Consider the following 121,896-nt stretch of genomic DNA (forward strand, 5'->3'; position numbering starts at 1 on the left):
ACAAAGGGGCATGAAATTGCAAGGCGAGTAAAGCATTGCTTCATACTATAAGCAGCTGGCCACTAATCTATGCAGAAATACCAAGACTGCTGGAGATTAACCATCTGGAGGACCCTCACAGCTGTTCTTTGAGAACCACTGTGTGAATGGGCAAAAGGAAAGCATGAGAAATAGCAAACCTGGCCAAAACAATCAAAGAAGCTAGAAAGTAGGACACTGTTGTCCCACATTCATATGAATGTTAGCTGGATTAATAATAAGTTGTTGGTCAACATGGTTCCTTACAAATGTACATTGTAATTAGTCTACTTTGATTCCTCACCAATGCAAATTGATCAATATTCTTACCATCTTGTTCTCCTACACATCAGAAGTTAGTGTTTTTCCTAATGGTCACATTTGTGCATTCCCCCAATAAGCTTGAATACAAGTCCTCATCGCTCCATGTCCTCTGAGACTTGTGATAAACCAAAACAGCAACGGGAGTTCTACCAGGCAGGTGGCCTACTGCTCTGGAACTATTAAGCATTTGCTCCTATTTATTGACAGTTGGGTTAATCCAAACCCATCTTTCCAGGCTGACATGCTTACTTAGTAATTAAAGTGAGGTTTTTATATGGTTTAAAATATTTTAATATGACAGTGCCCTGAGGGTCCTCAGCAAAGAGTTTGGTTCAATAAATTTAACAGCTAATTAAGACACCCTCAATTTCAACCTCCATTAAGTTAATTTTTTAATGAGTTTCAGAATGTCTCTCACGACATTTCTTTCCTAGATGTGGTGAGAAACACACACATGCACACGTGTACCAAGTGTGGATATTAGTTTTTGATTTGCCAGGCGCTAGCTGTGTAACCTTGGGAAAAATGGCAGAAGCTTTCTGGGCTGCTTTTTCCTTGTCTATATAGGAAAAAGTCTGGACAAGATTTTCAAAGTCCCTTCCGGTTCTTACCTTTTATTAAGGCAACAGCCGAACAGAGGTTCTTAGTAGTAAACTGTACGAGTCCTAAACAGAGGACCCGAAACTGTACAAAATACAGCGTGTGTGTGCGTTTAAATGTATCTCAAACTATCTAACGGCTTTGTGCAAGTAGTAGAATTAGGATTGGGTGTGTTATCAGTGTGCAGAAAGATTCCTTGAAAGATTTTATTAACTGGTCAATGTACAGATAAATTTATAGACAATCCGGAGTTGCCAAGATGTGTTTATTTCCCCAAACTACTTAACTCCTCTGCTCATGAGGGCTGAGATTGTTTTCCCCCCAGGAGCTACATGTTGGAGGACCCATCAGCAACTGATGGAGGAGCATAGCTTTAATGGACTCGCCTCTCTCCAGCAGGGATCCCAGGAGAAGGCAAGTCACCAGCCTGTCCTGTCCCCTTCCTTTCTGCTGTCACCATGTCAGGCAGATCACACCGTGGGAAATTTACCTTGATGGGGGAAGGAGGAGAAGATTTCAGAGAAAAGGAAAGAGGAAAATTAAACTGTTAACTATTTCACTGCTACAATTGAACTTCTTCTCCTTGCCATGTAGACTTATTTTTCCTCTTCCACACTAAGACGACACACATACACACACACGAGATAAAATGAAATGCTGAATCTGATCCACTAAGCACTTACAAAAATAATTGGAACTTTAAAAGAATAACTATTTTATAATTTGCTTAAAATCTTGGTCAAATGAGCATTTGCTTTCACCTTAAAAAGTAATTTAGGGGAACACGATCTGAGGAAAAACAAGGTCTGAACTGTCTCATTCAGGACCGCCAAATGTTGATTCTCCAAATCCATGACAAATCTGCCTTTCAGTTTCTTTGTGACATTACTCCCTCCCCCTGCATATTTAACTCATCTTTAAGAATGAGAACTTGGCCTGCTGTCCAGTTTCTTCAGAGCTAGATCTTCCCAGAACGGCAACATTATTTTATTTAAAGTCCATTGAATTCCCAGAATCCTAGAAATATCCCTATTCAAATGTTAGAATAAAAACACATTCCAAAGGAAGATGAAAAAGTGCACTCCACTCCAAAGCATGGAAAATTAAGAGTTGACTGTTTGGGAAAGTTTCTGCTGCGTCAATACCAGTTGAAAGCATGCCTGTTTTCATTTTCAGTCTTCATAAAGGCCTCAGTAACAATTTTGGGGTCACAGCTATGGTGGTTAAACCCTTTGGCTGGTCAATGCTAAGACTCTTAAATTATAATTATTTGCTAAAGTTAGCTGGCCTTTTACAATGCTCAGGATCAGGGTGACAAACATTACAGAAAAGAAACTGAGAAACATCCTGGATGAGTATTTTTTCCAATACGCCCATAACAGAACTACAGTGACAATGGAGAATTGAGACTCAGGACCTTCTAACACCTCTGTTGTATCTTTAAAAAGATCTCTAAAAATCACCTGTATGTATAAATAATTATGGCTTAATCTGGTCATTTAATACCTTTACAGGATTGTCCCTGTAAGACAGTATTCAAATTACAGCAATCTAACAAGACGCCCCCCCTACTCTATACTCTCTGAAGAGACAAATGCAATAATTTAATATCCAGGATGGCTTCCAGAACTTCTGGTAGGTTGAAAACCCTCCTGCAGGGAGTGTGGCTCTGCTTCTGCTTCCAAATGCCCTAATTTGGAATGCCCAAATTCCTAATTTGGAATAGAAGCTGAAAATCCCAGGTCTTTGGAGTACCAGAGTACCCCAAATCCAATAAATGGACTAATTTTTAAGTCAGAATCAGGAAATAGGAGACCTTCTGCCACTCTAATATATCTTTTCTTTCTCATTGCCTTCTAACGCTTCCACTTGTATATGTTCCGTCTCCTTTATTATTTTCCTTCCCCTGCTTATAACTTTTGCCAACTGGCACTCAATGATCCTACTGGACATTAGTTTAAACCAATGTGGGGACGAAGAAGACTCCCAGCCCCTGCCTGTCCAGAACCTGGGGGCAGGAAGAATCTTACTCGTGCTTTGCAAGGCTTGATTTTACACAGGTGCTACTCTTTTGCTATGTAAAGCACGGTTGAAATAAGCATGCAGGCAGGATCCATCCAAGATTCACATTTTTGTTCTGTTACCTAACAAGGAGGAGCTCCTGACCATTCTTCAGCATATTAGGGCAACAGAGTTGACTTCCGCACAACAAGTCTATCAAACAAATCATTGTCCCTATATGGTCGTGATGGGAAGGTAGAAATGGTGGTAAACATCCCTAAAACCAGTTAGATTTTTCCTTCCTTCTTGGTAGGATGTTTGCAAATGTAGTCATGGCAATAAACACAGAATAGCTGGCTGGAAATGTTAAAAGCAACTTTAGAAATCCTCCTGCCCAGCAGTTTCCAAACATAGTTCGTGCACATCAGAATTGCTTGCGGAGCTTGTTAAAAAGTTGGATTCTCAGACACTTAACCAAGACCTTCTAAATCACAGTCTCTAGGGTTAGGGCCCTAGAACGCTATTTCAAGTAAATATCTCATAGACAGCCGGGTTTCCGAAACACTGGCAGGCCTACCCACAGTTACTTGCTCTACGTGCTGTTTTCTGGGGCAGCAGCCGACAACTGAGAGTGAGCACGAAATCTCCTTAGAGAGGGTCAGGGGTCAAGGCAAAGTTAGGGGAACTACGATTCTTAAACATAAACTGATGATTTCTTTGAATAGACAATGTCAAGCTCTAGTGCGTGAGACAGTTACACCGTAAAGAGCCTGAGCCTATGGAGCAAGCTGGAGCCATGCTCCAACTGTTGTTATTCAAATACCCTCTGCTCCTGGAGAGTGGGGCTGAGTGGTGGGAGCATGGAATTGGCAGTGGATCATTGGCCCATCCTGCCAGAAGCCCCCTGATTCTCCAGGAAAGTTTAGTTCCCTTCTTCTATGTTCCTTTGGTACCCATTCACTGTCCCTACCATAGGGCACTTGTACAGTGTATTAAAACAATAATTGTCTATCCACTTGCCTTTTTGTCTACTGTAAACACCATCTAAGTATCTGTTATCACTGTATTGCCAACATCCCCGCAGCAAGCACTCACCTAATAATTGCTGAATGAAAGAGTTTGTATTTTTAGATAGTTCCAACTTGCTTAGAATTTTCTTGGCAGGATTCCAAATACGTTTATTTTGAAAAGCAACCTATGCACTTCACAATTTAAAGCACTGTCCCCTCTCCCGAGAACAGGAAACAACATTCACAAAGGTTAGGCCCACCCGCCAAATCCAGCTGGCCTGTTTTGGTAAATCAAGTCTTATTGGAATGCAGTCACACGCATTCATTTATGTTATCATTTGTTTTCATGATGCCACAGCAGAACTGAGTAGCTGCAATGGAGAGACAGACACCTTATGGCTTGCAGAGCCAAAAATATCTAGATTCTGGCCGTTTGCAGAAGGGTTTGCCCCCCCTGCCCTAGAGACACGTGGAACTGACTGTGTGACTTTAGACACATTGCTTAGCCTCTCTAAATCTCCGGTTTTCTCATCTGGAAAGTGAGGGTGATAAAGGCACTCTTTCTTCTAGGGTTCTTGTTTGGAATAAATGGGATAAACCTTGTAAACCTGCATGTAGTAGGTATTCAGTAAATACTAGCTGCCATTTTTAGAACTTTTGAAAACTTGCCTATGTTCCTTCTTGTCCGTTTTCTGCTATTCCTCATCTGTTTAAAAAATTTTTTTAATAAAAATAAAAAATAAAAATCTTTTTCAATAATAAATAAAGGCATTCTCTAGCTTTAATGGAGGCCTTGCCATTTGAAAGAACTTTGGATTCAACCACTTCTTGTTGATAAACTACTCAACTCCTCAGAATAAAGACTCTAAAAAATTCCTTAATTCTATAAAAAATCCAAAGCAAGATCTTTGGGTGTTTAATAACCATGTTCAGAAATGAGATATTTGTTTTGCACAAGTTTCAATTATAACAGACATAAGGGGGCTTGACTTCAGATACATTTGTCCCCTCATTTGGGATCTATCTTACATGTTACACTATTGCCTCTAAAATCAAACTTCCATTTTCTTGAAAAAATGCAGAGGCGGGGGTGGAGCATTAAATACATCAAGTGGGTTTTTACAGCAAGAAAGGTCTGAATGATAAATAAGAGACCAAGCCAAGAATCTGAAAGCCATCTTTTACTTCGCATGTAACCCTCATAACCCTCATTGCTGGAAAGCCTGCTGACCACTCTTGTTAAAATAAATTACTTAAGTCCTTTAATCAGACAGATGTCCTCCAGAGTGGATTATAGGTCATGCAAAGGAGGACAGCTCTCTGACTCATCTAACATCTTATTTATTCATTTCTCTTTCTGATCATGGAGCTTAAATGGAATTTCAGTTTTTCCTTTAGCATTCAAGATTTCCAAAGTCTTGGCATTGACCAAGATCCTGCCCTACAGGAATTTATAGCAGCAGGCAACTCCTACCTTGACTCCTTTCGGTACTCATCTATGCATCTGCGGAGTTATCTGCTTGGGCACTGTATCTAATTGCCCCTAGCAACAGGAACTTACAGTTTTTGTTAATGTGCAAGTCTATGAGGATTTGTATTTGAGATATTCACATGTTGGATTAGAATCTATCTAGATTTAAGAAATTTCTTTGGGGATTTTACCCTGAACTCCAGGGGATAAGCTCACTCTGCTCTGGTGTCAGTTTGAGTGAGGACCGAGAAGAAGCAGTCACTGAGAAGAATTAGACATGTCTGAGATTTACTGGGGGCAGAGCCCATGAAGGATATAGGGGGCAAGAGAGCGGGAGTAGGCAGGAAGAGACTTCAGACTGTGGCGCAAGTCTAACCTATGTGAGAGGAAAGAGGCGGGAGGGAAATTGGGTAGAAGGAACCTCAGACTGCAGCACAACTCCAAGGAAGGTTTGGCCAGGCCAATCCAGAGCTGAGATTGTCCATCAGAGATGTCTCACGTTGGGCAGAAATGGCCCAGCTCTAGGACCCCACCATCTCGGTCATTGACTGAGACCAGAATGGGAAGACTGGCTTCAGAGTGAACACTGGAGTGAATCCAAAGGTGCAATAGAAGGAGGTTATGCTACACGTCTTGCGTCTGGTTCTCTTGAAGGGAGACCTGAGCAACACACTCCCATGGTCACCACAGTCCACCCCTTGCACCTCACAGATCCACTTCCACACAAGTTCAAAGAGCAGCTCCTCCATGGTTCCCATAGTCCTTTCTTGCTGAGGAGAAACTTAGAAAAAGAGGCTAGGGACAAACTACAGTCCCATCTCCCCAGTTAGTCTTAGAGTCAAAACTAGTATTCACCCTCTACCTCCTCTACCATCCATTCTAAATCTTTCTCATCCTCAACCTTCACTTCAAGACGTATTGGTGGCTCTCCTGGTGTTTGAACCAAACCCTCATCTCTGAAGTGTATTCATATCCTTCCTGCACCAGGGTCACTACATGCACGCATTCACAGTTACAACTGGATAACAGGTTATCAAGAGGTGCCCAAGTGGGTAATCTGAGTTCTACATGTGTGCATCCCTGCCCCATTGTATAAAAGAAGCCCCATCTCTCTTGCTCAGCAGGGTCAATTATTCTCGCCAAGATGGTATTTCACATTTTGTCTGCTGGTCTCTGGGCACAAGGATTCCAAAGTATCCAGGTGGGAGCTGTGCCTTGTAATTTAATGAGACTCGTTGCTCTCTCCCCTAGCAAGAGGGCATTTCTTTTGAGGACCAGGACTTGCACCCCTGCAGAACCCAGTATTACCAGGATGAGTCATTGGGAGTGATGGTGAGTGAGACTGCTCCTTCTTCCACATTTTGCATTCTTCTTACAGGGGATATAGTTTCATAAAGAGGTCTCTAAAAGGTATTGCATCTTGAAGGATAGCACTCCATTCTGTAGGGCATTGCCACTAAATTGACACTTCCACTGTACGTTCAGGAAGCCATTCCAGTACTCTACTGGGCTGCTGTCACTGGCCATTGTCCAGGAATCTATTGTAGAAGGCAGCTTGTAAGATGGCTCCTAATCATCTCTACCAACTGGTGTTCATGCTCTTTTGTAATTCCCTCCTCTTGAGTGTGAGCTGGACCTAGTGCCTCCCTTCTAACAAATAGAATGCAGCAAAAGTACTGGGATATCACTTCTGAGATTAGTTACAAAAGACTGGCTTCCATCTTGCTCACCTTCTCTTATTCTCTTACTTGCTCACTCTCATGGAAGCCACGCTGTGAGTCATCCTATAGAGAGACCCATGTGGCAAGGAATTGAGGGAGGCCTCTGGCCAACAGTCAGCAAGGACCTGAGGCCCTCAGTGTAACATCCTATGAGAAACTGAGTCTTGTGAACAACCCCATGAGTGAGCTTGGTAGCCGATTCTACCTCAGTCGAGCCTGGAGATGACTCCAACTCAGGTGAAATCTTGGTTGCAGCCTTGTGAGAGACCCTGAGCCACAGGATCCAGGCAAGTCACACCTGGATTCTAACCCACAGAAACTGTGAGATATGTGTTGCTCTAAGCTGCTAAATTTTAAGTTAATTTGTAACAGCAATAAATAATAAATATATATCCTTATCTTAGGCCATTCCTCCTTCTTTGCAAAGTAACTATTCAGGTACGCTGCTTGCAGCTCTGCCCATTGGGAAGATTTCCTTTCTTCACTCTCTTCAAGTCCATCCGTAAGGATGTAATACAGCTGCTCTCTATTTTTGGCTTGCTCCCATATGCAAAGCCAACCCATCCATAACTCAAGATCAAGCATGTTCCTTCTGTTTAAGCTGGTCAACCTGGGAGTCCCAAATGGCATAGGTAGGTGCAAGTTGAGGGAGAGATGCTGGTGTGACTGTGGTGAGTGACATAGGGGTCTGGACTACCCGCTCAAGAAGCTGACCCTCTTGTGCCCTCTGGTGTGGCTTGGGCTCAATCCCGGATGTACCAGTTCCATCTTCTAATGGACTTTACTGTTAGATCTGTCTTACTTTACGATTTGGTGAGTCCAAAATAACCCGACTCATAATGCGTAATTCTGGGTACTTGGTGTCCCATGGTCAAGCATGCCATATCTACCAGGGCTCAGTACCACATCAAGAGCTGTTTCTCAAAAGGGACACAGTGTTTAGCTGCAGATGGCATGACCATGCTCCAGAACTCCAGGGACCTGCACTGTGATTCTCCCACTGGGACTTACCACAACCCAAGCTTGTACTGGACCTGCTGCAAAGCCCTTTTCTGCACTGGGCCCTACTCAAAGCTGGCAGTCTTCCATGACGCTGGTATAAGGACAGGCACAATATTCCTAGGTGTAGGATTTGTTGCTTCCAGAACCCCAAAGGCTTATCAGGCACAAGTGCTTCCTTCTTTGTAGTAGAGGCTGTAAGATGCAATAATGTGTCTCTCCCTTTAGAGGCAGATCACAGTACACTCTTGGCCTCCAGACCCTGAAAACTTGATTGAAGTGGCAGATCGGTTTTTTGCCTGATCAGCATGATGATTACATTGATTCTGAGGGAAGCCCAGTCCTCTTTTTCAAACTTTATTGTGACAAGTGGGATAGTTAACATAGCCCTGGAGCAAATCTGTAATATTATTGTCATTTCCTTGACTTTCCCCACCTCCAACTTCCATGTTTGTCAATCTCAATTATATACTTGAGGATGAGAGAAATGACCCCTGTTTGGATCCATGGGCCCAGTGGACCCACTGTAAACCAGGCTTCAGCCAGGACTCTAATTATAAGCTCATGCAGCTCCCTATTATTTATTCATCTGTTTATTTTATGTCTCCCCAACTATGGTATAAGCTTGTTGAGAGCCACGTCTTTGTAGGTTTTAGTCTCTGCTGTATCTCCAGCACCTTCAACAGTGCCTGGCACACAGTAGGTGCTCAGTAATTGAATAAATTTCTTGCATTATTATTTTAATTTGCATTGCTTTAATTATGAGTAAGATTGTATTGCTTGTTCTGTAAACTGCCTTTTTCTCACTGTCACTGTTATCATTAAAAATATAATAATAATAGTAATAGCCATAATAATAATACATTTTGCTCCCTCTGTTCCTGGCCATCGATAATTACCATCTCAGAGCAGACAAAAGAGCTGATCCCTCTCAAAAATCTCATATCTAAGGTGGAACCTGGAGTGGTCTGGATTACTTAGAGACCATGATATATCCTAACCTCTTGTGTTCCTTTAGCATCCTGTTGTCAGCTGTAAAGAGACTCTTACACTGCATTATAATTGCCTTTTCACTAGTCCATTACTTCCCCTGGATTAGATTCCTTAAAGGAAGGAACTTTGTCCTTTCATCATGTACAACCAGGACCTCGCCCAAAGCCTGACAAAGGGTGAGAAATGGATAAGTTAACTAAATGAATGTTCATGAATAAATGAATGAAGTCAGCCTGCCAGGGCTAAGCAGCAAATAATAAGTTTAATTTAGATAAAAACAGATTCCTTCTGAGCGTCACTCTAAAATGATACTCCATATTCAAGCACCAACATGGCAAATGATTCAGTTGTCTAGCTGGACCTGGGCCAGTACTGGATGCAACTCTGAGAGTTTGGGAAAGAAATATTTTCTGGGCTTTCACCCTGGGGCATTCATTGCTCTTTGGGGTATGTGATGAAATATCTATGTCTTTAGAAATAAACATTGCTTCAAAATACAAACAAGAAAAAAGGATTATACTCTGTTAAGACTGAAAAGTTATTACACTATGAAAAAACCTAATCTTACATATGTGTATATATGTGCATTTATATGTACATTATATATGTATATGTGTGTACATATATACACATGCATATATATATAAATAGTCATTACTGAAATCTAGTTTGGCTTAGTAGGAAAATACCAGAAGACAAATAGAAGTTAATGGCTCAGGGATTTGTTTATATTTCTATGATGGAAGATAATCTTTTGTAATTTAAGTAGACTTACTTTAATCAAATATATCAGTATATTCATCTAACAAACATTTGAGTAATATTTATTGTATTTACTGAACACTTACTATGACCCAGGCACTATTCTAGGCACTTAGGATATATTAATGACAGAGAGAAAGAGAAAGAGAGGGAGAGAGGGAGGGAGAAAAAGAGGGAGAGAAAGAAACAGAGAGAAAAATACTACAAAAAAACAAACTGAGGAAGATAAGATGGTTCAGGAATGCCACTGGGGGTCGGGGAGTGGCAGGAGTCGGGGAGGTAGAAGCTTGCAGAATTAAATGGCATGACTAGAATCAGCCCCATTAAGAAGGTGAGATTTGAAAAAACCTTAAAGAAGGGGAGGGAATTATTACAATGGATGTCTTTGAAATCAATGTATCAAATATTGTCTATAGGTCTTGCCATATGATACAAATATCTTAATTAAACTATCTGAATTAAGGCAAACATATTTAATTTTAAAAATCAAAGTTTTAAACAGAACTGTAGTTAATGAAATTTACCAATCATTGTTTCTGTTTTGTCAGAAGAAGCCTATGTTAACTGAAGCTTATACAGTGTGAAAATAAAGAGAGCTAGAGAAAGGGGGAAAAGAGAACAGAACAAATGTTAGCACTGCCAATACGCCAAAGATATGCAGTTAGTTCATCTGGTAGCCTGAGTATTCAAGGTCTCCTATTATATAGTGAAGACTGGGGTGGTTCAAGGGAATGCAATAATAATAAATCATTATTGGGGAGCATTTACTACTTGCCATACCCAGGGTTAAGCCTTTTTCGTGGATTATTTCATATAATTATTTCAAATAATTCTCATTTTATGAATAAGAAAACTGAGTCTTGGAGAGGTTACACAATTTACCCAAGGCCACAGTTAGCAAGTGGTGGGGTCAGGATATGAACCCAGATGTATTCGGCATCAGAACCCACATCTCACTCTTTACGCTATACTATCTCTCTGCTACATTTGACTATGACATCCATGTCTAAGATGGAAGATAAAATGTAGGTGAGTTAAATCTTCCCAAGAACAGATGAGAAATGTAAAGAGGATTTGACAATCACATTGCACTTTGACCTGGTCCCAGAACACAAGAAAGTGTTACTCAAGGACATTATGGCCATAATCTACGTTCAAGGCTTGTGACACTATAGCCTCTGGAAACCAAGGCTGTAGAACTGCATCCTGAGAACACACCAACAAGCCCTTTCCAGGGTTTGGGATTACTAGCACACTTGTTGAGAATCTAAGATAGTCCCATGATGCCCCAGTTCTATACTTTAGCAGGTCATATTATTTTGAGGCTCCATTGTAGAAAGCCAGACAGAAAATGCTGAACAGGCAACTGGCTTATTTCTAAGCTATGGAAGTAATTTTGACTCAAGAGAGTGTTGCATAAGCCAAAGATGAAGAAACCTGAGGAAGCCATGATAGAGTAATGAAAAGATTCCTGCGCTCAGCATAGAAGATCTAAGTTCTTGTCCTGGCTCTACCATTAACTCATGTGACCTTGGGCAAGTCACTTCATCTTTATGAGCCTTGGTTTCCTCATACATACAATGCCCAACACTGTAAAGCTTAAAGAATGCCAATGGGTGTGCTTCCTCCAGGAGTTAATGATTGGTCGTCACAAATAATTTATTTGTATATGTGTTTCTGGAACCAGAAAGTTTGGTTCAGAAAGCGTAGAATGGAAAACTCCAGTGCTGGAGAGACTATTGAATACTAAGAGGCAGGTTATTATTTAGTAAGGATTGGCCAACAGGTTTCCATTGACCTCTTTAGAACCAGAGTTTAGGATTGAGGTGGTTCTCCCAGGCTTTCTCTGTGTTCCACACCCTAAACCCCACCATGACGCAGATGAAAGGAAGCAAATGCCACAGCACTAAGGGGCCTAGTTCATGAAATGGGGATGAAAGAAGAGTGGAAGGGAAAAGAGAAGAGAGGCAGGAGATAGCGTTAGCTCTTAGGTCGGCCCAGCAAACACAATATTCAGGAAAAGTTAGCTCCTCTCTATCAGGAAAGGATAGAGACAGAATCCTATTCAAAGCTCTGATAACTCCTCAACATAGCTGGGCAGTGAGAGAATATTGACTTTGCTGAGAGTGGCTTCTGGAGTAGCACAGGCTTCAGTAGTTCCTATCTTTGCGTGGGCAAGAGGGAGCCCAGGAATAAGCATGCTCCAGAAGGATGGGAAAGACAGTGACCAGTGTCCATGAAGTGTCTGGCATTTGAGGCTAGCTGACCCACTACTCTGGATATGTCAGCCTATTTGCCTCTCATTCCCTACTTCCCTGCTAGCTTTACCTTAGAAGGGCCAGCCCTTCCTCTCATTCCATTTGTCTGAACTCTGAGTAGGTTTCAGTTTCTTTTAATCAAAAGCAGCTTGACCAGAGAGATTACCACCATGTGCCTTGCCTGCTGGCTCATAAAACAGGCCAGAAACAAGAACAGTGCTTCTCTCCAGTCTCCCTACATCCACATTCTTGGTTCTGTGCCAAGTCTGTAACAACTGCTAGAGTGGAGAGGCACCAGACTCTTCTCCTGGATTTTTGGACTTTGGTTTCACAAACTAAGAAACATCTCCTCACCCTCTTGGTTTGGTGTCCCCCGTTGCTTCTGGTGAAATAACCCCTTGCCCTGTAGCGCTCACTAAGGCGACCAGTCATGCCAACCTTTGAAGCAGGGGAATTTAGACAGTCAGCAGTAGTTCTAAGGAAAAAGTCCCTAGGGCTTGGGGAGCAACAGCAAGGAGAACAGATCCCAACTGTGTGATAAAAGCACCATGGTTTATTAATTGATGATATGGAATTGGGTAAGAACATCCCATAGGGGGATGATCAGGGCATTCTAGGCAATAATTGATGGTTTGTTTCTTAGAATTTCTTCAGATCTGAGTGGTTGCCCGTATTCTCCACATTCTTTCCCAAGGCGTGTCCCTGGAAAGGGTTTGCTGGAAAGGGATGAGACCATATGAGCCTGAGCTGCCCATAATCAAGCATTAGGCCTTATCTTCTCAGGAGAAAACTGAAATTCAAGGGGTTAAAATATCCTATCCACATAGCTTCTGGAGCAAGGCCAGAGTCAGGGAGGAGGCAGGGACCTCAGGAATGCCAGGTCATCCTTGCCAGGAAAGCTGATGGATACAGCTTACAGGGAAGCCAGACTAGGCCAGAAATGCCAAGGGAGGAGGGGAGAGCCAAGCGGGGAATGGGGATAGCATACGGTGGGCCAGAGGCCAGAGAGAAGGTCAACCAAGATGCTAATGCCAGAGATGGAGCTTAAACAAATGGGAGGCAGGAAGGACCAAATGGAAATTGCACAGGGAGGGATAAGTCTGGGGAGTGGAATAGAGTTTATTAAGATGAAACTGGCAAACTGCCACAGCCCTTCAGTGCACATTTAGTACACTCCCTTAATATCCTGAAGCAAGGCCTTGAAGTGTCAGTTTCTCACTGGACTTGCAGCACACGGGCTGGGGCGTGCTGCAAACAGAGAGGAAGCCCTGAGCCAAAGAGAAAGGGACTTGTCAGAGTCAGGGAAAAAGCTGGGGCAGAGGTGGCAGCCCAGAGGAGAGGATGGCAATAAGAGACCAAGACCAAACAAGGTATAGAAAATTCTGCCCCATTTCATAGGTGTCAAGGTCAAAGGGACAACGAACACAGGGAAACAGCTTAAGGGAATGGCCTCAGCCGCCTCTAGCAGAGACCATGTGAGGGCGGGATGGAGAGATTGTGAGATGTAAAGCTAAATCTTCCAGAGAAGTCCATCCAATAGGAGGTGGAGAAGAGCAAGAAGTGGTCCAGCCCCAGGAATGGGGCCAGCAAGGGTGATGCAAGGAAAGCAGATACCAGCTTGATGGTGGAGTACAGGGCAGAACTCCCCTGAGCAAACTCAAAAGCCCAAAAGAAGAAAGTGGAGAGGGGCTATAGAGAGCCATCCAGGGGAATTCAGGGAGAACCATTGCCCAAAAACACCAAAGAACCTGGGTCTTATTTCCGTCTGAGAACAGAAGACCATTTCTAAACCTCTGTTGACCATTGACTCGTAGGAGAACGGCCACTGATGTTCTTCCCATTCGGAGCCTTCTCAGGCTTGAAATGGGAGGGGTAGGCTTTGGATGTCTGGGTACCAACTATGAACAGTGGAGGTGAGACAAGGATCTGTATAGAATCTAAGAAAGAAAGACTCAGAGAAGAGCCAACAAGAACTCCTGAAGCTCAATAGGACTTATGCTAACTCATGGAAGAAAGAAATCAAGGGCTGCTATGGCGAGACGGCCACTCCAATGTGCTACCGCCAAGATTATGAATAGGCATATTCTTTCTGGAGACCAGCATGGCAATATGTAGAGTGATCCATAAAAATATGTCCAGGCTTTGACCAAAAACTTCCACTTCTAGGGATCTACTCTAAGGAAACGAGGACTGATGTGAACTCAGCTTTATGTACTAGGAAGCTCCCCATTGTGTTATTCATACCACACCAAATTTGCAAACAATACAAACATTCAACAGGAGAGAACTGAACTAGCTAGAGCAAGAAACTTCCGGAAAATGAACAATTACTTGGCCACACTAAATCATGCTTTTGAAGAATCCAAAATGGCATGAGAAAATGCTTATGTTGTAAAATGCTAAGTAGTAAAAGCAAAAACAAAACAAACAAGCAAAAGTAGAACGTGGCATATACAGAATAATTTCAATTTTGTGAAAAAATTTAAATATATCCATATCAAATATAATCTAATGTAATAATTTAATATTTTAATAGATATATTAAATATATCTATTTAAAACAGATATAAAGTAAATCTATATAAAAATACATGGGGGAAAAAGAGTGAAAGGAGGAATACTCAGGCATTAATAATCACTATCTTGGGTAGTGATATTATAAATTATTTTAAAATTCTCACCAACTTTCTAAAGTGAGCCTCTATTATTATAAACAGAAAACATAAATATATTGTGTAACACCCAAAGGGAATTAGGAGATGGGGTTTCTGCCTCGTTATGTGATACTTCATAATTGTACCTCAAAATTACACATGATCTACAAGGCTTCTGACATCTTCAGAGCACTGCTGTTTCTGACTGCAGATAAACCAGGCTCACAAGACCCCAAATCTTTTACTTCTAAATTACTGAAATCTTTCATTCTGTTGAGATGTAGCTATTCTTGACCTGTATGTATAACACAGTAAAGTCAAATGAGACCCAACCTTGATGGAAAAAACACAAGTGTTTCTTACTTCATCGTTAAATGGGATCAGTGTCATCATGACCCATGTGCCTCGATTTATAAGGCATGCCAGAGCTTCTGCAGGAGGTGTATTGGGAAAGGGGAAGCAGCAGAGCTGGGGGTAAGAAGGTCTACCCAAGCTAGAGTAATGGGCAGTCTCACTGTCAGTGTTTAACAGGGGACTGCATACTCAGGATCTCTGGGATGGTATGTAAGAATTCTAACCTGACAGAATCCGGAAGTGGAAGATGAGGGTTTTTAATGTTTCAAGAATAAAGACAAATTTACCTTAGCTGTTGGTGGGAGTCGGGGGGATAAGAAGATGGTGTTGTGGGGATGTAGGATGTAAGGAAGTCAGGGAACACTCTTAACGGCCGCACACCGTGCATCACAGAGACTAGAACGTCATTTAAGAACTAGGAAGTGCTTTAGAAAACAATGCAGCTTGGGTTATCCTGCAGGCCCCTGGGCACTCAACAGTCTGACTCAAATGCTTTGCTATTTTTACAATGATGCAGCTCCTCTTGGTCTTTGTTTTTCCTGTTCCTGCCACTTACTGCCGACTTCCTGTATTCTTCTTGTCTCATGGCTTCTACTCACTAAGAGCATCTGCCACCTCATGGTTTCTGCTTTCTGTGTAAGTTTTTTCTCTGCATTTTCTTTTTTAAAGATTGGCATCTGAGCTAACATCTGTTGCCAATCTTCTTTTTTTTCTTCTTCTTCTTCTCCCCAAAGCCCCCCAGTACACAGATGTATATTCTAGCCGTAGGTCCTTCTATTTCTGCTGTGTGAGATACCGCCTCAGCATGGCCTGATGAGTGGTGCCATGTCTGTGCTAAGGATCGGAACCGGTGAAACCCTGGGCCGCAGAAGCAGAGCGTGCGAACTTAACCATTCGGCCACGGGGCCGGCCCCTCTCTATATGTCTTTACAACTTCTGTACCCACTACCAAAGAAGGAGGTCTCCAAAAACCCCCTATTTAAACTCTCCAACATATGAGGTCTCCTTGGTGCTGCTGTTTATCTTTTTGCTCATTGAGTAGAGCTCACTTGCCAGATTACTTCATAGAACACTGGTAGGCCTATGGATGGGCTACCCTTGGATGAGACATCCAAATTTGGTTGAATCAACTGAGGCCAGGTTGTAGGAGCTATTGCCAGCTTTCCTTAGAAGGGGCAATGGGCCTTCCAGGAATCGAGAGTATAAGAGATTCCTCCCCAATGCAGAGGAGCCCATCTAATCTGAGGCAGACCCTAGCCAGAAGTTAGGGTAAGGTTGGGATTGCCCTTAGAGAAATAAAAGTTGGTGAGGTTGTCAGAATCATGGTGCCAGGAGGGAAACTGAGTCAGGCATCAGGCAGATAGACAAGATACACATGGTAGAGAATGGGAAAAGACTACCACATAATGTACACTCGAATGCCTATGGCTCCCCCAGCCATTTCAGATTTCAGGTTTGGGACAGACAGTATGACAAATGGTGGTAGATTGGTGGATGGACTTCCTATCACAACAAGTTTTGGTCAGGATTATCTTAGAAGTGAGCCATATTGAACCAACACACTGGATGCCTTTGGCCCTTTGTAGAAATTTTTGGTCCTCTACAGATGCTTTGCTTTATATAAGGAGAGAATTTTCCTCCCGGAAGAGTTTACTCTTTAGCTAACAGGGGGTCAGGAAATACTTCCTGAACTTCTGACTTGAGAACTCTGAATTTAAACATTTAACACAGATTCTCCCATTCCCATCCTGAAAGGGCGTTACAGTTTTTAAATTATTTTCTTTAACGTGTGTATCAGTTTCCTGTGGACAAATTATCACAACATGGATGGTTTAAAACAACAGAAATTTATTCTTCCACAGTTCTGAAGCCTAGAAGTCCAAAATCAAGGCATTGGCAGGACCACACTCCCTCTGAAGGCCCCAGAGAAGAATCCTTCCTTACCTCTTCCCTGCTTCTGCTGGTCGCCAGCAGAGCTTGGCGTTCCTTGGCATACAGCTGCATTGCTCTAATTTCTACTTATCTTTATATGGCCATCTCCCATCTGTGTCTCCTTCTCTTCTTATAAGGACTCCAGTCATCAGATTAGGGCCCACCCTAAGCCAGTAAAACCTCATTTCAACTAATTACATCTACAAAGGCCTTATTTCCAAATAAGGTCGCATTCTGAAGTTCCAGGTAGATATGAATTTTGGGGGGACATTATTCAACTCAGTGCAACATGTTAAATGTTTCCCAATCCTTGGTCAAGTCAATAAGGGAAAGACAATCCTACGCTTTTCTTAGTCGCCATTGGATGAAGTCTATTTGTTGCTTGTATCTCTAAAATGGATACAGGATACAGAGATGACTGGGATTACGAAACCTTAAATCGTTTACCAGCTGCCTGGCACCACCATAGATTCTCAAGGGATGTGGGTAGAAAGGACTCTGGCAAATGAATACTGCTTGTGACAAACTGGCACTTTGGCTGTAAATTCCCATGGGGCCCCCCATTCCTAGAAATTTGGGCAGAACCCTGGGCTTCTGGTCTAAAGCCCTGAATAAAAAGAAGACAATGTTTTCTTATAGACCCAGAGTCAAGACTGCAATTTTCCATAGTGACAAAAGGTCAAAAAGGATTTACTCAAATGAAAAATAGCCCAAGGGAAAAAGAAAGTTGATCTGTACCTAGGGGAGCAGCAACACGGAGGATAAAGGTGTGAGCTTTGGAGTCAAGTCTGACATGAGTTCAGATCCTGGTTTGGCCACTTACTAACTGGGCGACCTTGTTCAAACTCATTAGTCTCTTTAAGTCTCAGTTTGGAACAATGGAGATAGTGACATCTTCCTCACGGAGCTATTGTGAAGAGTAAATGAGACAATCTATGTAACACGTGTTTAGTACATGGGAAGTACTAGCTACAATCATTACTAAGGCCTTGAACAACTGGCCTAAACTGCTCATATCAGGCCTTTTATCTCCTGGACCCCAGGCTGATTTCTACTGGAACTTCCTAGAGCAAGAAGGCCCTCTCATGTGGGGGGCACCCTCAGACCTTCTGTTGCCAGCTATGTGAGAGACAAGTTCTCCCAAAAGGCAATCGAAAGAGCACTCTCATATCAGCCAGAAGTTTTTTGTTTTGTTTTGTTTTGAGGAAGATTAGCCCTGAGCTAACACCTGCTGCCAATCCTCCTCTTTTTGCTGAGGAAGACTGGCCCTGAGCTAACATCTGTGCCCATCTTCCTCTACTTTATATGTGGGACGCCTGCCACAACATGGCTTGCCAAGCAGTGCCATGTCTGCACCCGGGATCCGAACCGGCAAACCCCGGGCCGCCAAAGCGGCACGTGCACACTTAACCGCTACGCCACTGGGGCAGCCCCTCAGCCAGAAGTTTTAACCTGGAGGTTGCAAACTGACAGTTCCTGGGCCAGATTCTGCCCCTTGTGAGTTTTTCTTGGCCTGGACAAAATTTTTAAAAGTTAGAATTTTTTTGCCACATTAAAAAATCCAAAGATGTTCTTCAAAAACCCAAATTTCTGGCTTGAAAAATAAGAAGACCAGGCAATACCATGCCTAAATTTTCTTACGACTAGAGTGCCCATATACTGTATTGCACAAATTGGCACACTTTTGAGAGTGAGAGGAGGCTCTATTAATAATTACACCTAAACAGCAGGCATTAACTGAGACTGCCTGGGGCAAACTGGGGTATGTGGTTGGTCACCCTATTAACATTCTCAGTGGTCTGGAGCTAAGTCGGAAAGAATGCCTCCTGTAGGGGGTCTGGCTCTCTCCGTCTGCCCTATCCCTAAGGTTTTGAGTTTTCAACCTCTATTTTAACACTATTTTAACCTAATAATTGGCCCCCTGTCACCAGAATCCAACACGTCTGACCTGGGCTTTTATCATCTTCCTTCTCTAAGAAGAAAGAGTGTGGGACGAGTCATCAATCAATGCATATGCTGGGCTTCATTCAGGTGCTATTAGGGATTCTGCTAGAATTTTCGGTAGTATAGCAACATCTATATAATATCATTAACACTTTGTCATCATCCAGTATCTTATTAATTAGTTCTTCTCTCTCATTGGGCTATGTCACATGTGTCATAGGCTATGCCACATGTGTCACAATAATCATTTAGAGACATTGCAAGTTTCTTGAAGTACCTTGTGAATCATAAAAGCATTGGTTTGATAGGAACCATAAATCAATTCTTTGAAAATTCTTAATTTTCAAGGAGTCCCCATCCGATAAATGGATTGTGTTCCAAAAGTTTGCTTGTAATTCTAGCATAAAAAAACAAAAGGCATATTCCTATAGAAACAACGCTGTTGCCTTCCCATCACACGCACACCTACACACTCAAAATAAAATGTATTGCATATATTTCAAAATAAATACACCATAGACTATCCAAAGATTAGTACTGTTAAATCTGTCCCTGGGTATTAGTAGTTGGAACTCTGTATTTATGTAAGAAAAAGTATCTTCTTGGCGCTGGCCCAGTGGCGCAGCGGTTAAGTTTGCACATTCTGCTTCGGCTGCCCAGGGTTTGCCTGTTTGGATCCTGGGTAGGGACATGGCACTGCTTGGCACGCCATGCTGTGGTAGGCGTCCCACATATAAAGTAGAGGAAGATGGGCACGGATGTTAGCTCAGGGCCAGCAAAAGAGAGGAGGACTGGCAGTAGTTAGCTCAGGGATAATCTTCCTCAAAAAAAAGAAAAAGAAAAACTATCTTCTAAATATTCTTTTTTTTTAGGTAGTCACTCTTTAGGAATTCTGAACAAAGGCCAGTGGTGTCCATTTTACGGGCAAAATGTTTATTCATGTGGTATTTGCAGGATAGGTACAATCCGTATAATAAATATCAAATCTCCTTATTACCTAGAGTATTTGATGAATGCATAAAATGCTATTTCTTGGTCAAAGTGGATTATTTGAAACTTACAGTGTGGAGTAGAATTATCTAGAGCTGGCGGGTGTATTGGAAAAAGTCCTGCTTGAGGAGGCAGGCGACCTTGGCTTTGAGTTTAATCTCTGCTAATAACTAGTTGTGCAACTCTGGGTAAATAACTTACCCTCATGAGATACAGCTTTCTTATCAGAAATCTGAATAAGGATGACAGCAATAATCTATACTTCACAGACTTGGTTTGAAGATAATCTATGTGATAGAGCTTCATACACTGTGAAATGCTGTAGAACCAAAAATAATAGAAAAGTAAATGAACGCTTATTAAGCTCTTAGTATGAACCAAGCAGTGTGATGGAATTAGTATTATTAACTAGCCACCAATATTAATTGCAGTTGCAGCAATAGTATCCTTAAAATTGCCACTCTAAATCTTCCTCTGTGGAATACAAGTGAAGAGACCAGGGCATCCCATCTACTCTGGGCAGGAACCAGTTGCCTCCTCCCCATGAAAGAACTCACAGAGCACCAGGCTTGTAAACATCCTGCCTTCTGATTTTAATGACAATATTACAATGGCTATCGTGCCGCGGCCTGGCCTACACCCCACAGTAGGAGTGATAGTGACTCACTGAGACTCGTGAAGGTTATGAAGAAGAAAAGTCCCACTTAAAGAGTTGGAGAAGGGCAATTTTCAGTCAGACTTGGACTTAATCTTTCTATGGGTAGGGGAAGGAAAGGCTCTTGGGTCTAACCAGAACCACTAACAGTATTATTATTTGATTCCTAGAACTTAAATGGTATTGCTTTGTGTGTTAGTTTGCTACAGCTGCCATAACAGAGTACTATAGACTGAGTGGCTTAACAGAAATTTATTTTCTTTACAATTTTGGAAGCTAAAAGTCTGAGATCAAGGTGTCGGCATGGTTGATCTCTTCTGAGGCTTCTCTTGGCTTGTAGATGGCTAGCTTCTCCCTGTCTTCACGTTGTCTGTATGTATCTGTGTCCTCATCTCCTCTTCTTATAAGGATCCCAGACATATTCCATTAGGGCCTACACTAATGGCCTCATTTCAACTTAAATACCTCTTCAAAGACCCTATCTCCAAACAAAGTCACATTCTGAGGTACCGGGAGTTAGGATTTCAACATAGGAATTTTGAGGGGACACAATTTGGCCCATAACACCTTGCCAGATAAATCAGTGATTTACTTTGTTTTCAAGGAATTTTCCCTGTGATCTATATCTTCTTTACCTTTTCCTCCTCCCCATAGTCCTGTCTTGACCCCACTTCCGAAACCACCCTCCAGTTTTCACAGCACTTCCAACGCTGATTCACGAATACAGCCTTGCTATTGGCATCTGCAGCTCCATTTCACTGACTTACTGGTGTTCAAGAAAAGCTTGGGTAAATTAAAATACCAGTTCTCTGTGAAAGATCTTCAAAGAAGCCATCTAGAATCCACTGTTCCTTGACCCACATCCTATGCTTCTCCTTTTTTCAGTCTCTAAGTAACTCCAAGGTCTATGTCAAGATCTCCTGTCCACCGTTCTACTCATCTCCTTAGATTCTGGTCTCTTGGTAAGCTCTGTTTATCTTTAGCCATTTTTTCCAGATGGAACTCTTCTTTTTCCTCTTGGATCTTAGTCATTATCCAGAAGGAAGTCATTAGAAGTTGGCCTGATCTTGTTCATTCCACCTAAGAGTATTGTGTCACAGGAGAGATCTAAAGCATGTTTCACCTTGCAGCCCAAGTCAGGCTAACTCCTAAGCAAGGCACTTACTGTCCTGACACCTTGTTTGCCATTCCATCTGTCCTCCACCCTGCATACACTAAGCCGATAGTTTCAGTGGTGTTACATAACAGGTATTTCATCAGTTTTTTTGGCTAGTAGGATATACGGTTACATTTGTGACCTCATATACTCTAGTGCCATGTAGCTCCAGACAAAATTTAGTTACACTGATGAACATTCTAAATTGAATATGTCATCAAGCATAATAAACATGTCAAATCCATCAGTGGCAAAGGATATCAATCCACCAATGATAATCAATCAATACTTTTCACGGTCTTGAAGAAAAGTTTATAGACATTTCAAGATAGCAATATTATAGGATTAGCAACTCATAGTGATTTTTCCTGTATTTTATTTATTTATTTTATTTCTTCTAATTTAAGTCCCAGATTATCAGCTATTGAGATAGTTTCTGAATAAAATCCTTTAAATCCAGGTATCTAAACGATTGGATAATAATAGTTCTTCTGATGCTGTGGTAATGTCCTCTTGAATGAACTTAAAAGGAGACTTTGCTGAAACAGGTTTGTAAAACCAAATATTTTTCAACTTTTACAAGCAGTCACTTCCCAATCCTCTGGCAAGCATGCCACAGGCAGCCACCCCTATATAAATACGCAGTTAGAAAGATAAACACTCATTAAAGGCCCTAGTGGTAGCATTGTTTCTCAAGGTTCAGCAATATTTGTTCAGTGGGTAGATAAAGAAGAGATTAGCAATGTTTCCATTGGGCTCTAGGCCTTCCTAAAGCCAGCCAGCCTTCTCCCTAAGAGAAAGGCAGTAATCTGTGCATGCGTTCCAGAATGCCTCAGGATGACTTTCTACTTCGAGAGCAAACCAAGCTCCTCATCGATTCCATGCTAAGCCACCCGTTTTTTTAGGACCATTATTTTTTGTTAACATAATAAGTTAGACCTCCAAAATAATAAGAGTAAATGCGTAGAACAAATTTCATATTTAAACATTTTAATATAGCTTAAATATGTATACATTAAGCTAAAAATGATTCGGGTAGGTGCTCCAAACTAATTTCACAGTCTTTCAGACATTTTAAAGCCTTAGTCTATCAGTCAGTGTAGAAAGAGCCCTGGCCTTGCTTCCAATCTAATTAGGCCAATGACTAACCATGTGATCTCTGGGAAAGCTGGGCTGGGTTTTCCTTATAAAATAAAGGAGAATGGAGCAGATGAGTTCTAACATTCCTCCGACTCTGCAAATAATGATATTCTTTTGGGAAAAACAGATCTCATCTTCCTACCTCAAGGTTTTCGTGAGGATCAAATGGCACGGTGGGCTCCAAAGCACAGCGTCATCCATTGAACAGAACACACAGGTGAGGAGGAGCTGTATTTGCTTTCTTATCTAGTCAGCCTTTGGTGGAATAGATGAAAGAAAAGCTGTAGCAGAAAATGTTTACCTCTCCACTTTAAAAAAGAAGGAAATAATTTAAGATTCTAGAGTTATTTATGGTTCTTTCAGAGAAAGATTGGGTGAAATAATTAAACTTGGCACATGTTAGTATGTTGGTTACAAGCAGCTAATGTAAAATCTCTGTCAAACAAAGCAATATGGTTCTCTTACCTGATTAAAACTTTCAAAATGTTAAACTAATCTTTTCAAAAGATAAATCTAGTATTTGGGCACATGCACGGTTATTTTCTTTAAACCTTCTCATTTAAAACAGGCGGAGTCTCTTCCATCACAGAGCTTACATTCCACACTAGTGAGGGGAAATAAAAAATACACAAACTACTAACATTACGAAGTCAGTAGAGGGATAAATGCTATGGCAAAATTTAAAGCAGGGCAAGGAAGACAGTGAACAGCAAAGTGGGGGAATGCTGTTTTCTACGGACTGGTCAGGGAATATGTCAATGATGTGGAACCTTTGAGGAGAGAGTGGAAGGGAGCAAAGAGCAAGTCACGTAGACATCTGGGGGAGTCCATTCCAGGGAGAGGGACTTTACAGTATCAGGGAACAGCAAGAAGGCCAGAGTGGCAGAGGACGAACAAGAAGAGTGACTACCCACTATCTTTTTCCAAGAAAAGTATGGTCAAACTTGTCTTCATCTTAACAGCGATTTTCATTAAGTCCAACAGAAACTGTTTATTGAACTTCTTTTGTTCTGTGCCTCAGTTTTTCACCGTAAAATGGGGATGATAATAGTACCTCACAGGGTTGCTGTGAGGACTAAATGGTGTACCAAATATAAAGAATAATTTAGACAATGTGCAGCACAGAATAAACCAGGGAGGAGCCAGTTTTTATTACTGTCATCATCACCTCATTATTTACAACAATATCAATAATTCAATTTTTTAGGCCAATAGTATTGTCTTGCACAAACCATTAATTACTGGGAGAGTTTGTTACACATCTTGTTAGGACATTAGATCAGGTCACGGTATGTGGTGATTCAAGCACAGAGGTTTATGTCATCATGTATCAGAGAGTTTAAAGTAACATAAACAAATTGGGGTTTGAAATGTAATACCTTAATCTAGACATAAAATGAGTATGATATCATATCCACACACTCGAGTTTCTCTGTGTTTTTTTCAGTCTCACTCAGTTTCCTCTCCTCATGACAACACAGAATTCTTGGATGTTTGCACAGTCTTTCACATTTGTTTCCAGCATGTTGTCTGAATTGATTCCTTGTTTCTCAATTACAACCATTATGGAATCAAGATTAATAACCTGCTTGGTGAGTTTTGTCCACTTTGGAATCTGGAGCCTTTGTACTCACTATGGCCTGTCGGGCTCTCCATGGTTCTTTCTAAATGCTCCAGCAGTGAGGGTCAAGGACAACAGCAGTGACCAGGCACCTGCCTGCATTTGGGCTACCCCTGCCTACTTCCATTATTTCTTCCCCTCTCCCAGGCATTTAACCATTGTCGAGGAGAGTCTGAAAGTGGATTTAAAGTTCACTAACATAACCGCTGTGCTTAGAACAATGCCTGGCATGTTGGAGGTAAACGATAAATATTTGCGGAGTGAATAAAAATAGGGTAGGTCTGCTGGATTATGTTGAGTTGTCTGAATCAGGCTGTAGTCGAAGCATGGCGGAGAGGAAGAGCCCCTGTCTGCTGCACTCTCCTGTGGGGCTGAGCTCCCACCTCCACCACCTTCGTTATCAGCCTCTTCACCATAGGAAACAGGGTAGCTGGGACAAGCTTTGCTTTAAGGCATGTGGTTTTTGTGGCCATTGCATTTGATTTCACTAGTTACAACAGCTTGAGCAGAGCTTACGGTTAAAACAAATGTATCCTGGAAGGATTTTTCATTCCTGGGCCCATTGATCATTCCTTCAATATTCCTCCAGAAAATACTTAGTAGGAGCCCTTTCAGGACCCAACACATAATGTAATACTGTAGACCTGCACAATCTAATTAGTATAAATAAACACTACCGAGTAAAATACTGCATGAGAACAAGTGTCGCAAAAATAGGATTCTGTGTACCATGTAATGTCAAATAGGATGATTGATTTTCAGTGAGGACAACAGGAAGACTTCAGAGCAGAGGTGGCATTCTATCACAGAAAGAATGACGAACATTTCAATAGTCAGAGTGGCTATGTGCTATTAATACATCTTGTAATTATAAAATAGCAATACTACACCATCTGTCATATATGTTTCATTATTAATCCAGTATCCAGTTATGCCTCTGATTTTTTGTTTGTTTGCCTGTGATTCCTCATCCTCCACAGCCATGACCTTGAGCCACATTAACCAAGAAGCATTTACAGATAAAAAACAAGTTGGCTTGTAACGGCACGTGCTGGAACACCATTACAGGATTCGGTGGAAGTATTGCTCTTTATTCTTTCTTTTCTTTACCAAACACAAGAGCCACCTGTCCCAGATAACAGATTTTTGACGTTCGTTCTTTCTTGGTTAATAATTGTATTTACTTTATTGCAAAATTGAATTACCACCTTTCTCTGAGAATGTTTTCAAATATCATATTCCTCCTGACCAGTGAAGGAGAGTGGAAAATATGGCAGATTTTGAATATATTTTGAAAAAGATTTAAGGGGAGGATGAACTTGAGGAACTTTTCCAAATTTCCTTCCCATAATTTTACCCATTTATTCAGCTAATATTCATAGAGTGCCTGCTATGTCTCAGCATAGACGACAGGAAGGGTATTCTTGTCAGAGTTAAGTGTTACTAACCCATACTCTAACTATTCAATAGAAACGCTGTACTCTTTTTCATATATGATGTGTGATCCAACATCTAGATAAATACTTTAACTTAGGTTTTTTCGTTTCCCCACGGTGTTGATGAGTCCCATTACTCAAGGAGCATTTAATGGTAAGATGCAAGTAGGGGGACATACATTTCACGGTATTTATTGAGCAACTTCTATGAAACAGGTACTGTACATAATAGTTGATGTTTTGAGTAATTTAGTTGTCTGAAAATGACAATCAGTCGAAGAGAGAAAGAGTGGAGCAGTTTTAAAGTTAAACACAAAATGTATTTTTGTTCCGAAAAGGAGAATGACGATGTAGGAAGAAGGTGGACAAAACAAGTTGAAGACCGGATTCCTGAGCGGAAGGAATGTAAAGCGTCCACCTGAGAAATGTCCGCTTAAACAACACAGAGGACCTGCTCCCTGCTGGAGGACGTAAAAGGTGACTTATTCCTAAGGTTCGCTCCGCCTGTCCTGCCGCAAGCCGCACGGGGTGGCTAACACTTCCTGCCGCGCAGGGGACAGTCGCGGGCTGCGGCGCAGCTGACAGCCAGCAGCCGCCCCCACCTGCTGCGGGCGCCTTGCCCCGCCCCCCGCGCGCGCGGGCCAATGGGCTGGGCCCCAGGGGGCGGGCCGCGGCCCGGTGGGAGGGGCGAGGCCGGGGGCGGGGCGGCCGCGGCCGGCGCGGCGGTGGCCCTGGCTTTCGGGGCGGCAGGGGCTCCGCTGGGCGTCGGCGGCCGTGGGGGATGGGGGCGGCGAGCTCCAGCCGTCGGCGGCGGCGGCCCTGAGTGTCGGGGCATGGAGCGGGATGGAGCGCCGCGGTGAGTGTGGGGCCGCGGCGGCTGCGGCTTGGGGCTGGGTCCCCCGCGGCGGCCGTCCGCGAGTGCCGTCCAGCGTGCGGGCTGCCCACGCGGCGGCCCCGAGCGGCGGCGGCTGCGGGCTGCGCTGGGGGCTGGGGGCCGGGGTCCTCGGGGAGGGGTCCGAGCGGGGCGGGGGGAGCGGCCGGAGCGGAGGAGCTGCGAGGGCGCGAGCGGGCGGTGCGCGGACCCCGCGGGGCGGGATGGGTGCACCGAGTTAGGCGACGCCGCCCGGGCCGTCGGGAGAGGCTCGCCGAGCGGACTTTTCTCCCTTTCCAGCCCCCCGAAAGTCCTGCAGCCCCTCTCCCTGTCCTAACCACACGCCCTCGTCTGGCTCCTTGGGTAATTCAGGGTCTCCTCCCCTCCCCCCTTCCTCCCCGTTGGTTTCCTTCACCAGGTCTTCAGGGGTCTTCACTTTCGCCTTCCTCACGTGGAATCTTTTTGGAAATTGGGTGGTGTTTTCTGAAATTTCAGCCTGACAAATGCAAGGGCTGAGATAAAATAACAGATATCTCGTGTTCCATGTCTACCTTTTCTTATCACAAGTCGCCTCACCTAGGCCCAGGCTGTTTATTATTTTGGGGAGGGGGAAACTGAAGATAGAAAAGCACTCTCCTTCCCTTTCTATCCGAGTGCCCCCCTCTGGTGCGTCTCTGTCACTCTCTCCACACCACCCCCTGCCCCTTTTCTCTCTTCCCCCTGTAGCTGTCCCTTCAGCATTCTCCTCCGCCCCTGCCCCGTCCACCTTTTCCCAGCCTTGGTCCTAGGCAAGTCGTGTGCTTTGCAAAATAGGAATTGACAGGACTGCGGCTACTACGAGGAAAACCTATCCCTGTGATTTTGTTTCCCTGGATGTCCCAGGACCCGATGATGGAAAGCTTGTGCTCGAGGACGGCCTGCCTTTGGCCGTCCTTCCTTTGGCCGTCCTTGTCTTGGAGCCCCTCTGACGTGTCCAGGGTCTGTCTTGCTTTTTCACCACCACCCTCTTTAGAGACTTGTGAGGTTTGTTTACACCCCCTCCCACCCACCCCCCCCGCCCCCCCACATAGGGATTTTTGGATCTTTGACATTCTTTATCTTCTAAGGGTGGATCTCTTGGGGTGTTAGGAGGTGTTTTGTGAAAGTTCCAAGACCGCAGTGGAGCCAGAAGAGCCAAGGAGCTTTCTCTTCCACATTTACTTTTTCCTTTCCTCTTCTTTTTTGGGCATCAACTTTGCCCCTTATTCAGTTTGGCAGAGGGGGTTTCCTCTTCAAGAAAAAGAATTCAAAGTTAGATGTGAAAGTATTTAGAATGAGTAAAGAAATCACAACAAATTACGAGAGTCTTCGAGCTGTAGATCCCTTTCCTCGGAGATTTCAGTAGGCAGTTTGCCAGGAATGGGTACTGACTGAGAAGTGCTTTCTGATGGTATGAGCTGTGCAAGTGCAGAACCCAAACGCTTGAGCTCCATTAGCTTTATGGTGCAAACAGCTCTGGTCTCGTGATTCTAAGAGTTTAAGAGTGAACTTGAAGGAAAGTAAGATAGGCCTGGGTAGAAAATGTTTCAGTCCCCAAATGGGCAGGAAGTAGAACTTTGGCTGAGATGAAGAAAGCACTGTTCGGCAAATCTGCGTGGCTGGTCACTCCCACTCTGCCTACCTCCCTAAAATAGAACATCTGCGTAGATTATCAGCGCCCTCACCTCCCAGCTGTAAAAGCCCTTGACCTAGGAATGTGGGCTTCCACAAAGGCTGCTGTTGGTCCTAGGCATTAGTACTATGTTACAAAACTCGTGCCCAGAAGGCACCCTGGAAGGATTTTCATTCCTGCACCATTGGTGATTCATTCAGCATTCTCTCAGAAAATTTCCTGTGATCCCATTCAATATTAGACAGGGTCCTGTGGAACTTTCAGTCTATTGGGTAGAAGTAGACCATTCCGAATAAATAGAGCCCAAGGCAAAATGTCTTGGGTTACCCAAGAAAAGTATGTTGAAATCCTGGAGGAAAGTAGAAGGATAATTTATTTTCAGTGGAGGGAATGAAAAGGCATCTTTGAAGAAGTGATGTTTTGTGTGAGATTGAAGTTAAGGGAATGATTTTAATAAGCACAGAAGGCATAAGGGCCCTTCTGGGCAGAATTGCTGGTATCTCTAATGCATCCCAGAATGTCATCGATCAGCTTCCATGATTCTGCTTTAAGGCTATTTTGTTTGTTTGTTTTTAATTTCCCACCTCACCTCCAGCATGGTGTTGAGTCAACACAAAAAGACAGGTTTGTACCTCGAGAAACAAGGAGATTTAAAAGAAAGGGTAGGAACACGTTTTGATATGATGAGGATTTTTGTGGAGGATTTGTACTTCCTTCTTTTTATTATTACTCTGATGTGCAAAAGAGCTATTTGATCACTCTGCTTCCCTAGATAAGAATTTTTCTTTTTCTTAAAAAATGTTCCAGGGGCCAGTCCCGTGGTGTAGTGGTTAAGTTCGGTGTGCTCCACGTTGGTGGCTGGGGTTCACAGGTTCGGATCCCTGGCGTGGACCTTCATCATTTGTCAGCCATGCTGTGGTGGTGATTCACATATAAAATAGAGGAAGATTGGCACAGGTGTTAGCTCAGGCCGAATCTTCCTCAGCAAAAGAAAAAGAAAGTTTCCAGTATTTGTTGTTGAGAAAGTTTTCAAATGCCATAGGTTTCCTTTCTAAGGAAGAGGATGGAAGGTATTTTGTCATACAGAACATCCTATAATTTTACTTTTGATTTATCTAATATTCATTGAGCACCAGTGTGATGTGAAGTTTGAGTGAGTTTCGACAAATGTATACACCCATGTAATCACCACCGTAATCAAGATAATAGAACATTTCCAACTCTCCAGAAAGCTTCCTCATGCTCATTGGGAACACCCCCTACCCCCACACCACAACCCTTGTTCCCAGGCAACTGCTGTTGCTTTTTGTTACTAAAGGTTAAGTTAATCTTTTCTAGAATTTCATGTAAATGCAATCATATAGTGTATATTCTTTCTGCCTGACTTCTTTCATTTAGCATAATACTTTTGAGATTCATCCATGGTTTTTGCCATATCATGGATATTTATGGTTAAGTAGTATTCCACTGTAAGGCTGCAGATCACAATTGGTTTATCCATTTATCTGTGGATGGATATGTGGGTTGTTTCTAGTTTTTTGACTATCGTGAAGAAGGTTGCTATGTACATTTGTGTACAAGTTTTTGGGTGAATGTATGTTTTCATTTCTTTTGGGTATACAGTCACATGTTGCTTAATGATGTTTCAGTCAACAACAGGCCGTGTAGACAACGTAGTCCCATAAGACTAGTACCGTATAGCCTGGGTGTAGTAGGTTATACCATCTAGGTTTGTGTAAGTATATTCTGTGATGTTTCCACAGTGACCAAATTGCTTAAGATTTCTCAGAATGTATTCCTGTCATTAAGCAACACATGGCTGTATAAAAGAGTAGAATTGCTGGGTTGTGTGGTAAATGTATGTTTAACTGTATAAGGAAATGTCAAGATATTTTCCAAAGTGATTGTGTACTTTGTGTGGCAGCAGTGTATGACAGTTTCTGTTGCTCTACATCCTACTCCAAATTTGGTATTTCAGTCTAGTTAAAATTAAGAATTCTGGTAGATATTTATTGGTATCTCGTGGTTTAAATGTGCATTTCCCTGATAATAATGAAGTTGAGCACTGTTTCATATGCTTCTTGGCCAATTGTGTATCTTCGTTTGTGAAATGTCTGTTCAGATATTTTACTCATTAATTTATTGGGTTGTTTGTTTTCTTATTATTGAGTTGTTAGAGTTCTTGATATAATTTGGATACAAGTCCTTTGTCAGATATTTTCTCCCAATTTGTGGCTTGTATTTCATTTCTTAACAGTTGTCTTTCAAAGAGCAGAAGTTTTAAATTTTGGTGAAGTCCAGTTTACTGATGTTTTCTTTTATGTTGTCTATCTGAGAAATTGTTCCCTAGATTTTCTCCCATGTTTTCTTTTAGAACAAGGATCCTCAAAATTTTTATTAAAGGACCAGATTGTAGCTGTTTTAGGCTTTCAGGCTATAGCACCTCAACTACTCAACTCTACTGTTGTAGCTCAAAAGCAGTTAATGACATACATAAATGATTGGGCATGGTTGTGTCGCCCAAAAACTTCTGTTTGTAAGAACGGGCAGCTGCACCCTCCAACTCTTGAATTTAAAAGACTGATAGTTTTAAGTTATGTGTGTAGGTCTATGATACATGTTGAGTTAGTTTTAGAGTATGCTGTGAAGTAAGGGTTGAGGATTATTTTTTTTCTCATATGGATATCCAGTTATTTCAGCATGATTTATTGAAAAGACTACCTTTTCCCTCATTGAATTACTTTGGCACATCTTGAAAATCAATTGGCTGTCTATATGTGGGTCTGTTTCTGGACTCTATTCTATTCTGTTGGTCTGTGTCTCTTTTCATGCCAATATTGCACTCTCTTGACTACTGTAGCCCTATAGTGGGTCTTGAAATTAGGCAGTGTAAGTCCTGCAACTTTGTTCTTTTTCAAAATTGCTTTGGCTGTTCCAGATCTTTTACATATTTGTATACATTTTATAGTCAGCATGTCAGTTTCTACAAAAAAGCCAGGAGGGATTTTGTTTGTGATTTCTTGAAGCTAGATCAATTTGAAGGAAATTAAAGTCTTAACAGTGTTGTCTTCCAATCCATGATCATGCTATGCTTGTCAATTTGTTCACTTCTTTGATTTCTTGCACTAATTTTTTGTAGTTTTAAATTTAGGATCTTGCACATGTTTTGTTAAATTTATTCCTAAAAATATCTTATTTTTTGATGTTTTTATACATGGTATTAGTTTCTAACATTTCAGTATCCAATTGTTTATTGCTAGTATGTAGAAATAAAATTTGTTATAGTATATTGATCTTGTATTCTGTGATCTTGCTATATTCATTTATCAGTTGTAGCTTATTTATAGTTTCCTTAGGATTTTCTGGGTACTGAAACATGTCAACTTGGAATAAAGTGTTTCACTTCTTCCTTTTCAATCTGAATGTGTTTTCTTTCTTTTTCTATTGTACTGGCTAAGACCTTCTTAAGTAACAATATTGATCCTTATCATAAGGAGGAACATTGTCTCTTTCATCATTAACTGTGATGTTAGCTGTAGATATTTTGTAGATGTCTTTTAGCAGGTTGATGAAATTCTTTTTTATTCCTCTTTTGCTGACTGCTTTAATCTTGATAGGTACAAAATTTTGTTAGATGCTTTTTCTGCATCTATTGAGATGATCACATGTTTTTCTCTATTGAATATTAAACTAAGCTGGTATTCCTGGGACAAACCCATCTTGGTCATAATGTATTATCCTTTTTATATATTGTTGGATTTGACTTAACTAAACTGTGTTAAGAAATTTGGCCTGTAATTTTTTTGTAGTGTTGTGTGGTTTTGGTATCAGGGTAATGTTGACCTCATAAAATGAGTTGGGAAGTGTTCTTGCCTCTTCTGTTTTCTGAAAGTTTTTGTAGGATTATTTTATCTGGCTCAATAGATTTCATCAGTGTGCCATCTTGGTCTGCAGTTTTCTTTGTGAGATGTTTTAAATTATGAATTTGATTTCTTTAATGCATTTAAGGCTATTCAGATTTTCTATTTCTTGTGTTAGGTTTGGTCATTTCTGTCTTTCAAGGAATTTTTCCATTTCATCTGAGTTGTTGAATTTATTGGCAAAGTTGTTTGTAACATTCCTTTGTTACTCTTTTAATATCTGTAGGGTGTGTCCTGATATCTCTTCTTTCGTTCATGGTATTAGTAATTTGTATTTTCTCTCTTTACTTTTTGATCAGTCTAGCTAGGTATTTATCTATTTAGTTGATCTTTTCAAAGAACTAGCTTTTAGTTACATTGATTTTTCTTTGTTGTCTGTTTTCTGTATTACTGATTTCTACTCTTGCCATTATTTTCTTCATTTTATTTACTTTGTGTTTAATTTGGTCTTTGTTTTCTAGCTTCTTGAAGCTTAGATCATTGAATTTAGACCCTTCTTTCTTTTTAATAAAGCATTTAAAGCTATGTATTTCTCTGACCACAGCTTTTGCTGTGTAACTTACACATTTTGAAATAATTGTGTTTTCATTTTCATTCAGTTCAAAGTATTTTCAAATTTCCTTTGTGGAAATTTGACCCATGGATTATTTAAAAGTAGATTTTATCATTTCCAAATATTTGGAGATTTCCTAATTATCTTATGGTTATTGATTGCAAATTTGATGTTGTTTGGGTCAGAGAATATACACTATATGATTTCAGCCCTCTTAAATTATTGGGATTTGTTGTATGGTCCCATATATGGTTTATCTTAGTGAATATTTTATGTGAATTTGAAAAAATGTGTATTCTGCTATTGTTGGGTGGAATTTTCTATAAATATCTATCAGATCAAGTTGGTTGATAGCATTGTTCAAATTTTCTGTATCCTTACAGATTTTCTGTTGTTTGTTTTATCAGTTAATGAGAGAAGATTGTTGAAATCTTAACTGTCAATGGGATTTGTCTATTTTTCTTTACAATTCTGTCAGTTTTTGCCTCATATATTCTGGATCTCTATTTTTAGGTGCATACACTTTTAGGATTATGTCTTTATGGTGAATTGACACATTTATCATTAGGAAATATTCTTTATTCTTGGTAAAACTTCTTGTCTGATATAATAGAGCTACTTCTGCTTTCTTATGGTTAGTATTTGCATTGTGTATCTTTTTCTGTTGTTTTACTTTTTTTTATTGAGGTAACTGATTTATAACATTATATGAATTTCAGGTGTACATCATTATATTTCGACTTCTGTATAGACTATGCTGTATTCACCACCAAAAGTCTAGTTGCCTCTTTTACTTTCAATCTATCTGTGTGTTTATATTTCAAGTCTGTTTTTTATAGCAGTATGTAGCTGAGTCTTACTTTTTTATCCAGTATGACAATCTCTGCCTTTGTAGTGGTGTTTAGAGTATTTATATTTAGTGTAATTATTTATATGATTGGGTTTAGGTCTATTATCTTGCTGTTTGTTTCTAATTTGTCTCATATGTTCTTTGTTTCTTTTTCTTCTCGTCATGCCTCTTTTAATTTTTTGAAATTCCATTTGTGTCCACTATTGGCTTACTAACTGTATCTCTGAATATTTTAATATGCATTTTTAACTTATTGTAGTATACCTTCAAATAATCTTATACTATTTCACATGTAATATAAGAGCTTTACCATATACTTTCACTTCCCTCCTTCTTTACTTTGTGCTGTTGTCATACGTTTTACTTCTGTATATCTTGTAAATGCCACACACATTGTTATTCTTTTGTTTTAAATATTTTTTTTAAAAGGAATTTACAAAATAAGGCTTGTTTTGAAGCTTTGTTGTGGTGAGTCTAGAATACTATTTTTAATAGGGCTGGATTAGATGTACTGCTAACACATGCCCTTCTGGGATCTCTCCCTGTGTGTTCAATAGGTCTCTCTACTCTGGCTGATGAAAACTCAGAGGTCTCCCAGCCCTGTGGGAGCCCTGAGAATTGTTCAGCTACTGCTCTCTGGACATTCTTTGCCCATCCTTGTGGAGTTCCGCCCTACACATGCACAGCTTTGTATTCAACAAGAAAATTAAGGAATTGCCAATGCAAATTTCTGGAGCTCTTCCTCTGCCTACTTCCTTCCTTTCTTGCACTCTATTCTACAGATTCTAGCTTCCCCAGTCTCCCTAAACTGTAATCCCTGTCTCCTCAGTTTAGCAAGATTACCATGCTCTGCCTGGCTTCCCTCTTCCTGTGCCATGGTCTAGAATGTGCCTCCAGGCAGAAAGTTGGGGCAGTGGTAGGTTTACCTCATTTGTTTGTGATCCCATCTCAGGGATCACAGTCCTGTGCTGTCTGTAGTCCAGTGTCTAAAAACAGTATAGTGGAAGGGCAAATCTGGTCTCATTTTTCCTGCACTTTAGATATATCTAAAATTTTAATTCTTTTTTAATATAGAGGTTTTTCTTTCTATCTTTTACCTTGCAATTTATTTGTTTAAGAAATTGTGTTGTTTGCTCTATAAAATGGCCCACAGTCTAGATTTTGCTGGGCACTTCCTGTCTTCTATATTGCTTATAAAGTAGTAATTGTGTCTAGATCAGGGTTTCTCAACCTTGACACCATTGACCGTTTTGGGCCGGATAATTCTCTGTTGCGGGTAGAGATGGGAGGTTTGAAGGTGCTCTCCTGTGCAAGTAGGATGTGTAGCAGCATCCTTGGCCTCTACCCACTAGATGTCAGTACAACCTCCTCCCTGGTTGTGACAACAAACAATGTTTCCAGACATTATAAAATGTTTTCAGACCCACTTTCTGTTATGAAAAGTAGACTACCTAAACTACAGAATCAATTTCAGGAATAGAAGACATCTGTCTAGCAAAAATAACAATGCTGACTATGTTAACACTGCAGAGAACACATGAAAAAGATTTTAGGGGCCGGCCCCATGGCCGAGTGGTTAAGTCTTCTGCGCTCTCCATTTTGGTGGCCCACGGTTTCGCCGGTTCGGATCCTGGGCGCAGACATGGCACTGCTCATTAGGCCACATTGACGTGGTGTCCCACATACTACAACTAGAAGGACCCACAACTAAAATATACAATTATGTACTTGGAGGATTTGAGGAGAAAAAGCAGGACAAAAAAAAAAAAGGAAGATTTTAACAAAATGCAAGTTGAGGCTTCACAGAATGGCTGACTCAAAAACAACATTATAGAGGATATGAATTTCTGTTTGAGAAGGAAAAAATACCAGAGACAATAATCATATAAAATGGTAAAAACACAAGTAGTTTGTTTTCAATTATATGTTGCTTCTGTAAATGTTTTTCTGCAACTTATTGAGCAACATTTTAAGATGTTGGACTTCTACAATAGATATATAGATGGTTTTACTTTTTCTTTTTTTTTGAACACTTTACAGTTCAATTATAAACCAAGAATTTTGAATTTGCAGAAAGATATTGCAATAATGTAGTTTTCATACTTGAAACTTATTTTTTGATATAAAATTACTTTAAACAAAATGCAAGTTGGGGGATTAATAAAATAACCTTTTTAATTTAAAAGTGAAACTACTATTTTTGTGAATGTTCCCAAATGTCATTAGCCTCCTTCCTAAGGAAGAAGGGTGGAGAAGATGCCAGACAATTAATGTATTTTTTAAAAGATCCAAGAGAAGAATTGGGGTTGAGAGACTTCTCAACATTTCCCTCAGATAACCTTACTTAGAATGTAACCACCTACTCTTCATTGAAGACCCACTCTGTGTCAGGTTCTGTGCACCATAGTTGGCTGTTTTGAGGTGGTTTGGAGGTAGATCTGGTAGGAAGGGTCTTAGGATTAACCCAGAGCAGATCCAAGGGGCAGACTTTCTTCCCTTGAGCTCCCTAAGGGTTGCCCTGCCCCTACCCTCCTTGGCCTTCAGAATCCTTTCCTCTCTCCCAGTTGGTGTCCTTCAGTTTAGTCATCAGTGGTTTCCATGGTGAGTGTCCATGGTGTATCATTCTCCTCCAGTGGGGTTTAAAGGAATGTTTCATTTTTAGGTGTCTTCAGTATTTCTAGTGCTTTTGATCTTGGTATAGTTATGTTTAACTACAGGTAAGTTTGTAAAAATTAAGTCTGCAAAATTGTTGTAGAGCCCAGGTCATCAAGGAGCCTGGGGTTTTCACGTTTATTTTTTCCAGGTAAGGAGGTAGGAGCCTGATTGGCTTCACTTCTCTGGAACTGCTCGTGTGTGAGAGGTGTCCCTTTCCCTTTCTGTCAGTGGGTAGTCTCTCGATCCCTTTCTCTCTCTTTATCATCTGTGCCTCTCTTATCTTCCTTAATCTGTCTCCATCTTATTTTGTCTTCCTCTGCCTCCACTTATCTCTGCATCTTCCTCAGTCCTCTTTTCCTCTCTCTCTCTCTGCAATTGTTTCTCACCCTCTCACATCTCTGTTTGTCTCTCTTTCACTGCTTTTTCTCTTCCTCCTGTGTGCTCCTTTCTGTCCCCGTCACACCACCTCCTCCACCCCACATACCCTTTCTCCCCATCAGGACCTTTTTCAAAACATTGTCAGTGATACCACCAGTTCCACTTTTAACAAGGAACACAATCGTCTTTATTAAGGGGAATCGTGGATAAGAGCACAGAATAACTAATGTATGTTAAAATAGATGTAAGGGGGTGTTTGAGGTTGAGTGACTCCCTCATATTTCTTCCCCAAACCTTACATGTGATTAATTAGGGTTGCACTGCTGCAGCCCCATTTTGGCCTGGGGACCTCCCACCTCTCCTCTTAATTAGTTTGTTTCAGTTTAGGGCATCAACAGTTTTCATGGTGAGAGTCCAAGGTGCATTTTTCTTTTTAAGTATGGTTAGCGGGACAGTTTGGTTTGGAGGTTTCCTGAATATCTGTGCCATGTCCTTGGTACTGTTGTGTTTGGGGCTTGAAGGGGTAAATTTGTTTAAGTTGAGTCTGAAACATCCAGTGTGGAGCTAAAGTCACCAAGGAGCTAAGCATTTTCGTATTTATCTTTTCCAAGTAGCAGCTGAGGGGCCAAATTTGCTTTATTTTCTCAACATTGTTTTTCTTGTAAGGGTTCAAAGATATGAGAGATGTTCCTCTTCTCTTTGTCAAGGAGTATTTTCTCCCTTTCTCACTACTTCACTTACTGGCGCCATCATGCTCACTTTTTCTGTCTCTGTAAGTAGATAGTCTCCTCCTCTCTCTTTTATTTCTTGTTCTTATTTTCTCTTCCTGCCTTCACCAGTTTCTGCCTTCCTTGGTTTTGCCTCTCTCTCGCCCCCTGTGTCTGCACCCCAATTTTCTTTCTACTTCTTCTCACACTCTCCTGTGTCTTTTCCTGCCTTCTCCCAGCTGTGATAATTTTTCTGTCTGCCTCCACCACTACCCAGTCACCCTCCCCACGTGCCTTCTGTTTCTCCATCAGTTCTTTCCGAATGTACCAGCACTGAGGTAAATGATATTGCTTGTCCAGTGAGTAGTAGGATATGGGAGTTATGTACTTTCAGCCCCTCCTGCTTTCTTTAGTTATTCCACCTTTCTCAGACATTTTTCTCATTCTGAGCGAGTCTGAGAGTGCAATTGAAGAAAGTAATATAGGTCTAAGTGGAAAATATTACCCTCTACAGAGGGCAGAGTAGTTGGCTGGTTTCATTCTTCTGAAAAGGAGTTGAGCCAGGTCTGTGTTACACTTCACCTGTGTGGAGGCTTGTTCTGTTTTTGTTTTCTTAAAGCAGTTGGAGAGGGAACAACAAGGTGGTCAAAAGAAGTATCTCATCAGAAATGTAGATTGCTCATACGAGAAACTCGTATTAGCCAGCTCTAGTCATCAGGTGACTTATTCCTAAGGTTCGCTCCGCCTGTCCTGCCACAAGCCGCACGGGGTGGCTAACACTTCCTGCCGCGCAGGGGACAGTCGCGGGCTGCGGCGCAGCTGACAGCCAGCAGCCGCCCCCACCTGCTGCGGGCGCCTTGCCCCGCCCCCCGCGCGCGCGGGCCAATGGGCTGGGCCCCAGGGGGCGGGCCGCGGCCCGGTGGGAGGGGCGAGGCCGGGGGCGGGGCGGCCGCGGCCGGCGGGGCGGTGGCGGTGGCGCTGGCTTTCGAGACGGCAGGGGCTCGGCCAGGCGTCGGCGGCCGTGGGGGATGGGGGCGGCGAGCTCCAGCCGTCGGCGGCGGCGGCCCTGAGTGTCGGGGCATGGAGCGGGATGGAGCGCCGCGGTGAGTATGGCGCCGGGGCGGCTGCGGCTTGGGGTTGGGTCCCCCGCGGCGGCCGCCCGCGAGTGCCGTCCAGCGTGCGGGCTGCCCACGCGGCGGCCCCGAGCGGCGGCGGCTGTGGGCTGCGCTGGGGGCCGGGGTCCTCGGGGAGGGGTCCGAGCGGGGCGGGGGGCGCGGTCGGAGCGGAGGAGCAGGGAGGGCACAAGCGGTGGCCTGAGCCGATGATGACGATGATAAGAAAAGCAAACAGCACGTCCCCGGTCCGCGTCCTGTTCTAAGAGCGCTCCACATTTTAACTTCTTTACTCCTCAGGACAGGTCCCAGATTATTTAACTCATTTGTCACACGGGGAAACTGAGGTTAAAACGTGGGGGAGCACACAGACTAGTAATTGGCAGATTGCGGAGTTCAGCTCCAGAATCTGTACTGTTGACCGCTACCGAGTCTGGTCTAGCTGCGGATCCCGGTCCCACTCGCTGTTCCCTGACGGCAGCCCTCCCTCCGGCGGGCTCTCCTGCAAGGGGCGTCTTAAGATTTCCGTGGGGCATAGTTCTCCTCGCCTCTGTCTTTTGGGCTGAGATGGGGTGTTTGGTTCCAAGGCTTCCTGAGTCTTACTGGTTTTTCCCAATTCTGTTGTGGACGTGTTTGGGGCTTGACGGTTCTTTGGTTTTTGTTTTTTTGAATTTCATTTTGACGGATGAGCTTAAGTCTGAGATGTTTCAAGCTGGAGCCCTAGTGACTGACGAGCCTCGTGTATCCGTGTTTACCTTTCTTTACTCTCTTTCTCAAGAAGAAATTGACCTCATACCTCTTCGGAGGGCAGGACTTTTAGCTGCTAAAGGTGGGAGCTGAGCGCCCCTTCCCGTTTCCCCATCTTTCTCTGTGCCTGTATCCTTTGTCCGTAACTGTAATGTCTGCCGCCCTTTTTGGTTGCTCCATTTTCCCACTCTGTATTTAAATCCTGGGATGGGGTACGTGCTGTTTGACATTGGGAGGCTTTAGCTGGTCAGGGAGAGCCCTGCCTGCCAGGAATGCTAGACATTTTGGAGGCGTGGGAGGTTGGGCAGCTTCCTCTTTTTTAAACGTGCTGGGTTCTGACTGCACAGGAATGAAGTGTGTGTGTGTTGCACGTCTTTCTTTAGAAATTACGGTTATTTGCATGATATTGATAAACCTTTTTGACATGCCCTTATTCTGTTTGTGGGAAATGCTTTTAAAAAATATAATCAAAGACCTCCAGAATGAATTTTTTTGATTTTTTTTTTAGCATCTTTAAGTAGATTCTTACCAAATCAGAAATTGTGCTGAAATGTCAGACTTCTCAAATATCTGGCGGTTTTTCCAGAGGTAGAAATAGTAAGATGGGAACTATTAAGTACAGATATTTGGAGCAGTTTTACACTTCAGTGAGACAGCCCAGTGGCTAAAATGAAAATACTTCTATAGGGATCCCTTTGCGAGGAGGTACGTGGGGCTTGATTAACACAGGCTACTGAAGTCAGAGAAGCCACATTTTGGGGTACTGGGAACTTAGCGTTCACATCTATAATGCACGTATTACTTAGAATTTGGAACATACAGAGAAAGTAGTTTTGCCCAGTAATTTTGTTTGCTACAAAGTTCTTTGCCAAGTGGATAAAACAGGATTTTAATGGTGATGGTTTTGAGTTGAAGAGGTGCATGAGAATTAGGGGAGTTTCACAAATATTTTGCTCAACAGTCTGTTTGCACAGTTCAAACTTCACTTGGAAGCCATTTAGTAGGTTTCCACGAAGTTAGTTAAGTTTCTGGAATTATTTCCATTTCTATAGTTCTTGCTCTCAATCTACAGATGTGTTATAGTGAAGCTACATCTTGTTCATTACTTAAATATATTTAAAAACAATTTCCCACAGTAAACACTGCTAGTAATAATGGCTAACAGTTACTGAGTCTTCATGATGAACCAGGCACTTTGCTAAGTGCTTTTTGTATTGTTATCTCATTTAATTAAATTGCCATTTGCAATCTGTTAATAACTGCGTTTTATGTAACCACCAACTAGAGGATGTTCGTTCTGGCACATGGGAAAATTAGTGTGGATGATCTTGGAAAGCCTGTCTCCTCCAAACTTTCTCATTATCGTAGTTGAGTTTTATGAAAGCTTGGATTAGCTTTATGTTACTAAAAATTTTTTTCAACCATAATGTTTCCTTTTTTCAGTTTGAAATATGAAAAGTACAGTGTATGTAACAAAATCAGTACATTACTCACCATAATGCTGATTACAGGTAGCGTATTTTCCTTTTCAGCTCCTCCCTTTCCCACCATTTTTGCTTGTTTCTTTACAGATTTTCTTAGTCTTGACTAAAAAAGTTTAAGCATTTTTGAAACACTTTTTACAACTTTGGGTTATTAATTGGACACTTAGTTAAAGTAAACTCTTTGCTGAGATAGGTGAATTGTTTTATTTGAAACTTGTGATACACGTCTTTAATTTTTATAATCATCTTTTTACCACTGACAATGACCAGTTCTCTAATTTACTAAACTAAAAGCCATCAAAATTAATCAAAGTGACTTTCTTAAGTAAGCTGCAAAAGTGATGTGAGGTTAGTTTTAATTAGTCATTTGTGAAAGAGCTGTCCAACAAGGCACTTGAGTGTTTTTTTTTGTTGTTGGTGGGGAGACCAGCTATAATGATAGTGCTCAAAAAATTGTCCTAGGTTCATTTTAGAAATTACCTACACATTTAAGCATTACTGTGAGCTTTGAAACTAGTTTAGATGTAGAAATTGCATTCTCAGAAATAATTTGAGATGAACAAGAATATTGAATAAAGGAACTTGAAAAGCTATCAGAGAAGTGTTGGGCACCTTATTTAATAATCAGAAGTAGAGAAACAATAATAGAAATCCAACTCAACTCTGATTTCAATTTTATGTAATCTTGCCTTTACTCAACTTCATATGTGTGGTGTTTTTTAAACATACTGTTTTAAAGATAAATTTTTAAATGCCACTTGTATTTTCCATTCAAAACACTGCAACAATCCAGAGTTAACTATTTTTGTTTCTGTAAATATTAATTGAAGCTTTATAAATTTACAAGCCCATTATTCATTCTGCAAAGTCATTATTCATTCTGCAGATAATTTTGAGTAGCTCATCCCTCCTAAGCCAAGCATTGAGCTGTGAGCAGAGAACACATGGTTAGCAAACAGACATGGTCTTGATTTTCTTGAGCTTATAGTCTAGATAGGAAGACATGAATCATCTATTTGAACTTTGGTAAATGCAGTGATGAAAAGTATAAGAATCCAACAGGAGATTCTGCTCTAGTTTGGTGGTGGTGGTTATGTGGGCAAGAGTGGTCCTGGAAGGTGTCTTTGAGGAAGTAATCTTTGAGCTGAGAGCAGAATGAGTAAACAAAGGGGAAGGAGTCCAGGCAAATGGAACTGCATATAGACAGGACCCTGAGTTGAACAGTCGATGTTTTTCAAGCTTTAGATCATGACCCATTACGAGTATGAAACCAATTTGGTGGGTTGCAACCAGCCTTTAAAAAAATGAAATGGGATTGGATAGAAAACATCTGTGTACATCACCTGGCCCCTTAGCCAGAATCTGTTTTATGTTTTATGCATTCCTACACACACACCACACACAAACATAACATGCTTAACGTGTATACTGGCTCATGGTGTAAAATTATTTCCTACTGTGGATCACGGTAAACAAATATTGTTGGAAGAGTGAGAAGGAGGTGTGTGTGTGGCCGTAGTGTTGAGAAAGAATTGTGACTCCAAATGACATTGCAGGGGTAGGTAGGAGCCAGATCTCATGTTGAGCCTTGTAGTGTACCAGAGCTTCTCACTTGTCTTTTGGAAGAGTTTTGAACAGAAAAATGACAGGGTGAGATTCATGCTTTGAAAAGTCTACTCACTCTATTTGGAATGGGACAAGAATGGATGTGGAGAAATCACTAGAAAATTGGTAACAGTATCTCAGACAAGAAATGATGGTAATTTACCTAACGTTGTAGTAGAGATGGAAGTAGGTACATTAAAGAGCTATAGATAGGAAGAAAAAAATCTATAGAGTTGAGTGAGGTATAGGAAAGAATAAATGCTACAGCAATATATCTTACACTTGACCTGGAAATGAATGTTACCTAAAACTTTCTGTTGTAAATTTCCCAAAAGTCCTTAGTAATTCTACCACTTGAAAGTATCCAAATGTTCAAGGCAAAATATTTGAAAAATGTTTTAATGATAATCCTTGAGCTAATTTAATTCCTCCAATCATTTCCTTTTTGGTTTCAAGAGATGCAAACAAAATTAGGACTTTTAAGTCTGGAAAGGTAAAATGTGAGGATGAAGAAAAAACAAATTGAGATTTTCTTGAGTTGAAATATGTGCCAGGATTAGGTGTTTTAATAAATGAAGCCTTAATTTTGTGTGCCCTTTTAATCCTCACACGAGCCTGTAAGCAAATTGTATGGGTTATGAGTTTAGAAAGTATTCAGCCAAGATTCAAATCTAAATCTTTCTCATTCCAAAAGATTGTGTTTTTAACTATACCATCCTGAAATTACCAAAAATATTGCTCTGGTAATCATACATTTATTTGTTCACCAATCAGGGTATGGCAGATTAATGGAGAGCCTTAGAACTTGTTTTCAACAAAGGAATATTCTTGTTGAAACTTGGTAACCCAGAATGTATATGTGCGTGTTATTTATGAGAACTAGCTTTAATTCAACTTCTTTTATTTGCTGGACACTTCTATATCATTGTCTCATCTAATGCTAACAATAATCTTGTGAGGTAGGTGTTGTCAGGATGTTATTCCCATTTTTTTAAATGTAAAGAGCACACCAAATTGAAGAGATGATCAACAGCCTGTCAGGTCACACACAGAAAGTGATGGGGGAGTAATTTGAAAACACGTCTTTCTTTTTTCAAAGCTCATTTTTCATCTTTGTTTTTGAAGATGATATCATGGAGGGAGAATATGTCCTTCCACTAAGTGACAATTCAGAACAACTTTACAATTAAAAAAGTTCTGTACCTTAGGAGTTAAGAGGAAGTTATTAAGAGCGTGGATTTTGGCGACAAGGCAGATCTGGGTTTAAGTACCAGTACATCCTTTATCAGCTGAGAGCTTAGATAAGTTGTTTAACCTCCAATCCTCATGTGCCTTCCTTGTGAAATGAAGAGAATAGTTGTTTGCATGTCATAGAGTTGTCAAGAATACTAGCACTTAATAAATGGGAGCTGCTACTGTTAGTAGTGCAGTGTTTGTTGTTGTTTTTAATAGAATACTGAGGTGGGCTGTGGGCTATTTGTGAAAACCTAGTGTAATGTTGCCCCTGGTTGATGTAGTGTTTGTGTTTCTCTTTCTCTTTTGTTTCTTGCCCCCTTAAGGATTTCAGTTTTTCTGACCGTGATATGAAAGGATGATTGCTCACAAACAGAAAAAGACAAAGAAAAAACGTGTTTTGGGACCAGGCCAGCTCTCTACTGATGTTACAACTTCTGAAATGGGGCTCAAGTCCATAGGTTCCAACTCCATTTTTGATCCGGATTACATCAAGGAGTTGGTGAATGATATCAGGAAGTTCTCCCATATGTTACTATATTTGAAAGAAGCCATTCTTTCAGGTTTGTCAACTCTTTTCTCTTATCATTCTTACTGGATAGTTTGTGAAATTTTAAATGCCAGCCCAGCTACAGATAAGTGTGTACACAGTGGTAGGAACAAGGTATTCTGCTTTAGTAATTTTAGGGCTTGTTTTTTTGGCCAAATGTTTGATGTTTACAGTGTAAACTATTTTACAGTCAGATATGTATGGTACAATGCATAATAGAAACTTTGTAAGTGTGAGGGAACAAGAATACAAAACACTAAAATCAGTCTTAGGTTCCTAGCTGTGCCCATCTGACACAGGAAAGTCTAGAGCATTGGAATTTTAACCTTCTTGTTAATGGTAACACAGTGCATTGATTGGTCTTTAATAAGCAGACTGATGTTTATAATTTACATTGTTGACACTCCTACCTTGATTCTGTTTTCTGTATTGTTCCTAAAACTTAATCTAAAATCACTGCATTTGAGTGAATTTTTTTTTCCTCAAAAATCAAACTTAATTCTCTTTTGGTGTTCTATAACCTATTCTTCAGTTAAGGGATAATCACAGAATTTATTTTCTGTCTAGTTAGAAATCGATAACGGAGCACCAGACTTGATTCTCCGGAATTAAAGGACAATGTGCATTTGCACTCCCTGACTTGATCTTAGTTCCTAAGTTTTTCAACTTTTTGTGCCTCTTTTATATCTAAATTTGATGGCAGTGGTAATTAATAAAGACACAGCTCCTATTTTGTGATAAGTAGCAGTTCATTTCCATATTCATAGTGGTATGTCTGGATGTAGAAAATGAAGATGCCTAGTGTTACTTATATGAGACCTCTTGGGGCTTCATAGATGTTTATAAAGATTTCAATAAATATTTTCTATGTATATGTTAAATATTCATTTTCTGATATACATTCTGAAAAACAGAAACAAAAATCACATCTTGTACTAAATGCTTCTTTTAAGAGTTTATTTCTAACCTACTGTCATTTTCAGGTTAAAATGCCCAAAACAACTGGACTTGAATTGTAGCATCAAAATTTCAATATTTGAATTTTCCTTAAAACGATAATCACATAAATCATTCCTTTGAAACTACAGATATATTCTTAGAAAAGAAGTTGGTCACACTCCTGTTTATTTAAATATCTTGCTTTTGAAGTCTAATTATGGATGATAAAGTGATAATGAAGTTATCTTGTTGTTATGGAAAGATATTCTAAATATATTAAGTATTATCCTGGTAACAGATTTCTTACCAAAATGACACATTTCCCATTTATTTAAAGAAGCATAGCTTTGTAATAAAGACTTGTTCTTGACTGGGTTAATTGTTTTAAATTTGTGTTCTAATTTATATATAGTGAAAGTTATTCTTTTTGATGTACAGTTAATTGGGTTAATTTTTAAGACGAAATTTAAAATGGTATATTACTTGACAAATCATTTACCTCAATTTAGGGTAAAATCTGATTTTATTTAACATAGCAATTTAAATGTTTTTTATTAATGTAAGTAAGATTTTTAGTTAGGATGTCTGTTTGTTTTTAATTGTTTTCCTTAGGAGATTTATATCATTTAAAATTCTCATCTTACATATTTATCCCTTGTTTCACGGATTTAAAATGATGGTAATTTAAAACAAGTTGGACCACTTCTTATCTCCACAGTTTTTTTATATGAATTTTAATTTGTGAGTAGACAATTCAGAGATTAGGAAGGAAGAGGATTGAAAGCTGATCCTAAGTGAGAAAAGAGAAAAATGGTAATAAGCATGAGATAGCAAAGGGGACTACCCTTGAGATAAGAGGAATAAAAGGAATACACATATGGGAATATTCATGTGCTTCTGTTTAATTTTGATGATGATTTTCAGCTTCGTAGTATATCAGACTATTCCTTATTTACTTAATAGAATTATTACAAGAATCACATGAGATATAATCTTCAGGAAAACAGGTAAAAAGTTTAAAATTCTGTAACTATTTAAAGCGGTATTATCATATATGTTCCTATAGGCATAGGCCATGCTTCTATCTTCCGGGTGTGGAGAAAGATCCCCAGACTTGTGCTGTTCTTTAGGACCACCATAGTTGTCAACTGTGGCCAGGCAGCAAAGAGCTGTTTCACTGTTTTTCTTTTGGAGTGAAGGAGCCTTGCCAGTATTTTGTCTTTTGCCTTTTTAAGAGGAAGGAGGTCAGATTTTTGCCAGTATGTATTACCTTTTAATTCATGTCACTTAGCTGTTAAAAAGCTAAAAGTTAGCTTTTAGGAATATGGAATGTAGGGGTACAAGTAAGTCATCTTTTGGTGTATTCTAATACCATTTTCTTTATATACTTCATCTGCTTGTCATGAGGCAGTGATGTGACCATTGCTTCAGGGCTTCAGTCACGTTGTTGAGGCTGGGCTTAAATGAATAGCTCTGTGATTGTTTTATAGACATATTTTTCTTTCCCTGAACTAGTTATAGAGATGATATATAATTCTGCACAGTGCTTTACGTTTTGCAGAGTGCTTCTAGATGCAAACTATTTTAATCACACAGTCCTCACAAAGGCAGGTACTTATAGCCCCATTTTACAGATGAGTTGTGTTTATAACTTAGATTATGTGATTTCATCAACCTCTTATTGCGGAGGAATGGTGGCTTCATTTGGAACCCAGAGGTTACGAACGCACAGTGATGTGTTCTTTCCTGCTATCTCAGCTGCTGCCCATGGCAGGTACTCTAAAAACGCTGCTCGGTGTTCATTATTTTATTAGCCAGTTCTTTTTCTGATGGGGATTATCTAGACCTGCACTCTCCAATATGGTAGTCTCTAGATATGTGGCTGTTTAAATTTAATTAAAATTAAAAATTCAACTCCTCAGTTGCAGTAGCCACATATAAGTACTTAGCCACCTGTGGCTAGTGGCTACCATTTTGGACCGTGAATATAGAAAAATTTCTATCATTACAGAAATTTCTGTTGGACAGTGCTGGTGTAGACATTTGGCCTTTATCAATCTCAAGAACATTTAGATGAGGAGCCAGTCCTGTGGCCGAGTGGTTAAGTTCGAGTGCTCCACTTTGGCGGCCCAGGGTTTTGCCAGTTCGCATCCTGGGCGAGGACATGGCACTGCTTGTCAGGCCACGCTGAGGTGGCGCCAGCATAGCGCAACCAGAGGCACTCACAACTAGACTATACAGCTATGTTCTGGGGGGCTTTGGGGAGAAGAAGAAGAAAGAAAAGAAGATTGGCAACAGTTGTTAGCTCAGGTGCCAATCTTTAATAAAAAAAAAAAGGAGAGATGAATTCTTGAGCTATTTTTGATTTCTATAGCATTAAAAGGGAGCCCAGAAAAAGTTTGTAATGGAGCAAATTTAAGAATAGTTTACCTAGAAAAAGGAACTCTTGGGGTCTATTTGCAATCCCCTTCCTTAAGCCGCCTGTGGAGTGTGTAGCTTTCGTGCCCCTCTTTGGTTTGGATCAGCAGATCAGTTTCCAGCCACGTTATACAGTTTGGTTAAATTGGTGGTAAGGGATGGCAGAAAGAGCTCTGGAAAGAGAATTACATGATCTAGGTTCTAGGCTTAGTTCTGCTATTGACTAGTTTTGGAATATGGCTTAAGTCATATGATAATGTGTTAAGAATGAGGTGCTTGCACCACTTGCCATCAATTTATAATTCTGTGATTCAAAATTGGATTGGAGTTGGAGATTCTATGTTGTTCTGAATATTGATAGTTCAGAGCTGAAGAAGACAGCTAGGTATTTGATTTCAAACTACATCGTGCAAATTTTAGAGGCCATGTGCCTCCCACTAGTCTATAGGATTTTTTTAATATGAGTTTTATGATAGGTATGTTAAGCGTGATGTTGATGAAAATTTCCCGAGTGAGAATGTGAAGCTCATGTTGTGGTAGTTGTTGAGGAACTGATTACAAAGAGTAAGTGTCTGCCAGAGAGCTCTGTGCCCCCTGCAGGGTTAAGATGTGTATGCAGTTTGTCTTTAAGGATTTTCTTTACAAATAAAAATGGAGAGCTAAATGTGGGAGATCAGAGGGCTGTGAAAACACTTGCTTGGATAGGGTAAGTGATAGAGTTTGTTGATTCTCCATCCACTGCTTATTTCTGGGAGCAGGTTATCCTGTGGTCTTACACAAGTAGCAGACGTGGAACTTGAAGTTTTAGATCTCTATCCAGTGTCATTAAGGTGCATTATGAGTAATTACAGAGGCAGATTTTGCTTCTTATATTCAAATGCTGAAGGCACTCAATTTTACTTATGTCTTCCATGTTTAAATATAACACTGCAGATTAGTATATCTGCAGGAGAAGTACCAATTCAGACTTATGGTTGTCCCGCTGAGGAATAATGTGTTCTGAATTCCAAATACCGGATTCATATATGTTCCTCGAGCTTATACAGTAATCTTAAACTCTGGCTTTGTGACAGATCTCCTCATTCCCAAGTGGGACACGAGTCAAGGAAGCTCAAAATCTGGGAATTTGAAAAGTGCAAGCCTTTTTAATTGGGCTAGGAAGAACAGTGCAAATTACTTAATTTTTCTGGTACTCAGTGCCTAGAAGTGTCCACTGCCATTTGAAGGAAAATCAGCAGATAGTCTAATATTTCTTGTAGCTTTTTGAATATCACTGTTTTTTAAATAAAAGTTTTCTGTTGCAGTGTGTACCTTGCTGTTCTGTTTTGTTTTTAAAATAAGCTAGAAAGGAAGACAAAACTTTATCATCAGTTTCAGATAAACTAGTTCTCTAGTTTTAAAAAAATGCTTTCTAATTTAAGAGTGTATCACTTTTATTTTGTAAAAACGTAACTGATCTCGTAAGTGATAGCTTCTGATGAATTCTAGGTCCTAAATTTGACAGAACTGTAGTCAAAAGAGGTATGTTAACTTTCTAAAGCAAATTTTATTAAGTGGAAGGAGTTAAATAAAAAATTTAATGCCATTAAATAATATGTTCTGTTCTGAGAGGGAAATTCTGCATAAATTTTCAGTCTTAACTGAAATCATGTCTTGTGGATTAACTCAGTTTTTTTTCCAGGGTGAATATACAGGAAGATGTATAAATTTATTTCAGACAAATTTCATTGAGTGTTAATTTTACCATTGATGACTGTTACTTAACTTTCAGCCTGTACAGTGTGCCAGAAATTTTCTGAAATATTAGAAACATTAAGTTGCTAGTCTCAGATACATCCTGCTGTATTCTTTTAGAAGTAAACTTCTCTAGAAGTGATTTCTAATGGATATCACTTAGGAGAAGTTAATGTGAATGTTAATGGGTTATGGCTTAGTGCCTAGAAGACATGAAATGAATTTCTAAGGAATGAACTGTGAAATACAGGTAGCTCATTTACTACACCTGTGCCAGCTCTTAGGCGATTGCTTTCCTCCTCTGCACTTGCCTAGAATGGTTTACATATTTAACACCATTTATAGTAGTAACTGGCATATGTGATTGGAAGTTAAAGCCTGTTAAATCAGATTGCCCAGTACCTGTCATTAAGCCGTAACTTGTTGAACCATGTCGATATGTCATAGTGATTAAGAGAGCAAGTTCTAGAGCCAGAACACCTGAGATGGAATCCTCATTCTGCAACTTGCTGATTGTGTATACCCTTGGGTAAGTTACTTATCTTCTCTGTGCCTCAGTTTCTACCTGTTAAAAGGAGATAATAGTACCCACCTCGCTGGGTTGTTCTGAAGATTGAATGAGGTCATATATGTAAAGCTCTTAGAATAAAGTGTTTTAAAATGTCAGCGGTTATTATTTTTACAATCCCCAAGTGGCTGGATAAAGAAAGCTGCTGTTCAGGCTTTGCTTTTATCCTGTAAATTCGCAAGTCCTTACAGCAAAAAAGGGAGTTTCCCAGTGATAAGTTCTGGAACTTTTTTCCTCCTTGTTGTTTTCATTGCTTTCCCAGATAGGTTAAGCTGAATTAACAAGACTGATTTTAAAAATTATTGTCATTTTTTTTAAATCAAGGAAAATACCATGGTTTTTTCATTTATTTACTTAAGCATTTCCATCAAGTGTTTGCAATATAAACACTGTGGTATTGTGTTAATGCATGAGAACCAAAAAGTGGAGCTGGCTAATCTGTTTTCACTTGATAAGATGAATGCAGGAGAAAATAAATGGCACAAGTGAGCCAAACAATAAATTAAAATTCAGATTACCATATTACAGGGATGGTAGATACACAAGCAAACATTGCTTGGGATTAGGAGTTTTACTCTTCTGGATAACTAGCGTTAAGACTTTGGCTGGACATTATAATATTCACATATATAATACCTTCAGTATAAATTAAATTTTATTGTATTTACACTGTGGCCACTATAAAATTTAAAAATTATCTTGATTTTAGTTATATGACTAAATTAAATGCTATAATTTAACTTGATAGGTATAGAAATATTTTTATAAAATATATTCTTAATTGTTTTACTTCCAAGTAATTTGCTAATTTAGATTTTACATATAAAATAAAAATAAAACAACCTTCCTGAAAAAATGAAAAGAGACATGAAAAATTTGTCTCTTTTTCATTAGCCAAAATATTGTGGGACCTTGCTATGTCTATTTGTTATTTAATGTAATTCTATGTGGGACAGATCTGTTTTCAAAGGTATTCAGTTTGAATGGCTTGCAGATTTAATAGGAATAATAGCTATATATGTTAAGACTGTAAAGCAGTTTTCTGTTAATTTATTTGATATTCACAGCAATCTGTAAGGTAGCTACAACAGGTGTTCTTATTAGTTCCATTTTACTGATGATGGATCTGAGATCACAGAAATTGAGGTTCGTATATGGTCATTTCAAGGAAGTGGCAGATCAAGCATCAGAACCTAGGTTTCTTGATCTAAACCTGTTGTTTTCTACCACAGTGGTCAGCCGCCTGTCTTTCCTCCGTGTTGGGGGAGAACAGTTACTGCCTCACTTGCTTTGTTCATCACTGCTGCTTTTTGGGGAAGGGGGGAGGGGGTGGCATTCAGTGTTGGTGAAGGAGCTGCTTAAACTCCTTAAAACTTTTTTTTTTACAGTTGTATTTTCCATTTGAGAGGGTTTCTGCTTCATTAAGATAAGTTGAAGTAGCTTTCGTATTTTATAAGGAAAAAGAACATTTGGTAAAAATGGAACATTTTTTCCCGCTTATGAAATGTAATTAAGGACTTGCTAATTTATGAAGTCCCAGCTGAAGTATTATCAGGATATACTGATGCTGATGTCCTAGTAGTTGACTTGTCCACTCAAATATATAGAAAGGTTATGAATCTTTGTAATTAACGTTTTCTTTTTTTAGCTGTTGTGTTCATTTCTGTTGATTTATAGGCTTCAGAAGTGTGTTCAATCATAGGAAATTGGACTTATTTATAGGGTAATCTGAGCTACTTATGAAATTTTTTACTAAATAATTCAGTTACTACTTTTTGTTATTTATGAAGTCTTCCTTGTAGGAAAAAAAGAAGTTCAAGGGGCCGGCTCCGTGGCGTAGTGGTTAAGTTTGGTGTGCTCCCTTTCGGTGGCCTGGGTTCACGGGTTTGGATCCCGAGCACAGACCTACACCACTCACCACTCATCAGCCATGCGGTGATGGTGATCCACATATAAAGTGGAGGAAGATTGGCATAGATGTTAGCTCAGGGCTAATTTTCCTCAGCAAAAAAGGAAAAGGAAAAAGAATTTCAAATGGTAAAACATTATGTTGACAGTGATTGGAATGTTTTGCAGTGATTTATAAGAAAAACTATAGCAGAGATTCTCAGGACCCCTTACACTGTTGAAACTTATTGAGGATCCTGAAGAGTTTTGGTTTATGTGTGGTTATTATTTACTGTGTTAGGAATTAAAACTAAGAAAATTGAAAAACATATAACAGTATTTTGATTTGGAACAACTTCAATATCTGTTTTTAAAGGCTTCCTGTATCTCTATTAAGCTAAACATGAATTCCTGCTGAAGTCTCCAACTCAGTGACCACATCGATCATTATAGCTTCCCCCCCCTGCTTATTTATAGATTTCCAGTCCAACAGTGAGATACATGGCTGCCACCATCCATTTGCCCAACTGTTCAGTTGCAGCATAGATGTATGGCAGCATCAGATTTGTTAACCTGAAGCCTCAATGAGAATACTTTATCAACTAGAGTACAGTACTTATGTGCAATTCCTTTGCCTTTTTTCTTATCAACTCCAGTCTTTTCCAAGGATACTTCTTACACCAACACCTGTTCTCCTGTATTTCTTTTTCTGTCATTGAAATTTGTCGGATGGATGTCAGATTTTCTCCTGAAGGCACTCTGTTCTCTCTGCTTCCGTCACTCCCTGAACTATTCCTCTTTGCCTCTTCCTGAAATACTCTTTGCCCCGATATACCCAGCTCCCCTCCTTTCCTGCTGCTCTTACTATACATATTTCTCTCTCTTGATAATGTTGCTAATGAACGGAATATTTGATGGATGATTTAGAATTTTTGTTTTTGTTTTTTATCCTAAAGACAGTTTTTGTTTCTAGTTATTATCTTTTAACATTTCTGGAAAAAATTAATTGTACAATTATAAAGTAACACTGTATTTTAAAAATGTTTTTTGTTTTTTTAAACTATTTCAGTAGGGAAGGAGTATAGTATTAAGAGCATGGCTTCTAGAATTATACTCCCTGGGTTCAAACTTTGGTCCCATGGCTTAATAACTTTTTAAACTTAGGTGTGCCTCCATTTTCTCATCCATACATTGGAGATTTTAAAATTATCTACCTAATAGGTAGATAAAGTTAAATGAGATAATATCCTTTAAGTACTTTTAACAGTGCCTAGCCCATAGGAGAAAGAAGAACCTGGCTACTTACTTCTGAAAAAATTGGCCATGAAAACCCTGTGAATAGCAGTGGATCATTGTCTGATAGAGCACTGGAAGGTGAGAAGATGGTGCAAAATGACCAAGCAGGGTTCCACTCTGCTGTATACAGGGTCACTAGGTGTCGGAATTGACTCAACAGCACCAATAAATAGCACATAGGAAGCACATAATAAATGTTAACTATTATTAAACACTAACGCCAGGTAAGGTTATGGAAAGGAAAATTACATCAGAGTACCGTGTTTTAAGGTGGTTGTCTTTTCATACTTTTGGGGATTACTTCAGGGTTTTAAAGGTTAGGATGATTATACTTCCTGGTTTTCCTGGATGGTGATCCAGAAATATGCCTGTTGTTCTGGTGTGATTATGAGTAGCACCCTCCTCCCCCTTTCACTTGTTAGAGTGTGTTTGTTTGGATGATAAATTATATGCACCTTATTTCCAGGGGTTATAAAACACTGTCTGCATCCCTCTGACCAAGGTTGGTGTAAATGAGAGTAGACAGGTGGGGACTGAGAAAGAACTCACACCTAAGAGAGCAGGGCCGCTCTGTTCAGCTGTGTGTGGCCAAAGAGGATGTGGTACAACCAGATTTTGATTTTTCAAGAATAGGCAGAAATCTGGAATTTTTGTAACGAGGCGATGCTCCAATTTTTCATTATTGGCAACTAATTCAATTTCTCTAAAAAACACAAAAATTCATTGAACCATATAAAGATATGTGTATTTTATCATAAATAAATTATATCACAGTTTAAAAAATGGGCAGGTCAAATGGTGGTCTTTATATATATGTCTGTGGGTAAATGACTTCCAATATCTGATCATTAATGCAAAGAATCAGTTCTAACATGGAAACTTAACATGTACGTGTTCTTTAATTTTAGTTAATATGTTAAACATTGTAGGGCTTTAACTCTTGTTACCATACGTATTATAAAAAACATTCTAGTAAAAACTACAAGGCAGAAAAAACTTACCTTATAAAGTTGCTTCAGGGGAAATTTGGAGAGCATATTTACTGAGAAAACTGAAAAAAGTGGTATTAAATTGACCATAACTGTGAGAGCCTCTGAAATCCTAACTGAACTAAAATGATTAAGGATTTTTTGAAGGCTGTGTAAATTGTATATAACTGCAATGGTGGAAATAAAAATGAACATACAGTAGGCAAAAATTGTGGAGCCACTGCTTCTACTTAAAATGTGTTCAAAATAGTCTTTCATAGTTCAGATTCCTGAAACTTGGTTTTGGAAACAAATTTTAAAAAGTTTTTTTCCTTTTTAAGACTGTTTTAAAGAAGTCATTCATATACGTCTGGATGAACTTCTCCGTGTTTTAAAGTCTGTAATGAATAAACATCAGAACCTCAATTCTGTTGATCTTCAAAATGCTGCAGAAATGCTTACTGCAAAAGTGAAAGGTAAGAAAGATATATTGCAAGTGGGTTGGTATGGGCAAAAAGGATCCTAGTGATACATTGTGCTCCATCATGACTATAGAGCCATCTCTTCTCACGGTGTTGGTATCGTGTGGATCAGGAGGAGTTGTGTGTACTTTGATATTTAAATATTCCCACTAAGTCACATCTAAAACTCTCTTAAAAATTAAAACTGTAGGGGCCAGCCCTGTGGCATAGTGGTTAAGTTCGTGCCTCCTACTTTGGCAGCCTGGGGATTGCTGGTTCGGATCCCAGGTGTGGACGTACACACCACTCATCGAGCCATGCTGCGGTGGTATCTCACATAAAAAATGGAGGGAGATTCGCACATATGTTAGTTGAGGGACAGTCTTCCTCATCAAAAAAAAAATTAGTTAAAACTTTACTTGAGAAGAAACACTCTAAAAGTACTAACTGAAATAAACAACAGACAGTTACAATTCTTGAGGTTTTTGGAAGAGTGCATGCTCTTTAGGTTATCAGTGTACAAAAAGTCTTTGTTATGTGAGGACAATTGGTGCTGGAAAATGGTCATTTGTAGTGACTCCACTTAAAGGAGGGAACCAAATGGAGAAAAAGAAGACAATTAAGCGACCTTATTTTGAAATGTGAAAAAGTGAAACTAAAATTGTAAAATAAATTTATTACGTGTGTGTGTATATTATGTCTGTGTGTATATATACTAAAAGAATCAAGAACTGGGACGTTATCCTCTGATGAAATGGTTTGCCACCCAAGAGTGTTCGAATCTCTTATTCTGGGCTGCAGGATATAAGGAGGAATGAGGGTGAAGGGAATATTTGAGAAGGAGGAGCCTGGAGGCAGGAGTTCAGTTAGCAGATTGTTGGAAGTACTGCGCTAGATGAGGGTCGACAGTCTCATCTAAGGCAGAAGCTGGGGTATGGTACCAGTGGAATGCGGTTGTTCCAGGAGAGGGGCTGGGTGTTGATTTGAGGAAATACAGGACAGGTTGAATGTCAGGGATTAGGTTGAAGTTTGGCGTTGAAGATGTGGACTTGAGAGTTGATGTCTAGATGGAAGAGGGCGACACCCACTCATGTGCAGAGTAAATAGAGGACTGAGTATGAGATCAGGGGGACAGAGAGAAGGTGGAGGAACCTGAGATGCCTGAGAAGTGGGGAGATGATCTGGAGAAAGATTTCATAGAAGTTAAAAAGTGCAGGCTTTGAAAAAATGATTGTCAGTGTTAAATGTCACTGATGGGTAGTATGAATTCAAATAATGTAACTATAAAAAGTTACTCACCATGGACTGAGTAAGGAAAGGAAAGGCTTCTTTGAGGAGAGGGATTACCTGTCCTAAGTCTGAAAGGTTGAGAGGACATTAACTGGGCTAGAGGGGGGTTGGGGGCTGCGACATAGGGCACTTGTAAAAGAACTCTGGATGTGAGGAACATGACGCAATTGGTGAACACACTCCTATCTAGAGAGGGCAAAGGGCAAGTGTCAGGGATGAGGCAGGAAAAGGAAAAAAAACCCTGCCAGTAAAATATAGTCCGTATACTTAAGAACTGCCTCGCCTACTTTTGGACATAGATTTATCGTGTTTGTGTAGTTCTCTTTTTTATGTATTTCAAGCATTAAAAGAAAAAATTTAGATGGTTTTAAATGGGAAAAATGGATAGCTTCTGTTATGACTTTTAAAAAGTCACTTAGTAACCACATTTATTTTAAAATAGATTGTTTATAAGTGCCATTTAACTTAACTTAGATAGGGAAATTTTTGTCTATAGATAGTAAAATTTCCATGTTGGAAATAGCGACGATGGTTCATTCGATTGTTGTCAGTGGCTATTGTGTGCAGTCAGGATGTCCTGGGGAAGGAGTGTGCCTGTGTGTAGTTGGTGTCCACATTCCAGAAACAGACTTGAGGAAGAGGCTTCTCAGCTGCCTTGAAGATCTTGTTTTCTTTGAGGTAAAGCAATCTTTTGAATATTATTTCCCGCTATGACTTTACCCTTTACCCTTGGGATTTTTGTTACAATTTTACTTTTGTGTTGGATGAAATTTAAAAGATTACTTTGGGGGTCAGCCCGGTGGTCGAGTGGTTAAGTTCGTGCACTCCACTTTGGCGGCCCAGGATTTGCCAGTTCAGATCCTGGGTGTGGACCTACGCACAGCTCATCAAGCCATGCTGTGGTCGTGTCTCACATAGGGGAACTAGAATGACCTACAACTAGGATATACCACTATATACTGGGGCTTTGGGGAGAAAAAAAAAGAGGAATATTGGCAATAAATGTTAGCTCAGGGCCCATCTTCCTCACTAAAAAAAAGAACAACAACAACAGAGTGCTCTGGCCTATTTCAGATGGTTCCTTTTAAAGAAAAAAGAAAGAAAAAAATGATTACTTTGTTATTGGGAAACTTATTCTGTCTCAGTAGGACTCCATGAGACTAGCAAACTTTAAAAATTGTGGGGTTTTTGGTGTAAATTTATCTTTTTAAATAACCCCCCCACTCTTATTGTTGAGACCATCTAAAAATATCATTGATACCCCAAATGAGAAATATTCAATGACCTGAAAAATTGAGGTCGAATCAGAGCTTACTTAATTTTTTCATTTAGTGATAATTTAGTTTTCAAACCCTGGAAAGGCAAGGAGGAGGTAGAAAGCATTTTTGAATGTCTGTTCCGTAGCAGTCTAAAGGTCTTGCATATACTACTTCAATGTTTTCCAAAAACCTCTAAAGGTACATTTTAATTTCTGTTTTAAAGAAAACCTTAAAGAAGAACTATTTGTATATTAGGATCACAAAGCTGTCAGCAAGGTGGAGATCATTTTGTCCTAACCCTGTGATTACATTTAAAAAACAAATTTGACCTGACTTGTTTTGGAGGCCTTAACTGTCAAGGGCATTTTGCAAATCTACCAAACTGTTAAAAAAAAAAAAATAATACATACAGAATAACTTTAGAGTCAGGGAGGTATAATCTTGTTTGTGCTACAACAGATTTGAATGCATGAAATCTGTCTTACTTCCTAGGCATGACAAGTGCGTTGGAATAAAATTGCAGTCGTTGCCTCCTCTTATTTTTTATCTTAAATGTGGAATTTACCTTTTAATGACTTTGAAAGAGAAATCCGTGGCTTTTCCCCATTCATTCTAGCAGTGATTTGTATTTCCTGTGTCTCCTCCTGTTCTAAACGGGAAGCTCAGTCTGACAAAATATTGGCAATGTGGTAAGAGAGATACAACTTATTTTTGAAGTAGATAAAAACGTTTCGGCATTCAGCAAGTTACTATGTACTTGGTATTTATTTTCAATGATTTTGGTCAATCTTATTTGTAATATCAATTAAAAGGACCATTTATTTAGGTTTTTCAGGATCTGTATTTTGCCGTTTATTTAAAAATTGGCAAATAAAAAAGAAAAATAAGCTTTAGGTATGCATCCAAAATTGTAGAAGCCTTGTATTTGTTTCTCTTTTGAAAGTTTAATTTTTTTTATAGGCAATTCATTCACACAGTTTATAATGCAAATAATATAAAAAAGTATTCAACGGTGAAGTTTTTTTCTACCTCAGACTCTTAACCATCCATTCCTTTCCCTAGATAAGCAACAACTATTAGTTTTTGTCTATCTTTCCACAGAGGTATTATGCACATACAAGCAAAAACAACATGTTCCCTTTTTACCCCCCTCTTTATGCAAATGTCCCATTCTGCCCCTTACTCATTGTTCTCAGTTATCTGTACATAAAGGATTTCCTTGTTCTTTTGTTACTTTTTTCAAAGCTGTATGGTAATCCGTTACATTGATATACTATAACGTATTTAACTGGTTCACTACTAATAGGTGTTTGGATTGTTTCCAGTTTTTTTCTGTTACAGACAGTGCCGCGGTGACTTGCCCTGTAAAGTCCTAGATGGGTGGCTCCCAGGTCAGAGGGCGCGTGCATTTATATTTTTGATATTGCCAGATGTGCTCTGCGGAGTTTCGGCCCTCCTGACAGCAGTGCTGACAAGGCTCGTTTCCTGCACCTTTGCCAACAGAGCTGCTCACCCAGCTTTGTTATCCAGTCTGAGAGTAAAAATTGCTATCTCAGTGTAGATTTGGTTTGCATTTCCCTCATTTTGAGTGCAGTTGAATAGCTTTTCGTATGTTTCAGAGCCATTTGTACATTCTTTTATGTGAATTGACCTGTTATTCATTTTTTCTTGTTTGTTGGTCTTTTTTGTTAGTATTGAGTTGTAAAAACCCTGCATAAGTGAAATTAGCCCTTAATCTTTGATATAAGTTGCAGATTTTCTTTAGTTTGTTTTCTGTCCTTTGATTTGCTTATGGTATTTTGTTTTATTTTATTTTCAAGTTTAAGTTGATCAATCTTTTGTATGATTTTGGGTCTTAGTTTTAGGAAGGACTGCCCTGCTCTGAGATTATAATAGCATACTCAAGTGTTTTTTCTTCTAATGTTTGCATGGTGTCATTTATTAAATTTAAGTCTTTGATACATTGTAGAGTACCTACATGTCTAACTAATTGATCAAATAATTCATCTTTTCCTTGCTGATTTTGAGATGCCATCTTTATCATAAATACACTAAATTGTCACATATATTTATTTCTGGACCTTATTCTGTCCCATTGATTTGTTTGTTCATGTGCCAGTACCACACTGTTTTTATTGTAGTTTTAGCATATGTTTTAGTATCTGTTAGAGATAGCACCTCTTTCCATTACTCTTCTTGTTCAGGATTTTATTTTTCCATCAGTATTTATTTTTTTGTGAGGAAGATTCACCCTGAGCTAACGTGTGTGCCAGTCTTCCTCTTTTTTTTCTTTTTTGCTTGAGGAAGACTACCCCTGAGCTAACGTCTGTGCCAGTCTTCCTCTATTTTTTGTATGTGGGGTGTCTCCACAGCATGGCTGATGAGTAGAGTTAAGTCCAAACCTGGGATCTGAACCCGTGAACCTGGGCTGCTGAAGCAGAGCTCACGGAACGTTAACCACTTGGCCACGGGGCCAGCCCTCTATCAGGATTTTTGAAATGGCTTGTCTAGTTCTAAAATATATCCATTGGTACATTGAGTTATATTTATAAATTTATAAATTAATTTATGATTAAATTTATAAATTAAAGAGAATGTATATTTAGCATTTCTGAGAATATAGTATGCATTTCGTTTCTTCAAGTTGTCTTTTGTATTTCTCAGAAGCAACTTAAAGTTTTCATTTTGTAAATCTTGTAGCTTTTAAAAATTTTTTCCCCTAAGCATTTTTTTCCCATGAAAATGGTGAAAATTTTCTTCCATTATATTTTTTAATTCAGCGGTTTTCAAACCGTGGGCTCTGATTTGTGGCATCAAGTTAGTGGATTGTGACCAGCATTTTTAAAATATGACAGAGAATAGAAAAGAAAAGTGAGAATCCAGCTCTTCTTAAGGAGATACTAAATGTGTCTTAGTGCTTCTTGTTTTGACTTGATAGGGACCCCAAGGGAAACAGTTATTTAAACTTTCAGCAAAATTTTGATGAGATTTTGAAGAACGGCTAATGGGGGGAGAGAGTGGAGACATAAACACCAATTAGCAGGTGGTTAAATAGTCCAGACTAGAGACAAAATGTGGCCTTTAGAACTAAGTCAGTGGCAATGGGAATGGAAAGGAAGAACAGAAATATTTTAGAGGCCTTTTAAAAGTGAAGCTAATGAGCTAAGGAATGTATGGAAAAGTGTAGGCCCGAGGGCAGAGCAGAAAGGACCATAGAGTTCAGTTTAGCACAGGCTGAGACTGCAGCGCCGGTGGGTAAAGACGGGAAAGCAGGGAAGGAGTATATCCAACAGACTATGGGAAATGTGGGTCTGGAGCTCAGAGGCTAAAACTAGTCAGGCAGTTTAAGGATTCATTCCCTTCAAGGTCTGAAAGTGGTTCTCTGGGGATAATGTGTAGAGAAGAAAGCCAGGAAGAGAACTGCAGGCTCAGTGGGAACGACTGTGTGAAGTGCACATCATCTACAGTTAGGTGTAGAACGTGAGGGCTCTCGTGTTTACCAGATACCAAGCCCTGTACCCTACGCACTTTATGTTTATTTCCTGTCATTGCTTTCAATAATGATCTGTTTTCCATATGAAGAGACTGAAGTTAGGTAATGTATCCAGAGTAACTCAGGATGTGGTAGAGGCCAAATCTGAACTCAGGTCTGAAACTCTGAAGCCTTACCTCTTGGCTTGCTATAACCCATTGCTTCTAAGAGAGCAGAATAGTTCAAGATGGAAGGAAGCGGTTAATATTTGTAGTAATAGTAGCTGACATTATTGAGGATGTACTTATTGTATGCCAGACACTGTTAAGCTCTTTACATGGATTATCCCATTAATCCTCACAGCAAATTTCTGAGGTCAATACTATTGTTACATCAGCTCCCATTTTGCAGATAAGAAACCTGGGATGTAGACAAGTTTGTCCAAGATTGCATATTATTAAGTGGTAGAGTTGCAGAATGGTCAAGTAGGATGAGAACTTAGAAGAAAAAAGACAGGGGCCGGCCCGGTGGCGCAGTGGTTAAGTGCGCACGTTCCGCTTCTCGGTGGCCTGGGGTTCGCCAGTTCGGATCCCAGGTGTGAACATGGCACCACTTGGCACGCCATGCTGTGGTAGGCATCCAATATATAAAGTAGAGGAAGATGGGCACGATGTTAGCTCAGGGCCAGGCTTCCTCAGCAAAAAGAGGAGGACTGGCAGTAGTTAGCTCAGGGCTAATCTTCCTCAAAAAAAAGAAGAAAAAAGACCTCCAAGTTTGGCTAGTAGGAGGTTATTGTTGACAGTGTTCTTCACTGGAATTGAATGAAAATAATAACTAACATTTATTGAGCATTTTCTGTGTAACACGCTCTGTTTTGACTTCATTTAAGCTTCACAACAATTCTCAAAATGCGTATTATCTCCATTTTATAAATGAGGAAACGGAGGCACAGAGCACGTAAGTTACTTAACCTAGTAAGGGACAGTTAGGATTTAACCTAGGCAGACTGGCTTCAGAACCTTGCTTAACCAGGGGTCATCAAAATAACTACCAGTGGACCAAATCTGACCTGCTGCCTGTTTTTGTTAATAAAGTTTTATTGGAACACAGCCAGTCTTATTTATCTGTCATCATATCTCATTCGTGTATGTATGGCTCCTTTAGGCAGAGTTGAATAGTTGCAACAAACCATATCGCCTAAGTCTTAAATATTTACTATTTAGCACTTTACAGGAAAAGTATTCCAACCCCTAATAACCATTAAATTGGATGAAAAGCCAAATCCTGGTCAAGTCAGACCTGTTGATACAGGTTTGGCAGTAAAGAAATGTTAAATTAGATTGGGTGGTACCTTTAAAAAGAAACATGGTAAAATGAAAATTTTTTCACATAAGAAAGATTTGGGTATGTTACTACCATAAGAAAAATGTCAGGTGAGTGGGAGGCAGTGAAGCTATGAGGAAGGCGCAATGGTGGTGTAGGGTTTCAGAGAATGCAGGAGAGTGGGAAGATTTATTATTGGAAGGGAGCCAAAAACTCTTCTTTGAAACACTGAGCAGGAGCAGAAAAGAGAAAGGATATTAGAAATATAGGGCTGTTTCGAAATGGAGGCAAGGGGAGTAATAGGAATTTTCATTAGGTGAGTATCACCTCATTCATGTAGGGATGAAGATAAGGAAGGAGGGTCATTCAAATAATTGTCTTTCTGCTGCTCACGATTATTTTTTTTTTAATCTCCCAGTCATGTTTAATGCTATGAAAATGTATATTCATAGGAAAGAAAGAATAATTATTGAATTTTGGGTAGTGTTATAAAGTATTTTTTTCTTTAAAGTCAATAGGTTAAAGTTAGGAAATATGAGTAGGCTTTATATTTTGGCTGGTATTACATTATAAATTACTATTTAAAGTCTACTTTCTAATGATATTTTTAAAATAGCTTTATTGAGGTATAATTGACATACAATAAACTGCACGTATTTATAGTGTACAATTTGGTTAATTTTGACATGCGTACTCTTATGAAACTGTCACAATCCAGATCATTCATGCCCCTTTGTAATGCCTGCTTTCTCTGCCCCCTGTACCTCTCTTTCACCAATTTTTGTATGTTGTTTTCATTTTCATTCTGGTCAAAATACTTTCTAATTTCTCTTTTTTCTTCTTCGACCTGTGAGTTAATTTAGAAGTGTGTTAATTTAGTTTCCTAATATTTGGGGATTTTCCAGAGATCTTTGTCATTTCTCATTTAATTCCATTTAGTTACAGAACATATTTTGCCTGATTTGAATCCTATTAAACCCATTCAGACTTGTTTTATGACCCATAATATGGTCTATCTTGGTAAATATTCAGTGTGCATTTGAAAAGAACATGTGTTTTGCTGTTATTGGGTGGAGTGTTCTATAAATGTCCGTCTGGTCAAGGTGGCTGATAGTATTGTTGAAGTCTTTCATAGCTGTACCAATTTTCCATCCACAAGTTCTGTCACTTATTGGGAGAGGGGCATTGAAATCTCTGTCTATAACTATGAAATTGTCTGTTTCTCGTTACAGTTATATTAGTTTCTGTTTCATGCATTTTGAAGTTATTAGGTGCATAAATGTATAGAATTGTTATGTCCTCTTGATGAATTGCCTCCTCCATCATTATAAAATGATCTTCTTTGTCTCTGGTAGTTTCCTTGGCTCAGAAATCTACTTTGTGTGATATTAGGCAGTAAGCTGGGTTAATGGTAGAGTTCACCATGTTTGTTTCTATCTATCAGGATTCCTGTGCTGTGTTGCCTGATAGCCAATGTCTTGAAAACTGTTGTTTCATGTATTTTTGTCTGGGTTTCTTTTAGTTGTTTCAGGCAGAAGTGTAAGCCTGTTTTTCTGTCATGGCCAGAGCACAAGTCCAAAAATATTTTTTAAATTATTTACGATAGTTCTTAAGTTTTTCTTTTGGTTTGTATCAGGGATACTAAGAAGAATCTGATGAAAGATAGAGACCTTAGCTCCTCTTATCTACAAAGGCTTATACATGTAAAATCTTGGTTATAATTTCATGCGGTTTACAGGCTTGAGGTTTAATTCATCCTCGCTTAGGAATCCTTGCTTTCCAGCATTTTCAGCCCTAGTTACATATTAGAATCCCTGGGAGAGGTTTTGAACAAAGATCTGTGCTTCCCCAGACCTGTGAAATCTGAAACTTTGGTGGTGGGACCCAGACTGTGTTTAAAACTCTGTAGGTAATTCTGATCTTCCGCTAAGCTTAAGAACAACTCTGTTAAAGCAAAGGATGGGCTTCCTCTCCACCGGGTTTCTCTACCTTCCCTTTATTGGCAGGGATCCTGGGGAGGGTGGATACAGGGAGCCAGTTGCTCCTTACACTCATCCTGAGTAGATTAGGTTACTTTAAAAAAATTGCCAATTCCACCTTCAGATTTTGTCTCGATAAATTGTATCTGGGCTTTTAACAAAGATGCATGCGGAAGAAGTTATAGTAAGAAACCTTTTTCAGTTATGTTTCACAATTTGTTTTAACAAAACATGAAATGTTAGAATATCCCTATGGTAAACAAAAGACAGCTATATATCAATTAACATGGACCTCAGAGCCCAAGAGCCTGTAGGAAATAGGCTATAAATAAATAAGAATTTAAATTTTTTAAAGCATTGGGTGTTTTTTATGTGTTAGGCTCTATATTATAGATTTTATGCTATGTCGGATGTATATATGACTTCAATTATTGGTAATTCCTAGAGAAATTGTACTTCATATTGACTTAAGAGAGCCATAGTGTGTTTAGCTGTTTTAAAAAATGCCATGAAGCAAGAAGCAAGAGAAAATAGCACGGAGCACTCTTAGTGAGAGAGGTCTGGTGTGACGGACTTTGTGAGTTCAACACCGATTGATTTCACACCGAGTCATTTTTTAGATGTGTCGAATTATGTAATGCGTGGAGTAGTCAGTTTGGAATGCCAGCTACTTTTATGCAAGCTAATTCTTTTGTATGATTTCTTTAATGAAGAATTTGAACATCATGTCTGTTTTGTGTATTCGGCTTTTCAGTTTTCTGAATCTTCTAATGCTTCTAGAAGTAATGGTGGGTTTTTAAGGGATTAAATGACTTTGTATAAATGTAGTTTAAGATATTTTCACCCTCATTTATTGTAACCAACCTTTCTCTATAGCCGTGAACTTCACAGAAGTTAATGAAGAAAACAAAAACGATCTCTTCAGAGAAGTGTTTTCTTCCATTGAAACCTTGGCCGTTACCTTTGGGAATATGTAAGTAGAGGACTGTCATTTAGAGAAATTTGGGCCTAGGTCTTTCAGTGAGGGTATGTCCTATAATTGAGTAGATACATGAAAAGTAAAGTATTAACCAATATAAAATATTATTACAACTTTGGCAAAGCTACATTCTATGTTCTTTGATTACTGTGTTTGGAGGTGTCTTGATAGCTGTTTAGAAGCAGCTTCCATTTGCAAGTGGCTGTGGTTTATGTGAATAGATTCCTAGGAGTTTATTTCTAAGGGTCTTACTAGAAAAAAATTGGTTCTAGATGATGTGTTGAATGTAAAGCCTATGACAGAGCAGTGTAATGACTTGTCTTTTTATTTCTATTGCTTTTTTTTAAATCCCTGGGTAGCCTGACAAACTTCCTTATGGGAGATGTAGGCAATGATTCATTACTGCGACTGCCTGTTTCTCGGGAAAGTAAGGTAGGTCAAATCTGTGTGAGAGCAGAGACTTTAAAATTGTTAACTGAGTATTTCAATAATTTCCTAGTCTTAACCTCAGTAGTACTGTTTGATGGGTTTTGAGTTTAGCAAGCAAAACAGATCCGTTCATTTTAAATATGATAATTTATGATTAGTTTCCAGAGCAAAAGTTTAATTGTACTTTCTATGTGAAACTATCATTTTAAAAGAATGTATTTGATAATTTTATAGTGTCTTATGTAATGAGTCTCTATGTCATATGGTCCAAAATTTTAGTAAGGAATTCTTAACCATTTTTCCTTCCTAACGTTGTAGCAGATCTTAAAGTCTGGTGGAAACTTAGAAAAATAATACAAGAAGTAAAGAGGGTGTTAATCTTTTCACACATCCTACCGTTTGTTTGTTACCATGAAATGCTTATTAACAGGCCCATAGGTCTTAATTCTCCCGAAGAGCATCCCTATAAGTATGTCAGAGGATTGGGGCTCTGATTCCCACTTGGAAGAAAAATGGCATCAAATAATAGAACATGAGGAATGGATGTAGAATATTGCTTTAAAGATTTTTATAGTAATAGTAATATTTTCATTTGACTAAAATTTTTTCACCAGAAGCAGGATATTTAAACAAACGGTGTTAGGGACATATGTCGATCATTTCCTCTTAAGGATGATCAAATCTAAAAAGGATTTCAACAAATATTTGAAATGTGCCAAATACTTGTGTTATATCAAAATAATATAAAAACTTCAGGTCTTTCTTAAAATGATACAAAATATGAATGATTATTTAATGCATTTGTTATATGTACTACAATATTGGGAAAAAATTGTGACTATTTCTGAAGTCATCCATTGATGAATCGAGGAGGATAGTGTATAAACCGTATCAGAATGATGAAAAATTTTAAGATCTTTAAATATTTTACTATTATTCTGATTTTTCCTCAGTTTTATCTTTTCAAACTTACTGCTAATTCAGAACATAGAATAAAACATTATATCTGCGTGACAAGGCTCTGAACAATTTAAATTTTAGATGTGAATCATATTTCCTGTTCCTGTGCCTGTTGTGCACCCATATACTAATTCTTAGTAGGAAAATACTTTTTCCTTTCTTTTTTTCTTTTGCACCTTGTTTTCCTTTTTGCAATTTTTAATTTACCGTAGAGATTGAAATAAAAAGGTCTGTGATGCTATAATGCTAGTAATAAAATAAAATTACTTTGTTTGATGAAGAGTTTTGAAAATTATCTTTAAAAATAGTAGTTGCCATCTATTTAATAGTCCTTATTTTGTACTATGCACTGTGGTAAACCTACATCATCTTAATCCTAAAAATAGCCTTATGAAAGTGGTGTTCTTATCCCCATTTTACAGAAGGGCAAACCACAGTTAAGTGAGCTTAAGTAATAAGTGAGCCCAGTGTCAGACAGCTACTAAGTGCTGGAGCTGGACTTCAAACTCCAGTTCTCTGATCCACTTTGCCCTGAATCCCTGCATACTCTGTGCTGCCCCCCGAATAGATGACATTTGTTTAAGATCTCACAGTTTTGGCATCTGATATTTTCCTGTACTGTCTAGTAAGGTAGCCACTTGTTACATCTAGCTCTTTAAATTTAAATTAATTAAAATAAGTACAATTAAAAATTTACTCCTCATTTACATTAGCCACTTTTCAAACGCTCACATAGCTACATGTAGCTGGTAGCTACTGTACTGAACAGTGCAGATACAGAAGATTTCCATCATCGTAGAAAGTTCTGCACTAAACTGTCCAATAGTCTTTCAGAGAAATGCTTGTCATAAAAGAAAATGGTAAAAGGTGGCTGGAAGAGACAGGGCTTTGTCTGCTCTTTGGATAGCAATCTGTTTAGATTGCTTCTGTAACTTCCTGACTAATATTTTTGAGATCTGTGGAATTTAAAGTTTTGAATGGATTCACTAATGTTAACTTAATGCTTTTAATAAACAATGAGGTTATTCATTCTTAGACCTTGAGAACTGCTGTTGTAAAAAGCTGTATAATTCTTATAAAATGTTCTGGCATTTAAGCAGACTTCTCAGGCCCTTTGAGTTCTAAATACTTGAAATTCCTTGGAAGGAATTATGTCAGAGTAACAAATTAGAGTGAAAAATTTCTGAAGCAAAGATCTGTTGTCTTCTGCTCTAATCTTAACTCTGTTTCCTTCCATGCTGTAAGTCTTTTGAAAGTGTTTCTGTGGAATCAGTGGACTCACCCAATGAAAAAGGTAATGCTGGAAGTACTTACAAGTTTTGTCAAACTTTTTGCAGTTACTTTCGATGAAGTTAATCGCTTCTTGCTTAGTAAGCTAAAATACTCATTTTTAACATAAAATGATGTGTAAAGTTTTACATGTCAAACTTAAGGAAGAACAACCTGTTAGAGTAGATGATAGAGACTGATGAAGAATTGCATAGGGCTTGTAACTTGATGAATAATAGAAATACACATTAAGATAAAAAATACATTATTATTTGAAACCATTTTAAGTTTAAATGGTGACCCTTTAAATTTGTCACTTGTATTTCTTTTTTTTTTTGTGAGGAAGACCTTCCGTGAGCTAACATCTGTTGCCAGTCTTTCTCTTTTTGCTTGAGGAAGATTGTCACTGAGCTAACATCTGTGCCAGTCTTTGTCTATTTTATGTGGGATGCCACCACTGCATGGCTTGATGAGCAGTGCTAGGTCCACGCCCGGGATCCGAACCTACAAACTTAACCGCTATGCCACTGGGGCAGCCCCACACTTGTATTTTTTTTAAACCAGTTTTCATTGAAGAAAATTTTGGGATTGTGTGACTGCTTCTTTGTTTAGAGTTATGTGGTTATATTTAATATATCCATACCTTGATATTTCTATTTTCAGGAAATTTTTCTCCTATAGAACTAGACACCGTGCTGTTAAAGAACACTGACTCTGTGGAATTGGCTTTGTCGTATGCTAAAACGTGGTCAAAATATACCAAGAACATAGTTTCATGGGTTGAAAAAAAGCTTAACTTGGGTAAGTTGCCCTTTAGGGCATCTGATTAATTTTGGAATGTAAGAAATAAAGTTTGTGGTTCATTTTCTACAGACTATGAGTGATATGATTCCAAGTTAGTAGCTGTTTCAGTGTGGTAAATAAAGTCATTGTCCGTTTTCTCTTCTTGAAATAGGAAAGACTCTTCTTCCAATAAGCATACTTATTGAACATTACTCTGGGCCAACCTCTAGATCTGGGACACAAAGACAACTAATATACTGTCTTTGCCTGTAAGGAAGTCATACTCTAGTGGGTAAAAAGAAGTACAATCAGATAATACAGTAAAAGGAGATAACAGCAACAATAGATGTATGAGCAGAAAGCAACAGAAACCTATGAGGAACATCTTAATAGCTATTATATTCCCAGTGTTTTATAGCTGACAAAGTGCTTTTATGGTTGACAAAAATTCTCTCATTTAATCCTTACCAAAACCCTGGGAAGTAGGCAAGACAAGAATTGTTATCCCAATTTTACAGCTGAGACCAGCAAGAGAGGTGATTTGCCTAAGGTCAGATAGCAGATTTGCCTAAGATCACATACCAGTAATTGGAATAATGTAGAATTTATCCAGAGCCCGGGCTCTTTCTACTACATTATCTGTTTTTAATAGGGCATGCCCATGAGCATCACCTGAATAGCCTTATAAAAGGACAATGTGCAGGCCTAGGTGCCATCCCCCAGAGAGGTGAGGTCTAAGCAAGTGTATCTGGAAAGTCTCCCAGTTGATTTTGATGAGCACTTCCAATTAATAAGCACAGCATCATATCCTCATGCAGACTAGTATTTGCGATCGGTTTTTAATTGGAGAATTACCAATAATTTTAGAGTATGGAGGGGGAGAATAAGTTAATTTTACCCTCTAATGCCTTCTTTGACCTTTTCAGAATTGGAGTCCACTAGAAACATTGTCAAGCTGGCAGAGGCAACTAGAACTAACATCGGACTGCAGGTAAGTGTTGAGTGAACTACCAGGGTTCTTTACCAAGAGATCACTCAGATGGTCTCCGGATAGTGCCGTGCAAAATCAGAAAATTTCATAGTTAATATGGGAAAGAACCGAAACACTGAACTTTTTATTGACCAAATAAATTTTAAATTTACATGGATACCTGTTATGAAAAAAACTAGGAAATTCACAATTTTAGATGAATGTTGATTGGTTAGCTGCTAATTTTGCTAACTAGTTTTATAATTAATTATAATTAATTTTCCTCAGTATTTTTCTCATATAGTTAGATTTATGACTAGTCATTTTTCTGGGGAAAAAAATGCAAAGTCTAAACTTAAAAGTTCTCGTTTTGAAGAAGAAGAGTACTGGGCGGGGTCTAGAACTCTAGTGCCATTTCTATTGGAAAGTTTACTTTTCAATTTTAAATTCTAGGAGTTCATGCCACTGCAGTCTCTGTTTACCAATGCTCTTCTTAATGACATAGAGAGCAGTCACCTCTTACAACAAACGATTGGGGCTCTCCAGGCCAACAAATTTGTGCAGGTAAAAATTTATATGTACAATACACATTTATTTTAACAACAGCATACCTTTAAAAAACAGCTTTTCTTTCTTTCTTTTCTTAAAATACTGTGGACAGCCTCTACTTGGGAGGAAAAATGAAATGGAAAAACAAAGGAAAGAAATAAAAGAACTTTGGAAACAGGAACAAAATAAAATGGTGAGTATTGTGATGGAGTTTCATCTAGCTCTTTGTGAACGTCGAGAAGCCTCTGCAGCATCTGAGCAGCTCTCTGGGAAGATCGTTCCTGAACCCTATTGTTTTTCCAAAATGCTGTCTTGATTATCTTGCTGAATATGCTCAAGAAACTTGTACTTTAGGGTTACTTTCTCATTCTGTGTTTAATACTCTTCTTTTCTGTGTAGCTTGAAACAGAGACTGCTCTTAAAAAGGCAAAACTGTTATGTATGCAACGTCAAGACGAGTATGAAAAAGCAAAATCGTCCATGTTTCGAGCAGAAGAGGAGCATCTGTGCTCAAGTGGTGGATTAGCAAAGAATCTGAACAAGCAGCTAGAAAAAAAGCGAAGGCTTGAAGAGGAGGCTCTTCAAAAAGTAATGATCTTTACTTGTTACTTGCAAGTTGAATTAGCAATAATCTGCTCAGGCTTTGGTTCTCAAACTTCAGCATGCATCAGGGTCACCTGGAAGGCTTGTTAAAGCAGATGGCTGGGCCCCACCTCCAGAGTTTCTGATTCAATAGGTCTAGAGTTGGCTCCAGACAATTTCCATTTCTATCAAGTTCCCAGGTGATGGTCCTGCTGTTGCTGGTAGGGATCTACACCTCTCTCCCTCTCTCTTTTTTTTCTTTTTGGTGAAGAAGATTAGCCCTAAGCTAACATCTGTGCCAGTCTCCTGCTATTTTGTATGTGGGATGCAGCCACAGTGTGGCTTGATAAGTGGTGTGTAGATCTGTGCCCGGGATCCTAACCTGCAAACCCCAGGGCTGCCAAAGCGGAGTGCGTGAACTTAACCCATGCGCCACTGGGCCTACTCCTTTGTAGGGATCCACACTTTGAGAAGCACTATTCTAAGAGACTTTTGGTTATCTCTTGAATTTTTGGTTGGTTTTAGAGAAGGCAGTAGTTTAATGTTTTTTACTTGATGTTCAGGAAGTTCAACGTATAGACAACTGTGTGTATATGTGAACTAATTCCAATACCTGATAGAAAGGCTCGGCTGAAGCTTGGTATTATTTATAAAGTATAATTTGATAAATTCTGTAAGAAGATTATATGGAAAACAGTAAATATAAATAGAAAAAGCTGTTCAATAGAAGTGGACATTTATTTTATAGACAGTATGCTAATTGTAAATTGTACTTGACTATCCATTAAAGTTAAGTGCCCTTGAATTACTGATTGTTATCAGAATTTTGTGCATAAAATCATGTTTTTTTTTATTTTTAGTTCTTTAAATTGAGCTTTACTACAGTAGGTAAGTGTTTTAAAATATAGGTTCTAGTGATCAGTGGTATTTTTTTCTGTGATCTTCCTGAAGGTAGAAGAAGCAAATGAACTCTACAAAGTTTGTGTGACGAATGTTGAAGAAAGACGAAATGATCTAGAAAATACCAAAAGAGAAATTTTAACGCAACTCCGGAAACTTGTTTTCCAGTGTGATCTTACCCTTAAAGCTGTAAGTAGTTTGCAATCATCAGTCTTTGCAGGCAAGGGTGAAACGAAGAGTCCACGTCTGCAGGAGGAGAGCGATGCTTGATGAGTCGGGATTCTTACAGGATTTAATTTCTGAGATAGTGGAACATTTAGAGTTTAAAAATTGACTTTCAGTTTTTAATAGTGGTATATAGTTTCAGTTACGTTTTTTATCTTGTCTCTCCTCCCCACAACGGATTGATTTGTTCAATTAAAACGGAAGTCTGAAAATTTGAAGTGGCCTGTAAGCCACTACCTTTCTCATCTCGGTTGACAAAATGGATTTGACTCCCGAAACTTCTGTCAGCACTATAAGATCTGTTCTTTAAAATTTGAGTAAACTAAATATTAAAATTGAACCCAATGATTTATTTGAAGACATAGCATCCTGCCTTCAAGCGTTTTCATTTGCCTCTTGAAAATAGTTTTTGTCAAATATTTACATACAGAAAACCTTTTTTGGGGGTGTACATTTCACGAGTTTTAACACATGTATAGATTAGTGTACAATACCCCCACTATCAGAATTCAGAACGGCTCTATCGCTCCAGAAAACTTTCTTCCTGCCGCGCCTTTGTAGTCAAACTCTTCACCCACCCCTCCCCCCGGTGAGTATTGATCTGTTCCCACATCTTTGTAGTTTGGTCTTTTCCAGAGTGTCATATAAATGGAATCAAATGGGATGTAACCTTTCGCGACTGGCTTCTTTCCCTCAGCATAATGCCTTTAAGATTCACCAAGTATGTGAATGTACCACAGTGTTTATCCATTCACCGGTTGGACATTTGTGTTGTTTCCGGTTTGGGCGGTTATGAATAGAACTACTATGAATATTTCTTTATAGGTTTTTGTGTGAACATAAGTTTGTATATTTCTAGGGTAAATACCTTCTTTAGAGTGAGATTACTGGGTGGTATAATAAATGTCTGTTTAACTTTATAAGTTGCCAAACTGTTTTCCAGAGTGGTCATGGCATTTTTCATTATAACCAGCAATTTCTGCATCCTTGACAACACTTACCAGTTGTTGCTTTTATATGTTATATGTTATATGTTGCTTTTATATGTTAGTTGTTTTGATAGATGTGTCATGGTAGTAGTTTTGTGTTTCCAGAATAACTGATATTGAGCATCTTTTCAAGGGCTTATTTACAATATGTATTTTACCTGTTTTTTAAATTGCGTTTTCTTATTGTTGAGCTTGCATCCATAGTCTTCCAGTCTGAAGCTTTTCTTTATTCTTTTAGCAATGTCCTTCAGGGAGCAAAAGGTTTTAATTTGATGGAGTCTAACTTATCGATTTCTTCTTTTATGGGTCATGCTTTTGGTGTTACATCTAAGAGTGCTTCACCTAACCCAAGGTCACAAAAACTATATTTTTTACTAAAAGTTTTATAGTTTGACATTGATGTATGATCTGTTTTGAGTTAATTTTTGTATAAGTTGTGATGTATAGGTTGAGGTTCATTTTTTGCATATGGATGTTGTATTAAAATTACACCTCTGGGATTTTAGTTTATGGAGGTTTTTATTTTATTTAGTTTATGGACTAATAACTTAGTTTATGGAGGTTTTTATTTTATTTAGTTTATTTTAGTTTATGGACTGAATGCTGACATGGAAAGTTCAATGTCATTGAAAGATGAATTACTTAACATTTCCCAAGATATGGGGACATACTTTGCCAGGCAGGGCCACAGGAAAAAAACCTGTTTTGGTCAAGCAGAAGCGGAAGTGAGGGGAAAGCTTAGTACAGAGCCTTATTGGGGTTTCCGAGGGAAAGGCAGGATAAGCAGTATAGGATTGGCTAGTTTGAATAATTCCAGGAGGCTTTGGGATACTGAAATGGTCTCTAGTTGCTTGGTATCAGGCAGGGGAAAATATTGGCTTGGTGTGTGAGAGTTAGGTAATGAGGTTGCTGGGGTTACATATGAAAGATGTGTTCCCTGCCTAAGAATTGGGTAGCCCTGGGAGGAGCAAGCAGTCTCTCCCTGGCCAGCAAGCTTTTTAAGATGTCAGAACATCAAAAAATACAGATAATAAAAAACATGATTTATACAGATGTCCACTTGTTCCAATACCATTTGTTGAGAACATTTTGTGACATCTCCATTGAGTTGCTTTTGCATCCTTGTCAAAAATCAGTTGACCATATTTTTGTCTATTTCTAGATTCTCTATTTTGTTCTATGGGTATATGTGTCTGTCCTTTTGCCAAAACCCTCCTGTGGATATATGTGTCCACCCTTTTCCCAAAACAGTGTCAATTACTGTTGCTTTATAGCAAGTCTTAAAATCAGATAGTGTGAGTCTTCCAAGTTTCTTTTTTTTCAGAATTGTTTTGAGTATTTAAGATCCTTCAACTTCCATAAATATGTTAGAATCAGCTTGTCTATATTTGCAAAAAATTCTACTAACATTTTGAATGGAATTGTGTTAAATCTTAAATCAGATTGAGGAGAATTGACTATATATGTGGCATTTTAACTATATGTGGAGTTGCCCAATCCATGAACCTAGTATATCTTTTGATAGTTGATATTTTTTTAGTCAGCATTTTGTAGTTTTCAACGTGTGTCTGTCACATGTTTTGTTAGATTTAAACCTAGGTATGTATCTATTTATTTTGGGAACTATTGTGAATGTGATTGATTAATAGATAGAAAGATGCACACGTATAATTTATGTGTATGTGTGTATGTAGCTATACATACACACACACATTTATTTAATATCAAATTTCAGTTTTTCATTGTTAGTATTTAGAAATACAGTTGATTTTTGTATGTTGATCCTGTATCTTGCAACCTTGCTAAACTCACTAATTAGCTCTGGGAGCTTTTTTTGTAGAATCGTTAGAGTTTTCTACATAGAAAATCACATTATCTGCAAATAGGGACAGTTTAATTTCTTCCTTTCGGATCTGTATTCCTTTCATTTCTTTTTCTTATTACACTGGCCAGGACTTCTAGTTCATTGTTGAATAGGAGTCGTGAGAAAAGACATCTTTGCCTTATCCTTGATCTTAGGGGGAAAGCACTTAGTCTTTCACCATTAAATATGATGATAGCTGTAGGCTTTTTGAAGATGCCCTTCATCAGGTTAAGGAATTTCCCCTTTTTCTAGTCTGCTGAGAGTTTTATCATGAAGGTGTTGGATTTTGTCAAAAGATTTTTTTTTTGCGTAATTTGATTGATATGTTAATGTAGCTTTTCTTCTTTAGTTTGTTCCTATGCTGGATTATATGGATATCTGAGTGTTGATCTAGCCTTGCATTCCTGGGATAAGCTGCTCTTGGTTGTGATGCATTGTTCCTTTTATGTATCTTTCATATAGATATCTATATATCCTTTCATGTAAGTTGTTGATTTTATGTGTATAGAGTTGTTCATAGTGTTCCCTTATCCTTTCAATGTCTCAGTAGGCTGTAGTGATACCCTCTCTTTCGTTCCCGATATTGGTAATTTGTGCCTTCTCTCTCTCTAGCTAGTCTGGCTAGAGATTTATCAATTTTAGTGATCTTTTCAAAGAAACAGGTTTTGATTTCATTGCTTTATCTCTGTTTTTTAAACATTTTATTTAGTTCCGCTTTTTATTCTTTATTTCTGCTTGCTTTCGGCTTATTTTGCTTTCTTTTTAGTTTCTTAAAGTGGAAGCTTAGATTCTTCATTGAGACCTCCCTGCTTTTTGAATACAAATATTTAATGATTTAAATTTCCCTCTAAGCACTGCTTATCTCCATCCCACAAATTTTGAAATACTGTATTTCTATTTTTGTACAGATCAAAATATTTTCTAATTTCCCTTGAGACTTATCTTTGATCTGTGAATAACGTAGAAGTTTGTCGTTTAATTTCCAAGTATTTCAGGATTTTCTGGAAAGCTTCCTGATACTGATTTCTAGTTTAATTTTGTTATGGTAAGAGAAATATTCTGTACGATTTCAGTTCTCTTAAATTTGTTGTGGTTTGCTTTATGACTCAGGATATGGTCTATCTTGGTGAATTTTCCATGTGTGCACTTGAAAAGAATGTGTATTCTGTTGTTGACTGGATTGTTCTGTAAACATCAGTTAGTTCCTGTTGGTTTATGGTGTTATTTATCTTCCTGTGTCCTTGATAATGTACTTTTTACTTCTAGCAATACTGAGAAAGTCTCGAAGTCTTCAACATAGTGTATGTTTTTAGTTTATCAATTTTCGTTTTGTGTATTTTGAAACTCTGTCAGTTGCTTATACATTGATGGTTGTTATATATTCTTGGTGAATTGATCCTTTTATCCTTATGAAATGTCTTTTTATCCTGGTAATTTTCCTTGCTTTTTAGTCTATTTAATATTGGTATAGCTATTTCAATTTTCTTTTGATTATTTTTAGCATGGTATATCTTTTTCTATTCTTTTACTTTTAACTTTATCATTATATTTAAAGTGAATTTCTTAAAGTTCACTATAAAACATATAGTTCAGTCTTGATTTTTTAAAAGAAAACTCTTTGACAATCTCTATCTTTTAAGTGAACTGTTTAGACCATTTATTTTTAATGTAAATATATATTTAGATTTAGGCTTACTATTTTATTATTTGTTTTCTGTTTGTACCTTATGTTTTCCTTCATCCTTTTGCTGCCTTATTTTAGATAAATTGACAATTTCTTAGAATTACATTTTAATTTATCTAAAATACTTATCTTTATTTTTTGAGGAAGATTAGCCCTGGGCTAACTACTGCCAATCCTCCTCTTTTTGCTGAGGAAGACTGACCCTGAGCTAATATCTGTGCCCATCTTCCTCTACTTTATATGTGGGATGCCTACCACAGCATGGCTTTTGCCAAGTTGTGCCATGTCCGCACCCGGGATCTGAACTGGCGAACCCCAGGCTGCCAAGAAGCAGAATGTGCAAACTTAACCACTGTGTCACTGGGCTGGCCCCTAATCTATGTTTTAATTTGTCTATTATCTACATTTTAGTTTATCTATTGAGTTTTGTACTATATCTTTCTGTATAGTTTTTTTTAATGCTCGCACTAAGGGTATATCTATATAAACTTCTCACAGTCTGCTTAGAACTGATATTTTACAACTTGCAAGGTGGAATGTAGAAATTGTACCATCATATGAATCCCTTTACCCACTTTGGCTTGTGATTTATATATGTATATTGCATCTATGTACATTGAAAACTTCACCAACAATGTTAGAATTTTTTCTTTCAAAAGTCACAAATTTTAGGGCCAGCCTGGTGGTGCAGCAGGTAAGTTAGTGCCCTCCACGTTGGTGGCCCAGGGTTCACCAGTTTGAATCCCAGGCATGGACCTACACACCACTCATCAAGCCATGCTGTGGCAAGTGTCCCACATATAAAATAGAGGAAGATGGGCATAGATGTTAGCTCAGGGCCAGTCTTCCTCAGCAAAAAGTAGGAGGCTTGGCAGCAGATGTTCACTCAGAGGTAATCTTCCTCAAAAAAAAAGTCATGTATTTTAGAGAAGTTAGAAAAAGAAAAGTAGTCTTTTATATTTATCATTTCTGTTATTATTCTTTTATTCCTGAAATTCCATCTTCTCTCTGGTATCATTTCCCTTTTGCCTAAAGACTTCCGTTACCATTTCTTTTATAGTAGGGATGCTGGCAATGAATTCTCTTGGTTTTCTTTCATCTGAGAATGTCTTTGTTTCACCTTCATTCCTGAAGGACATTTTCACTGGGTAGGGAATTCCATTCTTTTCTTTCAGCACTTTAAAAATGTTCCACTGCCTTCTGGCCTTCATAGTTCCTAACAAGAAATCCATAGTTGTTTGAATCATTGTTCCCCTATGTGGAGTGTGTTGTTTTTCTTTGGCTGATTTTAAGACTTTTTTCTTTGTCTTTGGTTTTCAGCAGTTTGATTACAGTGTGTGTGTGTGTGGATTTTGTTGAGTTTTCCTGTTCTGAGTTCTCCGAGTCCCTTGAATCTGCAAGTTTGACTCTTGCAATATTTGGGAAGTTTTTGGCTATTGTTTCCTCAGATATTTTTTGTAGTGCCCTCTCCTCTTCCTCTAAGACTCCAATGACTCAAATGTTAGACCTTTTGTTATTTATCCCACAAGTCTGGAGGGTCTTTTTTCCCACAATCTTTTTTCTCTTGGTTGTTTGTATTGTTCTATAGATCTGTCTTCAAGTTTACTGACTCTTTGCTTTGTTATCTCCATTTTTCTATACAGCAATCCAGTAAACTTTTTGTTTTGGATTTTACATTTTTCAGTAGTAAAATTTCCTTTTGTTCCTTTTTTTATCTTCTATTTCTCTGCTGAGATTTCAGTCTTTTCATGTTTCAAGATCGGTTGCCATTGCCTTTTGAAACTGTTATACTGCTTTCTGTAGTATCTTTATCTGGTAATCCAGATAGCTGAGTTATCTCAGCATTGGTGTCTATTTATTGTCTTTTCTCTTGTGGGTTGTTGAGATTTTCCTGGTTCTTTGTGTGACAAGTAATTCTGGATGATGTCCTGGACACTTTCCATATTACCTTATGTGGCTCTGAGTCTATTTTTGTTTTTTTCTGAGAAAGATTAGCCCTGAGCTAACATCTGCCACCAATCCTCCTCTTTTTGCTGAGGAAGATTGGCCCTGAGCTAACATCTGTGCCCATCTTCCTCTACTCTATATGTGGGACGCCTGCCTCGGCATGGCTTGGTAAGCAGTGCATAGGTCTGCGCCCAGCATCTGAACTGGCGAACACTGGGCTGCCCAAGTGGAGCACGCAAACTTAACTGCTGTGCCACTGGGTCATCCCTTCTGGGTCTTCTTTATAGCCTGTGTTGAATGTTGATTTTTAAAAATTGGAGCAGACATGTGATCTAGTTAGGTTCACTGTCCAGCTCCTGAGTGATTCCCTTCCAGGCCATCTGGCTGGGAAACTGTAGTCTCCCTGCTCTGCTGCCATCGAGGGACAGGTCGGGAAGGATATAGAGAAAGAAACAAACCCCTCCCTCTTCACACTGCCATTCATCTGGTCATAGACAAGAACTCCCCGCAGAGCTTTAGATGTCTGTTTGCTGCTGCAGCCATCGCTGCCACGGTCACAGGACTGCATCTTAGGGCTTGGGGCTTGAGAGAAAACAAACATGCAAAAGAAGCCCGAGGGTTTCCTCTGCTCTTTCAGTCACATGGTTTTGAGTAGGGGCTGAGTACTGGCTAGGAAACACAGTAGCAGGAAAAACAACAGGAAGAGCACCTCTGGATTTGTCATGCCTTGAACTGTAGTTTCTTTCCTTAATGTACCCACTACCATTTACTTTTCAGAGTCCTGAGACAGCTGATTCATGCATTCTGTCCAGAGCTGTTAGGTGAATTCAGTGGGAGACTGGGGAGTGAGCTTATCCCATCTGAATCACAAACCCTCCTTAAAATGTTTTTTGAGTGTTTAAAACTATATCTCATTCATTTACCAAGTTCTTATTACTTAATGTGTGATTAACTTACGGTCATTTACTTATGGAATTTTAATAAAGTGATTTAAAAGAATTATTATACAATCCCAGGATTCAAAATTACCTTGTAAGTCATGTAGGTGACCATTTACCTTTGACAAATCATTTTTACATCAAGCAGTAGCTGATGATAGCTAAGACTGAGTATGTGCCCGCTGGTGTGTTAAGCTCTTTGCCTACATTAACTCATTTAATTCTCATAAAATCCCTGTTAGGTAAATATAATTATTTTTAGCTCATTTTAGTGACAAGGAAACTAATTTAGAAAGCCTTTCTTCTCAACAGGCGGTCCTTGGACCAGTCACATTCTTGTTAATTTGGGAATCTATGAGGAAGGCAGAATCTTGAGTTTCAGTCCAGACTTTTGGAATCAGAATCTGCATTTTGAACAAGGGTCCCCCACTAGTTCATTTGCACATTAACTGTTTGAAGCACTTGTTTAGAGAAGTTAGGAATAACTTGATCAAATTCATCCAACATGCACTTGTAAAGCCAAGTTAGAACCAGGTTGAATGACTTCAGAGCCTGTGCTCTTAATACGCTGCTTCTTGCTGAATGGTTATTCAGCCTCTATTTGAACGACTCCAAAATTAATATGATGTTTATATTGAGCTAAAAAAATCTGTCTTCCTGTGGACCTGGTAAGGTCTTGCGCTGATAACATCCCTCCTCCCCAAGACAGCTCTTTCGGTATTTAAGGGTAACCTTTATCTTCATTCCCTGGATGTTTTTTTCCAGACTAAATACTTCCAAATCTGGTTACCTTTCTTCATATAACATGGTTTTAAGTCCTCTCTTGAGCTACAGTCTTTTTTTCTACATCCCTTTTAGAAAGTGAGGCTATTTGGTGATCCAACAATTATGATTTCCTTTCATTTGATGTGATGTAAAGAAGAGGTTACCTAACTTGCATGTAACATATCTATTTATGAATGCCAACTGTATAAAAGAAATGTAAGACAGATACTGCTGTCAAGGAGCTTAGCATTTTAGGGAACAAGAATTAACACATCTGAAAAACTGGGGAGCAGCATGTGTCAGTGTAAGAAGTAGACTTTGAGGTTAAAGCTCCCCAACTTAAAGCCCCAAACTCATGAAAATCGCTGCAGCTCATAATCTATAGAGACAGTTTCTAGAGAGGTTCTGTATATATCTTGGTGAGCAAAATTTCTTCTTAGCTAGAGTTCTGTGGAGCCAATTTAATCAACCAGTTTTTCTTGTTCTGTATGGGTCATATGGCATTATTTACATGCAGATCCAAGGAGACACCAAATCCAACATTCAATTTTTGAATATAGATATTATTTTCTAGGTGAAAACCATGACTTTCTCAGATTTCTTTATGTTTTCTTCTTCTCCATCAAAAGCAGGAGAAATTGGGATTTTTGGTGACTTTTCAATACCATCTCTCAAATTATTTAAAAAAAATTTTTATTTTCACTCTAGGACATATCATTGCAAATGTGATTATAGAGAAAAAATCATATGAAATATGAAGATGCCAGACAGTTAGGTTCAATCACTATCTTAAGGAAGATACACAAATCAGCTTCATGTCCCAGCAAAATTATAAATTATAGGCACCAAGAATTACTCCTGAATATTCAGAATTATCTTGAATCATGAAGTATTGAAGGGTGTGGGTTGTAAATCATAATTACATTACTAAGTGAGAGGAAGGATAAATGACCAAGTCAGTCACTAAAGACCTAATCAAATCAGTGGGCTTTGAAGAATGTGAAAAATTAGAACAAGAATTTTTTGTTTTGTTTTAAAGAGCATTCAAGAAAAATTTATCTTTTTTTAAAAAAAGTATAGGATAGAAAATAATATTATGTACAAAAATTTTTAAATTATTGCTGATTTATATGGGAGAAACTTTCCCCATTGATTTGAAATTATGGAAAATGTTATTTCAACAGATGTCAGAAAAATTTGTACTAATCCATGTGACCATGGACTAACTAAAGATTCTATGCAGGCAATGAAAGCTGGGCATAGAGTTGGAAGTCCTGTGTGCTTGAGTGAGCAATACCAGAAAATGTGCAGAATTACAGGACACCTTCTCCTACTATTCATTTGGTCATTTCCCCTTTACAAAGCACTTAGGACACTGTGCTGCACCCTGGGGACCTAGAGGACTAGGACTAAGCCCCTGACTCAGGGAGCGGATTGGAGGACAAACAGCTCCAGAGGCATGATGACTTTTTAGGTCCCTGTGAGCCACCCCAGTTAAAATGCCCAGCTGGTCCCACGGGATCGGCAGTGTGGGGTCCTCACTCTCCAGCATTTCTGTTAGGTGAGAGAGAAGGCTGAATAATTGAGGGGAAAAAATTTTAAGATTGGGCTACTGGTATACATTATTGCTTGTCTTTATTATTAATAAATATCCAGAGACTAGCATTCAGCAGATGAATTAATTATGCCAATATATTCATTTGGCTTTTTATATTATTGGTGTTTTTAACTATATTCATAAAGTTTGCTAAAAGAATTAAAAGCATACAGTTACCTTTAGTAAGTTCAGTTTACCATTAACTGAGGAATTCTCTGATCATAGCCAGTGCTGGACTTAAACTTTACCATTCGCAGTTTGAATTTCTTTCGTTCCTTGAAAGAGTTAGGAGACAAATAAGCTATTCTGTTATGTGCACTTTTCAAATATTATTTATGCTGAGTCTTCGTTTTCCTTGGGGGAATGCTTGTCTCCCTTGGAAAGGACTTCGAGACTAACCAGAAGCTCAGCATAGTATCTGGTATATCAAGAGAGATGAAGAGGAAACATGGCAGTCATTGAGTCGTTGAAATAACATGAAACCAGTCGAAATTTGGCATTCAGTCACATTTGCCACACGGAGCTGGAATGGCTTTTTAAAAAATAAATCAGGTCATGTTATAGCTCTTACCACCCTTAAAGCCCTCCACTGGCTTCCCGTTGTCTTTAAATCCAAACTCCTTACCCTGGTTTAGACGACTCCCTCTCTTTCTGTCTCCACTTCCCAGTGTGCTTCCGCGCTGTTGACCTTCCTCTTTCTTGAGCGCGACAAGCTCTTTCCCACTCACTTTTGCCCTCTTGTACTGCCTCTTCCTTTTGTCTGGAGTGTCTTCTCCCTGAAACATTGCCCTGGCTCTCTCTTACATCAGATCTCAGTTCAGATGTCACCTCCTTAGAGAGGCCCTCACTAACCTACTATGTCAAATGTACCCTTCCACTAACGTACCTGGTCATATTCCTAACTTGACAATCTTACATGGGATTCATAACAGTTTTCAGTACCAGAAATTATCATATTTACCTAACTTGCCATAATATACCCAAAACCTAGGTTTTTGTGAACATTAAATTAGTTAATTCATGTAAAGCTCTCAGAATGGATCTGGCTCGTTGTGAGCACTCATCAGCTGCTGTCGTCGTTCCCGTAAGCAGTAGTAGTGCTAGTATATTTAGACGTTTGTAGAAACTTAATGGATAAATGGATTTTGAATAGATTAAAGATTACCTAATTAAAGAGCTGAGTACTGGAGGATACATTAGAAGTATAAAGAATTTCTATTTTTATAGGATTGAAAAAATGGAAGTCAAAATAATAGTGCTCTGATTGGAATTTTTTTCCCCATGTTTTTCACTTAAGAGTTTAAACAGTTGTGGTCAGACCATTAGACTACAGAGCTGGAAATCCTCAAAAACACATCCATTTCCTAAAATTGTGAACCCGTAGGGACATGTGGTTGTATTTTTTGAACTTTTCAGTTTAGAGACAGTTTTTCTGGAAATGATTGCCCCTAGATATTGGATTAAAACTACTTTTTTTTTTTCCCCTTATCTAGACCTTGCACAAAGTAAGGCAACATAGTATGCACATGGATGATATTCAGTGTTGTATGCTTCATTGTGTGGCCTTTTTGTTGGTGCTGTCACTTGAAATAAATGTCTATTTGCATAGCACGTATCCCATGAGTTGTTCTGCCTTTTGTCTCTGTGACCACAGGTAACAGTTAACCTCTTCCAGATGCAGCAGCTGCAGGCTGCCTCCCTTGCCAGCAACTTACAGTCTCTCTGTGACAGTGCCAAACTCTATGACCCAGGCCAGGAGTACAGCGAGTTTGTCAAGGCCACAAATTCAGCTGAAGAAGAAAAAGTGGATGGGTGAGAATTAATGTACAGATGAAATTATTGCAAGAGATAAAACCTGTATTGCTAAGTTCCTGTCTGGTATAAAATGGTGTGTTTTCTACATTGGCAGAATTGGCTTACAACTTTCTGAGTTTTTAAATATTATTTAGGATGTAACTTAGTTAAGCTTTCCATTTTGACAGAGAGCTCAGTTCTTTGAGATTTAGAAATCCTCTGAGAATGGCAAATTATGGTCATATCTATTTTGATTGTTCACAAATTTGACCTACATTTCCACAGAAGTTATACTAGAAAAGTTTAACCATGACATGAATTATGACTGGACTTTCACTACTCTTTTGCCGTGTGTCAGCTGTAATAAGTACAAATGGTGAATAATTAATTTTATTCACATCTCCTTTAAGCAGTTGAGCCACATAATATAGTTTGTTCTTAATATTTAGTTAATTTTGTTACTCTCCGTTCATTAAATTAACAGATTTTCCTGACAACAGAATAAAATATGCTGCTTAGTAGTCATGCTTCTGAATGATGACTTTTATTTGGGTTTTTCTTAGGAATGTAAATAAACAATTAACAAATACTCCCCACTCTTCTGGATACGGACCTGCGGACTCCTTAGAGGACGTTGTGCGCCTTCCTGACAGTTCTAATAAGATTGAGGAGGACAGGTGCTCCAACAGTGCGGACGTAACAGGTAGTTTTTCACCTTAAAGAGAGACTAATTTATGAAACATCAAATTGATTCAGCATGATTTTTACATGAGTTGCAGCTCTGGAATTTAACAATCAGGCCTTGAATTGTAGCTTTTTGAGGCCTTATTCACAGCTGTAATCCCTATGCCTGTCTTGAAGTCAATAGTTGATTACTGTTAAAGAAATTTGGCTTCTCTCATTTTACATAATGTCAGTATTTTGCCTTATGAAATCCATCTTTAGCCAAGTTTTGACATTAAATATTCTTCTCTTAAAGGTCCTTCTTTTATACGGTCATGGACGTTTGGGATGTTTAGTGACTCCGAGAGCACTGGAGGAAGCAGCGAATCTAGATCTCTGGATTCCGAATCTATAAGTCCAGGTATGTAAGTATTTAAGCCTAGCAGTGAAAATTCAATGAAAGATTAACATAGTCCTTTTGGGGGATATTTTTTAACCACCTTATTTTTTATAATGAACTGTTTCATAGAGAGAAGTATATACATATATATCTACAGTTTAAAAAAAAATAATACAAACCCTCCTGTGTTCACCACCCAGCCTGAGAAACAGAGCATTATCAGAGTATTGGAAGGCACCTGTGCGCACCTCCTTGATAACGTTGCCCTCTCTCCCACCAGAGTAAACCATCATCTTGAATTTTGTTCATCATCCCCTTGCTGTTTCACATGTTTTAGTACCTGTATCTAGTTGAGCTTTGCCTCTTTTGAATGTTATACAGATGGAATCGTACTATTCTTTTGTGACTTCTTTCATGCATCTTTTTTTTGTTTTTGAGATCCATATTGATGTGAGTAGTCATCTTTATTTTATACTATATGCTGATAGTATTCTATTCTGTGAACATAATTATCATTATTTATCTTTTGGATTGTTTTCTGTAGTTAATTGCTATAATGACCAGTAAGCACCAGTCCTTATGCTCTGATTACTTAATTTTTTACAATTGTGCTTTAAGTTACTTTCATATGAATAGTCTCATGCTCCTTAGAGAGGCAGAGTAGGTGTTTTGAACTTTAATCCCTTAGTGACTTCAAAGAGGCTAACTTGCCATAGGTTATACAGCCAGCAGGAGAAGAAGGTAGCACTTGAGCCCAGGAGATTCTTACTTCGAAATTCATTCTTTCTCCTCCGCTCTTCTGACAACGACTGCTTCAGTCCTGTTCTTCCTGCCTACGTTTCTTTCTCCTAGGATCTCAGCTGTGGGAGATGCATTATAGGATTTAACCTTCCTCAAAGTCCAAGGCTTTTTTTTTTTTAGTCCTCTACATATTACAGAAATTTTATTCCTGTAAATAAATCTCTCAAATTTAAAGTTGGAAATAACTTCCATGCAGCACTGGGGTTTGTAGGCTTACTTTGTGTCCTGCTTTAAAACTGGCTGTGTTCAAGGGACACGCTGGAGATATGAGCCTAAGTATTTAACTGAATATTTGTAATTAGCTTTGTAAAAGCAAGGTGGTTCCAGCTGTCCCCTGAAATGAAGACCCAATTTAGAGCAAGCCCTAAATCATTGGGATCCTATAAGACTTCATGTGATAAAGACAAAGATTTAGAAACTGGTCTCATGGTAAATAGGTGAAGACCTGGGGATGCTTTGCCTGGGGGAGAGGAGCTGGGGGCGTGCCAGCTGTCCTCGAATGCTGGAAGTGAGGAGGGACGGGAGACAGAGTGCTCGCTTGCTCTTTGGGGAGCAATGGAACCACAGGCTGGGATTTAAAGGGAGGCAGATTCTGCTCAATAGTGTAAGGAAGCCATTTTACAGTGAGAGTAGTTCCACGATGGAACATGTGACATGATTTCCCAGTCACTGGGGACACATTCAAAGCAAAAACTAGACAACAGCTTTTTAAGCATATTTTGAGGAGCGATCTTTTTGCAGAGGATGTTGGTTTAAATCATTTGTAAAGGCCTTTCTAACTCTGAACCTGAGACTGTTAAGGCCTTGAGTTAAGTGAATTCTTCCATGTGGATATGTTTGTATATCAGCAGGGAGCAGATAAACCTCATTACCTAGCTGGGCTGCTTCTGAACATGCATTGCTACACACGGCAGGGTCCTCTGCTGGCTTCGTTGTGTCCTGTGCTCTCAGCTCCCTGCCAGGGATCATGGTTCCTGGGTCCCAGTCTGCTGTCTTACTGGTGACATGAATGTGGTGTTACTGTTGTATTGCTGTATTCTAGATTTTTGTATATTTTAGGAAGCTTTATGTTACACTGTATACTTTTATTTATAACTTAATTCAGCAAGCATTTAACGACAACCTTTCCATTGTGTTAGCCCCTCTGTCATATACTAGATGTGAGACGTGAATAGAAAATACTCCCCATCTTTCTAGAGCCTACAGTCTCCGATACTTACTGTTAGAAGTTGGCAGTAAGGTCTTGTTGGGATGGATGTAAATTTGTGTAAATTTATTGGGAAAGGTCAGATTTGGTTAAATTCTCTTTTGTTCCCAGGAATAAATATCAGAATTCTCTGTATCCAAAGTCTGAGAATGGAAGCAAATTTTTACACTGTAGCTAATAAAATAGTATGACTTGTACTATTCAAAAAATGATACTACCCATTTCTAAAATTCTACAGTGAATGGCCAGGTAATTGTATCCACAATTTTCTTTTAGGAGACTTTCATCGGAAACTTCCACGAACTCCATCCAGTGGAACCATGTCTTCTGCAGATGATCTGGATGAAAGAGAGCCTCCTTCCCCGTCGGAAGCTGGTATTGTGCTTCCTGAATCGAGTTCCCACTAAACCAGTCAAAGCAATAGCACTGCATGATATTGGGAACATAGTATAATTTAAAGAATTACTTTGCTGTGTATTAAACAAAAGGCATTATAATGACTTAAATATATCCCAACAAATTATGTATAATATGGGTTGATAATATTAATCAAGTGTTAGAAATAGAAATATAAGAATAAGCAGCAAAACTACTAGATTTAAAATGTATTGGCATGGTCCTAAAATAGGCTAGATGTTTTGATCTTTCGTAAACCTAACACTGTGACTTAACTGTTAAAAGGGTTGCAGTGTATGGAAATTCTGAAAAACCTCTTCAAAAGAAATAGTGCAAGAAGCTAGGCAGGAAAAGTAAATACGTATACTTCTTGAAGACAAGGAAAGTTGTGGATTTTGCAGGATCTAAAAGAGAAGGCAGTTACCTTAGTGACTTAAATTAGACTCTCATAAGTTAGTTTTGTACTTTTGAGACCTCCAGACACCTCTTTTGGCATCAGTTCCTAAAATAATATGGAACATCTGACCTGGTAGGATAATGATGTATAACTACCTAGTGTCATCTCAAACTTTATAATGAATTAAGAATACTTTTTTCTTATTGCAAATAATGCTGACACACAAACCTCATATGGCTGGTTTTCTTTGAAGCTTTCGTAGGAGCGTTTTCTAAGAATGTAATTCCACCTATGTAACACTTCCCAGCTCTCTAAAGGGCATAATAACCATAAATTTGCTGATTCTGAAAACATTACGTCATGCCATTTTAGAAGTATCTTGCTGGTTGATGGTGATTTTTACTCATAGCTAAAATGTTTGATAAATGTGTGCCTCATAAGAGATCTATAAACTGGATGCTTATTTTGATGTTAACGGACTCAAAATAGTATAGGAATGATTACAAAGTCTAAAGATTTTTCAAAATAAGTATCATATGCTATGATTTTTCTGTCATCTTACAATTCTTATATATTAATCTATTTCTGTTGCAAGGACCCAATTCCCTTGGAACATTTAAGAAAACATTGATGTCAAAGGCAGCCCTCACTCACAAGTTTCGTAAACTGAGATCCCCCACGAAATGTAGGGATTGCGAAGGCATTGTAGTGTTCCAGGGTGTGGAATGCGAAGAGGTAAGAGCTTTCTGGGGTTACATTAGTTCTTTTGTGCTTTATTCTTTTTTGTTATTAATTTTACTGATTAGAATCTTTTGCAAATATATTTTTAATAAATTGAGCCACAGTGTGCATTCTGTAATTTCATACTGCTATTAAGTGTATTTTGAACACCACAAGCAATACCTTTTAAACTCATTTTTGTCATGTTACCACTCTACCTGTAGTTTTCTCAGTTGTGAATAGTTTCGAGGTGAGTTAACCAGTGTTAAACTATCATTTTTCTTGTAGTGTCTCCTTGTTTGTCACCGAAAGTGTTTGGAAAATTTAGTAATCATTTGTGGTCATCAGAAGCTTCTGGGGAAAATACACTTATTTGGAGCAGAATTCACACACCTCGCAAGAAAGGAACCAGATGGCATCCCTTTTATACTCAAAATATGTGCATCAGAGATTGAAAATAGAGCCTTGTGTCTACAGGTACATTATAACCCTCAAGATGGAAAGTTTAAAAAGATAAATGCCTGTGTGATTTGTTTTAATGATAACGAGACTTTAAGGGAAAACAGTGCTCTCAAATTTTAATAAGTAACCAAATTTATTCAGATTTATTTGGAAAATATTTCTTCATTTTGCCCTAATTTTTTTCTGAAAGATTAATAAAAATTGAAGTAGACGCATCAAAAATATTTAGATGTCTGCATTTAGCTATTTGTACTAGTGTAGAATTTTTCAAAAATTTTCCCCTTTCTTCTCAAGGGAATTTATCGTGTATGTGGAAACAAAATAAAAACTGAAAAACTGTGTCAAGCTTTGGAAAATGGAATGCACTTGGTAGACATTTCAGAATTTAGTTCACATGACATCTGTGACGTCTTGAAATTATACCTTCGACAGGTAAAGTTTTTACCCTTCAAACTACCATTAAATAGAAAAGAGCAAAAATATTTTGCTGATAACATTTGCTACAAGTATTTTCATTGACATAGACCATATTGATATCTAATTGTTAATGTACAGATCAAAGAGTGTGTAAAATAGATGTGCAATTTAAAAATAATAATAAAAACAAACTCTCCTTTCCCATCACCTAGCTTACGGAAATAAAACATTACTGTACCTTAGAGAAGGCCTCTGTGTGCCCCCCCCATTTGCAGCCCGCAGCCTCACCCTAGTAGTCTTCCCTCACTGTGTCAATAGCTCCTTCTCTTTTCTTTATACTTTTAATACCTGTTGTGTATTGCTAAGCAATGTATCATTAAGTTTGGAAAACTAAGTGGAAAGCGTAAATCTAGCTGTGTAAGGAAAGGCTATTATTCATGCTGTTATATGAAGGATTCAGTAAGTAGAATAGTGTCCACGTTATGGTCCAGCTGTACCTTCTCTGATATTTTAGAATAGCTGTTGTGAGAGGTCAGCGGGCAAGGTCGTGAATGCATCCTGGAAGTTCACCATATTTGGGGCCTCAGGCAGGGCTGTCCCCTAAGCTAGGTACTGGAAGTTCAGCAGGAGTATGACTAGGGAGCAGGCTGCTCTATATTTTTTCTGTCTGTGCTCACGGTTGTTCCTGCAGTTGACAGGAGTAGGTCCAAAGAAAACACCTCTACGAGGTGAAGTAAGTGGCCTCAGTGGCTTCAGGCAGCAGCTCATGGAAGGGTTGCAGGAACAATCGGCACATTGTCCTGATGAGCCAAGTACAGAAAGATCTGGGCCAAGCGCAGCTGCGTTCTGTCCTGAGGTGCAGGTGAAGAGACAGTTAGGAGAGTGGTGGTGCTGGACCTCAGCACGGCTCTGGGTGCTGCTCTCCATCTGGGTCCTTTGTAATGTGATGAATAGCTGTCATCCTGGGATCTCCACCCTCTTCTCTTTTCTGAGGGAACACCTGTCTTCTGTGTCACGTCTTCCTGTTTTTGTTTTATTCTCCTGTTTTGGTCATGCACATCCTTCAGCAAGGTGGAAATAAGAGTAAATATTTGAAGCCTTATTTATGTGTAAATGTATTTTGTAGTATTTTTGACTGGAAATGATTTTTCTTCAGAACTTTGAAGGCATTTTTTGTTCTATTTGAAGCCTGAGATCCTTCTTATTCCTGATTGTTTGTACGTGGCTTGTTGTTTTCTTTCTGAAAGCTTGTAATATCTTCTTTCTCCCCTATTATCCTGAAATTTCACGGTGATATTCCTTGATGTGGGTGTATTTCCATCCACGGTTTCAGACACTCCACGAGCCCTGTCATTCTGGTTACTTGTCCTCTAGTTCTTGGAACTTTTATTTTGTTGCTCATTTTCTCCCCGCTCCCCTCTCCCCTGTCCAATCTTCTATGTGTTTTCTTTCTGGAACTTAGTTTGGATACTTGACAACTTGTACTGGTTCTCTAGTTCCCCTACCTTTTCTCTATTGTTTATTGCTTTTCCTTTTTTTGTTTTTGTTTTAACACTTTCTCAGAGATTTCCTCAGCCTTATCTTCCACCCCTACTGTAAACTATTTCATTTCTAAGGTCATGTTTTAATTTCTAAGAACTCTGGTTTTCTCTGTTCCTTATATAGCATTCTTTCTTTTTTAATGAATGCAGTATCTTATCTACCTGAGGATATTCATAGCCCTGTCCAATATGAACAGAATGTGAGCCCCATATATAGTATTAAATTTTCTAGTAGCCACATAAAAAGAATAAACAGGGTGAAGTTAATTTTAATATTTTATTTAAAACATATTGAAAATATTATTTAAATATCTAATCAATATTTTCAAATTATTAATGAAATATTTTACCTCTTTTTGGTACTGAGTCTTCGAAATCTTGGTGTGTATTTTTCATTTAGAGGACATGTCTGTTTGGACGAGCCACATTTCTAGTGCTCAGTAGCCATATGTGGCTTGTGGCCACCATATTGATAGCACAAGTTTAGACCTTCAAGTTGGTTTTGTTCTGCCTGTTTTGATTTGTCTTCCATGGTTGTCTGCTTAAAATGATAGAGTTGGGAATTGAAATCTCTTTGGAAGCTCTTGAATACATGAAGGCTCTGCAGATTTGAGCTTTACTGTGGTATGATATAGGTGGGCTGTTTGGGAAACACCTATGTCTGTACCTCTAGGTGTCTACTCTTGGGCTGGTCTGATAGCCCAAAGAAGAGTCTTTCCCTGCCTAGAGATATGGTGCCAGAACCCTGGGGGCCAAGTACAGTAGAAGGCTCCAGGATCTGGGCATGCATGCAGTCCCTAAATCCCTATTTTTAGGTATTGCCCATCTATTCCTTGTGTTAGCATTGCCCATCCAGAGACCCTCTGTTTTACACTGCCCAGGAAAGAATCCCCAGACTTTGGGGGAACAGTAGCCCAGGAGCATGGAATGGAGGTAAGGATCTAGAGATCTAATGCTTCTTAGATAGCCCACCCTCGCCCAGCGCCAGAGGACCTAGTGCTGACAGTCCCTGAGTCTCCTTAGGGTCCTGTAAATCGTGTTGGGTCTCAGTCTGGGATTTCAGCTCTCTCAGGACTGCTGAGTCAGCACTTGTTCATGTGCTGTTCTGCTTGTGAAATGTTGCTTGTGTCTCCATTCCTATTTTCCCAGTCCTGTGGGCTTAATTGTATTTCACTGGAGTTGCTGAAGGGAAAGAAATGAGGTACGAAGGTTGGATCTGCCGTGTTAGCCCAGGAAACTATTGATAACTCTTTAATCACGTTTAACAGGATTCTCAGCTGAGACATGGAGGGCAGCTACCTTTGAATGACTGTAAATCTCACGACGAATCGTCCTTTATCGCTTCGAGCCAGTCAGGGAGAGGAAATGAATGGAGCCCAGTGCTGTCAGTTCTCATTCTGTCTCAGGAATGCTATGGGACCAAGACTTTAGTGTGGGAAGCCGTGCTCGATTCTTACAGTAGGAGAGAGTAGCCTTCATTTTACTCCCATACCATGTGGCAAATCTGAAGCTCCAAGAGGTTCAGTGACCTCCGTCAAATCCCACAGTGGTGGAGCTGAAAGTTGATCTCAAAGCATCCCCTCTCAGGGATCAGCAGGAAAACTGGAGAAGCGGGCGCCTACCTCAGACGGATAGTATAGGGCATCAGCTACCCAAAAAACCCTGTATTTTCCATCAGTGAGCAGTGGAAACATTGAAATCAGTTATGCTTGTAGACAGACAGGGTGGTACATTCCCTTTGATAGTTTGTTGGAGAAACTTTTTCTTTTGATCTCCTTACAGCAATTCAAGTTGTATTTAAAAATTAGATAAATGAAATGTTGACAGTTTCTTTCTTGTAAGCCATATTATCTTATGCTAATCTTCAGTCTGACCTAAGTAAAACTCAAGCAATAAAATTCAGAATATAATCTTTTTCTAATTAATTTGACTTATTTTGTGGATTATCCTGCATTTGTTTCCACAGAACAGTTGAGATCATGTTGACTTCGGGGCAGTCATGAATGTAATTGGTATAGGATATGTATCAGAGTCTTTAAGTCCCATTATGCAGCTTTAGGTTTACAGTTTTTATTGATTATCAGTTAACTCATTTTTAATATAGATAGAATTTATGGTGATGATGTCGGATTCACTTTATAGATCACATCTGTAGCAAACATATGTAGATTTCTAGATGTGGATTGACCTTAAGTCTTGTTAATGTAAAGGGACATGCTAAACCATTCAGTAGCTATTCAGTAAGTTATTATCAGGGTAAAAATGGATAGAATGATATTCCTAACGTAATTTTATTTCTTTAGCTCCCAGAACCATTTATTTTATTCCGATTGTACAAGGAATTTATAGACCTTGCAAAAGAGATTCAACTTGTGAATGAAGAACAAGAGACAAAAAAGGATAGCTCTGAGGACAAAAAATGGCCGGGTACATCCATAGAAATAAACCGAATTCTTCTAAAAAGCAGGGACCTTCTAAGACAATTACCAGCATCAAATTTTAACAGTCTTCATTACCTCATAGTACATCTTAAGCGGTAAGAACTTTGTATAAGACAAGCGTCCATTAGTGGATGGAGGATTGACCAGTTTTTTGTTTTTGTTTTTTTGGTTTTTAAAAATTGTGGTAAGATACACATAGCATAAATTTACCATCTTAACCATTTTTGAGTGTACAGTTAGTAGTATTAAGTACATTCACATTGTTGTGGTGGTGTTTTTAAAATGAACATTTCATTTCTAATATGTGTTAGGGAAAAGGAGACAGTGAATGTATGTTCATGTAGCCAGCATCTTTTCTGCAGATGCCTCCTGTGTGCCAGGCCCTAAGTAGGGAAACAAGAATGAAAACAAGGTTTCTGCCATCCGTTTGCTGCCATCTGTCAGCTTTAGGGACAGACCTGCTGCAAGTGCAGTGCAGCATCATTCCTGTCATAACAGAGGTGTGCACAATATGCTGAGGAAGACTGGGGAGCAAGGGTCGTGAATCAGTGAAGGTAGCTCTGAGCCAGACTTGAAGAACTCAGAAGTGGTTTTGTGGCAGACAATGTGCAGAAGAGCATTCCGGGCAGAGAGTACCAGACACAGAGACATAAGAGACCATTTTGCATTTGGGAATTTGGTTAGGCTGGGATATAGCAAGCGTTAGCAGGAGGTGGGCTAGGTAGAAGCCTGATAAAGAAAGTCTTGCATACCTGGCAGATGAGTTGACTATCTTCCTTCTGTACTCAATAAAGAATTTTGAGCTAGGTATTTAACATGCTCAGATTTGCCTGTTAGCTCTTTCTGGCAGCGATATGGAGAATGGCTTGGAGGGGAGGCCTTTACTGCAGTTTAAATCTCCTTGAATAGTCATAGAAATAAAAGAGGATGAGAGCTCGAGGTAAAGTCAGAGCAGTGGGAGTGTCAAAAGAAGAGAGAGATCTTTAGGAAGCGGAATCAACTAGGCTTGAAGAATAGCTCTGGGCCGTGAGAGAGAAATCGACATTGGTGTTTGTTTCCAGCATAAGGACCTGGGAGGATGTACTGTGTACTAAGATGGGAGCAGGTTTTAGGGGTATTTTTTTAATTTCTGCTGGTAAAACTGTAGTAGTTCCTTCTACTTACTTAAATTTCATCCTAATACTGTGAAATCCAATTTGGTGTGTGGTTAATATTTAATCAAATATATCCTTTTCCTAGACTTATGTAGCCCATTTTTCCTCCACGCTTCCCAAGCCATAGTAAACTATCATCAAGGAAATCTAATAGGCAAATCTCATAGAACTTTGCGTGTTCTACTTCTCAGAGTCGTAGATCACGCAGAAGAAAACAAGATGAACTCCAGAAACTTGGGAGTGATATTTGGACCAAGTCTCATTAGGCCAAGGCCCACAACTGCTCCTGTCACCATCTCCTCTCTTGCTGAATATTCAAATCAAGCACGGTTGGTGGAGTTCCTCATTACTTACTCACAGAAGATCTTCGATGGGTCCCTTCAGCCACAAGAGGTAGTTGTGTGTAGTACAGGTGGTGTTGCACCTCAGGTTGATCAAGGCTGTTTTCCAAAACCTCTGTTGTCACCAGAAGAAAGAGACCCAGAACATTCCATGAAGTCACTGTTTTTCTCTTCAAAGGAAGTGAGTTTTGACCTTTATGAAATTGTGTTGGAACTTTGTAATGTTTATGTTAATAAGTTAAAAATCCTTGAACTGTTTATTTTGAGGTGTGTTTTACTTCTTCAAGTTTAAAAATTCTCTTCCATCAACAGGATATCCATACTGCAGATAATGAAAGCAAGATTTTTGAACCAGCTAAATCGTTTGAGGAATCAGAACGAAAGCAAAATGCATTAGAAAAATGTGATGCGTGTCTCATTGGTGAGTGGCCTTGTAAAATACATATTTAGTGACTTAAAACTGTGCCAATAAACCATGAATAAGAGCCAACCTGAGTGGAGTTGAAAGTCAGAGAAGGAAGCTTCACTAGTAAACGGATCTTTGCTCGCCATTAAGGAAGTTTCCTTTTAGTGTACCTCGCACGTAAATGAATGTTGTCCTTCACAATAATCCTTCTTACAAAAAGACATCCTGAAGTTCTAGGTGTTTTTTGTGCTCTTTCTGAAATATTTTTTTGTCTTTATTTTTGCCCTCAATTAAAGTCAGGGCAGGAAGGTGTTGAGCAGTATGATAATACGTTAGCATCTCTGTTAGTACAGATCATTGTATTGATCTAACTGCTAATAAAGAGTAAACTAGACTCCTAAAATTCAAAAAATTCAGACTTCTAAAACTTAACATTTTTTTCAAATGGTTTTACTTGTCACTTGCCTTTAACACATTAAGCACACATAAGCGTGTGTCTTTTTCATTGACTGTTGTCATTTTATTCACTGTTCGATAAGTTTAGTTGCAGTGATTGGTAACTGTCAAACTGGTGGAAAGATCTCCATTTGTTACTGTAATTCTGTATATTACTACAGCTAAATTCCGATTTTATTAAATGCAGCCATATCTGTTAAATTGATGTGTAATCAAATATCAGTGATCATAGCCTGATAGGGTCTAAAAAAAGTAAAAGAGCGAACATTCGTTAAGTACCTGCTGCTGTGTGCTCAGCACTGTGCTTATCATTTGATTCCGTTTGTCTGATTTGATCTTCATAACAGTTCTGTGCTATAAAGTAGGCAGTATTAGCCCCGTCCAACCCATAGCCTAATAGTCGAGAGAGGTTAAATAATGTCAAAGGTCATGCCCCTAATAAATTGTTCAGTCAGTATTTGAACCTCTGTTTGTACTTATTTCACTATCCCATGATCCAGGGCTCCCAATTAGGAATAGGTAGTAATAATAATAAATGCTATTTTTTGAGTGTTTATTATAGATAGACCAGATAATTCTAAGCACTTTTTATGGTTAGATCATTTAGGCCACACATCAGCATAGCTCCAGTTATGATTCTTTTTTCACAGATGAGGACACTCAGGGACAGGGAGGGTGCCTTGCCCAGTACGAAAGCGGTAGAGCAGAACTAAACCCGGCCACTGGGCTTCAGAGTCTGCTCTCGTATCCAGTAGGCTATAAGTTTTTCCCACAGAACTTGAAAAATATTCTTTGGTGGGTGCCTACAGCCAGACCCCAAAGAGTCAGTTCCCGTAGAATGGTCTATAAATGTGGGAAGGACCTGGGAAAGCAGAACAAGAGAGCATCGCCCTAGAAGCCCAGGGAAGAGAGGTCAGCAGTCTCAGGGAGGAAGGAGGTCAGCTGAGACATGACGAACAGTGATCCTGAGGGGCACCTGTCTGAAGACCCCTGCCCCGAAGAGGAGCCTGAGCAGAGGGCTGGAACTTTCCAGAAATGGGAATTTTTTAGGGGAGATGCTGTAAAAAGGGACAGGGTTTGAAGGAGCTCAGGGTTCCAGTTTAAGAAAACATAGACCATGGTTCCAGACTTGATAGAAAAGAGAAGAAAATAAGTCAAACAGTAAATGGAGAGAACAGCATTTTTTACTTAGAAGTATTCGACCTTAATTGGACGGGATGAATGCTACAGTACATTAGTTTTTCAGATATGAGGGGTTTCTAAAGCAATTCTGTGATATGCTCTCACTGTGGCTTGAATGTATCTCAAAAGCAGGTTGAGTGAGTTGGCTAAAGCCTTGGGACTCAGGGCACACCTGCATTTGGTTGGTGTGTAAATTGGTGTCCCTTTCCTGATGTTAGTATACCAATGTCTGTCTGCTTATTGAAATTGTGACAGCTCTTTCACCCAGCAAATACTTGTTCATGTGCATTACGTAAAAAGAAGTGCTTAAGCAGGTGTTTTTTTAATTGACCTGCAGGGGATTTTGTAGCTGCTTATTATATTGATTTAAATAGATAGAGACTTCTCACATTTTTATTTATTTTATTCAAAGTATGCCTTTAATGCTTTATGAATATGCAACTCCTCTGCATATATAACTGAGAATAACTTGAAAAAAATATGGAAGACCCCTTGGAGCCAGCCCTGTGGCCTAATGGTTAAGTTCCATGCTCTCTGCTTAGGCAACCCAGGTTTGGTTCCCAGCGTGGACTTTACACCACTTATCGGCAGCTGTGCTGTGGTGGTGACCCATATACAAAATAGAGGAAGATTGGCTCAGATGTTAAGTCAGGGCAAATCTTCCACAAGCAAAAGGAGGAAGATTGGCAACAGATGTTAGCTCAGAGTGAATCTTCCTCAGGAAAAAAATATATATGGAAGACCCTTGTTGTTTTGGGAGGATGTTCTTTTATAACTCATTCAGACTTTCTTGTTAACCACCTGCCATAAAGCTGACTTTTAAGTAAATCCTTTCGTTTTTCAGACAGCAAAGTGCGTTTCCTTGTAGACCAGGAGCTTGAATCCACATCACGAAAGATGGAAGATGGAAGATCCAAGCCACTTCCTCTGAAACCCAGTAGGGAAACAAACAGTGTTGAGAGGCATCCTCCACGGACCAAGATTAGACCTGTTAGTTTGCCTGTTGATAGACTACTGCTTCTTGCAAGCCTTCCTAATGAGAGAAATGGCAGAAATGCGGGAAGTGTTAATTCAGAGAGGTTTTGCAAGAATCCTGCCTTTGAAGGAGTTAATAGAAAAGACACGCCCACTGTTGTTTGTTACAAATTTGATGGCTTTGACCAGCAAACTCTACAGAAAACCCAGGAGAAACAGTATGAAAAAAATGACCTTACTGCAAAGACTCCAGTGATTGCACCCGGTGCGCTCCAGGAAAGAGGAGTGACGATGAGCGTCAGGCTCGGAGGGGACCACCCAGTCAGTGCCGCCCAGCCCAGTAAGCCATACACAGACCCGGTGAGGTCGGCTCGACAGGTGTCAGAGAGACGGTCCTCTGACTCATGTCCTCCCACTTCTGCCAGAGCACCCAGGACACTGCAGCCTCAGCACTGGACGACGTTTTATAAACCACATGCCCCCGCGGGGAGTGGGAGAGGGGACGAAGAGAAACCTGCAGCCGCCTCCGCAGCAGGGCCTCCTGGCACAGCTCACACTCCCCAGGGGCCCGCGCCGAAATCAGTTCCAAACTCAGAAAATGGGTCAGCCTGTGCCGGGCAGCCGGGCAGTCAACCTAAAGAGAACTCCGAGGAGCGGGACCTGCCGGACGTGCACCCCACGTGTCAGAGGCCCAGGCTAAAACGCATGCAGCAATTTGAAGACCTTGAAGATGAGATCCCACAGTTTGTGTAGGGCTGTCAAAATTCAGCTTTTCTATTTTTGTCGTTTTGTTTTGTGGTATTGTGTTTTGTGAAAGACATTTTTGACTGCAGGGCCCCTTTTGTAGGATTGCCACCTCATGGACTTGGCTTTCTGTCGTCGTGTTGTGTTAGCCTCTGTTGGTTATACTGAATGGGAGAATGTTAGATAGGGCCACAGCTGTGCCTCACTGGAATTATCTGTGTTTTTGAAGTTGTGAATAAATAGGTAGACTCATATTTTTTTAAAGTTCAGTTGATTATTCCCATAAAATGGTCCATTTAAATGCATCACTAATATATGATATAGTTCTTGACTAATAGGTGCAATTGGGGAAAAACAGCTTTATTTTTTTTTAAGTGAAACTAAGTGCTTATTTATAAAAGGAATGTTTCTGAATGCAAGTGCCCAAAAGATCTTTGTTTGGTATGATTGTTTTTTTCACGCAATTTTATACTGCATCTTTGACTATTTGTGCTTTTATGGTATGTATGTAACCTTTTATTTTTCAATTGGCAATTCACTTAACTTTTTAATATTCACACAATGGTCAAAAGGCTTGCAAATCTATATTTAATTGCATTTTAATTAATTGCCAGATTTTACATGTGGTAGGCAGTTGAATTGTACAAAGAAGATGCACTTAAACCTGTTTCTAAATTATATAGTTCAGTTATGTTTTATTTGGCTTTAGATGGTTTTAATACATTTTATAGTTTTTCACCTCTTGGCTTTGTTCTACATAAACTTTTGTGGTTCAACATTTTTGAACTTTTTGGTGTTTTATATAATGGTCCAAAAAAACGTTTTAAAATTCATTTCCTCTTATTATTGTCTGCGTTTCTTTTTAAAAACCATTCCTTTTGTATGAAATGTTTATGAATAATTTTATGTACTTTTTCTACCTGGACTTTTAACCATTGACAATGTATGTTTCATCTGAATCGTGCAAAGATTTATTTAAGTTGATTCTAAGAGTATAGTTCAATAAGCCTCATTGTTTGGAATTTGAGGGGTATAGATGATTGAATATATTTCATTTATAAAATTCCCATTTTTCAGAACTAGTACAGTTTTGTTATTTTCTGGGTTTTGTTATTTTGCCTAAGATAGGATATAAAGGGACAAAAAAAAATCCTCTTTTTGTATGTGTGAATTCTATTTTTAGTATATGCTTTTATATGACCGTGTTATACTTGATAAAATATATATCTGTCTATGTATAACCTGTTACATTATTTCAAGTTCTTATGACTTCTCTGCAGTTGTTGCCTCTTAGGGTATGAGACTTTAAGGTTTACTGACCATTGGCTTAGTGTCAGCACTTGGATCTCTACATCCCTTGACTACACCGTGGAATGCATTTTATGAGAAGTTGTTATATAGTTCTACGTGACATTAGGGACTAGAGAAACAGGAATAACTTGCCTTTTTATGCTGGAGCCTTCTTTTTAGTCTGCAGTGTACAAAATATAGAAGAAGTGTATTGCTGCAAAAACCTGAAAAGAAAGTAAGAGCCAGCGTTTATTGAGTTCTGCTGATTTCCTATGTAAATAATTTCATTTCAGGTTCACAGCAGCCTATGATGGGTAGGTAAGTATTTTTTTATTCCTGTGTTACAGATAAGGAAACTGAGGCTCAGTTAAATGATGTGCTCTCAGTTCCACAGATGTAGCAGTTGGAGTCAAGTCTCAGACACAGGGCTGAGAGATTCTGATGGTTAGTGCTCTTAATGACTCTATTATTACTAAGTAGTATCAGTAGTGTTTAACAATAGAAAATGCACCTTTTAAAAACTTGTTATTGTGGTAAAATATGCATAACATAAAATTTACCATTTTTAAGTGTACAGTTCAGTGGCGTTAAGTACATTCGCATTGTTCTCCGTCCATGAGCACTATCCATCTCCAGAATTTTCTCATTATCTCATACTGAAACTTAGACAATGTACTTTTAAAACTCCTTCAGTTTTCTCTTATGGTATTGCGACAACTCAGTGAAAGAATATATCGTATAATTAACTGGCCTCTCTGTTTCCCCTCACTGTTAAAGCTCACAAGTGAAAATTCCACTTTTGGGTCCTTCCTGCCTTTGGGGCTCTCTGGCATCTTGTCCAGCTTCAGCCGTCAGCATGGAGATGCTTTCTAGTTTCCTGGGGCATTATGAAGTATTTCCTGAGAAGGTGTTGCTGTTATTAGGGCAGCCCAGTGTGCACTGTGCCCTGGTCCCCGATAATGTGGTGGCCATCATCCATCAGGACGTTGTTCTGTGACACGTGAAAAGCACATGAGCTAAGGGAAAGGGCAAGAGTGGAGGGTCCTTTTAGAGCTGCCCGACCACCAGAAAGTTTTGTGTGAAGCACAGTGTTCACGTTTGTGAAGTTGATCATAGCTTCCCTAGATAGGCTTGTTTTACGTGCTGAGAACTTAATTAGAATTTACGAGTGTTTAAAATTACTTCGAGTGTTCCTTAGGCAATGTATTTTTTCTGATACAGAGATGAAGTTGTTATGATCCCTGTGAGGGACTTGTGGCCTAGAAATCTCAGAAGCAAATGGAATCAAACCTCCCTTCCTTGGGTGGTTAATTTAAAGGTGGTACAATGGTTGCACTGTTCCCAGCTAACACTGTGTTACCTACAGTATTTGTACAGCTCTAAAAATCTCTTTAGATGGCAACCATTGTATATTTTTATGACAAGTTATAGTCAGTGTAATTCTCTGGATTTTTCTTTCCTAAAGGCAGGAAATTGTTTTGATGTGTTGATTTGATTTGATGTGTAGACAATTTGGTAACATCTAAAGTTTAGCAGAGTTGTTACATTCACAATCAATATGCAGAAGTCACTTGTATTCCTGTATATCAGCAACTAACAGAAAATGAAAGTTTTTAGAAAGATCTCTTAAAGCAAAAAAATTTGAAATACCCAAGATTAAACCTAACAAAATATATATAAGATCTTCAGAGAGAAAATTCTAGATTATGTCAACAGGCATTTAAGGAGATCTTAAATAAATGGAGTGCCCTGTGATGTACATGGATTGGAAGCCTGGATATTGTGAAGATGTTTGCTTACCTTATATTTGTTTATAGATTCAGTGTTATCTCATCCAATCTAATCTTTGAACCATTGGAAGGTAAACTGCAGACATGGTGTCCCATTACCCCTAAATACTTCAGTGATATTTCCTTAAAACAAGAACACTCCTACATAACCATAATATGACCTCAAAATCGGGAGATTAACGTTGACATATGATGTCTAATCCGCAGACCACATTCAGGTTTCACTGATTGCCCCAGTAATGGTCCTCTTTGCTCTAGCATCCCAGTCCAGGGAGATGTGGTGCATTTAGTTTTCCTCTCTCTTGTCTCCTTCAATACGGAATAGTTTTTCAGTCTGTTCTTTCTTGACTTTGACACTTTTGGAGATTGTAGGCCAGGTACTTTGTAGAATGTCCCTCGGTTTGGGTTTATCTAATGTATCCTCATGACTAGATTCAGGGTATACATTTTGTTAGAAAAAGCACAGAACTGACATTATAGTCTTCTCACTATTTTATACCAGGAGGTACATAATGTCAAGTTGGCCCATTCCTGGTGATGTTAACTTTTGATCACTTGGTTAGGTTAGTATCTATCAGATTTCTCTATTGTAAAGTTGATAAAAAGAACTTTGTGAGGAGGTTCTTTGAGACTATTTAAATGTCCTATTTCTTATCAAATTGTTACCAGTTAGTTTGAGTGCATTAACACTTCTTGCCTGAATCAGTTGTTACTATTCTGGTTGCCAGTGGCGAGTCCATCCTTACTTAAGCTTTGATTGATATTCTACAGTGGGGAAGAACAGTCCCTTCTCCATTCGTTCCTCTGTTTTTTGATTTATATCAGTATGGACTCAGGGATTCATACTTTATTCAGTAAGTTATAATATATTAATGTTATTTGTTTTGATACTGATCTTTTCTCAGATTTTGTCTATGGGAGTCTCTTTAAGGTTGCTTCTATGTCCTTTGGACTTTTGAGCTCTTCCTTATTTTTTGGCACATCAAAGTGTCCCACGCTTATTTTATACTTTCCCCTGCCCCACCCATTTTTCCAAGGAGCCCTGGTTCCTTTAAATGGAAAATAGTATATGGAAACCATATACTATTGGGAAGTACTGGGAAGTACTCACTGCTGCTGGAAATTCATTGGCTTTAAGCTCTATTGGTGGACAGATCAAAGAAATAACTTGTGTGTATACACACACCCAGATACGTCTATATGTATTTCTCTGTGTACGTGTATACTGAAAACCTTGAGATCACATTGATATCTTCAATTCTAATTCAATACTTCAGGGTTTAATCTAGTCTTTCCCTTTCCATATTTGTAACTCCTTTCTCTCGTATGAGAAACCTGGCTCCCGTAGTCCTGAATATATTATTTGCGCCCTCTCCCTTTCTGTTCCAGTCTCCTGACAATGCCATCTGTTGCGTTGGCCCACCTGGCCCCAAATATGCCAAATAAATCCTTAGCCATTGCTGTCCTGGTCCTGACCACACTGATCCCTAACATGCCAGTCAAAACCATAGCCTCAGCTACATCAAGGACCGGGTGAGCCGAAGCTTTGGCCCCAGTGATGTCAGTCCTGACCACACCATTTGAATCCTAGGCCCTGGTCATCTAGCTGGATCCTCAGCCCCACCTGGAAGGGAGGGAAGGGGCAAATTTATGATCTTTTGATAATGAGCAACTATTAAATGTTGATTGAATTTAATAGGAAAAGTTTAAAAATGAATGGTTATGCATATTTATCAGAAGTGTTTAAACATAGATGGACATATTTATGAAATTTATAGGAAGTTTTAAGTTATGGTTTTGCTGTCCCTTTTTTGTCTCAACTCTAATACTTCAAAACAATTGTTAAATATTATTAATACTCCCTGTAATAACTAAACCATATACCATAGTATGCTGTTTTTATGTTTTTCCAGTCAACCAATTTAGTCACTCTGCACATATAAAATTAGCATACTTTTCAGAAAAGAGAGTACAAGAGACTAATTGTCCATGTTTCTGAGTTACCCATTTTATTCGGGTTCATTGTTGGCTTTTAAGTGAACAGCAAATAAATAATGGCCATACATCCCATGAAAACCTTTCTCAGGTTTCTGGATATGGTCCTGCCCACTCATCACATGCTGGTATATATCTTCCTTATAGTGGGGAAAGAGCTGGAAAGAAGACATGGTGTAACAATGTGAATAGACCAGTGAGCTTTTCATTGTCTGGAGAGTGCTAATTAATAAGTGTCTGTGGCCCGGAAATTTAAAAATCGGAACATAAACTAAGTGTGGTAAGATCTTATTTACAATTCTAGGCACAGAGCCTGGCATATAATCGTGTTGTCTGCTAAATTAATTATCTGTATTTTATGTCAGAAATTGGCTTTTTGAGATCTACTTCCAACAAAATCAAAGCTTTTCTGTATCTGACTATTTTCTTCAAAGTTGTGAGAGTTCATTTGGTCAGTTGCCAGGCAATTAAGAGTGTGTTGTGATTCAACACTGGAGAAAGCACTGAGTCTGAATTCTGCATCTGCAGGTGCAGATACACATTTACTTCAGATTTAATGAAAGTTTTACATGATTTTTTTATTTCAAATTGGATCATAATGTGTATGTTCCATTTAAAGAAGAATTATAAAATAAACGTCCATTTGCCCTCAACCGCCTTAATAGAATGTGAAGGAACCACCAGGGGACCCCTCCACTATCTTGAATTTTATGTTAATCATGCCCTGGCTTCTTAAAAAAGTTGCTGTGTATTATTTAATTTTACCTGTCTTTTGCAACTTTTACAAGTGGAATCATTTGATTCTTTTGTGGCTGGCTTCTTACATTCAGTATGTTTTTGAGATTAATCCATGAAGATGTTTGTAGCTGCAAACATATTTTTTTCCCTTTTTTTTTTTTTAGCGTGAGGAAGATTAGGCCTAAGCTAACATCTGTGCCAGTCTTCCTCTTTTTTTTGTGGGTCACCACCACAGCATGGCTGCACCCAGAATCTGAACCCATGAACCTGGGCCGCCAAAGTGGAGCGTGCGAACTTAACCATTATGCCATTGGGCCAACCCTTTCTTTTTTTTAACTAGAGTATTCCATTGGGTAAATATACTACAGTTTATTATTCATCCCACTGTTGATAGGCATTTAGGCTGCTTCCAGTTTTTTTGTCACTATGAGCAATGCTACATTGAAAACTTAATCTTTACTTTTTCTTTCTTTCACTTTTTTAAAAAAAAATCTGCTTTGTGGTTGTCATCTCATTTAATCTCTACCAAGGCGGGTATTCTAACTTCCTTTTTCCGATGAGCAAATAGACTTCAAAGAGGTTAAGTGATTACCTATAAGTTATATGGCCAATAAGATAGGGTGTAGGACTTGAATCCAGGTGTTTTTATTATAAATTCTGCCTTATTTCATCTTCATTTTTTAAGCCAGAGGCTGTCATAAATCATATACTTTCAGGTTATATGTTTTCTTTCCAGTTGCCACAATACTGAAGTTTAGGGTTATCATATCCCAACTCCGAAGGTCATTTTTAGTGTGTGCATATTAAAATTCATTCATTTAGTTAAAACCTGTGCATCTAAAATTGCTGAAGTTTTTCTGGGTTACAGTGAGTTTGTAGGTTAGATTTTGCTAATAAGGAGAGAACAGCAGAGCAGATGACAGAACGAGCCTGCCCCGCCACACTCGGCCTCAGAATCGTTTGGGAAACAAAACTGTAATGGAGAGCTGGTGAGGATTTTAAGCACAGAATAAGATTTGAATGAGATCTCTTAGCTTCTGCTCATAATCAGGAAAAGAGTCAGCAATCTGGGTGAGAAGTAGGCCCTAAAGAAAGCCACTGTCTGTGGGGATGATGACCTAAATTCCAGTTTATTTTTAGGAACATAACTGACGGGGATTAGTGAGTCATCGTGAGTGCGGAGTTGGTGAAGGTGGAGGGTCCAGTTGGGCAGGGCGGAGAAAGGGATGCTGAACCTGGAAGCTGGGATATAGTAGCTTTCTTCACATATCCTAAGTGAAAGCAAGGATTAAAGTTAAACATCTCACTTTCTTCTTTAGGCAGAATGAGGTCCCATGACTGGGAGCTGAACGGATGCAGATTTTGTATCAGTGCACTCAGGAAACCATTTATGATTCAGACTGTTTGGTGAATTCCCCCAAACTGGAAAAACTGTTCAAGGCAAATGCTATCTATCTTTGAGGATTATTAGGGAGGAAATGGGGCTAGATGATCTGTAAAGTCTTTTCAAGCTCTGATCATGAGTCTCTGACCTTGAATTTGAAGTAAAAGAGATGCTTCTGGGTGCTGCAAATCCTTGCATTCAGGAATTTCAGTATTTTCATTACGCCGCTATGATTAATGTCAGCAAGGAAGCATTTAAACCTCATTACCTGGAAGACATCTGTAAAGAGCTGGGGGGGAAAAAGTCAACTCAAAATTATATAGAGTAAAAATAGCCTTCAGAAATGAGGCTGAAATATAGATGTTTGTGACCAATAAAAAAGAGAATTACTCACCAGCAGGCCTGCATTAATCGTGAATCTGTAGAGAGGACTTTCAGAAGAAGGAAGATGATCCCAGATGGAAATGCAGAAATGCAGGAAAGAATGAAGACCTCCAGAAAAGCTGAATATAAATGAGTAGGAGTATAAAATTTATGTAGAGTTAAAATACATGACAGCAATAATGAAAAAGGTCAAAAAATAGAAATTCTGTAAAGTTCTATCATTATCAAGGAAGAGGTAAAGGTAATAATTTGTATTAAGTCTAATCAAGATGTGTCTTGATTTTAAAACGAATGATACGTTAAAAAGAGGGGAAAATGAAATATTTGAGTAATTTAAAAGATAAGACAGAAGAAAAAATTGAAACAGTAGGTCAAATAGAACATAAAAAGTAGGATGGTAGAAATAAAGTCACCTAAATCAGTAATTACCCTAAGTGACAGTGGACTAAATACTCCAAGAGGTAAACTAATGTCAGACTAGGGAAGAAATCAAAACCTATCTGTATCCTGTGTACATCTTCATAAAGGCGCACAGAAAAACAAGGGCGGAAAAAGATAACCTGTGCAACTACTAATGAAAAAAAGGTGGAGCTATCAGTCTTCGTAATAGCAGATAAAACAGATTCTAAGTCAGAAAGTATTACTGGACAGAAAGAGGGATATTCTGTAATGATAAAGTTAATCTACCAGGAAGATTTCACAAGGATAAATGGCATTGTTTCAAATGTAAAAGGCAAAAATAGACAAAAGGAAAAATGGACAAATCCACAATCATAAGGGTTGCTTTAACATACTTCTGAACAAACAGAAAAAATAGTAAAAATATAGATCTGAAGAACACGGTTAACAAACGACCTAATTGACATACAAAGAACACTGTTAACAATGACAGAATTCATATTTCACTTAAGCCCATATTTAAAATTTACCAAAACTGACAATAACCAGGCCATAAAGAAAACCCCAAAACGGTTCAGGAGATTGAAATAATTCAAAATATGCTCTGTGACCTCAGAAAAATTATGCTAGAAATCAGTAACAAAAGATAACTAGAAAATCCTCACATGCCTAGAAATTAAGCAGAACACTTTTGAATAATCCATGGATCAAAGAAGAAATAACAAGCATTAGGAAATATTTTAAACTGGATGATATTGAAGATGGGCCATATCAAAAATTGTGGGCTGCAGCTAAAGCAATGCTGAGAGAGCAATGTATAGCCTTCACTACATTTACTATAAAAGTCAAAAGATTAAAAATCAAATTTCACCTCAAGAGGCAAGAAGAATAGTAAATCAAACATAAAGTACATAGAAAGAAGGAAATAATAAAGAGTAGAAATCAATGAAATAGAAAACAGTTAAAAAGAATAACGCTAAAACCGGTTCTTTAAAAAGTTTAAGAAAATTGATAAACTCGTAGTAAGACATCAGTAAAAAAAGAAAAGCACTAGCCCTGATGGCTGAGTGGTTAAAATTCAGTGCTCTCACCACTTAAGCAGCCTGGGTTCATTTGCTGGTCGAGGAAGCACACCACCCATCTGTCAGTTGCCATGGTGTGGTGGCAGCTCACATAGAAGGACTTACAGCTAGGATATACAACCATGCACTGGGGCTTTGGGGAGGAAATACAAAAAGGAAGATTGACAACAGATGTTAGCTCAGGGCAAATCTTTTCCTGCAAAAAAGAAAAAAATAATAAAGTGAACTTTAAAAAAAGAGAGAGAAAAGTAACAAGAAGTTAGACTCTCTAACCATTGAAAAGGTGTGATGATGTAAAGAATAACTTAACATCAATTTGAAATTTTGAATAAGGACAAATTCCTCAAAAAATTAAACTGACAAAATAAATAGAAAATCCATAGAGTTTCCTCTTTTAATGGAAATTGAATGAGTTAGAAGTCTTTCCATAAAGTGTAAAGCCTTACCAGTGAATTTTTTCAAGCATTTAAGGAAGAAATTAGTACAATTTTATATAAATTCTTGCATTAAATAGAAAAAGGGAATGCTTCCAAACTCTCTAAGTTCATCCTAACCTTGATACCAAAACCTGACAAGGACATCACAATACGGTAATCCCCCATCATCCACAGGGATGCATTCTAAGACCCACAATGCCTGCAGAGTGGATAGTACCGAACTGTATGTGTACTATGTTCTGTCCTCATACCTACTTATGAGAAACTTTAATTTATGAATTAGGCATAGTAAGAGATTAACAACAATAATAAATAAAAAAATGGAACAATTATAACATATTGTAATAAAAGTCATGAGAATGTGGTGTCTCTTTCTCAAAATATCTTATTGTATTATACTTACCCTTCTTCTTGTGATGATGTGAGATGATACAATGCCTACGTGATGAAGTGAGGCGAATGATGTAAGCATTGGGACAAAGCGTTAGGCTACTACTGACCTTCTGACAATACCACAGAAGGAGGATCATTGAGCCATAATGATGTTGATGGTAGGATGTCAGGAATAAATGTCTGCAGTTCACCTCCGGTAACAGAAACCATGGAAAGCAAAACCATGGATAAGGGAGAGCTACTGTTTGTAGAAAAGAAACTTGTGGGGCTGGCCCTGTGGCCAAGTGGTTGAGTTCATCCACTCCCCTTCAGTAGCCCAGGGTTTTGCTGGTTCGGATCCTGGACGCAGACATGGCACCACTCATCAGGCCATGCTGAGGCAGCGTCCCATATAGCATAATCAGGAGGACCACAACTACAATATACAACTGTGTACTGAGGGGCTTCAAGGAGAAGAAGGGAAAAAAAAATAAGATTGGCCACAGATGTTAGCTCAGGTGCCAATCTTTAAAAAAAAAAAAAACTTGCAATATGTAAAAAAGTATATCACTACCAAGTGAGGTTAATTCTCCACGTGTGGAAGAGTGGTTTAAAACACTTAAAAAATCAATAAAATTAATTTGCCACATTAATTTTTTAAAGGGAGAAAAGTATAGTTATCTCAATAGATGCAAATTGAAAAAAAAGATTTGGTGAAATTCAACAGCCGTTTATGATAAAAACTCTTAGCAAACTATGAAGAGAACTTCCCTAAACTGATAGAGATACTCTACAGCAGACACATTTTGTGGTAAAATATTGAAAATTTTGCCCCTGAGATTAGGAATGACACAAGGATACCGACAATCACTACTTCAACTTAACATTGTACTAGAGATTCTAGCCATGCAATAAGGCAAGAAAAAGAAATGAAAGGCATAAAAATTGAAAGGAAAGAAAGAAAGTAGTCATTTGTTTGCTGAATATATAATTATGTACATAAGAAATCCAAATAAGTTTACCAACTATTAGAATTAGTAGGTGAATTTAATAAGTTGCTTCTAAGTTCAGTATTCAAAAGTCATTAATAATTATATATCAACACCAAATAGAAAATGGAATTTATGAAATGATACTGTTTCAGATAACATCAGAACATCAAAGAGCTAGGAAATCAAAGGAGAGATGTATAGAGATGTTTATTTCTACACTGAAATATACGAAATATTTTTGATATAAAGTAGAACTAAACAATGTAAAGATAGGTCATTTTTGTGGATTGGGAGATTCAATATTATCAAGATAGCAGTTCTCCCCACGTTGCTCTATACATTCAACCCAGGCTTATTTTTGTTAATTTTTTACAAGTGTGCTTTAAGGTACTTTGACATAGATAGTGTCATGGTCCTTAGGGCGGCAGAGTAGATGTTTTCACCTCTCCTGTAGTGGCTTCAGAAATGATCATTTGCCATAGGTTATACGACTAGCAGATGATAGCACTTGCACCCATGAGATTATCCTACTTGGATGTTCTTTCTTCTCCACTCGGCTGCCAAAGACTGCTCCAGTCCTGTTCTTTCTGGTCACTTTCCTTCCCTGTCAGATCTCAGCACTGGGAGAAATACATTCCAGGATTTCACCTACCTCAAAGTCTAAGGCCTTTTTTAAAAAAATTAGTGTTCAACAAATTACAGAAGTTTTATTCATTTAAATAAATCCCTTGAATTTAAAGTTAGAAAGGCTTTTTCCCTGCAGCACTGGGGTTTGTAGGCTGATTGTCAACAACTACTTTGAGTCCTACTTTAAAACTAGCGTTGTTCTGGGGCCACCCCCGTGGCGGAGTGGTTAAGTTCCTGCACTCCACTTCGTGGCCCGGGGTTCTGCTGGTTTGGATCCTGGGCGTGGACATGGAACCACTCATCAGGCCACATTGAGGGGGCGTCCCACATGCCACAACTAGAAGGACCCACAACTAGAATATACAACTATATACTGGAGGGATTTGGGGAGGAAAAAGCAAGAAAAAAAAGAAAACAACTAGCGTTGTTCAGGGGACACTCTGGAAATGTGAGCCTAACTATATAACTGAATATTTGTAATTAGCTTTGTAAAAACAAAATGGTTCTAGCTATCCCCAGAAATTGAGACCCAATCTAGAGCAGCCCTAAATTATTTGCGATCCTGTACTTCATGTGATAAAGACAAAAATTTCCTAGCGTGAGGGAGTTGAGTGGGTTGCGTTAGTTGCAAATTCTTTTGGTTATGCATTGAATAAGTCTTTTCTTTGCTGACTGCTTCTCTCTCCTGGAAGCTAAGTTTGAGTTCAAAGGAAATTTTTCAAAGCCCATAATCTTGTTTGGCCTAAACTATTGTTTAACAAGGCTCCTTATAAGATATTGTGCCCAGAGCTGTTCAAGATCGCCCCAACGTTATCCAGCTCCCTTGGAATCACATTGAAGTTGTCTCTGGTCAGATAACATTTGAAGTATAGTGTAATAATTAAATGTATAATTTTAAAAGAATGTAGACATACACATGTTTGCAGTGGGGATGGAGCACTAAGAACTTATTCAAGAAATATTGAGCAACTATAATTGATTTTAGCGACCTGTTGTTAATGTGGAGTTGGGAAAGGTGAGGCTGGAATGGGACAAGGTAGACAATGGCCAGAATCTGGAAACTGGTCACATGGTAAATGGGTAAAGACCTGGGGTTGCTTCGCCTGGGGAAGAGGAGCTGGGGGCGTGCCAGCTGTCCTCGAACGCTGAAAGTGAGAAGGGACGGGAGTCAGAGTGCTCGCTTGCTCCTTTGGGGAGCAATGGAACCAAAGGCTGGGATTTAGAGGGAGGCAGATTCTGCTCAATAGTGTAAGGAAGCCATTTTGCAGTGAGAGTAGTTCCACGATGGAACATGTGACATGATTTCCCAGTCACTGGGGACACATTCAAAGCAAAAACTAGACGACAACTTTTTAAGCGTATTTTGAGGAAACATCTTTTTGTGGGGAGGATGTTGGTTTAAATCATTTGTAAAGGCCTTTCTAACTCTGAACCTAAAACTGTTAAGGCCTGGAATTAAGTGAATTCTTCCATGTGGATATAGCCCTGTTTGTATATCAGCAGAGAGCAGATAAACTTCATTACCTAGCTGGGCTGCTTCTGAACATGCATTGCTACACACGACAAGAGTCCTCTGCTGGCTTCGTTGTGTCCTGTGCTCTCAGCTCCCTGCCAGGGATCATGGTTCCTGGGTCCCAGTCTGCTGTCTTACTGGTGACATGAATGTGGTCTTACTGTTGTATTCCTGTATTCTAGATTTTTGAATCTTCCTGTGATTTAGGAAGCTTCATGTTACATTGCATACATTGATCTATAACTTAATTCAACAAGCATTTAATGACAACTTACCATGTGCCATCCACTATGCCAGATAATAGAGACCAATGAGCAATTAAAAAATACTTCCTGTCCTTGTGGAGCTTACAGCCTAATACTATCAGAGCTCGACGTTGACTCTTAGTGAGTCCTATTTTCGCATTTGGAAAAGTCAGATTTAGTTAAATACCAGTTTTTTCCAGGAATGAGTAGCAGAATTTTCCTGTATACAAAGTCTGAGAATAGAAGCAAATTTTTATATTGAAGCTAAAAATAGTATGCCTTGTATTATTCCAAAAATATTGTCAGTACCCACTTCTAAAATTCTGCAATGAATAATCAAGATAGTTGTATCCACGATTTTCTTTCAGGAGACTTTAATTGAAAACTGTCATGAATTCCTTCTAAGTGGAAATGTCTCCTGCTGCCATTCTAGATCTGAGCTGTCAATAAAGTAGCCAGAAGGCACATGGGACTATTTAAATTTAAATTAATTAAAATTATATAAAATTAAAAGTTTAGATCCTCGGTTTTACTGAGGCTACATTTCAAGTGCGTAATAGCCACATAGGTCTGGTAGCTACCATATTGGACAGTGCAGATATAGTACATTTCCATCAGGGCAGAAAGTTCTATTGGACAGTGCTGACTTAAGAGAAACCAGCATGTCCAGAAGCTGGTATTGTAGATGTAAAAAAAACAAAAAGTATTTGATGAAATTCAGTACCCATTCATGACTAAAAATCTTAGCAAACTGTCAGTAGAAGAGAACATCCTTAAACTGGCTTAGTTCCCATTAAACGAGTTGAATAATAGCATTGTATGAAATTAGGAAAACAGATAATTTGAAAGATAGCCACTTTGCTTTGTATGTACAACCAGCATCATAATGACTAAAATGTTTCCCACTGGTTTGTACAAATCTGGGTTAATAATGTATTAATCAAATGTTACAAATACAAGTATAAGAATAACCAGTAAAACTAATTTATCTAATATGTACTGGCATGGTACTAAAATAACAGACTGGAAATTCTGCCATGAATCGATACCACGTAAGGGATGTGTTGTGTAAAGTGAAAATTCTTTAGAACCTCTGGTTCCACGGTTAAGTATATTGCTCTAACTTTTCAAAAGGGGTCAAACTAGACTACTGATATTCATATTTTTTCTAAATGTTCTTGTCTGTGGTCTCTCTTTAGCTCATTATGCACACATATGTGTATGCATATTTTTTATTTCTTTCCTTGTGCCTTTTTATTCAGTTCTTGTCTATATGATGATTTTTTTTAGGTGCAGGAGTTCATAGATGCTGATGGAAAAATCCCCACTGTTACTGCAGTTTTATACACTAGTAGAGCTAAGTTCCAATTTATATTTGAAAATAGAGCCCTATATGTTAAGTTTGATCTGCAATCTAGTATCAATCATCACAGGATCTAAAAAGGATGGCAATAAAAAACAGTTACTTCCTGTTGTTGTATGCTGGGCATTGTGCTAGATGCTTAGTTCCATTTATTTTATTTCATACAACAACTCTGTGATACAAGATAGGTAGGATTAGCTCCGTTCAACATGCAGTCCAGCAGGCCAAGATCGTTTCGTAATATGCCCAGTCTCATGCCCCTCATCAATTGTTCCGTCAGGATTTTAATCTAGTCCAATTCCTTTATCTGTGCTTATTTCACTGTCCCATCATCTAAGGATCTCAATTGTGATTAATAATAATAATAAATGACCTTTTTTATTTGCTTAAAAAAACGATACTTATTTCTCACAGTTGTGGAGGCTGGGAAGTCCAAGATCAAGGTATCAACAGATTTGGTGTTGGGTGAGGACCGTCTTGCTGGTTTCCAGATGGCCATTTTCTTGCTGGACCCTTACATGGTGGAAAGAGAAATGCCATTTTTCAAGTGCTTATTATATATCAGATAATTCTAAGCACTTTTCATGATTAGATCATTTAGGCCACACATCAACATAGATATAGTTATGATTCCTTTTTCACAGATGAGGACACTCGGACAGAGAGGGTGCCTTGCCCAGTACAAAGTGGACATAAACTTGGCCACTGGGCTTCAGAGTCTTCTCTCGTATCCAGTAGGCTATAAGTTTTTCCCACAGAACTTGAAAAATATCCTTTTATGGGTGCCTACAGCCCGACCCCAAGGAGTCAGATCCCTTAGAATGGTCTATAAATGTGGGAAGGACCTGGGAAAGCAGAACAAGAGAGCATCACCCTGGAAGCCCAGGGAAGAGAGGTCAGCAGTGTCAGGAAGGAAGAAGGTCAGCTGAGACGTGACTGGCAGTGATCCTGAGGGGCACCTGTCTGAAGACCCCTGTCCAAGAGATGTGGGAGAAGGACCTGGCAACAAGGACAAAGATTGCATCCTGTGCTCAAGGCCAGCTGAAGTTCAAAGCCAGAATGGTGCCACAGCCAAGTTGTTTGTTTTTCAGCAGAAAAGAGGACTGTGAGCAGAGGGCTGGAATTTCCTAGGAGTAGGAAGTTTTTAGGGAGATGAAGAAAAAAGGGACAGTGTTTGAAGGAGCTCAGGGTTCTAGTTTCTCTGTTTGGAGAAGAGATAGACCATGGATCCAGACTTAATAAGAGAAGAAAGTAAGTCTGGGAATAAACAGTAAATGGTGAGAATGGTGTTTGCTACTTAAAATAAAACCGTTCAACCTTAATTGGACAGAATGAATGCTATAGTCCCTTTATTAGTTTTTCAGATATGAAGGGCGTCTAAAGCAGTTCTGTGATATGCTCTCACTGTGGGTTGAATGTATCTGAAAAGCAGATTAAGTGAGTTGGCTAAAGCCTTGGGACTCAGGGCACACCTGCATTTGGTTGGTGTGTAAGTTGGTGTCACTTTTCTGAGGTTAATTTCCCAATGTCTCCCTATTGAAATCGTGAGAATCATTTGACCCAGCAACTTCACTTCTATGTTTTCGTCTTATGGAAAAACCTGTTCAAGTTTTCATAGAAGGAATTTCACAGAAGCAAGTTTTTAAAAAAGTTAACCATGTTTTGTAGTTGTTTACTACATTAATTTAAATCCACACACATATCTAATTCTACCATTTCATTCAAGCTGTACTGTTAATCTTTTAGTGTAACTTTAGGCGTAGGTACTTCTGAGTATGTAACCATTTTTACCTGCTAAGCAGAAAGAAATATTCACTAATTCCTATATACCTTTTAGACTGAGAATAACTTTTTTAAAAGTTTATATAATTTGTCTATTGTTGTGAGAGCCAGTCCATCTGTCAACTCAGGCTTTTTTATCAAGTGCCATGCAAGTCTGATTTTGGTATATAAAGTGACGGTCCTTTCTTTTCTTTCTTTTTAGATGACATTACATACCTGCTTGAAGACCAAGAGCTCAAAACATCTTTCTTCCCCAAAATGAAAAATGGCTGAAAAACTCCTAATCAGCTTCCTCGAAAATCTGACTAGAGTTGTACCTTTGCTTGTAGACAGACTACTTCTTGCAAGTCCTCCTAATGAGAGAAACGGCAGAAAGGGGAAATGTAAATTAAGACAAGATTTGCAATTGTTCTTCCATAGACTCTGGAATAGCACCGCTTTGCCCACGGGGAAACTATCGCGGGAGTTAAATAATTTAGTTCTGTCAGAACGTGAACCCAGGTCAGTCTGACTTCTAAGCCCGTGGTGGTTCTGCTATCCAGTCATATAGTGTACATTACAAGAAACGTTGATGTTAATAAAATAGCTAAGGATATTGAGAATTTATGAGGTCAGGTACAGTTCTAAGTACTTTGCATCTCTCTCTCACTCAACAAACTTTAGTGAGCTCTCTATTGATTTATAAGGTTATACATCTATGAACTCAGTCAGACTTGGCTATTAATTAAATGCCCTTCAAGTTTGGTTTGTAAAAAATTAATTGACATTCATTCCTTTTTTCAGAAAACATCAGGTTTCTGGCCTTGGACCAAGATGTTCTAAAAAGAAAAAAATCAGTAAATATCTAGATCTTGCTCAGCTTCAAATTCTTGAACTGCTTTCAAAGTGCGAGAATATTGCAGCCCAAACACGCAGTGACATTTTATAAGCCTCCTGAGTGACTTCTGAGCAATACGCACAACATTACATTCTGTGTTTCGAAACTTATAAATATAATGTACTGATTCTAAACTTTAAAGTTCCATTGATTTTTTCTTCCCATAAAATGGTCTCTTTTAATCTATCTTCAATAAAGTACAGTTGTCAAGCCCATAGATGCTATCAGGATGAAGCAGTTTCACTTTCTAGAGTGAAGCCAAGTACTTATTCATAGAAATAAGGTTTCTGACTACAACAGTTTAAAAAAAACTCTCCCGTATAAATAATATAGGTGTAAAAAGAGATGACAGACTTTATTTTTAACCGTTGTCCTCTGTTGAATGTAAGCCTTTATATTCCAAAAGACAATCAACAGCTTCTTCTTCTGATATTTTCTAGTAATAGCCAAAGGCTAGCAACTATATTTATATATTTTCGTCCCAGGATTTTAATTTGTACCAGTGGCAATCATCTGGATTGCAAAGAAGATGCACTTAAGCCTATTTCTGAATCATGTGGTTTAGTTAAATCAAGATACTTGGGTATAAAATATGTTGATAGTTTATCTTTTAGCACTTGGGCTTTGACATATGTAAATTTTAAATGTCCAGTCAAATTCAATGCGACAACTGACTATTTTATATAATGGTGAAAAACGTTCAGAACTAGATCACAGATTTACAAATCAAAGTGTACATGCAACAAAGCAGAAATATTGGAAGAGAGATGAGCTATTAGTGTTTTAAAGCCATCAAACCATATTCCAAGTAATATGACTTCTCTGAAGCTCACAATTCAAAGACCAGCTTAAGTATACTTTTCATTGTAAAAGGACACAATATAAAACTGGCAACTGAAATATGGGCATAAAAATAAATACAATACAATTTTACCCTTTTTCACAATTACATAAAACATTTAAAATTGTTGTATGTTTATAATATATCAATTATGTATATATGTATATATAATACATAATTATATATCTTCATATGTGAACAGTGCACAAATTGTTAACTAGTGCAGAGATCAGATTTATTGTAGCTTGTTTCTAACTGGTTGAGTAAGTCAGTCACTGTGTTAGAGTATGATATATGGTTTCCAGCAGGGGCAGCAAACTGTGGCCCAGGGACCACATCTGGCCCACCACTTGTTTTTGTAAATAAAGTTTTATTGGAACATAGTCATGCACAGTCATTTAAATACCATCTATGGCTGCTTTCCTGCTACAGTGTCAGAGTTGAGCAGTTGGGACAGAGACTCTATGGCCTGCAAGCCTAAAATATTTATTATCTGTCCCTTTACAGAAAAAAGTTTGCTGACCCCTGGATTTGATGAATGAGTCAGACTGTGAGCTAAATATTTCTCTTGCTATTCCAACAAGTGTCTGTTTTACGTACAGGAATTCCCTCTTCTGGGTTTTGACTAATGTGTCTAAAATAGAATATAAGATGGGCCAAAATAGCATAAATGTCCACATTAGTATGTGAATATTATATTTACCTGTAGTAAATATTTTTTAGGACCTTGTTATAGCTGCTAAATATATGTATATAAACTCAACTTTTGCAACCTATTTCTGTCTCCTCTGAAATCATGGTCTCTTAGACTTTATTCAAGTCTGTGAGCCATATGTTTGGTTTTCAACATTTTGAATGGTATTTCCCTTGGCTATGAGATGAAATACTTTTCATGGGAAGTTGTATTATAGTTCTAATGGCATTAAAAACCAGAGGGAAATGAATAGCCCACCCTCTTTTCCCTAAAGACTTGTTTTTAGTCCTCACTGTGTGAAGTCTAAAAGAATTGTATTACTTATGGAAATCTAAAAAGAAAATTGTGGTTGCTAACATTTCTTGAGCCTCCGTTATGAGCTAGGCAATGCTAGGTACCCTACACAGATTCTCTCCCTTCATCCACACAAGCTTAAAAAGTAGGCTGTTGTATTATCTTGTTTTACAAGCAAGGAAACTAAGGCTTAGTTAAGACACTTGCCCAAGATCCCACAACACCAATTGACAGAGCCAGGTCTCAAACAGAGAATTGTCAGATTACAGTCAGGGCTTTTGATCTTACTATTAAATAATAGGTGTTAGTATTTATGCATTTTAAAATACCTTCACATGTATTTTAACATGATAAGACAACCAAACCAGAGAATATAATGGAATTACCCGGTAAGTTGACATCTTTCTTTCCCCTCACTGGGAAACCTCAATGGTGTATCATTCCTTGCTGTCATTCCTTCCTTCTTGCCTAGACTCTCTTTTCCATTCCTCAACACCCTCCAACCTGTATTCTCTGAGATGAGTTGGGAAATCCTGCCTTGAGGGTCTCTGGCATCTCGTCCTACTTTTAATCCTCAGCCTGTAGACACTTGCCAGCTTCTGAAGGCCATTAAACAAGGAAAGCTGCTGCTATTCCTATTGTGGAAGTCACTAGTCTGGAAGGTGACTAATTATAAATGGGCAGAGAGACGTGACTGATGAAGAAGGACAACAGTGTTGAGTTTATAAGCCCACCGACTATCAGAAGACCTCATGGCTAGTGTACTGTGCGGGTGCCTGAAAGAGTGTCTGATTGGTTGGAGAACTCCTCTAGGTAATCTAGCTTTATGACTTGGAGACTCAATTACAAAAATGGGAGGGCATTTGAAAATGTTTCTTAGGGTGCACATTTGGGCAATGAATATTTATGAATATAGAGACGGATAAAGTGTTTCCTGTGATGAATTTTCATTCTAGAGATCTAAAAAGCAAATGGAATAAGATCCTCTCTTCCTTAGTTCGTTTACTTGAGTTTTTACTTTGTAAACTCTGAAGTTTATTCCAGGAATACATGAATGGTCCTATAAAATAGCATCTATTAATGTCATTTTATCAGGGGATGGAGTAGGGTGGCAACCAAAAATGTCTGCATCATATTTAATGGGCAAACAACACCAGAGGCATCTGGATATAGAGAAACATGATGAGAATGCCTATGACTTCTACTATTTAACCACTATTTAACATTGTGCTAGAAATGTTGGCCAATACAATTAAACAAGAGAAAGAAAGTAGAGGTAAAATACTTGGAAGGGATGAGAGAAAATGATCGCCATTTGTAGATGAAATATAAGTGTAAACCTAAAAACTCAAAAAGAATCACTGACAAATTACAAACAATAAGAGAATTCGGTAAGACGATGGGGTGGGTACCAGAAAAGGATCCTAAGTAGCAGACCCTAACAGCTATCCTGAATGCTCACTGACTCACCTGTTGATAATTGTCTCTGGTGAGGGCTAACCACACAATTGACTGTTTTGTTTAGATTTTCTGATTTAAAAACAATATGTTTATCCTCCCAACTCCGAAAATTCCCTTCAAGTCCATGTTCTCAAATTACACAACAGAATCTTCCTGAACCAACACAGGGAATATGGTAAGCTAATTAAGCATTTTTACTAAGCAGCCTATTTAAAAAGAAAAACCTCAGTGGAATTTTTGGTATGTTTATCATCTGATGGCCACCACACCTCAGTTTGTCCCCTCCCCTGCCATAGTGGTGATCCCACCTGAGACTTTTCAACTTATGTGAATTGAGTCTTTTGAATATTTTCAAAGGAAAAGCAACTTTCCAGGCAAGGTTGTTACAGCTCTTTCAATAATCATTGTGCATATGTCTCCTGTAATAATACTCAAAATCAGATGACGCTGACCCAGTTACAGCCAAGGATTAAAGAAATCTGCTTAGAATTGTGTTGAGTCCACTAAAGCAACTGCCAAGAGAAATGCATTCCACAGAAGGTCCTTCAGAGAACCTCTCATTGGCCAGACTGCAAAACTTTGATTTCTTCCACTTGATGTATGTCTGCCTGGAATTCATTTAAACATAGCTGTCATATATGTTCCTGCATGTTCACAGCATATTGCTAGTCTTTCAGTTTTCCTGGGCGACATATGCAGTCTTATACGGGATTTAGTTGTTTGTAGCTCTACCCTAAAACAGAAATTAAAAGTCGTGTATTTTTAATACAAATTATATACATTCTAGATACTTTGTATAATTTTTATACAACTTCAAATACTTAACACCAAAGTTATGAGAAAGCATTGCCTTTTAAACTAGAATCAGTTTTTTCTGAGTATCAGCCTTTAATTTGAAATTCCAAAAACACAGCAGAGTCTATTATTTCTCCCAACAACCAGATGTTGTAGAATCTGTCCAGAAATACCTCTGTGCTTTCCCTAAGCTCTGAGAATTTTACATTTATCCTTCCATCTATACATTTGTTTTTACATCACATTTGATGTTATCTATCGCTATTGTGTTTTGTGTCAAATGTGTTTGTACTGAGGTTTATACATTCAGATGCCTGTATGTTGCCTCTGAAGGTTCCAATTCAGTGGATGTGGGGTGGGGCCCATACTTCAATATTTTTTAAAAACTTTACAGGTAATTCTGATGCACAGCTAAGAGCTGCGAGGCACTCTTTTTTAATATTATGCCTAATTCTATCCATAGGACGCAGCATAATTGCCTGGCACACAGACAACCCTTGAAAACTGTTTACATAATTGGTGAACTGGTTTGAGATCGAGCTTCACTCGCAGGATCGTTGGCAGCCATTACCTCAAGCCCATCCAATGATTCTAAGTAAATAAAATGCTGACGAAGTCACAGCTGCACTTGCTTGAGTTGTGTCATTTGAACCCAACAAATTATTGATTTAACCCAGACAGGCTCAACCTCTTTTGTAGTTAAAAAAAAAATTTTTTTTTGTAAGGAGATTCTTGTTGCTAACAATCTAAGATTGCAGAAAGAATATGACTTTGTTGTCATAAAACAGACTTTGTATTTATGGAGTCCTTTTCCTTGAATTAAAAATGGATAAATAATTCTGCTTTCAAACAAGAACTTCACATAAAAGATCCCAGAGCTGAGTTATATGACTCAAGTTAAAATTCCCAAAGATTTGCAGGTAATATAATGGAAGCCAGCGTTATATTTTCTTAGTATAAACCAGTTGCACTTTTGGTCGTTCCTACAACAGTGATTGGTTTGTAGCAGTCATACAGCTGTGAGAATTAACTAGATTTGGACAACAGAGCATGAAGGCAAACCCTAGCACCACAGTGGAAGACTGGCCTGTCTCTCTGATCTCTGAGTGCTTCTCACGTGGTAGATGCATCAGAGTCACGTGGAAAGTTTGTTAAACAGACAGAGTCCTGGGCCTCACCCCTAGAGATTTTGATTGAATAGCTTGGCTACCAAGCCCAGGAATCTGAATGTTTGACAGCCATCCAAGTTCATTCTGATGCAGAGAGTGTGACACCTACGGAAAGACGGCGCTGGGTTGTGCTTTGTTTTTTTCACTTCTAGTAGCTAAAGGAAATCTACACCAGGGCTTACCAACCTAGGCCGTCATGGGAGTGTTCCTCGGCTAGGCAAACGTTAAACTGATTTTTTGTTGAAACCTGTTTTTTTAGCAAATGTATTTATACACCAAAGAACTTCATATGCTCCTCGGAGACATTTATTCCTGGTTGAAATTCAGTCTTGGGGCCAGCGTTTTCAAACCCAATGAATTAAACTGTCTTACTGAAGCTATAGATAATGCTTTAAAAATTCTACTGTTTAATCTGAATGAAAACAGAACACAGGACTCCACTAAAACAACTTCAAATATAGTTCATAATCTAATCAAGAGAGAACACTGCTAGGTAATCTGACACACAACAGTTCTCTATAGTGGGGACCCGCTGATAAACAATGTTGCAAAACTGCTCCCTTAAACTGGTGATTCTGGCTGTGAAGACTTTGTGGGAAGAGAGGAGAGATGAGAAGGAATAGTGAGCTTTCCAACTGCTTCAGCTCCACGGTGGTTTTCCCTACTTTGGGCTAAGGTACCGTGAGAAGGACCTGAGGTTGCTACCTTCCCTTCCATCTGCCCTTAACTTTTCTGGTCTTTTTCCTCCTCTCTCCCTTGCTCTCTATCTTTGCTTTCCCTTACTTTTTCTCAGAAGTGTGAGTGAAGTCTGCACCCCAGAACCATTTGAATGGGGTTATTTGGCCTTTTAAAAAGATGGTTGCCCGATACATTTACCAGCAGGCTCTCAGTCAAAAGTCTCATCCTCAGGATTGAAAGGGCATAGCAACGTAAAACCAAGCCATCTTTTCCTCCCTTTGGATGTTCACAGTGGTAGTTAAAGTCTATCGTGATCATTTCTGAAATGGGGAGGAAATAGGACATCAGTGTCCTGAAACGGAATTGGAACCCCAGACAAGCTGCCAAAGTGTGGGTGAGTCACCAAAAGGCATGGGAGCTATTTGCCATCTATCAGCACAGAAGGAGGTCAGAATGGAAATGAGTGAAAAACAAATGACTCAGTTTTCCTTTTTAGAAAATGCTCAGTTCCAGCTGCCTGATTTCCCTGTTCCAACAGAAAGGATAAAACCAATCCTGACCAATGGTAGTCTGGGATGGAGAGTTAATGACCACTTCCTGCATTGGTGTCAGTTAAGAAGGGGATGCTTCCTGCTCACTGATGCGCTGGGTAATTTTTTGCAGAAGCTTATTACATTATGTACCAGGAAGAGGGGATATAAGTCAAAGGAAGATTCAACCATGTATTTATTTCCTGCTTTGTCAGAGACTCATGTGGCGGGAAAGAATGAGAAAGCCTGTATTTCCGTCCCAACTTTTCTATTTACACGTTATGCATC

At 38.7% G+C, this 121,896-nt stretch overlaps 1 protein-coding gene and 1 long non-coding RNA gene across 10 annotated transcripts; both read left to right on the plus strand.

The window, feature by feature from the left end:
- Positions 1-22,302: 22,302 nt before the first annotated feature.
- On the plus strand, positions 22,303-99,114 carry ARHGAP29 (Rho GTPase activating protein 29). 9 transcript variants are annotated; one of them, XM_070592602.1, is made up of 25 exons: positions 22,303-22,390; positions 23,110-23,199; positions 26,378-26,516; positions 44,132-44,368; positions 54,507-54,641; positions 64,826-64,922; positions 65,288-65,360; positions 67,563-67,611; positions 68,250-68,387; positions 69,296-69,360; positions 69,793-69,903; positions 70,001-70,081; positions 70,288-70,476; positions 71,422-71,559; positions 83,034-83,191; positions 83,737-83,876; positions 84,153-84,257; positions 86,521-86,619; positions 87,633-87,772; positions 88,046-88,234; positions 88,514-88,651; positions 92,481-92,713; positions 93,964-94,294; positions 94,426-94,534; positions 97,002-99,114. In XM_070592602.1, the coding sequence occupies exons 4-25, from the start codon at positions 44,164-44,166 to the stop codon at positions 97,883-97,885; spliced, it is 3,807 nt and encodes a 1,268-aa protein (XP_070448703.1). In that variant the 5' UTR covers positions 22,303-22,390; positions 23,110-23,199; positions 26,378-26,516; positions 44,132-44,163; the 3' UTR covers positions 97,886-99,114. The 9 variants fall into 9 exon arrangements, 7 of the variants coding, with proteins under 7 accessions (XP_070448703.1, XP_070448702.1, XP_070448701.1 ...); XM_070592601.1 differs by lacking the exon at positions 22,303-22,390 and having other exon boundaries at positions 23,029-23,199; XR_011532542.1 differs by lacking the exons at positions 22,303-22,390; positions 23,110-23,199; positions 26,378-26,516 and adding an exon at positions 26,735-26,895 and having other exon boundaries at positions 93,858-94,294.
- A 10,229-nt stretch (positions 99,115-109,343) lies between these two features.
- LOC139079174 (uncharacterized) lies at positions 109,344-115,280 on the plus strand. Its single transcript, XR_011532543.1, has 2 exons — positions 109,344-114,770; positions 115,053-115,280. It is a non-coding gene; the product is annotated as an uncharacterized lncRNA (long non-coding RNA).
- Positions 115,281-121,896: the final 6,616 nt, after the last annotated feature.

Source organism: Equus przewalskii, chromosome 24 (genome assembly GCF_037783145.1).
Source record: "Equus przewalskii isolate Varuska chromosome 24, EquPr2, whole genome shotgun sequence".
NCBI classification, from domain to species: domain Eukaryota; kingdom Metazoa; phylum Chordata; class Mammalia; order Perissodactyla; family Equidae; genus Equus; species Equus przewalskii.

Bases quoted from the DNA above. Each gene is read 5' to 3' on its own strand.
- ARHGAP29 (XM_070592602.1), top strand. From the start codon at position 44,164: ATGATTGCTCACAAACAGAAAAAGACAAAGAAAAAACGTGTTTTGGGA. The intron at 70,082-70,287 runs GTGAGTATTGTG...TTTTCTGTGTAG, and splicing joins AACAGGAACAAAATAAAATG to CTTGAAACAGAGACTGCTCT. The intron at 92,714-93,963 runs GTAAGAACTTTG...TCTACTTCTCAG, and splicing joins CTCATAGTACATCTTAAGCG to AGTCGTAGATCACGCAGAAG.